Source organism: Microcaecilia unicolor, chromosome 11, assembly GCF_901765095.1.
Source record: "Microcaecilia unicolor chromosome 11, aMicUni1.1, whole genome shotgun sequence".
NCBI lineage: Eukaryota > Metazoa > Chordata > Amphibia > Gymnophiona > Siphonopidae > Microcaecilia > Microcaecilia unicolor.
The window spans coordinates 123634027-123778205 of record NC_044041.1 but is presented as its reverse complement, the minus strand read 5'-3'; the positions used below and the strand labels follow the sequence as shown (position 1 = coordinate 123778205).

Sequence of the window (144179 nt, the reverse complement as noted above, 5' to 3'; positions counted from 1 at the left end):
AAGCTTTTTTCATAATACGTACCGTACATAAGTGCACATTGATTAACTTTCATTCTAAGGGTTTTTACTCTTTAGTTCTCATCATTGCTTTCATTTTACAAATCTGATTGTATTTCTTAGCCAAGTAGGCATTATGCTTTTGGTTATCACCTCTTTTGGACTAACCGGCAACTTTAAAACAATCTGAATGTTAACCTTCTTTGTACGAAACGTTTATAGTGCATTTTGCTTAAGTGACTGTGGCGATCATATGCTTGGTATGGTGATTTTTCTCAAGATATAACATACACCATTTTTAAGCTAACCGGTGTTTGTGTTTCTGTAGGGTCTATGCCATTCATTATTATCCATTTCATCATCATTTTTATTTTCATTTTTAGTTTTCTCACAAAAATATACGTGGTGGTCCATCATTTTATTTTATTATGCTTTTCATTGTCATATGACCCTTTTCAAAATTGTTATCCATTTACTTTCTTTTTTTTATATATATTTACATATATTTATATATGTTTTTGTCCAGATTTGTCTTAATTTGAGTGAACCTTTGGAAGAATATCTATATATGCCAATCCATAGGTATATTATATCTTATTTAAACTATACCTATGTAAGTTCATTATGTTTGTCGTTATATATACATATTTTTATCTTCGGTTCTTATCATTTAAGCATAGTTGTATTCATAATTGTATATTAATATTTAAAATATTATCAATGCATGCCAGTTTGTCGGCGTAACAATGTAATGTTATTGCCTTGGTTATGTATTTTTTGAGTGCATTTTTTTAGTGTATTATTACCTTTTTTCAACCCCAGCTTTCACAAGATAATTTACATTTTTTGTGCATATATATGTCTTAAACTTCTACCAGTACTATGCATATTGTCTTTGTAGGTTCGACACTTTTATTGGTATAAATTTTATTGCGGTTTAGTTTAATATTTTATTCTTCTTATTTTTATTTTTAAACATACATATTTGTGTATTTATGATGTATGCGTAAAAATTGCTTGCGACAATGCAAATGTCCTATAATTGCTATCTTACTTTTACATATTATGTTTTGTATCAAGCATGATATATGTTTTTATGATATATGTGTTGTATTTTTGTTTTGTTTTAGACCCCTGAAGAAGGCCTCTTTGGCTGAAACACGGACCGTGTAGGGTCTTAATAAAGGAATTTGGCTTTTTTACACCTGTGATTTTAGTTTGGTCTTTCTGTACATCTTCCGTTCTTGTTGTTTCTAGCTTCAATAACAACATCTATTTACAGATCATGGGAACTGCTTTTGGCACCAGAATGGTACCGCAATATGTCAGCCTTTTTATGTCAGAATTGGAGGAGACATTCCTGATTGGTCACCACTGCAAACCTTTGAGATGTTACCAGTACGTACTTTAGGTGATAGCTTCATAATCTGGACTGAAGGAGAAAAGAATCTTAAAACATTTCTACAACTCCTTCAAAGCATCCCATCCCACAGTCAGTCATAGACTCAATGGACTACCCCACAGAAAGTATCAACTTTTAGAACTACAGTCTCAGGGGTCAATGCAGTATGCTGTGCTATTCTTTAGTGCATTGGTTTACACTTGATTTTCCCATGCTAATTGGGGACCACTACTCTCAAATGCAGGAAATGGGGGAAAATCAACATAAAAACACTGAAGTGTAACACGGAATTAAAAAAGTGTTACGTCTGTGGCCGTGACCACCCTCAGACTTACCCTGTATCTGGGAGTCAGTGGCTGTGCTGGCTTCTGCTTGTCTCTGTGTCTGTCTCTGTCTTAGTTTCTCTCTGGCTCTGTGTGCTGATTGCCCTACTGAACCTCACCTGTGTGGGCTATGCCTGTTCCAAGATGGCTGCCGCCGACTCCTCTATGCCAGTATCCAAGATGGCTCCGGCTGGGCTGACTTCTCCGTGTGTCAAGCCTCTGTTTGGATGCAAGGTGATTGCTGCAGCTGTGCCTCTGGTGTGGAAGGGCTTTATTAATCACTTAGAGACTACAGCCCGGGCCTTTGCATTTCATCTAAGGGCCCTGGTGTATAGAGTGCTCTGTACACTGTTTCAGTGTTTGCTCTGTGTGAGTTTCTATGTTTGACTAGATAGCTTAGGCACCGTGTGGCTTGTTAGCCTGTGTATAGCTTTGCTAGTTCTCTGTGTTTGTTCCTAGTGTTAGACTAGCCAGCTTCGGCACCGTGTGGCTTGTTAGCCTGTGTATAGCTTTCCTAGTTCTCTGTGTTTGGTCCTAGTGTTGACTAGCCAGCTTAGGCACCGCTTGGCTTGTGAGCCTGTGTATAGCTTTGCTAGTTCTCTGTGTTTGTTCCTAGTGTTAGACTAGCCAGCTTAGGCACCGTGTGGCTTGTTAGCCTGTGTATAGCTTTGCTAGTTCTCTGTGTTTGGTCCTAGTGTTGACTAGCCAGCTTAGGCACCGCTTGGCTTGTGAGCCTGTGTATAGCTTTGCTAGTGCTCTGAGTTTGTTTCCAGTGTATGACTTGTTAGCTTGGGCACAGCTTTGTTGTTAGCTGGTGTATAGCTTTACTAGTCTCCTGAGTTGCCTAGTGTATGTTTCTTGTGTATGACTGGTTTGCCTGGGCATAGCTTTCCTATTAGCTTGGGTACAGTCTACTAGTCCTTGTGGCTAACCTGCTGACTGCCAGAACCCGGACATTCCCTGCCTGGCTGCCTTGCCTTCGCCGAGGTGCCAGGGGGCACTCCTGAATCCTCATTCCTGCTGTTCCTGCTTGCAAGTTCCAGTTCCGGTTTTTCCTGTAAGCCCTGCCGGCCGCCCGAACCTGAGGGCTCAACCCTCGGGGAAAGGTGGTCAAGCGTAGGTGAAGCCTAGGTCCAGTGTGTTCCAGTCCAGCGGGTTCCGGTCCCGTGGGTTCCGCTCCAGTGTGTTCTAGTCCAGGGGGTTTTACTCTTGTATGTTCCAGTCCAGTGGGGCCCTCCAGTGTGTTCCAGTCCAGCGGGCTCCACTCCAGTGCGCACCCGTCCGGTGCGTTCCAGTTCCGTGTATTCCTGTGTAGAACTCCAGTCCGGGGTTCCGGTCCAGTTTTGTCTTATCTCTACCTTGGAGGTGATCTTGCCTGCCACTGCCGCTCCACGGTAGTGGCCCACGGACTCACAAACCCAGTGCTCCCGGGGAGGAAGCCTGACAGTATGCCAAGGTCCTCGAGCATGCGACAAAAAGGTTCAAAGAAGAGCAACTAAAATGATAAAGGGGATGGAACTCCTTTCATATGAGGAAAGGCTAAAGAGATTAGGGCTCTTCAGTTTGGAAAAGAGACAGCTGAAGGGGGATATGATTGAGGGCTACAATATCCTGTGTGCTGTAGAACGAGTAGAAGTGAATAGATTTTTTATTCCTTCAAAAAGTACAAAGACTAGGGGACACTCAATGAAGTTACATGGAAATACATTTAAAACAAATAGGAGGAAATATTTTTTCACTGAACGAATAGTTAAGCTCTAGAACTCTTTGCTGGAGGATGTAGTAACACTGGTTAGCATATCTGGGTTTAAAAAAGGTTTGGACAAGTTCCTGCAGGAAAACTCCATAGTCTCTTATTGAGACAGACGTGGGGAAGCCACTGCTTGCCCTGGGATTGGTAGCATGGAATGTTGTCACTATTTTGGGGTTTCTGCCATGTACTTGTAACCCGGTTGGCCACTGTTGGAAAGAGGACACTGGGCTAGATGGACCATTGGTCTGACCCAATATGGCCATTCTTATGATCTAATGAATATGCATGAGATAAATTTGCATTCACTGCCTCTACTATATGCATATCTATCTCATACATATTCATTGTGGATATCCTAAAAACTGGGTGTGTCTCTAGGATTAGGTTGAGAACCCCTGATCTAGTGGTAAGAGAGCCATGGAAGCCAAAGTTCAAATCTTGCTTGTCTCTTTGACCTCGGGGAAGTAATTTTACTCTCCATTGCCTCAGGTACAGCTGTGAAAATGTTCCCTCTAAGCCATGCAGCAGACACACCAGGACCTGCCTCACCTTCTTCCTTTTGTTATCCTTGCTGCTGCTACTATTCCAGACCACCAGCAGCAGCAGTGGCAAAAAAAAACCCCAGCCATTGCTGGGGTGGGAGGGTGCACTGTGCATATTGGTGGCTGCTGGTTCCACCCCTCTGACGTCACTTCCTGTTCCGAAGCCGAGCCAGCAGCCGCAAATATGTACAGTGAGGCCCTGTGGTGTCTGTATTTTTTTTTTTGACGCTGCTATTGGTCTGGAACAGCAGCAGCAGGGAGGGTGGCGATGGGAGGGAGGTCTTTTACTGGTTGGAAGGATCAGAGAGAAGGGACAGATGCTGGAAGGAAGTGGGGAGAGAGGGGACAGACGCTGGATGAAAGGGGGGAGAGAGAGGACAGCATCACTACCTGTAAAGGTAGGACTCAACACCATTGGGCGGGGATGGGGGTGGGAGACCTGCGAGGAAATGTGTGGCCTAGGGGCACCGAGAACTGAGAAAGTTTGGGAACCACTGACTTAGATGGTAAGCCCACTTGGACGGGGACATAACTGATTGTAACTTGTCTTGAGCTCAGATTTGGAAAGGATGAGTAACTAAACCTAACAATTCAAATCTACTGCATGATCATACAAGAAAAGAGAACAGCTGTTGTGGAGGTGGTGCTGGCAGCAAGTCTCCGGAGAAGGCAGGGGGATTAAAAGAACGGGAGAAGAGCCAATTTGAAGGAGATGGTGGAGACTGACTGGCGGGAGAGGCTGGTGGGGACTGTCTGGCATGGGCTTAGGGAAGTGTCAAGGCTGGATTTAAGATTTTGGCTCCCATATGCAGGATCACAGGGTGAGGACACACAGATCCTCCCTTGTAGCTCTGAGAGTGGGGGTGGTGGTTCCCCTGGACAGCAGTAGTTAGGGTTTTGTGCCACATGGTCTCTTTGAGGTGGCATAGCTGGACAACCCTAAAATAAGTAGGATCAGACTCCCTTTGGCCTTGGTACTTTTGACATTTTGCACACTTGGGGACAGCATGAATTGAGGAAAGAGAGTGTGTTGGACTGAGGTTCTGTGGAGAGTAAGGGTACCAGAATAGCTGTTTGGTAGAGACTGGAGGACAAAAGCAACCTCAAACTCTGCTCCCTAAAGCTTCGTAGTTGCTGATGCAACTTACAGATACATTTTGTTCAGATCATGATGGCAGCGACCTACTCTGTTTGGCTGCCTATGGGGAGACAGTATGTTGGGGGGACAACCAGGGGGAGAGGAACTGAAGAGGAGAGAGAGATGGAGAATAATGTGACAGTGGAATTTGAGCTAGAAATTTACTGTACCTGCTTTTGAGTGGCCAGGCTGGCCTCATCACTAGAGGGAAACTCCCCCTTGACAGGGCACCAGCTGCTTTGTCCAGTGATGATCCTGGCTCCCCCCCCCCCCCCCCCACCATGTGACCCGTTTGAAAACTAGTGAAGATCACTGACTTAAGAGGAGAAGGAACCGCAGCCCTCTCCAGTATAACGAAAGCTGCTGCAGTTTATCTTCTGCTTCCCCAGGCTGATCTCTCCCTCAGCTCTGGGGGTGGATGGAAGGGAAGAATAATTAAGCAGCTTTGTGCACAGAAGGCACAGAAGAAAAATAATATGAGGAGAAAAAAAGAGGTAAGAGATTCCTTTTGCAAATGTATATTAACAGAATATATATTAACAATCGTTATGTCCCTTGCTTCTAATTTGCTCCTCCTCTATACATGTGTATCTGTCTTGCATTTCATCTGGGTGTACATGTACATGTCTTGCTTTGTTTGTGTGTGTGTGTGTGTGTGTGTGCGCGTGAGTGTTTGTCTCTGCCTGTGTCTCTTTCCACCTGTATATCTCTCCCCTCTTGTCTGTGTTTATCACTATGGCATTCATTTTCAAAAGAGAAAAAAATCTCAAAAGTGGCACAAAGTGGCAGATGGACATTTTTCACGGGAAAGAGTCCAAGTTGTGATTTTTGAAACTCAGATTTGAGATGGTTTTCAGTTCGTCTAAATCACAAGCGGGTGTGTTTTCGGTGGGCCCAGAATTTGGACATTTTTTCAGGGATAATAGAACAAGATAAAAATGTCTAGGGCAAAAATTGGGACATTTTTATCTGGATCTGTTTCAATCACAACTAAGTTACAAAAAAGTTCCCTAACTGACCACTGGAGGGATTAAGGCATGACTCCCCCTTTAATCCCCCAGTGGAGGTGGAGATGGCTGGACTAGAAGGACAGACAAGAGAGAGAAGTGAAGATGGCTTGAATGAAAGAAGGAAGGAGAGAGAAAAGTGAAGATGGCTGAGCTGTAAGTGCAGAGGTGAGAGAGAGGTGAAGATGGCTGAACTGGATGGGGGGGGGGGGGGGTGGGGAGGAGAGGAGAGAGAAAGCTAAAGATGTGAGACTGGAAGGGCAGAGAGAGAGAGAGAGGGGTGGAGATTCTGGACTGGAAGGGGAGCAGAGAGGATAGAGAGGTAAAGATGCTGGGTCACCGGGGAGGAGGGTTAGAGGGGAGAGAATGAGAATGTGTCAGGAGAGTGTGAAAAGGAATAAGAGTACTTATAAGAGGAATGGATAACAAATTTGGGAATAAAATGCTGGAGAAAGAAACATAGAAAAATGAAGGCAGATAACGACCATGAGGGGCATAATCGAAAGGGGCGCCCATGTTTTCCTGAGGATGTCCTTGCAGCAGTGAGACAGAAAGGGGCTGGGGAGGCAGCCCAGGTGGGGGGCCTCAGGTGCAGAAGTCCAGTCCTGCTCCAGGCCTGGCTGTGTCTTTCGGTGGCCCTGTGTTACTTCAGTTTATACTGCAGAAAAAACAGTTTCTCAAAGCTTTTGTCACTAGGAGAGCATCGTCATGGCACTAAAATTTGTCCTAAGTAATAAATAACCACTCTACTGCTGCACTGCTGGGAAGAGAAGCATCAAACTTGATAAAAGTTGTTGTTACTTTTGGAAATGCAAGCAAGCTGTTTGTGGAAGTGTCTGAACATTCCAGGTAACGCTCAACCTCTTCCTTTGTTCCAGATTCGGCTGCTGGAAGGTTGTTCTTTGCAGCGGACAGAAAATCAAAGAAGTCTTCAACCCCAGTAGCAGTCTTTTCCTTGGAGGCTGACTGTAACTCCTGCACAAATGAAAGTGGAACTACGCCACTAGCTCTGACTTACATAGAGGGGCATAATTGAACGAAGACGCCTATCTCCATGGGCGTTTATCTCCGAGAACGGGTCCGTGAAGGGGCGGACCGAACCATATTTTCGAAAAAAATAGACGCCCATGTTTTATTCAACAATGTGTGAGCTGGGCGTTTTTGTTTTTCAGCGATAATGGAAAATGAAAGCGCCCAGCTCAAAAACAAATAAATCCAAGACATTTATTCGTGGGAGGGGCCAGGATTCGTAGTGTACTGGTCCCCCTCACATGCCAGGACATCAACCGGGCACCCAAGGGGGCACTTTTACAAAACCAACAAAACAGGTAAAAGCTCCCAGGTGCATAGCACCCTTCCCTTGTGTGTTGAGCCCCCCAAATCCCCCTCAAAACCCACTGCCCACAAGTCTACACCATTACTATAGCCCTAAGGGGTGAAGGGGGCACCTACATGTGGGTACAGTGGGTTTGGGGGGGTTGGACGACTAATAAGCATTAAGCAGCACAATTGTAACAGGTAGGGGGGATGGGCCTGGGTCCACCTGCCTGAAGTCCACTGCACCCCCTAACAACTCCTCCAGTGACCTGCATACTGCTGCCAGGGAGCTGGGTATGACATTTGAGGGTGAAAATAAAAATTTGTGAAACATCATTTTTTTGTGGTGGGAGGGGGTTAGTGACCACTGGGGGAGTCAGGGGAGGTCATCCCCGATTCCCTCCAGTGGTCATCTGGTCATTTAGGGCACTTTTTGGGGCCTTATTCGTGAAAAAACAGGGTCCAGGAAAAGTGTCCTAAATTCTAGCTAAAAACGCATACTTTTTTCCCATTATCAGTGAAATGCGCCCATCTTTGTTTGGCAGATAACCACGCCCCAGTTCCGCCTTCGCCACACCTCTGACACGCCCCCATCAACTTTGTCCGCATCCACGACGGAGTGCAGTTGAAAACGTCCAAAAATCGGCTTTCGATTATACCGCTTTATTCGGTTTTGTGAGATAAACGTCCATCTCCCGATTTAGGTCGGAACTTGGGCGTTTTTCTCGTTCGATTATAAGCAGGATAGTAGCATAGTAACATAGTAGATGACGGCAGAAAAAGACCTGCACGGTCCATCCAGTCTGCTGAGGAGGAAGGAGGTGTTTTAGAGAGCTCTGCTGACTTCCAGTGGAAAGGGAGTGAGACCTAGCTCCCTCCCCAAAGATGAGGAGGGTCCCTGGGGAGAAGGCCTCAGGAAAGTCCCAGGCTATGGGGCCTCCTGGGGCCCGGGACCAGAAGGCCGAAAGGAGTGGCTCTCTCCCTGGTTTGACTACCGGGAGAAGGGAAAGGAGTCCAGTGGACCGAAGGGAGAAGCAGCCCAGTGGAGGCCATCAGAGCATTTCCCCCTCCATGGCCCAGCTTGCGGAAGGTAAGCGAGAAGACAGTGGAGGGGGGAGGAAGATAGTACAGGCCCCAGAAGGGCGCTTCCAAGGAAGGGAGAAGGAAGAGGCGATGGAAGTTTGCCAGAAGCCTTTGCTGGAGGCAGCTGAGAGTGAGAGTGAGGAGAGTGGATCGTCAGATGAGGAGTTCCTTGAAGTGAGCTATGACCCTGATGATCCAGCAAGTAGTGTGGTAAATATTGTAAGACGAATTAAGCTGGTGGAAAAAGAAGTAGTGGAGCTAGGAAAACGTCTGAAAATGGCAAGAACTATGTGTAAATTTGCCCCAGCGGAGCACAGACAAATGTATGTTAAAGAGGAAGCCCGGATATCAAAGTTGTTGGGGAAAAAAGAACACTTGTTGAACTGTTTAAAAAAGGGCTCTGTGAATCCTTTGAGGGAGCTCTATGTTAACCGAGAAAGGATGGCTTCAATACCACAGTCTGGGGGTTCAGGAACACTACAGTTGCAGCAAGCTTCAGTGTCTTCAGCAGCATTAGACTCAAAAGAGTTGTCTGGGTTCAGAGGTGACCCCACTTTAAAATACATGAGACAGTTGGCAACACAGTCCAGAGCACTTACCCAGCAGCCAGAGGATAAGGAGGCAGCGGCAGGACATGGCTCTGAGGTGGGGGCTGGAGTAGAGATCCTACCTGTGGAGGGGAGGACAGAACTCAGTAACTTTTCAAAACTCCAGATAATGGAGGCAGCAGAGGGAGACGCAGGTAGCAGCCTGTTTTCTACAGAGGTGGTGGTCGAAGTCTCAGAGGGCTTACCTGCAGTTGTGCAAACAGCAGAGACAGTTGCCGTGAAGGAGGCCCTGTTGGAAAAGGGTCAGCAGAGGCAGACTCCGGTATTTTTGGCCGGGTCTGCAATGACTGAAGTGGAAACCGAAGCAGCATGGCATCTGGAGAAGCCCCGCCCACGAAGTCCGGGAGCAGGGGAGGTCTTCCCTGAGCATGGAGTAGCTGGCGGTTTACAGGAGAGGGGTCGGAGAGAGAGGAATAGGAGCGGGCAGCAGCTGGGAGCTCATTTGACCAGCTGTCCATTACAAGAGGTGAAATCGGGGGGTGCTAACAGCCAGCCTGTGGCGGAATCAGGAACAGACAAGCCATGCCCCCGGGAAGCGCCAGCCATTGGGAGAACGCAGGAGGGACTGCACCAGAAGCAAGGGGGAAGTAACCCGATTGTTGAGAGACTTTCGTTGACTACAGAAGTGGACATGGCAAGTCTAACAGATGTGCAGCGGGTGGTGGAGCAGACCTGCCAGCAGGACGGCTGGGAGCGAGGAGCCAAGGGGAGCGGCGGAGTTCCGGAGGCTTCGCCCCTGGTGCCGGAGGTTGGAGGGAGTTCGGGGGCAGAGCGAGCAGGGAGTCTGGTATCGCCAGCTGCAGACCTGACTGGGCAGGTGCCAGAGTATCGCCAGGAGACAGAGGAGAGGAGGCGATTAGCCCAGAGGCTGGAGCCTGCAGTGGCAGGGACGAGCAGGGACGTTCCAGGAAGTGGAGATGGGCAGGACAATCAGTTGGAGGCAGCCCAAGCCGCAGAACTGACTATGGACGTTGCTGGATGTTTGTCTGAGAGGGAAGGGGACGGGGGACAACGGGAGGGGGAGGGGGCGGTGGATATTGAGGAAGGGAGAGGGATGAGGGGAGGGGCAGAGGGACAGAAGGGGGGGGAGGCAGAGGGAAGGGCTGGAACAAGTGTGGAGGGGGGGCGGTGGGGGCTGGGGTCCAAGTCCTTTGCGGCAGTAGTCCAGGGAGGGGGAAGGAGGGAGGGGGGGAGATCGGGTGGTTTTGAGGGCCCAGGGAGGGGTTGGGGGGGAGCGGGGACAGGGGGTGGACAGCTGCCTAAGCGGCGAAATGTGGTACAGCTCAAATGGATAGGGGAGGGGGCAATGCCCTCCAGGGATCGGGTCTTGAGGCTGGTGATGGGGATGGGGTTTATACCCGAGGACTTTTACGCGTGTATACACCCCATCAACATCCCAGAATATGACTTGAGCTTCATGACCCAGAGGGGGATGGAAATATTCTGGGAAAGGTACGAGGGGGTGAGGGGAAAGGGGGAGTGGCGGGACCTCAGGGCCATTCCAGTCAGCAAGCCGGACCTGGTGCAGATCACCCTGCTCGTGAGAAATGAGTCTATCTCTGGGGCAGATTTAGCCTACTGGCTACAGAGGTACGCGGAGCTGAGATCCCCACTTACAAAGTTACCGGATCCAAGCAGGGTTTGGGCAGGAGGTTGGGGAGCCCTGGTCAAATTGAGACAGGAGAGCCATGTGGTCCAGCACATTCCTTCGGCTGCCTTTATCGGTCGTGACAGGATACTGTGCTTTTACAAGGGGCAGCCGCGGCAGTGCTTCAGATGTGGTTCGTTTAGGCACTTCAGCATGTCATGCCCAGTGGTAAAGTGTGGAAGATGCGGGGATCAGCATGCCACAGAGGACTGCACCGCGATCAGGTGCAACCTCTGCGGCGGGTTAGGCCATGCATATCGGAACTGCCCTAGGGCGGCCCATAACGAGTGGGATATGTGGGGGAAGGGACGGGGAGGGGGGGAATGGAGGAGGGGATAGGGCAGGGGGTGATAGGCAGGGAGGGGCAAGGGGGGGAGAAGGAGGGGATGCAGGAGGGGGGGCGGCAGGGGGCTGGGTCAGGAGTGGAGCAGGGGGGAGAGGGGGAGTGGGTACAAGTGCCACAGAGGAAAGGGAAGTTTCGGAGGGGGGGGAAACTAGGGGTGGGCAGGGAGGGGTCGCTGCAGGGGAAGAGGGGGGGAACAGATTTCAGGTGTTGGAGGAGGAGGAGGAGGATAGGGAGGTTGGGAGGGAGGAGGAAGAACAGGGGAAGGAGAAGAGGTGGAGTTAATGGAGGAAGAGGGGGGGGCAGGGGGGATTGGAGAGGGCAAACGGAAATATGAGGAAGCACTGGAGGAGGGTACTGGTGGTAGGAAGAAGGGCGGGAAGGCTCTGGGGGAAGGGGGAGGGGTGAGGGAGGAGGAAGAGGGAAGGGAGGGAGGGAGGGGAAAGGGGAGTAAGAGGAAAGCTGAGGGGGCTGGGCAGGTGGTGAAGGCCCAAGTGCAGGCTTGGGGGGACAGAGTGGAGCTAGAGGAGGATCTGGAGGACTTGGAGGACTTGGGGGAGGTGGAGGACTCGGTGGAGGAGGTAGGGGGTGGGGGTGAAGAGGGGAGAGGGAGGGATCAGGGGGTGGGTCCGGATAGAGCAAAGAAGAAAGGAAGGAAGAAAGGGGGAGGTGGGGGTAAGGTGCAGACAGGACGGCTGCAGGGGGGGGAGGGGGATGTGGCAGGGGATGATGTAGACCGCATAGCAGAGGACCTGCTTCAGGGTAAGAAGGGGGTATCCCAGGAGATAAGGAAAGAAGTTGGGAGTGAGCAGACCCGTGACTCGCAATGAGGATGGCAGGCTTAGTGTTGACATTTGCCACGCTGAATGTGGCCAGCATCGCCTCTCCGAAGAAGCAGGGTTTAGCGTATGACTGGTTCGCGAGGGTCCAAGCAGATTGCTTCCTGCTCCAGGAGACTCGGCTGCGGTCCATTGAGGTGATCAGGCGGGCAAGGCGGGCCTGGAAGTGGGGTCCCTCGGTGTGGGGGTTGGCGGGGGAGAGGTATGGTGGGGTGGGGATCTTATTTAAGTCCCACCGGGTGAATATTCAGCGAGTGGTGGAGCTGGGGGTGGGGAGATGTCTTGTTGTGGATGCGATTTGGGAGGATAGAGCACTGAGGGTGGTGAATGTGTATGGGCCCCAAAGCAAGAAGGAAAGGGTGCTCCTCTTTGGGAAGATCAAGCCCTACCTATACACTTCGCGCCAAGTAGTCTGGGGGGGAGATTTTAACACCATATTGCGGAAAAAGGATAGTGGGGGACGATCGGTACAGGTGGGCTATGACGGGGTGAGGCTGGCAGGGATCATGCGGGAGGCGGAGCTGGTAGACGCGCATGTGGCCTTCTGTGAGGAACAGGAGGGGTTCACGTTCTTTCGAGGGCAGTGTAAAAGTAGAATCGATAGATTCCTGGTAAAGAAGGGGGTTTGTCTGGGGGGTCCACGAACCGTGGACGTGGACTTTTCAGACCACCACATGGTCCTCCTTCAGGTGGGGGGGGGCGGCAGCGCAGAGGCCAGGGAGGGGGCTATGGCGACTAAATTTAAAGTGGTTAGGTAGCGAGCAGGTGCGGGAGGAGTACCGCCGGTTTTTGGAAGATCAGGTGTCAGTGCAGGGGGCATTTCAGTCATTGGGGGAGTGGTGGGATACAGTGAAAAGACGAACGCGGGGATTCTTTCTCAGACAGGCGAGAAGGGAGGGGAGGGAAAGGACAAAGTTGGGCATGGCGATAAAGAAAAAGAGGGACACACTGATTTCACAAGGGGGGAGGGAGGAAGAAATACATGATCTCCAAGCACTCCTGGAACAGGTACAGTACAACCGCTACACCTCCTTGGTGTACGAGCGGGACTTCGGGAAAATGTGTAGCCCGGACCCCTTCGCATGCTGCCGGGAGCGGAGGGCGCGCAGGGTGATGGAGGGGGTACGGGACGCACAGGGGGTCCTGCAGGACACCAGGGAGGGGATTCTGGGGGCAGTGAGGGACCACTTTGCGGCGTTCCTTTCAGCCCAGCAGATTGATATAGAGCAGATGGAGTGTTATGTGGAAGAAACCCCGGGGATAGGTCACGGGGGACCCCAGCTTCAGGCCCTCTTGAACCCGTGGACAGAACAGGAGGTGGAGGAAGCCATCGGGGCGCTCCACAGGAAGACTTCGCCGGGGCCGGATGGGCTAACAACTGAGTTCTACCAGGCCTTTAAGGAGCAGCTGGTGCCGATCCTGGTGAGGGTATGGGGGGCAGCCCAGTTGGAGGGTTCCTTGCCTAGGTCCCTGACGGAGGCGGCTCTTATCCTACTAAGTAAGGGGAAGGACCCGGCGATGCTGGCCAACTGGCGGCCTATAGCACTGCTTAATACAGATCGGAAAATTTTTGCGCGAATGCTATTCCAGAGAATGAGGCAGGTGTCTGGGGATTTGCTGGCAGCCTCACAAGCATGTGGGGTTAAAGGGAGAGGGGTCTTGGAAGCGGCAGCGTGGGTGCGGGAGGGGGTAGAACGCAGTAGAGTGGGAGGGCATGGTAGGCTGTTGGTAACACTCGACCAGGAAAAAGCGTTTGATAGAGTGCAGTGGGGTGTCCTATGGAGCATTTTGGAGCGCTATGGGTTTCCGAAGGGCTGGATAGAGCAATTACAGCTACTTTATCGGCATGCGGGGTGTTTCCCCCTGGTTAACGGGTGGAGAGGGCAGGGGTTTGAGGTAGGGGCAGGGGTCCGACAGGGGTGCCCACTCAGCCCGCTGTTGTATGCATACGCCATCGACCCTTTTATAAGACGGCTGGAGAAGGGGGGGGCGGAGGGGCTGGAAGGGGTGGAGGTGGGGGACAATAACCAGTTAAGGGTCGTGGCGTATGCAGATGACGTTACAGTGTGGGTAGCGGACCAGAGGGAGGGAGGTAGATTGCAGAACCTGATCCAGGAATACTCGCAGGCAACAGCGTCGCAGGTCAATTTTCAAAAGTCCAATAGCCTGTGGGTTGGGGATCAGGGGCTGCAATTTGAGTTGGGAGGTAGGTTTCCTACAGCTGTGGAACGTATACGGGTCTTGGGAATATATTTCGAGAAGGGGGATTATAGGCTCTACAACTGGGATAGGTGTCTCCAAGAAGTGAAGGGGAGGGTGGATAGATGGAAGGGGTGGAAAATGACCATGGGGGAGCGGGTACAGCTCATCAAGGCACACTTAGTTCCTTTGTTTCTGTTCGTCAGTTACATCTGCTTGCTGCCGGAGAGCCAGTACGCGGCCTTGTATGGGGTGTTCTTCCGGCTGCTCTGGGGCAACAGGACGAATCCGGTAAAACGGAATGTTACCTATCTGCCTAGGAGGGAGGGGGGGGTGGGCATGATAAACCCAGTCCTGTTTTTCAGCGCTTTGTTCCTGCAGTTCAATCTGGGGAGGGCGGTAGGGCGGGAGCCACCGGGGTGGGCTAGGAGTGTCCTGCAGTGGTGGCCGAGATATTGGGACCTATGGCGGGAGGGGGGGAGGGTAGTGGCACTGCGAAGGGGGGCCCCGGGGGGGGTGAGTTATTGCAAGACCCTAGTGAAATTGGTGAGGGTGTGGGGGCTGACGGTGGGGGAGGTGAAGGCAGGACAACGGGGGGTCTGGATGGACAGAGTACGGGCGCAGGTGTTCTCAGCTCCTCTGGCGCTGAGGGACGCGCCGGCCCCACGGATGCAGCAGGGGTTACGGTTGATTGCTTCGAACCGCATCCCGGTGAAGTATAAAGACCTGGCGTGGCTGTCCTTTCACGGTAGACTGTACGTCCGAGGAAATTTGAAATATCGCAATGTGCGGGATAGAGGGTGCCCACGGGAGGAATGTGCTGGAACTGAAGAGACGATGGAGCATTTCCTGGTGAGGTGCCCATTTACAGTCCAGGTCTCTGACCGGGTTTCCTCGTTGCTGCAGATCCCCAGTTTCCGCAACTACAGCTATGCGGACTGGGTGTACGGCCCAGAGGGTGGAGGGGGACGCGGGGATCCGGTAACACGCTTTCTGATTTCGGTGATATTGCGGTACTGCCTCTGGATGGCGCGCTGCAGGGTGTCCCTGTACCAGGAGGTCCGGCCGGCGGAGGTAGTCAGCTGGGATGTGGTAAGGGCGGTGCAGGAAGCGGCAAAGTGGGAAAGGGTGGAAAAAGGGGTGGGGGTGGCTTCGAGGTGGTGGAGACACGTGAGGCTTAAGCCACCATGAGGGGACATGCTTCCCAGGGGATTGTGTGCCAGTTGTCTGAAGGGGTTGTGGGGGGTCGGGGGGGGGGGGGGTTGATCCATTGTATTATTGAGGAGGGGGTGTACATAGATAGGCAGACCATGTCTAGCTAGGAGCCTGGGGTTTGATTTGCATGTCCGGTTTTTTTTTTCTTGGGTTTTTCTAATACACAGTTTCCACTGTAGTATTGAGGAGGGGAGGGTGTGTACATAGATAGGAGGACTGTGTATAGCTAGGGGCTTGTTTTTGATTTGTATGTTATTTGTTTTTAGTTTTTTCCAATAAAAAGAGTTTTCCAGTCTGTCCAACAAGACAAACTCATATGTGCTACTTTTTGTGTATATCTTACCTTGATTTGTAACTGTCATTTTCAGGGCACAGATCGTATAAGTCTGCCCAGCACTATCCCCGCCTCCCACCACCAGCTCTGGCACAGACCGTATAAGACTTCAGTCTCTGTTGCAGCCACAGCACAAATGACCAGCTGTGTCTTTGCATACTGTTTTTGTTCTGGTAGATATTTCAACTTGAACTTTGGAAAAAGCATTATTGCAATATGGTAGTCATCATCTTCTATTTGAAGCGATTCCTTTTGTCAGAGCTGTGATTAGTGGCCGCATTGTCTTATCCAAGTTGACATCATTAGCCAATCCCTGTAATTTTGTCTGAATTCCCATTATCGTAAGGATTACATGTCCAATATAGCAGTCATTTTCAGCTTACAGAATATCAGTTGTGGGTGACAATGGCTTCATGATGCTGACGAAGTTCCTCAGGAGCACCATCTCAGTATCAGTCATCAGTTCTAGTCCTATTTGTGTCTTGTGTCTTCTCTACTCCAATTGTAACCAGTTGATTGATGGCTGTGTAATCTAAAACCTACCTTGTGCAGGTTGGATTGAAGACTGTAAGATCAGCCACCTCTTCAACAACATCTGCATGTTTGGTACTCCGATTGATTGCATTGCTAAGAACCCCATAGCCCTATCAAACATTTGCTTGTAGCACAAATCTTTTTGTGCTTCCTGGCTGTCAACAGCTTCTACAAGATTGAATTTGTAATTGGCACATGTCTTGTGCATGTGAAACCAGTTGGAGTCAATGTCAGCGCATGATTCATCTTCGCCTGCATCAAACAGAGATCCGACATCAGCAGCTGACTCGGAAAGTGACTGGCTGTTGGACTCTGTTGAGCATAAACTGCCGTTCTCTTCATTGTCACCAGTGCAAATGTCGTTCAGAAGAAGCAAGACGTTTGTAATATTTGCCGCATTGTCAATAATGCAGTAGATGATCTTAGTTGTGATGTGGAATTCTGCAAACAGTTCAGCCATCATTTGAGCAATCTTCTTCCCAGTGTGGGAATGTTTAAACATTCGAACAGCTAAAGCATGGGAATGGTGCAATAGTGTCTCCTAGTTTATGTAATAAACAATCATTCCAAAAAAAAAAATGCACTTGTGGTTGTTTCAAGATCTGCAATTACAGGCCCATTTCTTTATTAAATGTGGATTACAAAATCTTTGCAAAAATTCTAACCAAAAGGCTTACTAAAGTTGTTTCTACAATTATTCATCCTAACCAAGTGGACTTTATGCCTAACAGACTTATTTTGGATAATGCCCGTCTCTTTCACCATAAATCTAACCAGGCAAAGTTAAATCAGGATCCAGTTATTGCGGTGTCAATAGACGCCGAAAAAGCTTTTGACAGAGTAGAATGGTTGTTCCTTTTCCACACATTACAGTGGTTTGGGGCCCCTTTAGACTTCATTAACAAGGTTAAAATTTTATATAACAACCCAACAGCCCGTATTCTTGTTAATAACACCGTTTCTGAAATAGTTTTTCTTCACAGAGGCACTAGGCAAGGGTATCCCCTTTCCCCTTTATTGTTTAATATTGCTTTGGAAACTTTCTTATTAGCAGTTTGTTCTTCCCGGGATATATTAGGAATCAAATTTTCATCTCTAGAATTTAAAATCTCAGCTTATGCTGATGATATTATGTTTTTTTTTAATCTAACTCTGAATCTTCTCTACCCCATTTTTTTAAATTAGTTGATTTATATGCATCTTTTTCTGGATATAAAATTAATATCCAAAAAACGGAGGTCCTTCCTCTGAATATATTAGCTACTCCTGATATGATTGCTTCATCTGGTCTTACCTGGTCATCCTGTAAGATAAGTACATAAGTATTGCCATACTGGGAAAGACCAAAGGTCCATCAAGCTCAGCATCCTGTTTCCAACAGTGGCCAATCCAGATCACAAATACCTGGCAAGATCCCAAAAAAGTACAAAACATGTTATACTGCTTATCCCAGAAATAGTGGATTTTCCCCAAGTCCAGATAAGGTACCTAGGAATAGATCTCGCTTCTTCCCTAAAGGAAACCATGGATACTAATTTTAAAAAAATACTAGACATGGTTCAGACCCTTCTTAAAACCTGGTCTCCTCTTTATCTGTCCTGGTGGGGTCGGCTGGAGTCAATAAAAATGATGATCTCCCCAAAAATTCCGTTCATTTTAAGTATGTTACCTATCTTATTTCCCCCTTGCTTTTATAAAAGTATTGACAAACTTTTGACTAAGTTCTTGTGGTCTGGGAAAACTCCCAAAATTGCTCTTGCTACTCTTAAATCCACTAAGGAGAAATCTGGGGTTTTATTCCCAGATTTTCTCACTTATCATAGAGCCTTCATATTACAGCAAGCCTCTAAGTGGTTAGTAAGTGATCTGGCCTATTCCCCTTCATGGTTACAAATTGAAAAAAGTAAATGGTATCCCCTAGACCCTAACTCATATCTACCTTTAACGCTTATGGAGAAATTAAAACAAGACCCCTTTATTTCCTCTGCGTTTTCATCTTTACTAAAACTGGAAATCTTATGGTCATTCCATCTGACACTTCATTGAAGTCATCCTTACGGTGCAACCCTAATATTCGCATAAATAACCATCCTCTCCAATGGAAAGAATGGTGTCAGAGTAACATTTGGTCTGCTGAAGATATTTTTTCAAATAATAAATTTAAACCATTCTCAGCACTTCAAGCTCAGTTCAATCTGCATTCTACCCAATATTTCCATTGGATTCAGTTGAAGCATTGTTTTGACTCCATCCAGACTTATTTATCATCCCTACAACTGGCTGCTCCTTCTCTTTTTGATTTTGTCTCTTCAATCACATCAAAAGGTCATGTTGCCTCCAATTACTACAAGTTCATGATTACTTCACTCTACAATGGTAAATCTAGTCAACGATCTATATGGGATTCTGAGCTGAAATGCCATTTGACAGATCATCAGTGGAGTTTGTTCTGGAGCAAAATTAGTAGACCTATAGCATCTGCAAATTATTTGCAATCTCTCCTTTCTTCATCACAGGTCATTATGGACTCCTCATAAAATGAAAATTGCTGGTCTCTTGGATAATAACTTGTGTTGGTCTTGTAAATCAGCTATAGGAACCTTCAATCATATTCTTTTTGATTGTTCTAAAACCTTCAAATTTTGGAATAATATTTGGTGTGTGATTTCTGATATTTTTGATTTATCTGAAGTGCGTTCAATGAGTAAAATCTTATTTGGTTCGCCTATTATTGAAAAGGTTTTAGATAAATATTCCTCCAAATTGTATGATACGTTAATTGCTATAGGTCTAAAAATGGTTTTAGCAAATTGGAAGGATAATTCCCTTCTTAATTCTCACTTTTGGTGGCATTCTGTTTTACAAATCCACAAATTTGAATTATCTTTAGCCATCAAAGTTAGAAACTCCTTATATTTAGACAAAGTGTGGTTGCCTTTAAAAACTTATCTTTCTTTAAGCAAGAGCTCTCCATAATATCTGATTGTAATTTTTTGTACCTATCCTTTTGGTTCTTTCTAATTTTAATTATTAAGTTTATCAATTTCTATGTAAATTGCAGGTTCTGTTTTGAATTTATTTATAAATTGCTTTCCCTTTGTCCCCCCCACCATACCCTCCTACCTTTCCCTCCTCTGTTTCATGTATATTGATATTCTTTGATTTGAATATTTGATTATTCCTTGTACTTTGCATCTTTTATCTCTGTATCATTATAAATTAATAAAATTTCAAGAAACAAAAATTAAAGTAAAAACAAACAAACAAACAAACAGTAACGGATTCCTAAATCAAGAACAAACACTAGCAATGTCACAACACAAAACAAAGGAAATGTCCTCTAATGCAGGTTCTCATTTTATCCAATCACAGACTAGCACTCCCTGCTTATCCATCCAATCCCAGTACAGTTTCTCATTTTATCCAATCATAGTACTTCCTTCCTATCCAACCAATTACAGTACAGTTTCTCATTTTATCTAATCACTTGCTCCAGAACCAAAGATATTATATCAGACTAGTAAAAAAGGCCCATTTCTGACACAAATGAAACAGACGCTAGCAAAGTTTTCCTTGGAGTGTGTATGTTTGAGAGAGTGTGTGTGAGAGTGACTCTGTGAGAGAGAAAGAGTGAATGTGCGAGTGTGTGTGTGTGACAGAGAGTGAGACTGGGTGTGAGTGTGTCTGTGAGAGACAGTGTGTGTGTGTGAGAATGAGAGTATGTGCCAGGGGCCCCCCTCCTTCTCTCCCTCCCAGTTCCAGGGTCCCCTTCCCTCCCAGTTCCAGGGTCGTCCCCCCTCCCTCCCTCCCTCCGAATTTCAGGGTCGCCCCCCTCCCTCCCTCCGAGTTTCAGGTTCCCTCCCTCCCTCCGAGTGTTCTTCCCACTGCGCTACGGGCGCCTGATGAGCCGGCGGCGGGTGCAGTTCCTGATTGCTGTGGCCTGGCTGCTGCCACTCGCCCTGCTCTTTCCCATCGGGCGCACGTGTCTCGCTTCTCCTTCCGGACACCCTCTGTAATGCTGTATTGCAGGGAGAAGGTCAGAAGGAGGCGGTACTATAGGAGGAACCTGGGTAAGACAGACAGTGGGTAGGTAGTTGAGAGGCTCGTACACTCTCCCGGGAATTCCGCCCTTCTTTGATGCAACTTTTTCAATTCTCCAGCATCCAGCACGCAGCTCTGTCCTCTGAGGCGACTTCCTGTTTTTGGCATGGCAGGCGGGAGCTTCTGAGGGAGAAAAGCTGCGGGGTTGATAGTGGGCGATCCCAGGTATGAGTTTGATGGGATAATATGCGCGTGCCAGTTTGGGGGTGGATCAGCTGTAAGGCAAGCATGGGTTTTTTTTCACGGGTTCTGATGTGGACATCATAATGGGTATGGTGACGTCAGCCTGTGCTACGAACACAGGCAGCAAGACCAATAGAACGTTGGAGGTGAGAATTATTATATAGGAAGAGAACTGCTCTAGTTGGAGTGTTAATAAATCAGTAAGTGAGCAGTGCAGAAGATCTTAAAAACATAACTGAGATTTTTTTGTTGTTAACTACTTAAAATGTAGTTAAACTACTTAGTAATTAACTACTTAAAATGTATTTTAACTGCTGGGCAACTACCAACTATTTTTGAGTAGTTAAACTTTTTGGATTAACTACTGAAAAGCAGTTTAACTAACTACAAATTAGTTAACTACTGTCCAGCATCGGCATTATCATCTCCTTTTTCCTTATGCACCCAAGCAACCTTCTAACTTTCAATGTTGCCTTTTCTACCTGTTTGGCCACCTTAAAATGATCACATCTAAGTCCTGCTCTTTCATGCACAAAAGTACTTCACCCCCCTAAACTGTACTGCTCCCTCGGGATTTTGCAGCCCAAATGCATGACCCTGCATTTTTAGCATTAAATCTTAGCAAAATTCTGGACCATTCTTTAAGCTTCACTAGGTTCCTTCTCGCAGGGCCGCTGAGGGGGGGCAGGGGGGACAAAATTCCCCGGGCCTCCAAGGGGGGCCCGGCGCCACAGTCTTTGGTCTCACCCATCTGCCCTCGGCTCCGTCGACAGCCCTCCTCCGTCCACCACCGGCCCCCCTGCATTCAAATCACAGCGCCTCACCTCCGTGTGAAAGCGCAGTGGCAGATCGCCTCCCCTCCCTGTGTCCCGCTCTCATCTGATGTAACTTCCCTTTTCCGCGAGGGCAGGACACAGGGAGGGAAGGTCCAAAGGGAGGTGATCTGCCGCTGCACTTTCACACGGAGGTGAAGCGCTGTGATTTGAATGCAGGGGGCCCGGTGGTGGATGGAGGGGGGCTGTCGAAAGGGCTAGGGGTGGGTGGGTGGAGACTGGGGACTGTGGTGCAGCAGCCTTGGGGGGGGGGAACAGTGGTGGCGGCGGGGCCCCAGGGGCTCTCGGTGGCCCTGCCTTCTCATGTTATCTACACTATGAGGGGTATCTACCCTATTGCAGATTCTGGTATCTTTCGCAAAGAGACAAACCTTAGGAGACAGCTGTTCAGCAATATCGCTTACAAAAATGTTAAAATAAACTGGCCCAAGAACCATGTCTTGTGGCACACCACTAATAACATATCTTTCCTCAGAGTGAGTGGTATTTACCACTTCCCTCTGTCGCATTCCACTCAACCAGTTCAAAACAAGCAGCGCCCCTACCACAGCTCTGCACAGTACCCTGCTGAGATTTTCCCACACTTAGTGAAGACTCATTGGCATTCCATCACACATCTAGCGCTCTTCCTCTATCCAACTCTCTGGTCATACAGTCAGAGAAATTAATCAGATTGGTCTGAAAAGACCTGCCTCTAGTTCAACCATGATGTCTCAGATCCTGCAATCCATTGGATTCCATAAATCTCACTATTCTGTTTTAGAAGTGTTTCCATTAATTTACTTACCATTGAGGTCAGACTAACTGGCCAGTAGTTCCCATCTTCCTCCTTACTTCTGTTTTAGTGGACAGAGACCACTTTTGTCCTTCTCCAGTCCTCCGGAATCAATCCCGACTCTACAGAAGCATTGAAAAGGTCAGTGAATGGAGCCGCCAGAACTTCTGTATGTTCCTTCAGTAACCTTGGATATATGCCATCCGGCCCCATCACTTTGTCCACCTTTTGCATTTCCTCCTATCACTAGCAAATCTAAAAAAAAGTCGTGTCCCCCACCCACTCCCCATTTTACCATATTGGCTCCTCTTCACTCTCTAAAACTCCTTATGAACACACTAATTAACCTATTATTGGCACCTAGATGGGAGAACCATAATTATGTGGTTCAGTCCAGTCCAGAGGATCTCAACCCAGTCCCCAGGATACTTACAATTAATATGCATCAGAAAATTGGCATACAATGGAGGTAGGGTATGTAAATTTCTCTCATGCATCTTTATTATAGATATTCTGAAAACCTGACTGGCTAGGTGTGTCCAGTCTATTCATATGCTCTGTGATGCAGTGCTTCTTAACCCAGTACTTGTGTCACACCCAGCATGAGATAGATTTGCATACCAAGGAGGTAATGCATGCAAATCTATCTCATGCACAATCATTGTGGATATCCTGATAACCCACTGGCTGGATGTGCCCTGAGGACTGTGTTGAGAACCACTACTCTGATCGGAAAAGTAATCTCTGGTAAAGAGTGCAAAGGCCTCCTTACATTAAAAAAAAAAAACAACCTGCCCACTTTTGAATTCATTAAAAAAAAAATATTTATGCTTATTTCCCTGTGCTAAATGAAAGCTGTGTGTGACAAAACTGAATTATACAGAAGTGAAATATAAGTTCTGGTGTAGCAATGTGTTTTACCTCCGTCCCCTGGCCCCTGGTTGCTCTGTGACAGATGCTGTGCCTTGGGTACAGCTTACAGTGTACATGGTAAGTTTACTTGGACAGGAAGATAACTTGTATACTGATTGCAACTTGCCTTGAGCTCAGGTTTGGAAAAGTTTAGTAATTAAATCCAAATCTCTTACATGATCCTGCAAGAAAACAGACCAGCTGTGTGGAGGTGGCACAAAGGATATGGAATCAATTCCCAGGCCAAGACTCTGCTCCTTGGGCCTGCTGGAACTGAGTGGGAGAAGGGAGCTCCTGCCATCACTCAGAGGCAGCACATGATCATTAGAATTAGCTTAGTTCCTGAGGAAGCTCCAGTTGTAGCCCCTTGGCTGAGGGATATAAAAATAGGGGGCAAGTCTCTGGGTGGTTGTGAATGAAGGCTCATGCACCATAGCCCAGCTGACGCTTGTTCTGACTAAACTGGAACAAAAGGAGCAGGAGATAACTGATGGGTCAAAACAAGCAGAGTCCCTACCCCTGCCCTGCACAGTACCCTGCTGAGATTTTCCCACACTTAGTGAGGACTCATTGGCTCACTCCATCACACAGTGCAGAGCTTTTACGTGTTTTTATGGGTCCGCAATTTCCTTCTTCTGTGCATTTCCAGCACATTTAGAACTAGAGCTGAGATCTGCTGCCATTAGCCTCTATTTACAACTAATAGGATTCCTACTGCCCCCCACCCATTTTATATCCTGCCCCAACTCACCTTGCTCAGCCATTGCAGAAACGTTCGTGAACTGGGGACCATACACACTGGGGCTCTTTCTAGGACCCTGCAATCCAGAGATCCAGTTAAGGAGTAGCTTAGTGGTTAGTGCAGCAGACGTTGATCTTGGGGAACTGGGTTTGATTCCATTTGCAGCTCCTTGTGACTCTGGGCAAATCACTTAACCCTCCATTGCCCCAGGTACAAATAAGTACCTGTATATACTATGTAAACCTCTTTGAATGTAGTTGCAAAAACCACAGAAAGGCAGTATATCAAGTCCCATTCCCTTTCCCAACCATTTGGTGTCACTATTGTGCAATGACTCCCTCACCCCCATGAGTTGTGAATGCTACCCCTGCAGCGTCCCCAGCCTCAGTTGGGTCAGGGAGCTGAAAACTGGAACCCAGATCCTCTGCATGGTACTGCTACTAGTCACCGAGCGAGCTGACAAAATGTATGTTCTAATTCTTCATCTTAGAAAAAAAGGAAGAATAGAAAAAGCAAACAGCCAAAAATGATCAAAATTTCCATTGCTTGCTCTTACTCGTAATTTTCCGCACCACATATAAAGTGGAAAAAGCTCTCTATAGCAGTTGGAGTCCATTCATCCCAGGCACACACCCCTTCTGTCCACTGGGAATTCACACATATACATTTCTCCACTGACACATCAAGAAAATGACAGTAGCTGTGAAATATCCTCTGTGAATTGCTTTTCCTGTATTTTTCCCCACCCCGCTTTGACATTTTCTTCTGTAGAAGGATAACCAGATTGGAAATTTAATTGTGCAGGCATCTTTATCACTAAGCCGCAACGGATCCTGAGCAAGGCATTTTGGGGGGGGGGAGAGGGGGCATTTTCTCATCCTTTCCCTGCCTGGGAGCATGCTGCCATCTATTTTAGAGCTCTGACATCACTCCACCTGATCAAAAGACATTCTAAATTTAAACTCACACCTGTCTTGGGGATAAGCAGAAAAGTCTCCTGCTGGAATGGAGAATCCCTGGAAAAGGTGACTCACAGGTGCTTCACTGCAGGCTAACAGTACATACACAGATGATCTTTGGTTTAATCCTTTGTATATAGCAAAACTTTGCTGTGAAATACCAAAGTAAAACCATTGTGAGTCATCAAAATGAGATACCCATTCATAATAAGCAGCACAACTTAGTTATTTGAGCAATTTTTAAAACTGTGCTGGGCTGATACAAAGTCCTCAGATATTTTATGAAGGGAAAGGATGAGGGAACTCTCTCTTTGAAAATTCCCAAGAAACAAGGACCCACAGAGATGTATACCTGCTTTTTCTGCAGGTCCTTTCTAATGTACAACAATATAGTTTTGAAAATGCAAAGTTGTCTGCTTTGTTGCTGGCCTTGCTCTAATCACCCTCCCCATGGGATATTTTAATGAAAATGTGGGTAGAATAGGGATATTGTTACCTGCACAAAGAGTGAACAGTTTTCAAGAAGCCCCCTTCACTGGGTAAATAACTATAAAGATATCAAATACAGTCATACTATGTTGTAATGTCTCCATGGATATAAACAGCAAAATTACTCACCTGTAGCAGATGTTCTCCAAGGACAGCAGGCCAAGTACTCTCACAGCTGGGTGAAATCATCCAGTGGAGCCAGATACAGACTCAGACTAGCGAGATTATTATGGAACTTTCTAGATGCGTCTCACTGCGCATGCGCTGGTGCCTTCCCGCCTGACGCGCAAGCATGGGTTCCTCAGTCACTTATGAAAACTAAAGAATACTCTTACTCTCTTAACTATCTACATGTTCCATCTTTGCTTATACCCTACACTGTCAATTAAAATGTTCTATTACGTATTGTGTTGACATTGTAAGTAGTACACTATCAGGCTCATTTTCGAAAGAGAAGGACGCCCATCTTTCGACACAAATCAGAAGATGGGCGTCCTTCTCATAGGGTCGTCCAAATCGGTATAATCGAAAGTCAATTTTGGATGTCCCCAACTGTTTTCTGTTGCAGGGATGGCCAAAGTTCAAGGGGGTGTATCGGAGACGTAGCAAAGGTGGGACTTGGGCGTGCCTAACACATGGACGTCCTTGACCCATAATGGAAAAAAGGGCGTCCTTGACGAGCACTTGGAAGACTTTACCTGGTCATGTTTTACTTACGACCAAGGCACAAAAAGGTGCCCGTACTGACCAGATGACCACCGGAGAGAATCAGGGATGACCTTCCCTTACTCCCCCAGTGGTCACTAACCCCCTCCCACCCTCAAAAAATATCTTTAAAAATATTTTTTGCCAGCCTCTATGCCAGCCTCAGATGTCATACTCAGGTCTGTGACAGCAGTATGCAGGTCCCTGGAGCAGTTTCAGTGGGTGCAGTGCACTTCAGGCAGGTGGACTTGGGGAAAATCCACTATTTCTGGGATAAGCAGTATAAAATGTTTTATACATTTTTGGGATCTTGCCAGGTATTTGTGACCTGGATTGGCCACTGTTGGAAACAGGATGCTGGGCTCGATGGACCTTTCGTCTTTCCCAGTATGGCAATACTTATGTACTTATGTTTATTCAAAATCCATGTGCACAACAGTTCCGACCCTGATACTATGAAAAGTTATTGGTTCCAGCTTGAAGGACCAAGCTGTTAAAAGAATTTTATTAACAATACTCACAAATCCCAAGAAATCAAACAGGCTTAGACACAAACAGGTTTATTTCTTGCAAGAAAGAGACAAAAATCCAACATCAGTCTGGAGGTTGTCTGACTCTAAAATCACCCCCTCTTCTCTTATAAGTCTTTCCCTTACAATGCCTACCAGAGGCGTAGCGAGGTTCTGATCTCAGGGGGAGCAGACTTTTATAAAATAGGCGCCAGTTGGTGTCAGCTAGTCAGCAGTGTCTGTGTTGTTGCTCAGGTGCTATGGCGGGCAATGATTAATACAGGCTGTCTCTGTTGCGTCCTGCCTACAAGGAAACAGTAAGTTACATCAGGAGGCATGACGCAGAAGAGGTCCCTGGACTGGCCAGAGCAAGCAACCTGTCTTCTTAACTACAAAGTAAAAATATTCAGGAATAGCACACACATTCCTTCCACTGCTAGACACCTTGTTTAAATCAGATGGGCTTTTGTTTGTGTGGTGACTGGCAAGGGGGTACTCCAGGATTGCCCTAGAACACAAAACTTACCACACCATAACAGCCCTAACCCACCTATCAGAAGAGAGTGCTATATATATTACACTGGACTGTGGAGCATATACCTACTATTGGAAAACTGGAACAAACTGCACTGTTACACATTCCTACACAGACACTACATGCTAGCAGAATCCTTCACCTCAGTCACACATGCAGAACATGGACAGCCAAACATAAGATTAGCCATACTGGGCCAGACCAATGGTCCATCTAGCCCAGTATCCTGTTCCAGCAGTGGCCAACCCAGGTCACAAGCACCTAGCAGAAACCCAAATTGTGACAACATTCCATTCTACCAATCTAATACAGAATAGGGAGCCACAAAAATAAACCAACCCACCAACAACAGAATTGAAATAGAGACCCCCCCACTCTCTGTCCAAGGAAGCCAGACTCTATAAACAGTGCAATACTAGTAGAAAAGAGACAGAAATGCATCTTCTCTTGTACATTTTACAAAGCAGGTACGGTACATCTCAGTCCTTACAATGTATTAAATAAAATTTTCTACCTTTGTTGTCTGGGAATTTGGCTGGTCCCAGTTTTTTTTTCCATATTCCATGAGTCAGCCTTACAAATTCTTTTCCAGGCTGGCCTTTCCATTTCTTCTCTCACCTCTTGTCTTCTTCCTTTCCTTCTCTACATCTGTTTGGCACTGATCTTGCATTTTATGACCCCACAATCAAATAGCTGTGTATAGAGGTGCCACGTGATCTAGTTCCAGAAGAGAGATTTTTCAACCAGTCCTAGTGTGAACTCACATCCCAAATTCATATGGGATTTGCAATCCCTGATTCTACCCATCAAAATCTGTGCTGCAGTACATCCAAAATGACTTAAGAAAATGCACTTGGCTGCTCTGCACTAGTTCCTTAGGAAGGAAATCGTGTGCAAATGAGCTAACAGCAATTTCCTTCATGCATACCCGTTCCTTTCTGAATCGCTAAGGGATCGGTAAGGGAAGGGCTTTTCAGCTCAGTTAGTGCATCAGTTAGTCCACTGCAGTGCCCCTTAGGGTGCCCAGTTGGTGTCCTGGCATGTCAGGGGGACCAGTGCACTATGAATGCTGGCTCCTCCCATAACCAAATGAGTTGGATTTGGTTGTTTTTGAGATGGGAGTCCTCGGTTTCCATTATCGCCTCACATTGGTGAAAAGTGAAGATATTTACCTGTAGCAGGTATTCTCTGAGGACAGCAGGCTGATTATCCTCACAAGTGGGTCGGCGATCCGCTCCGGTCTGGGAACCAACATTCTGAATAGCAAAAACTTTGCTAGAGCCTTCTGAGCATGATGCATGTCCGACTGCGCATGCACAGAGTGCCTTCCCGCCCGCCGCATGGCTGTGCTCCTCAGTTCAGTCAAGAGCCAAAACACAGATAGAGAAGCCAACTCCAAGGGGAGGTGGGCGGGTTTGTGAAGATAATCAGTCTGCTGTCCTTGGAGAATACCTGCTACAAGTAAGTATCTTCGCTTTCTCCGAGGACAAGCAGGCTGTAATATCCTCACAAGTGGGGTATCCCTAGCATCCAGGCTCACCCAAAACAATAAACATTGGTCAATTGGGCCTTGCAACAGTGAGGACATAACATAGATTAGCCTAAAACTATATACAACCTAGCTGAGAGTGCAGCCTTGAACAGAATAAAATGGGCCGGGGAAGGGGGGTGGGGGGAGAGGGATTCTATATCTCAAACAGATTCTGCAACACCAATTGTCCAAACTGACTGTCATGTTGAGTATCCTGCTAAAGGCAGTAATGAGATGTGAATGTGTGGACTGAAGACCACATCACAGCTTTGCAAATCTCTTCAATGGAGGCTTTCAAGTGAGCTACTGACGCAGCCATGGCTCTGATATTATAAGCCGTGACATGACCCTCAAGAGTCAGCCCAACCTGGGCATAAGCGAAGGAAATGCAATCTGCTAGCCAACTGGAAATGGTGCGTTTACTGATGGCGACTCCCCTCCTGTTGGGATCATAAGAAACAAACAACTGGGCGGACTGTCTGAAGGGCTTTGTCCATTCCATGTAAAAGGCCAATGCTCTCTTGCAGTCTAAGGTGTGCAAGCTGCTTTCACCAGGGTGGGCATGAGGATGGGGAAAAAATGTTGGCAAGACAATTGACTGGTTTAGATGAAACTCCAACACCACCTTCGGCAGGAACTTAGGGTGCGTACGGAGGAGTACTCTGTTGTGATGAAACTTAGTATACGATGCATCCACTACCAAGGCCTGAAGCTCACTGATCCTATCAGCTGAAGTAACAGCCATCAAGAAAACGACCTTCTAGGTCAAGTACTTCAGATGGCATGAATTCAGTGGCTCAAAAGGAGCTTTCATCAGCTGGGTGAGAATGACGTTGAGATCCCATGACACTGGTGGAAGTCTGACAGGGGGCTTTGACGAAAGCAAACCTCTCATGAAGCGAACAACTAAAGGCTGTCCAGAGATAGGCTTACCTTCTAAGCACTGATGAAACACACTAATTGCACTAAGGTGAACCCTTACTGAGTTGGTCTTGAGACCAGACTCTGACAAGTGTAGAAGGTATTCAAGCAGGGTCTGTGCAGGACAAGAAAGGGGGTCCAGTGGTAACAGAACTGCGTCTTGGTAATAGTCTGTGTGACCTACTGGAAGCTCGATGTAATGGAGGCCAAGACCTGGTAAATCTCTAAAGTATGACTGCTCCATTGTAACACTCCACGTTCTGTAGTTCTCTTGAGCATGCTTTCCTTCTTTGTAAAGGACAGAAAACACTACCACATCCCTGGGGTGGTCATTGATGTGGGGGCCCAAAGATCAAGATTCTGGAGGACTGCCCTGGTTGTTCACCATGAGCCAACAATAGAGATGTTGTATAGTGTTGTACAGGTCTTTGTAATTCACAGTTTCAAGTAACCCCCAAATTCTCCGGTTATTCCTTTGAATCCTATTTTCTAAGTCTTCCACTTTATTAAGCAATTTCTGTTGTTCTTCCTGTAGTTCCTCAACTATATGTTGTACATTAGCCACCAGATTCTCACAGCTATCAACACATTCCTCCATGTGATCAATGCAGGCTCCCATACCTGCCAAATCTGACTTAATCTCCTGAACAATATCTTTAATCTGAAATGTCGCTGCAGCTAATTTCATTTTAATCTCCCCAAATCAGTTCTGGAAATCCATCGCAGACACTCCTGAGGGTCCCAAAACCAGCATTGCCTCCTGTTCGCCCTTGGGGCTCCACTCCAAACCTAACCCACTCTCCAACACATTATTCCCAGAGCTCGAGCCATGCGGCCCTCGTCCTGGTTGCTTTTGATCATCCTTCAGCAGCATTTTGCTTTCCTCTGCGCGCTTCTTCAGCAACATCGCCATACTTCAACGCTATCATGGTTCAGATACGAAGGATGTGGCACAGATGGGGTGAGACTACCCAAGTTCTTAGGTGGGTAATGCTGACTCTCGCCGGAGCATCGGGTTTAGATGTCCATCTATAGGGATGGTATCACTTCCCCTTCTGAGAATGTCTTGAATTTTGATGAGATAGTGGTAAAGATTATATTGTTTGCCTCCATGCTAACAACGCTATGGAATTAAGGTTGGTGTGGTGGAGTTGATCATCCTGCTGAGTGATCCACATAAGGTATGGCTTGAGCATAACTGGATCTTGTACAGCCAGAGTTGCTAATAATGGAAAACACATCTGACAAGCCCAATAAGAAACCACTATTAGGATATTATCTGCCTTGCCCTTTGTTATCTTCTGAATTATCCTTGAACATAGCAACATAGTAGATAACGGCAGATAAAGACCTGTATGGTCCATCCAGTCTGCCCGAAGAGCTTAACTCATTACATTTATGCTTAATTATGTGAATTATCCTATTTACACATCTTCATTATTACTTCATCATTATCGCTTCTATTACTTCATAAAGTGCACGAAAACACTTATCTTTAAAACATGTACTCCAGCTTGCGTACTGATTCCAACGGTCCCGTTTCGATATTCTTCTTCAGGGAACCATACCGCAAGATATTTCATACAATCGATACTGGAGTAAAAAACATCAAGCAAAAAGAGTCATAATTCAAGCTTATATCACCTGTTTTGGAATGCACAAAGGAAGACTAGTGCACAATAACTACAAAATATAGACACAATGTCCTCACGCTGTTACCTTCGAGCTGGAGATTACCTCTACTGACATCAGCACTACTGGGCCAGGCCAAATTTAAATAGTGATTTATTTTTTAACTGTCTACAGTGTCCAGTGATTTTTTAAAACTGTCTTCAATTTTCAGTGATTAACTTATGCAATTAGCACTGAGGCTTTTTTCCTTTCACACATACTGGTGCTTTGAGAGTTAGACATCAGAGTCAACTGATGCAGTTATCAGCTGATGGGTATGACCAGTACAGACGTGTCAGCCTGGGATTGGGTTACCATATATTTAAATTTGGCCCGGCCCAGTAGTGCTGATGTCAAGATAATCTCCAGTATGATGATAACAGCGTGAGGACATTGTGTCTATATTTTGTAGTTATTGTGCACTAGTCTTTCTTTTTGCATTCCAAAACAGGTGATATAAGCTTGAATTATGACTCTTTTTGCTTGATGTTTCTTACTCCAGTATCGATTGTATGAAGTATCTTGCGGTATGGTTCCCTGAAGAAGAATATCGAAACGGGACCGTTGGAATCAGTAGCTTCGTCACCTTGAGATCCTCAGACACCATCACCCCAAGGTCCTGCTCCTGAGTCGAGTTTACCAATCTCGCCCCTCCTATCTGATACATCTCTTTTGGATTTTTGCACTCCAAATGTATCACTCTGCACTTCTTCGCATTAAATTTTAACTTCCAGACCCTTGGCCATTCTTCCAACGTTTGGAGATCCCTTCTCATGGTTTCTACACCCTCCAAGGTATCCACTCTATTGGCTATCTTCGTGTCATCCGCAAAAAGGCAAACTTTTCCTTTTAACCCTCCAGCAATGTCTCTCACAAATATATTAAAAAGAATTGGCTCTAGCACCGACCCTTGAGGCACTCCACTGCTCATTTTACTTTCCTCCAAGCGAGTTCCATTTACCACCACCCACAGTCGCCTGTTGGTCAACCAGTTTCCAATTCATTTTACCAATTTGGGTCCTAAGTTCAGACCTCATGGCTTATTCATGAGTCTTCTGTGAAGGACTGTATCAAAGGCCTTGCTAAAATCCAAGTAGATTACATGTAGTTCATGTCCTTTAGCCAGTTCTTTGGTCACCAAGTCAAAGAAGTCAATCAGATTCATTTGGCAAGAGTTTCCTTTGGTAAAGCCATGTTGCCTCGGATCCTGTAACCCGCTAGCTTCTAGAAAGTTAACTATCCCTTTCTTCAGCAGCATTATTTTTCCTACCACTGACGTGAGGCTTAATGGCCTGTAGTTTCCCACTTCTTCCCTTTTGTGAAGAGGGACCATACTAGCTCGTCTCCAGTCCTGAAGAACTTCTCCCATCTCTAAAGATCTATTAAATAAATTCTTAAGAGGACCCGGCAGGATTTCTCTGAGCTCCCTCAGTATCCTAGGATGTATCCCATCTGGCCCCATAGCTTTGCCCACTACCTGAGTTTCAAGCTGTTTATAAACGCTTTCTTCCGTGAACAGCATATCTACTCCATTCCCAGATATACCCTTGGCAGCCAACTGCGGTTCTTCTCCAGGATTTTCTTCTATGAATACAGAAGTATTTGTTTAGCACATTCGCTTTATCCTCATCACTCTCCACATAGCTATTCTCAGCATCTTTCAGTCTTACAATTCCATTCCTATCTTTTCTCCTTTCCTCAATATATCTTGAATAGAGAGGTGTGGTAGCAGTGTTAGTCCACTTTTAAAGGTAATCAATAGAAATAAAACAAAATAAAATAAAACATGGAAAAGAAAATAAGATGATACCTTTTTTATTGGACATAACTTAATACATTTCTTGATTAGCTTTTGAAGGTTGCCCTTCTTCGTCAGATCGGAAATAAGCAAATGTTAAAACAATACAGGAATGTAAGACCTTTGAAGTCAGAATGATTAAATATTTTGACACTCACCAGACAGGACTTAACAAAGATCTGGGTTTTCTAGCACATTATAAACCATAAAATTGTACTGCTTTGTCACCCTCCTGTCTCCATGCATATCCCCCTGTTCCTCTTCCTGTCTCTCACCTATCCACCCCCATCCTGTTAGACTGTCACTGGAATGCTTTGATGTTTCACTTATATATACTGTCATCTACCAACATTTGCTTATTTCTGATCTGACGAAGAAGGGCAACCTTCGAAAGCTAATCAAGAAATGTATTAAGTTATGTCCAATAAAAAAGGTATCATCTTATTTTCTTTTCCATGTTTTATTTTATTTCTATTAATTACCCAATATATCTGAAATAGGTCTTGTCATCTCTCTTTACATCTTGAGCCAGTTTTTCTTCTGCCTGTACTTTCGCTTGCCATATTTCCCTCTTAGCTTCTTTGAGTTTAAGCTGGTAATCTCTTCCATGATCCTCCTGTTCCGTTCTTCTATATTCTTCAATGAAGCCTCTTTTGCCCTTATTTTTTCATCCATCTGTTAGGAGAACCATATAGATTTCCTGTTTCTCTTGTTTTTGTTTATGTTCCTTGTTTACTTTCCTTTTATTCCTTGTGAAATAAGAGGAATTGGGAGTTAGGCATAAAGGAAATCCATTCCCCATTGTACTGAAAGGCATGTGAGGTTACACTGTCAGGAGATGGCACCTAGAACAAAATTTGGGCAACTTTCTATTTTGAATTGCTGCAAATAAGTCCACACTGGGAGTTTTCCATTTTCTCAGTAGAGTGTCAGACTGTCTGCTAGGTTGTTTTTCTTGTCTGGGAAATAGAAGTGACCATAAATATCCTTCATTGGATTCCAGATGTTCTTTCTTCTTAATATTTATTTATTTATTTATGACATTTATACCCCACATTTTCCTACAAAATTTCAAGTTCAATGTGGCTAACAAGCTAAAAAGAAGTCATTACAAAATATGAAACAAAATACATAAACCCACACTTATCAATAAGGAAAGAATCGTAAATATATAAAGAATTCAATACAGCATAATGGGGAGAATGGAAGGGAGAGATTAGGTACCAGGACCAACTGACAGAAATGTTTTGAAAATGAAAGATTTTAAAACTTACAAAGAAACAAGTAATTATGTTGGGATCTTATATTTTTTGGCAAGGAATTTCACCATCTAGTACCTTGGTATGAAAAGGTAGCTGCATATATAGATTTATAAACTACTTTCTTACATTTATATCCCGATGTATAACCATGGTTAGTTCTTTAAATTGTTAGGGGAGACATGTAGCGGTTTGTTTAGCTTGTTGATCATCAATAAAAAATATTGAAACATAAACTACTTTCTTACAGGTAGGAAAATGAAGACCAGGTAGTCTCTTGCACCAAAGATTGAATTGCGAGAAGGCAAAGTAACAAGGGGCAACATAGAGTCAGGGGCAATACCATATAAAATCTGAAATATGAGAGCACAGACTTTGAATAGAATCCTGGCCCTAATGGGAAGCCAATACAAATGTTTCAGCAAAGGAGTAGCTCTCTCAAAGCATGGTATATGCATGACAAGTCTAGCCACAGTATTCTAGGCAGTTCGCAGTTTCCTTAAGATACATTCTTTACACCCTGCATAGATAGAATTACAATAATCAAATTGGTTCAAGACAAGAGATTGGACAAGTAATCTGAAAATGTGAATTGAAAAAAAGAGCCTAATATGCTTCAGCTTCCATAGTAATTTAAAAGATTTAACCACCAAGGACACCTGAGATTCAAAGGTTAAGGGTGGATCAACAACAACCCCTAAAATTTTTAGAGTGGACTCCAAAGGATAAGAAATACAGTTAATGCTAAAATTGCTGAAGGAATCATGGTCAAACAGATTAGTTATTACCAAAACTTTAGTCTTTTCCCGATTTAATTTTAGCCTCAATTCAGAGGCCCAGGATTCCATTAAATCAAGGCCAATTTTAATCCTATATAGAATTCCCTGGATGTCACCTTGAAAAGGGATGTAAATAGTGACATCATCCACACAGATAAAAGGATGGAGTCCTATTGACTCAAGTCCCCCCCCCCAGTGGAGCCATCATGACATTAAATAATATTGGTGATAGGGGTGAGCCTTGCAGTGTACCACAATTTGGAGACCAAGGCGATGATAATGCGCCCGACATTTTTACTCTGTAAGACCTAGACTTCAGGAAGCCCTGAAACCAGGGCAAGACTTCCTCACAAATCCCAAATTGGTCTAGTAAATTTAACCACCTTGGGTGAATTTCTTAATAAAGGTGGTTAATAAATCCCAATAAATAAATAACAAAAGATCATGATCCACCACATCAAAGGCACTTGACATGTGAACCAGGACCTTGTTGCCTAAACAAATGTTTTCCCTGAAGGCAGAAACTAAAGTGGTTAAAACAGTCTTAGTACTATAGCACGGCCTGAAGCCAGACTGGGACAAGTGAAGGAGACAAAAGCTGGAAAGGTAGTCAGCGAGCTGGGCTGCTACAATTCCTTCCATCACCTTGACCAATAAGGGAATGGAAGCAACTGAAGTTAGCAATGTCATTCAATGAGCCTGAGGAAATTTTAGGAATAGGGATTACAATTATAGAAACTGGGAAAAGGCCTTGAGAAAACAAGAAAGATATATGTTCCTTGAGAAGTTCAACGAATAAAATAGGGGAATTCCACAGAAGATTACTTGGACAGGCATCAGGGATACAATGGGACAAGGAATAGTTTGAAAGGAAGAATTTAACTATCAGAAGAGGGCAACTGAAAAGATGGCCAAAGTCTATCAGCAGGGATACCAGCCCAATGATCAGCCTGTGACATAGGAAGAATGGCATTGTTGCCATTAGGAGGCTGGAGAACTGCCCTCCTAATAATTGCTATTTTCAATTCAAAGTGGGAAGCCAGCTGTTGCACTGTAGGTGTAATCACATTAGTAACTGTGACCTCTTTGGTAGAAAAGACTCTGTGTACCAACTGAGAGAGTTTGTGGATATTTAAATGAATGCCCCCAATCTGTTCAGTGAAATTTCCCATCTTAGCCTCCCAAATTTTATCTTTGTAATCCCTGACAGCTCTTCTCCAAAGCAGTCTATTAATATCTGATTTACTTTTGGACTAGTGCCTTTCAAGCTTTCTACAGTGTCTCTTTAGAGATGGGATTGGTCAAACCAGGGAGACACTCTGCGAGTGTGAAGCAGAGCCTTAAAACCAGCAACTGACCCCACAGACATAGGCTCCAGGCAGCCTCAACCATGTCCACCACCTCCCTCCTACTCTCACCTCCTCTGCTGTTCCTACTTCTCAGGACCAGCAGCAGCAGCAGCAGCAGCAGCAGTGGCAAACAGAAAATACAAGTAGGGCTGCAGCCACCATGTGAATGGCTATCGGCTGTTCTGGTCCTGCCCCCTTTGATGTAGCTTCCTGTTCCACACGGGGCAGGACTGGTAGAGCTGGCAACCATGTGCATTGAGACTGCAGCACCATGCCTTTTAATTACCACTGCTAGCCCCATGTTTGTGGTGCCAGGGTCTGGGTAGAAGAGAGAAGAAACTTGCTGGAAGGATGGGGGGTGGGGGGAGAGATGCTGGCTGGAAGGAAGAGAGAATGAAAAAGGGCAGATGCTGGATGGACAAGGGAAGAGACTGAGGTGGGGAGACCAAGAGCGGATGCTGGATGGAAGGGGAGAGAGAGAAGGAGAAGACACTGGATGAGGGGGGAGAGGAGCTGTTGGGGAGAAATAGAAGATACTAAAGGTGGTTAGGAGAGGGGAGAAAAGAGATGGTGGATGGAAGGAGGAGAGCATAGATTTAGTGAAAAAACAGGAAGGGGAATGGGAGAGCGAAGGAAAGCTGTAGGCAGATGCAGTAAAAAGAGGGAAATGGATAGTAAGAATGACTGAAAAAAATTTGCAGAAAAATAAATGGAAGAAAGCTGAAATGAAAAGATCCTGGAGATGGATGTAGTGGAGGAAGTGAAGATAGGAGGAGAGACAGAGAGAAAAATACACAATTTACAGGTAACCCTGTCAAAAGAAGACAAAGGAAGTAGAAACCAAAGAATGGGTCAACAAATTAGCAAAATGAAATGGTTAGACAACAAAAGTACAAAAAAAAAAATAATTGTATTTATTAATTTAAGATAAAGTAAAGCAGTTGCTGTGTTAGTCTACCCTAAAGGTTAAACAAAAATAAAACAAAAATTGGAAAATAAAGTGATGCTAGCTTTCAGAGGCCAACACATCTTTCCTCAGGTCAAAACAGTATATCCTAAAAGCTGAATAAGGCCCGGCCATGGGGAGATGGGTTTGGCCTCTGAAATATAGTTGAAAATGTATACTGACGTGTATTTTCAAAGCAGACTTACAAAGTTACATAGTAACAATGGTGTTCCTAGGTTGGCTGCCACCCAGGGTGAATCGCCGCTGCACCCCCCTGGCGCATCACCCTCTTCACGACATCCCCCCCCCCCGGTGCATCACCTTCACTCCCGTAAGCGCATCGCTCTTACCTCCTGGGGGTTCAGGGAGCAGTCGCACGGTTGTTGGCTCTGCCGGTTCCCTGCCCTGGAACAAGAAGTAACGTCAGAGGGAGCAGGGAACCGGCGGAGCCAACAGCTGCACGGCTGCTCCCTGCACCTCTGTGCAGCTTGCACCCGGGGCAGACCGCCCCTACCACCATGCCATTGGTACGCCACTAGGAGCCAACTTTTCAAAATTATTGGGGGTGCTAAGTCCAATGGAAATAACCCTTCCCTGAACACATCCAAGGAATTTTCTTAATATTGCGGGTGCTCAAGCACCCACAGCGTCGGCTCCAATGCGGCCACTGCATAGTAAGTAACCATGTAAGTCTAAATGCTTTGAAAATGAGCCCCTTAGTCCCTTTATTTGTTAATTTATAATGTAATGACTTTGAAATTTACAACTGCTATTTTTATATTTGGCACAGTATAGGGGAAGTGTCACTGTTTCTATGAATTGTATGCAGAGTGTAGCTTCTGGGTTCAGTTTAATTTTTGTCTCCATATTTCTAATTTTTAGTTTGTGATTATTTATACTGAAGTTGTCATAGAGCCTGATATCCACTGTCACTTTTTAGGGGGATGGGAGGGTGTCAGTAACCAGTGGGAGATGGAGGAGTCATGCCTTCATCCCTCCAGTGGTCAGCTGCTCCATAAGGGCACCTTTTTATATCCTGGAAATGACTGGAACCGATCTAGATAAAAATGTCCTTTTTCGACTTGGACATTTCTTTTTCCATTATTGCTAAAAGACATTCTTAATTTTGGGTCCACCTAGTCCCACCCAAAACACACCTCCAACATGCCCCCTTTATTTGGACGAACTGCAGTGTAAAACGACCAAATTCTGCCTTTCGAAAATCATGATTTGGACGTTTTCGGCAGATGGACATCACAAAATGGCCAAATTCAATGAAAATGATCTCCCTAATGTTTGGAGTGTGCACATTGTGAATTCTGGAAGGGATTTTGGATTTAGCTCATGCTTTTTAGAAGTAGCACAAGGCAAGTTACATTCAGGTACCGTAGCTATTTTTCCTGTCCTCAGAGAGCTTACAACCTAAGGAGCATGTTTACTAAACTGCAATTAGGTTTTGCACTTACCATACCTTAAATGACGTAGTTAAAGTATAGTAAAGGCTGTGTGGTAAATGTAGGGAGTGTGCCCTACTGTAATAAAAGTGAATTTTAAAGTTTGTTTTTCAACTCTGTCTTGACTGACCAGTGCACTCGGGGTCTGTATTGTTGATTAGAAGTAATTCTGTTTAAAAATGATTGTTTAACTTTGATTGTGTGAAAATAAGTTGGCATGCAGAAGATAAGACACAGCTCTAATTAATTTGGTATGTGAAGAGGAGGATGGTGCTTGTCTTCGGAGTTCAGCCTGTCGGCTTGGAAAACATGTGACCACGTTCCCACAGCATGGCTTGTTTACCTAAACAGAGAAGCATTCTGTAATTTTCCTTAGCTCTGAATATGAGTTCTAAGCCTTATAAAAAGGGGGGCTTGTTGAAGCAGAGTTTTGAGGCTCATCTGTGGGTAGACGTATCACGCAGAGGACTTGTTCCTGATCATAAAGAGACTTCGGGCTTTCGCTGCAACGGGCCTCCCAGCTGATGAGATAAGGGCCTGAAATTCCTGATCAATGATGTTGTATGTATAACATGTATATATCTGTCTTATAGCTTTCTTTTAGTTAAATGATTTAATCATTGTATATATATCTTAATCATTGTAGATTTTAGCACCTCTAATAAAGGTCTCATTTACCTAATATGAATCCAAAAGAATCCACAGTAATTATTGAGTAGTCTGTGTTAGTGAGACAGGCTGTAAATCCATAGCAGTACACCTACATCTGCCTCACACAGTACCAGACAGTACAGGAGCATTCATGCTATCAGGTACTGCATGTAATGCACCAGAAATTTTAAACTCCCTGCCACAATGATGCAGATTGCCAAATCCCTCCCTGATCATACTACCCCCCCTCGAAATGTTCCCAACCACTTATCCACCTGGACAGGGCCCCCAATCAAAATCCACTCCAGAGCCCCAGCTGATCCTCTCCCCCACTCCCTGGAGTCCCAAGGACTTACTCAGAGGCTATCAATGGTATGCTAGTGGGCCTGGGCAGAAGTGGTCCCCCTTCGCTCCTGCATGTTCTGGCTCCAGGTTCAAAATGTTGGCTGCCGACTCCTAGCAGTGGTACCTTTAGATGGGGATTAGGAGGGGGTCTGGAGCATTTGGATAGATATTGGGGTTAGGTGACTGGCTCAAGTCCAAAAGGAGCCGAAGTAGGCTTCTCTGGGTCTCAGTCCACTACTCTAAATGTTAGGTTACTCCTTCACTAGACTCTGGTTGCCAGAGATGCAGGTGCTTCCTATTTCACACTGCCCGCTATATGCCAATCTTCCAGATATGGGAAGACAAATACTCTTTTTTGCAAAGATGTGCTGCTGCTATTGCTAGAAATTTTGTGAAGACTCAGACTGCTGCTAGCCCAAAGAAGACTACACAATATTAGCAGTATCTTCCCTGGAGACTAAAAATCCACTCCTAACCACTAATCCTACCTCCACACCACACTCCCCAAATTATTCACCCATACAAGCCTCTTCCCATTAACCCTCTTCATACCCTAATATCCAATTAACCATCCTACTCAATGATCCCCCTCTCCCAAACAAATTATCATTCAAAACTATTCCCTAACCCCACCTTCCACTCAAAATTCTTATTCTAGGACCCCCCCCCCCATTTCACCAATCCAAACACTTGTCTATAGAACCACCCCCCCCCCAACTAAACTCTCCCACACAAGCCTCCATCTCATTTCCTCAAAGAACCCACCCACCCCTAATCTCTATTTTTCTGCTGTCCGACTCTAATTTAGCCTCCTACTACTATGTATAGTAAATCTGAGCGAAATTTGATTAATTACAGAAACATAGGATATTTCTTTAGGTACAAAATTAAGACTAACAGACCACAAAATATATTTATTTGAACAAGGAACCTCAGCAAAAAAACATATATAAATATAAAGTGAAATTTACCACATGTAAGTTTTTTTTTCAAGCTGGAATCAGAGTTGGTACATTTTTCCTGCCCCCCCCCCCCCAAGCGTTTAACCCTTTTACTCTACGTGGCAGCGACGTCAGTAAAGAAGAAGGCACTGCAGGCTCGCCTCCAGCTTCTCCCTTCCCTCTTCACACAGTGTTCCGCCCTCGCGGAAACAGGAAATGCATCATGGTCGCGAGGGCGGGACACTGCTTGAAGCGGGAAAGGGAGAAGCTGGAGCCGGAGGCGCGTGCGCACTGCTGTGTCTTCTTCCTCACTGACGTCGCTGCAACGGAAGGTAAAACATGCGCGGGGGGAAGGTATCGGTGGAAAAAAAAAGCACAGATTATAACACCTGCTTCAGTCACAGAGGTGTCTGACAGTACACGTCAATGCTTTCTGTTTCAATTTCGTGTCCTTATATTAGGAGACTAGACTAGCTTCGAGTACAGTTGCAGTTTTATGACCCTGTCGACATTAGTGGTGCCTCATTGGTGCTTGTAATATATGATTATGACACTTGCCCTGAACTGTTAGTATGATCCTTATTACTTTGTCATTCTCAAAATACTGACTGTTCTATGGCTACGCAGTACACTAGAGGGGCAAATTATGAAGAACTAATTTCTTCTTATTGCGACCTCTTTGCCAAATTATTTTGTACAGACGCAATATGTCAGCACAACAAGGACAACTAGTCTGCTTATTTTCCCTTCTTGTAAAGGTGGATCGCTAGAATAGGCAAATGGTAGGATGGGGCCAGGTAGTATCCACAGGAGTGGAGGGGAGGAGTTGCCTCATGGTCAGTGCAGCAGCCTAAGAACCAGGGGAACAAGGTTCAATTCCTACTGCAGCAGCCTGTGACGGTCTTCGAAAACTGAACCACTAAAAGAGGTCGTAAAACAGACCATTTGAGAAGTAGCAATCTAATCAATTTACACTGCCAGGAAATGCTGTTGATCAGACTTATTATTTCTACAATACAACATGAGATGTGGGTGCCAAAACACAGTGTCATGTCAAGGCATCATTAAGAATCACAAATAAAAGCTTTATTTTCATATTGGGTGCTTCTTGGTCTTTGTTGGAAGAGCCTTGATCCATTTCCCACTCCTGTTTTCCTGCTTTGTGCTTCCCGTGGTATTCTGGTGTTCTTGCCACATCTGTGGTTTGTCTGCATTACTCCACTCCTTACCTTATCAATCTCTCCATATTTACTCTGTGTTTATCCAGCATTCAGTTCTATTAGGTTCCTCTTCCTATGCTTCCCTGCAAGCCAGTATTCACCCGTTCTTCATCACTCCCCAACATTCACTCTCTCTTTTCATCCTACCTTCCCCACAGCACTTAAACATTCACGGCCAATTTTAGACATGGTGGGGCCCAGGACAGAAATTAAGGAGGGGCTTCTGATCCATAGTAAATGACGACAGATAAAGACCTGTACGGTCCATCCAGTCTGCCCAACAAGATAAACTCATGTACATGGTATGTGATATTTTATTTGTATACCTGAGTTTAATTTTTACTTGCCTTTCTCAGGGCACAGACCGTAGAAGTCTGTCCAGCACAGTTCTTTTACTAAGTTCTGAAACTAACATCGAAGCCCCTTAAAATTTACACTCCAGCCCATCCCTATCTATTCAGTCACAATCAGGGCATAGACGGTAGAAATCTGCCCAGCTCCCATTTTGTTTCCCAATTACCGGCGTCACCACCCAATCTCCGCTAAGATTCCGCAGAACCATTCCTTCTAAACATGATTCCTTTGTGTTTATTCCACTCATGTTTGAATTCCATTACCGTTTTCATCTCCACCACCTCCCGCGGGAGGGCATTCCACATATCCACCACCCTCTCCATGAAAAAATACTTCCTGACATTAGTCCTGAGTCTACCCCCCTTCAACCTCAATTCATGTCCTCTAGTTCTACCGCCTTCCTGTCTCCGAAAAAGGTTCATTTGCGGATTAATACATTTCAAATATTTGAATGTCTGTATCATGTCACCCCTGTTTCTCCTTCTAAGGTATACATGTTCAGGTCAGTAAGTCTCCTCATACGGTTTGCATCGCAAATCCCATACCATTTTTGTAGCTTTTCTTTGCACCGCTTCCAGTCTTTTTACATCTTTAGCAAGATACGGCCTCCAAAACTGAACACAATATTTCAAGTGGGGCCTCACCAACGACTTGTAGAGGGGCATCAACACCTCCTTTCTTCTGCTGTTTATGCCCCTCTCTATGCAGCCTAGCATCCTTCTGGCCACAGCAGTCAAGGCGTTGCATTGTTTCTTCACTTTTAGATCCTCAGACACCAACACCCCAAGGTCTCTCTCCTGAGTCGAGCTTACTAATCTCTCCCCTCCTATTCGGTATCCTTCTTTTGGGTTTCTGCACCCCAAGTGCATCATTCTACACTTCTTGGCATTAAATTTTAACTCAATTTCTACAAAAAACCCTCCAAATTATTACTTAAAAACGTAATAAACTGCGTGAAAGTGCTGTATTTTTTTTCTTTTTATATATATGCTAATAGTGCTCAGTGGTTGGGTATGTTCTGCTGAACCAACTCACAGAGCCAACTGCTCTGTAATACCCGTTTTTACATCATAGCACCCCTACCTCTTCCCTATTTAATACCAGCTGTAATCTCTCATGATCCAACTCTACCTAAATGTAGATCACATCAACTGTCCCGTGTAGCATATTCATCAGAGTTATTACTGTGTTCTGTTGTTAAGCATATCACTTATCTTACAATGGAGAGGTGTTGGGAGTGACTACGAGTAGGTCCTGGCGGTTCCCAATGCGTGAATTGATGTCATAGCCCATGCTGGGGCCCCTCTGAGAAGGGCTAATATTTATAGAAGATCGGGAAGGGAGGAGGAGACGGACTGTGATGGGGAGAAGGGGAAAGGATGCCTGGACCGCAGGGCCCCCTGGAGCTGTGGGGACAAGGGCAGCTAGCTGCCCTTTGTGCCCCTACCCCCTTATTCTGGCCCTGTACATACTCCTCTCTTCATCTACTTTTAATATTCAGTTCTTCTCTTTCTCCTTCCCCCTTCCCTGCCACCGCCTTTTTCAGATTGCCAAACCCTGAAAGGTGGCTGTCGCCCTCATCCTCATCTGTCTGCCAGTAGCCAGTACAGAATTTACAGCCCAGTCTGGACAAAGAAGAGCAGCTTCTATGACTGTCACTCCATCCTTTCACTCTTTTATCTCTGTGGCAATGAACAGTATTTGCAAGGAACAGGAGAGGAAGTGCTGCAGAGAACAGAGTGACTCTTGGAATGTAAATCCACTTGGACCCACATGTGAGTTATGGCATCAAATTTTTCACCTGCTGCTTTGCTGACAGTCCACACATTTTCAAAGGGAAACTTTGTAGGGGATTTTGATAAATTGCTTGTACCAATGGGCCTGCAAGTCCCATGATAATTATAAAAGCTGCTCTCTTAATGATTTCTTGAACAAGTGATTTTTACACTTACAACTCAAAAGAAAATTGCATTTCCTTGTGTGCAAATAAGGTAAAACCTGGATTGGCTCTGGCATTTGATGTCCCTAAATCCAACACATTATCACATCAAATGTTCCTATGGGGGAATAAGGGATGTTCATTCCCCCCTTCTATTTCTCTGTGTTTTATTTATTTATTTTTCTTGATTATTGTTCTTCCTAGATTAGTCCACCACAAAGAGATGCCGTTCAAGCCTTTCACTTACCCGCTATCTGAAACTAGGATTCTCCATGCAGGGACAAGTGTGTACAAGTTTAAAATCAAATATGGCAACATCTCACAGTAAGTACCAGCATATCCCAGTAATATGTCAATCTAGTCTGTATAGGCTGAAGGCTTCTCTGAGGATAAGCAGTCCAGTTGTATTCTCACATCTGAGTGACATGATCTGACAGAGCCCGGTGCGGATGCTGACTAGAGAGATGATAGTAGAAATTTTTAGCAGCATCCCACCGCAGCTGCGCTGGTCCCTCAGTCTTTATCTTTCCTTGGAGTAGGGAGGACACTTATTTGTATTCTCCTCTCTCATATTGCAGTGCCTTCCTGTGCAGGTATTTTTCTCCCTTTTGCAATTCTTTTATTCATAATCTTTATTTTCTCCGAGGACAAGCAGGCTGTTGTATTCTCACCTAAAGGTGACGTCATCCAATAGAGCCCAGTGTGGACGCTGACTAGTGAGTTGTAGAAAATTTTAGCAGCATCCCACCATGCAAGAGCTGGTACCTTCCTGCCCGACACGTGAGCTAGAGTCCCTCAGTCTTCATTTTTCTGTGGAGCTGAAAGGACGTGTCACTGTCTTCTGTTCACAGCACATATTTTTCTACTGTTGTATCGCCTTCCTGTGTGGCTCTTTTTCATTTTAGTTAATTATTTTTCCTCTTATTTTCCTTCATTTCAGATTTGCCTTTTATTTTTGTAGTTTTTCGGCACTTTAAGTTTCCTTTACTTTTGGTGACTGGCTATGCCCATTTTTAGGCCAGAGCCCCGATCTCAATTGAACACTGCCCCTATTTTTTTTTTTGTTCAAAATTGAGCAGTTTAATTTGGCTGCAATCCTTTTATTGAGGTGCGGCCAATGTAATCGGGTGATTTCAGTAATCGACTGGCCTCATGGTGCATCATGTGCCTTGGGCCTAACCATGAGCCTAACTCCTGTTCTTTCTGTTTAAATATTCAGCTGAGGACATGAAGCAGGCCCAACAGGAGAAACCTTTTGGCTCCTCCAAGACCAGTGCATTGACACTGAAGCATTGACCTTGATATCTTCGAAAGCTTCTACATCCACTAGGAATGCACCAGCATCAAGAAGGTCTTCACCTGTCTCAACATCGAATGCTAAAAGTCAGCCCCAGGACTGGTCAGCATCAGACCCGACACTGAGGACATATACTGATTCAAATTCTTCCTCGTAGGCACTGAAGGACCGCGATGCTGAGCATCAAGGGAAGCCCAAGAAGCACAAGCATTGGTTCTCTTTGACGCATGGTGCCAGGAGCACTGCAGCATTGGTATCCCTGATAACCAAGAAGTGGTTCACTGAAAGCAGTGCTCCCCCTCTTTGGAAGAGGTGCAAATGCGCAAGCCTCAAATCAACCAGGTCCCCGTTTCCAGTTCGACACCGACACTTCAGGCTGCCACCTTACCAGCTCCCCCATCTTTGCCGATGCCTTCGATGAGTGGTTCTGAGCCATGCTGGAGCTGGTGCACGTGCTGCAGTAACAGATCACTCAGGCATCGATGGCGCTTGCGCCAACAGCGGATCAACTCCAGCTTCTCTCTCAGGCTCCTATGTGCAGACATCTTTGGCACTGGCACCTCGAAGGGTGTTGACCTTGTTGCATACAGTGCCGCTCATGACCTCTGGGAAGGAAGCTTCCCTGGAGGAGGCTAGGACGGTACTTCGGCATTCCTTGGGGAGAGGACATGGTTCCTCTGAGCCAAGGCAGACACAGAATCTCCCAGCCCACTCGGAGTTCAAGGAAGAGTCTGATTGGGACCGCTTATGGGAATCAGAGGAGAACCCATATTATTGGAGGAGGAATCATATGGTATTCTCTCTGAAACCCTCCCCGCCTCGAGATATAGAAATCTCCACCTGAGGGTCTCTTTTTCATGGGATTTGTCACGGAGATGGCTTTGGCTATCCCATTTAAGTTGGAAATGGAGGAAGAGCCCAGGGTGGAGGTGTTCTGGACTATGAGTCTTTGCCTAAAGAAAGAGTCATGGTACTACTGCACCCTATCCTTAGAGATACACTGACGAGGAACCAGGAAAATCCCCTCTCAGTGCAAGTGGCACCAAAGAAGGCGGGTAGGCAATATTGTATCCAAAAGGCTCCTGGATTCAAGAGGGCGCAATTACCACACCACTCCCTAGTTGTCGAATCATCCCTCAAACAAACTAGGAGCTCCAGGACTTATGTCTTGGTGCCCTCAGGTAGGGAGGCCAAAACTCTGGATTCGTTTGGGAGGAAAAATTTTCAGGCTTCGATGCTCAATGCCCACATCCAGTCCTACCAGCTCTATATGAGCCTGTACTTGCAATCTCCAGTCTATAGTATACTCAGTCTAGCGGGCTGAGTTATTTATTACATTTGTACCCTGCGCTTTCCCACACACAGCAGGTTCAATGTGGCTTACATAGTAAAAAAAAAAGCATTACAAAGTCCTGTAAGAAGACTATTACAAACTGTAATCAACATAATAATAATAAGGTTTTAAGAATATATGAATTGGATATGGAAAGGTAAGGATAGGACAGGCAAAAGGAAAGGAGATTGGGAGGGGTATGGAGGGGAGTTTCGTCAGCTGGTCAAAAAGCGCTGGAGTGTAGGAAATATCTGGCCAGAGGGATGTATTAATCTTTTCATGTGGCATCCAGACTCTCTGCCTTGGGTGTGGGGATGTGCAGACTCTCATAGCTGTGTATCTCTGACTTGGAACCAGCAGTTCAGGAGATGTTAGCAGATGTCCCGTGCCAAGGGGACAGCCTGTTTGGAGACAAAGAAGAGGAGGTCGCTGACCTCATCAAGAAACACACAGATACTATCCAAACACTATCTTAGCATCCTCCAACTGCACCCGCCACCTCTTGGAGGTTTTCCCAGTGGTTCTAGACAGTTACCCTATTACTCTCAAAGACGTAGGTTCCCACCTTCCTCCTGCTCTACCCAGCACAGTCCCAGGGCCAGTGTCTCTGAGTCCATCAACCCTGTCCTCAGGAGTCCCAGCTGGTGCCCCAGTCAAACAGGGGGCAAGCTTTTGACTGGCTCCAGGAGAGTATAGCCACACTAAAAGTAACTGCCCTGGATGGCCTTCCGGTGAGGGGGAGGCTGAATTTTTGCTATCACAGGTGGCCCCTTGTAACCTCTGACCGGTGGGTTCTTCAAATAGTCTGTCTCGGTTAAATCCCTCCATTGGTGGCAATAAAACACCAAATTGCCCACCGAAAGCATTGTCACCCAGCTCTCAGCACATGCAGGTACTTGTGGAAGAAATCTCTGCCCTTGTCCAGGCCAATGTAGTCAAACCCATACCACCAGGGGAAGAAGGGAATGGATTCTATTCCAGGTACTTCCTTGTGCCCAAGAAGATGGGGGGATTTCATCTCATTCTCGACCTAAGGGCCCTGAATAAATCTCTGGTCAAAGGGAAAGTTCAGGATGGTTTCCATGGACACCCTTCTCCCCATGATTCAGGCAAACAACTGGCTATACTCTCTGGACCTAAAGGATACCTACACCCACATTTCAATACTTCCCAGTCACAAGAAGTATCTCAGATTTTGCATAGGGAAACACCAATACCAGTACCATGTACTGACATTTCGCTTCGTGTCAATTCCTAGGGTGTTAACAAAATATCTAACAGTAGTTGCGGGGTACCTATGCAGAATGGGAGTGTATGTGTTTCCCTATTGTCTGCTCAAGGGCAAGTCAGAGGAAGGAGTGGCAGAGTCCATTCACCTAACCATTTGGATGTTGGAGCTACTAGGGTTCATGATAAACTACTCGAAGTCCCACCTACACTTGGTCCAACGATTGGAGTACATATGAGCCCGGCTTGATACATTACAGGCTCAAGCTTTTTTTTCCCAAACGAGAGCAGAGGCCTTGATGATACGCACCTTGCAAGTCTGAAGCAGCAAGCCGGTCACATCTCAGCAAATGTTGAGATTAATGGCCCACATGGCCTCAACAGTACATGTCACTCCCATGGCATGTTTCCATTTGAGAGAGGCCCAGTGGATCCTAGCTTCCCAGTGGTCTCCGCCAGCTGGGAAACTAGCGGATGTAATCCAGATTCCTCCAGAGTTGACTCATGCCCTTTTTTGGTGGACAGTTCAGTCAGATTTGACTGTGGGACTGCCATTCCAAATTCTACCTCCTCAGGTGTTGCATCCAACATGGGATGGGGAGTTTATATAGATGGGCTTCTCACCCAAGGTACTAGGTCTGCTCAGGAAACGGCTTAACATATCAACTTCCTAGAGCTCAGGGCCATTTGGAAATCTCTAAAGGCTTTCATAGATCAGCTGCAAAACCAAATTATCCTCATCCAAACGGATAATGAGGTTGAGAAGTTTTATGTGAACAAGCAGAGGGGTATGGGTTCCTACCCCTTGTATCAGGAAGCAGTGGGGTGTGGCAATGGGCCCTCCTTCACAGGATGGACCTCCAGGCCACTTACCTTCCAGGAAAGGAAAAATGCCTGGCAGATAGACTGAGCAGGGTTTTGCAACCACAGGAATGGTCTCTCAAAATGGGCATAGCCCAAAAGATCTGATGAGAGTGGGACACCCCCTCAATGGATCTTTTTGCCACTCACCTCAACAACAAAGTCCCTCAGTTGTGCTCCAGGCTCAGATCACATGCCAGGCTAGCGTCAGATGCCTTTCTCCTGCATTGGGGGGAGGGTCTTCTATATGCATATCCTCCAGTACCCCTTATAGAGAAATCTTTGCTGAAACTCAAGCAGGATCAGGGAATTATGATCCTAATTGCACCCTACAGGCTGAGACAGATATGGTTCCCTCTTGTTCTGGAAATATCCTCTGAATATTTATTTATTTATTTGCAAACTTTTGATATTTTGCTAAAATACCTTCACATGGGCAGCTAAGCAGTTTACATAACAGTAAAAAAAAAAAGAAATAAAGGGAGAGATAAAAGGGGAAGGAGAGCAAAGGCCCAAATGAAGAGCTCAGCAATTTAACAAAAATAGGAGAGAAGTATAGAAGAGAAAGAGGGGCAGAGAGAGGAGTGGCAGGAGGCAGGCAACAGAAAAATGAATCTACAATCAGGTGGTGGCTGGGAGGAAAAGAGAGAAGAGGTGGGATTTCAAAATTTGTTGATTCCTGATGTATAATGGTAGGTCATTCCATAGTTTGGGGCTGGGCAAAAAGCTGAGTGACAGGCAATTGACAGGCAGACTTGGGTAGGGGAAGGGAGAACCAGAAGGTTGTTGTGAGCAGAATGTAGTTAGCAAAGGGGAGTATAGGGGATGAGGTGCTTAGTAAGATAGGCAGTGGTGGCGGGAGACCTTAATTTATAGACCAAGAGAAGAATCTTAAAGATGATATGAGCAGAGATAGGCTAGAGTAGCAGACTTGATGGAGCTGAGGGAGACAGAGAGGTACATAGAGGAGACCTACAGGGATGTTGTAGAGAAGTCCCACCTCCAGTCAGGTAGCCCCTGTGCTACCTTGGAGGAGGGAGGTCTCCTAGAAGGAGAGCATCACCCTGGTGAAGTAGGAAGTACTCCTGTAGCCAGGACCTGCCCACCAGGGGATGTATTATTATCCTTTCGCACCGAGGATATATCTCCAAATGTTGCCCGGGAGGGAAAGGTTAGGACAGCTGTTGTACTTGGTGATTCGATCATTAGGCATATAGATAGCTGGGTGGCTGGTGGACGTGAGGATCGCCTGGTGACTTGCCTGCCTGGTGCGAAGGTGGCGGACCTCACGTGTCACCTAGATAGGATTCTAGATAGTGCTGGGGAGGAGTCCGCTGTCTTGGTACATGTGGGTACCAATGACATAGGAAAATGTGGGAGAGAGGTTCTGGAAGCAAAATTTAGGCTCTTAGGTAGAAAGCTGAAATCCAGATCCTCCAGGGTAGCATTTTCTGAAATGCTACCTGTGCCACGCGCAGGGCCCAAGAGACAGGCAGAGCTCCAGAGTCTCAATGCGTGGATGAGACGATGGTGCAGGGAGGAGGGCTTTAGATTTGTTAGGAACTGGGCAACATTCTGGGGAAGGGGGAGCCTATTCCGAAAGGATGGGCTCCATCTTAACCAGAGTGGGACCAGGCTGCTGGCATCGGCGTTTAAGAAGGAGATAGAGCAGCTTTTAAACTAGAAATGGGGGGAAGGCCGACAGTCGCTCAAAAGAGCATGGTTCGGGATAAGGTATCTTTCAAAGATATCACCATAACAGGGAAGATAGAGTATCCTGATAGTGAGGTTGCAAAAGAGATTGTAGTAGATCGGGTATCTTTAAATAACAATAAAAATCAGACAAAAGATTGCCAATTAATACTGTCAAGTACTAAGCATGATGTACTTAGGAACAACAAACATAGTTTGAAATGTCTATATGCGAATGCCAGGAGCCTAAGAAATAAGATGGGGGAGTTAGAATATATTGCACTAAATGAAAAATTAGATATAATAGGCATCTCTGAGACCTGGTGGAAGGAGGATAACCAGTGGGACACTGTCATACCGGGGTACAAATTATATCGTAGTGATAGGGTGAATCGGATTGGTGGAGGGGTAGCATTGTATATTAACGAGAGCCTTGAATCAAATAGATTGAAAATTCTGCAGGAAGCAAAACACTCCTTGGAATCACTGTGGATTGAAATTCCATGTGCAAAGGGGAAAAGGATAGTGATAGGAGTGTACTACCGTCCGCCTGGCCAGGACGAACAGACGGATGCGGAAATGTTAAAGGAAATCAGGGACGCAAACAAACTGGGCAACACAATAATAATGGGGGATTTCAATTACCCGCATATAGACTGGGGTAATGTAACATCTGTACACGCAAGGGACATAAGATTTCTTGATGAAATCAAGGACAGCTTCATGGAACAGCTAGTTCAGGAGCCGACAAGAGAAGGAAAAATACTAGACTTAGTCCTTAGTGGTGCTCATGATCTAGTGCAGGGGGTAACGATACGAGGGCCGCTTGATAACAGTGATCATAATATGATCGGTTTTGATATTGGCATTGAAGGAAGTGAAACTAGGAAATCAAGTACGCTAGCGTTTAACTATAGAAAAGGTGATTACGACAAAATGAGAAAAATGGTGAAAAAAAGACTGAAAGGAGCAGCTCGCAGAGTAAAAAACTTGCATCAGGCGTGGATGCTGTTTAAAAACGCCATCCTGGAGGTTCAGGACAAATATATTCCACGTATTAGAAAAAAGGGAAAAAAGACTAAACGTCAGCCGGCGTGGCTAAACAGTAAGATAAAGGAAATCATTAGAGCCAAAAAACAATCCTTCAGAAAGTGGAGAAGAGAACCAACTGAAAGTAACAGGATAGATCATAAGGAATGCCAAGCCAAATGCAAAGCGGAGATAAGGAGGGCAAAAAAGGACTTTGAGAAGAAATTAGCGTTGGAAGCAAAAATACATAGTAAAAACTTTTTTAGATACATTAAAAGCAGGAAACCGGCCAAAGAGTCGGTTGGGCCGCTGGACGAAAATGGTGTTAAAGGGGCGATCAAGGAGGACAAAGCCGTAGCGGAGAAATTAAACGAATTCTTTGCTTCGGTCTTCACCGAGGAGGATTTGGGGGGGACACCGGTGCCGGAAAGAATATTTGAAGCGGGGGAATCGGAGAAACTAAACAAATTCTCTGTAACCTTGGAGGATGTAATGGGTCAGTTCAGCAAGCTGAAGAGTAGTAAATCACCGGGACCTGATGGTATTCATCCCAGAGTATTAATAGAACTAAAAAATGAACTTGCGGAGCTACTGTTAGAAATATGCAATCTGTCCCTAAAATCGAGTGTAATACCGGAAGACTGGAGGGTAGCCAATGTTACTCCGATTTTTAAGAAGGGTTCCAGAGGAGATCCGGGAAATTATAGACCGGTGAGTCTGACGTCGGTGCCGGGCAAGATGGTGGAGGCTATTATTAAAAATAAAATTGCAGAGCATATACAAAAACATGGACTGATGAGACAAAGTCAGCACGGATTTAGTGAAGGGAAGTCTTGCCTCACCAATCTAATGCATTTTTTTGAGGGGGTAAGCAAACATGTGGACAATGGGGAGCCGGTTGATATTGTATATCTGGATTTTCAGAAGGCGTTTGACAAAGTGCCGCACGAAAGACTCCTGAAGAAATTGCAGAGTCATGGAATCGGAGGTAGGGTATTATTATGGATTAAGAACTGGTTGAAAGATAGGAAGCAGAGAGTAGGATTGCGTGGCCAGTATTCTCAGTGGAGGAGGGTAGTTAGTGGGGTCCCGCAGGGGTCTGTGCTGGGTCCGTTGCTTTTTAATGTATTTATAAATGACCTAGAGATGGGAATAACTAGTGAGGTAATTAAATTCGCCGATGACACAAAATTATTCAGGGTCGTCAAGTCGCAGGAGGAATGTGAACGATTACAGGAGGACCTTGCGAGACTGGGAGAATGGGCGTGCAAGTGGCAGATGAAGTTCAATGTTGACAAGTGCAAAGTGATGCATGTGGGTAAGAGGAACCCGAATTATAGCTACGTCTTGCAAGGTTCCGCGTTAGGAGTTACGGATCAAGAAAGGGATCTGGGTGTCGTCGTCGATGATACGCTGAAACCTTCTGCTCAGTGTGCTGCTGCGGCTAGGAAAGCGAATAGAATGTTGGGTGTTATTAAGAAGGGTATGGAGTCCAGGTGTGCGGATGTTATAATGCCGTTGTATCGCTCCATGGTGCGACCGCACCTGGAGTATTGTGTTCAGTACTGGTCTCCGTATCTCAAAAAAGATATAGTAGAATTGGAAAAGGTACAGCGAAGGGCGACGAAAATGATAGTGGGGATGGGACGACTTTCCTATGAAGAGAGGCTGAGAAGGCTAGGGCTTTTCAGCTTGGAGAAGAGACGGCTGAGGGGAGATATGATAGAAGTGTATAAAATAATGAGTGGAATGGATCGGGTGGATGTGAAGCGACTGTTCACGCTATCCAAAAATACTAGGACTAGAGGGCATGAGTTGAAGCTACAGTGTGGTAAATTTAAAACGAATCGGAGAAAATTTTTCTTCACCCAACGTGTAATTAGACTCTGGAATTCATTGCCGGAGAACGTGGTACGGGCGGTTAGCTTGACGGAGTTTAAAAAGGGGTTAGATAGATTCCTAAAGGACAAGTCCATAGACCGCTATTAAATGGACTGGAAAAATTCCTCATTTTTAGGTACAACTTGTCTGGAATGTTTTTACGTTTGGGGAGCGTGCCAGGTGCCCTTGACCTGGATTGGCCACTGTCGGTGACAGGATGCTGGGCTAGATGGACCTTTGGTCTTTCCCAGTATGGCACTACTTATGTACTTATGTACTTATGTAGGCAGTCAGTGGTTTGAGTGGAGAAGGGAGGTGATATGATTGAAGCGTCAGCACCAGGAGGAGCACTCCCCCTCTTTTGTAGAGGTTCTGGTGCGCAACTCTCCGAGCAGCTAGGTTCATGGGCGGTTCCAAGCAGTGCTCAGGGAGGAGCTGGTGCAGATACTGCAGTTGCACTGTGCTCAAACATCAAGTGTGCTTGTGCCAACTGTGGATCAGCCCCAGATTCTTCCTGTGGCACCTACCATGCCTGTGGAGAGATCCTCAGCGCCAGTGCCTCAAAGGATGTCGACATCGACCCATGCAGTACCGTTCTTAACGTCAGGGGAGGAAGCTTCCCCGGAGTCCTTTGAGGCGTGGCTGTGGTTCCACTGAGCCTGGGTCAGGCACAGACTCACTCAGTCCAGTCTAGAGGCCGACCAAATTTTGTTGCTGTTCCGGTGCCCAAACTGGCCCAAAATCCTTTTTCTGCCTGGTTTTGATTTCGGCCATAACTGACCGTGTGGTTTTGGTGGAAGATGAAAATTTGTGCTTTGACTTGTTTGTCTCCTTCCCTCCCCCTCCCCTTCTTTTTTTAATTTTTTATTTATGAATTTAATAATTACATTTATGAAATTACACATAAATTCGTATATTGGAAAACAAACAATTAAATCAAAGAAAGATAGGCATATTATCTTAGTATATTTAGTCCTCAATAAAGTGATCCAAGATCTAGGAAATTGTAAATTCAAATAAATTAACCCAAATAATAATTGAAGCTGAGAGAGCCTAGATGTCGCAGCCGAGATTAAAGCGCTGGCAATCAAGAACTACTACAAAATTATTCTTTAGAAGAAATAAATTCTAATAATTTCCCTGCATCGAAAAACATATAATTAGTGGAATTTAAAGAAACACAACATTTACAAGGAAACCTAAGCAGGAAAGTCCCTCCAATTTGGAGAACTCCAGCAGCAAAAATTATTTTCTTCTTCTTTGCGTTTCTCTAGCAAGGTCAGGGAAAATCTGAACTTTGATCCAAGGAAGGTTGAGTTCATGTGGCGAAAGTAAAGCTTGATTCCATATCATCAAGCTGATCAATCCATAGACTGGTGGGTTGTGTCCATCTACCAGCAGGTGGAGATAGAGAGCAAACTTTTGCCTCCCTATATGTGGTCATGTGCTGCCGGAAACTCCTCAGTATGTTCTCTATCTCAGCAGGTGGTGGTCACACACAGCAGCAGCTCTGGCTAGGCCTCCAAGCCTAATTTTTAGGTTTTGTTGAGTGCCTGGGGTTGAGGGCTCTTTTGAGCAAGTGCAAACCTGGTGGTGCCAGGTCCCTCCTTTTCTCCCCCCTCCCGCTGGCTTCGTTAAAAAAAAAAAAAAAAAAAAAAAATTTTGAACGTCCTTAAAGGCGTTTATTTCGACGTTTATTTAAGCGTCTATTGCAGCTACTCACTGGGACACCAGGTCGTTACAACTCGGAGCGGACAGCAGGTAATTTTTACCTTTTTATAGCGGGCAGGGGGTTCCCCGATTCTTCTCCTCGTGGCATATGGCGTCGGAGGGCGAGGGCGCAAAGGGTCACTCCCCGGGTCGCTTGAGCGCTTCTAGAGGGGATGCGGGGGTCTTAAAGCCTGATTCGCCCTTGTTGGGTGACAGTTTCGTGACCGATGAATGTCCCGGTCCTTCCTCCGGCGTGGCGGTTTTTCCCGCCATAAACGCCCATCCCCCGCTCCTCGCCTCCGCCATCTTGACCGGCCACGCGGCTCGGACGGCTTCTTCTTGGGCCGCCCTTGAGGTTGGAGACATTAATGCCATGAACGCCCTTAATTTGGGCGACGGCACAGAAGCGGCTAAAGTTAAGAGCCGTTCTTCCCGCGCGGCTCCTTCGCGGAGGTTCGCGCCGGACGCCAATTTGGATGCGCAGCATGTCTCTCCCCCGCTATTGCGAGCGCCGGTTGAGGGTGCGTCTAGGGCTGTTGCCCAGGCTGCGGAAGTGCACAGTCTGGGGGGTTTCTCCCCCGAGTTTGTTTTGCTGCTGCATCAGGCCTTCCTCATGCACAACGCTGCCCCTGCTCCCTCGTCTGGTAAAGAGGTTGAGGTTCCCAGAGGTAAACGCCCTCGGGTTGATTCCCAGGCCTTGGAGGAATTTGTCTCCTCCGATGTAGATGAGGGCAGCGTGTCTGAGGTCTCCCAACGGTCCTTTGCGGATTCCTTGGAGGAGACGGATCCCCGCTCGGATGGAGCGGATGACCCCTCTGCAGCGCGGCTTTTTAGCCCAGAGGATTTGCCCAACCTGTTGTTACAGGCCATGGACACTTTGAAGATTTCCTCTCCGGAGGACGTCTCTCCCTCAGCCCCTGTTGGCTCTGCCATTATGCTGGGGACGAAGCGCCCGCCTAGAACCTTCCACGTGCATGATGCCATGCACACCTTAATTTCGGCTCAATGGGATGTCCCAGAAGCGAGCCTTAAAGTGGCTAGGGCTATGTCCCGCCTCTATCCTTTGGCTGTGAGTGAACGTGAGGCCTATCTGTGGCCTACCGTGGATTCTTTAATCACTGCGGTGACTAAGAAAACGGCGTTGCCGGTGGAAGGTGGCACGGCCCTAAAGGACGCCCAAGACAGAAGATTGGAGGCGGCCTTAAGGTCGTCCTTTGAGGCGGCTGCTTTAAGTTTGCAGGCCTCAGTTTGCGGCTCCTATGTGGCCAGGGCGTGCCTGACTATGGTGCAGCGGGCTTCCCCCTCGGATCATTCCTTGAGGGCTGATTGGCCGGCCCTGGAATTGGGCTTAGCCTATTTGGCAGACTTGCTGTATGATGTCTTGAGGGCCTCAGCGAAAGGCATGGCTCAGACAATCTCTGCGTGGCGGTGGCTTTGGCTGAAACATTGGTCTGCTGACCACGCCTCTAAATCCCGCCTGGCTAGGTTGCCTTTTAAAGGCAAGCTGCTCTTTGGGGTCGAGCTGGACAAAATCGTGACCGATCTCGGCACGTCTAAGGGCAAGAAATTACCAGAGGTCAGGGCTCGGGCTAGTACTCGTCCCGGTACCTCCAGAGGACGGTTGCAGGAAGCCCGTCGGTACCGCCCGGGCAAGTCGGGTTCCTCTGCCCCCTCTTCCTTCAAGAGGAATTTCTCCCCCAAGCAGCATTCCTTTCGCAGAGACCGCCGTCCCGGAGGTGCTCCCTCCGGTCCTCCCCCAGGGTCTCGTACCCAATGACGGGGTCTTGGTCCACGCCCCAGTGCAGATTGGAGGACGGCTGTCCTCGTTTCTGGGCGAGTGGACCACAATAACTTCAGACGCGTGGGTGCTGGAAGTCATCAGAGACGGCTACAAACTAGAGTTCTGCCGACCCTTAAAAGACGGGTTTGTACTCTCTACCTGCAAGTCTCCGGTCAAAGCTGTGGCAGTGCAGCAGACCTTGGACAATCTGATCCGCCTGGGCGCGGTCGTTCCGGTGCCAGAAAGTCAGCTTGGCAAGGGACGTTACTCCATTTACTTTGTGGTACCAAAGGAAGGAGGTTCTGTCCGGCCTATCCTCGACCTCAAAGGGGTCAATCGGGCCTTGAAAGTGCGGCACTTTCGCATGGAGACTCTCCGCTCTGTTATAGCGGCAGTGAAGGCAGGAGAGTTCCTGGCATCCTTGGACATCAAGGAAGCGTACCTGCATATTCCCATCTGGCCTCCTCATCAACGCTTTCTGCGTTTTGCAGTCCTGGGACGACACTTCCAGTTCAGAGCCCTCCCTTTCGGGTTGGCTACTGCTCCGCGGACCTTTTCCAAAGTAATGGTGGTCATCGCGGCCTTCCTACGAAAGGAAGGGGTACAAGTCCATCCTTATCTGGACGACTGGTTGATCCGAGCCCCCTCTTATGCAGAGTGCGGCAAAGCTGTGGACCGGGTAGTTGCTCTTTTGAGCTCCCTGGGATGGATCATCAACTGGGAGAAGAGCCAGCTGCGCCCGACTCAGTCCCTGGAGTACCTGGGAGTTCGATTCGACACCCAAGTGGGCAGAGTGTTCCTGCCAGACAATCGGATTGTCAAACTTCAGGCTCAGGTGGACCAGTTCCTAGTAGCCTCTCCCCTTCGGGCTTGGGACTATGTGCAGCTGTTGGGCTCTATGACGGCCATGATGGAAGTTGTGCCCTGGGCCAGGGCTCATATGAGACCACTTCAACACTCTTTGCTGCAGCGCTGGACTCCGATGTCGGAGGATTATGCTGTGCGCCTTCCCTTGGACCCAGCAGTGCGCAAGGCGCTGAGCTGGTGGATGCAGACAGACAAGTTGTCTGCGGGAATGCCTCTTGTGACCCCAGAGTGGATTGTCGTCACGACGGACGCCTCGTTGTCGGGCTGGGGAGCCCACTGCTTGGGAAGGACAGCGCAGGGGCTCTGGTCTCCTGCAGAGGCAAAGTGGTCTATCAACCTCCTGGAACTCAGCCATTCGGTTGGCGCTTTTGGAGTTCATCCCGGTACTGGTGTTGAAGCCTGTACGGGTCCTGTCGGACAATGCCACGGCTGTGGCCTATGTCAACCGCCAGGGAGGTACCAAGAGCGCCCCTCTAGCCAAGGAGGCTATGAATCTTTGCCAGTGGGCGGAAGCGAACCTGGAGCAGCTTTCAGCGGCCCACATTGCCGGAGTCATGAATGTCAAGGCGGACTTTCTCAGTCGCCATACCTTGGAGCCCGGGGAGTGGCAGCTATCTGCTCAGGCGTTCTTGGACATCACGAAGCGCTGGGGCCAGCCGAGCCTAGATCTGATGGAGTCATCGGCCAATTGCCAAGTGCCGCGCTTTTTCAGCAGAGGACGGGACCCTCGATCCCTGGGAGTAGATGCTCTTCTCCAACAGTGGCCGACACAAGAGCTTCTCTATGTGTTCCCGCCCTGGCCCATGTTGGGCAGGGTGCTAGACCGGGTGGCAAAGCATCCCGGCAGGGTAATCCTGGTGGGTCCGGATTGGCCCAGGCGTCCCTGGTATGCGGACTTGATCAGGCTCTCAGTCGACGATCCTCTGCGGCTGCCAGTGGAGCAGGGCCTGTTACATCAGGGTCCCGTGGTGATGGAGGATCCCTCCCCCTTTGGTCTTACGGCCTGGCTATTGAGCGGCAGCGTCTGAGGAAGAAGGGCTTCTCAGACAAGGTCATCGCCACTATGCTGAGAGCGAGGAAGCGCTCTACTTCTACTGCTTACGCCAGGGTTTGGCGTATCTTTGCAGCGTGGTGTGAAGCAGGCTCACTTTCTCCCTTCACTGCTCCAATTTCTTCAGTGTTGGCGTTCCTGCAAGAAGGTCTGGAGAAAGGCCTGTCGCTCAGTTCCCTTAAAGTCCAGGTAGCGGCTCTGGCTTGCTTCAGGGGCCGCCTGAAGGGTGCTTCCCTGGCTTCGCAGCCAGATGTGGTGCGCTTTCTCAAGGGAGTTAATCACCTGCGCCCTCCTCTGCACTCAGTGGTGCCTGCGTGGAATCTCAACCTGGTACTAAGAGCATTGCAGAAGCCGCCTTTTGAACCCTTGTCGAGGGCATCTCTGAAAGACCTGACGTTGAAAGCAGTCTTTTTGGTGGCTATCACTTCAGCCAGAAGAGTTTCCGAGCTCCAGGCGCTCTCATGTCGAGAGCCTTTTCTGCAGTTCACTGAGGCAGGAGTGACTATTCGCACAGTGCCTTCCTTCCTGCCCAAGATTGTTTCTCGCTTCCATGTGAATCAGCAGCTCTGTCTCCCTTCCTTTCGTAGGGAGGACTACCCAGAGGAGTACTCTGCTCTTAAATATCTGGATGTGAGACGAGTCATCATCAGATACTTGGAAGTGACCAATGATTTCCGGAAATCGGATCATCTGTTTGTCCTGTTTGCAGGTCCTCGTAAGGGTCTGCAGGCTGCTAAGCCTACAGTGGCAAGATGGGTCAAGGAAGCCATTGCAGCGGCTTATGTGGCCGCGGGGAAGGTGCCGCCTATCCAGCTGAAGGCTCACTCCACGAGAGCTCAGGCGGCCTCGATGGCAGAGGCCGGATCCGTCTCCTTGGAAGAGATATGCAAGGCGGCAACTTGGGCTTCGGCTCATACATTCTCCAAGCATTACCGTTTGACTGTGGCTGCACGGGCGGAGGCCCGGTTTGGAGCTTCAGTGTTGAGGTCAGGGATTTCAATGTCCCGCCCTGGGTGAGTACTGCTTCGGTACATCCCACCAGTCTATGGATTGATCAGCTTGATGATATGGAAGGTAAAATTATGTATAATCATACCTGATAATTTTCTTTCCATTAATCATAGCTGATCAATCCATAGCCCCTCCCAGATATCTGTACTGTTTTTATTCTGGTTGCATTTCAGGTTCAAGTTTAGTCTTCAGTTACTTCAGAAAGACTTCGTGTTCAAGTTTTTTCACTTGGATTCTTCAAGAGTTAAGACGAGTTTGTGTTACAGTGAGCTGCTGCATTCCTCTCCCCTCCGTTTTACGGGGCTGGATTGAGACTTAAAATTCTGCCGGCACTCCCTCCCGCTTCGTGCGGCTGTAGGGCAGCTTTGTACCCCTCCCGCTTCGGCGGTGTTAGGGTCAGTCAGCTCCTCCCGCGGTTGCGGTTGCAGGATAAGCCAGATCCCCCCGCATCGGCGGGTGTGGTGTCCCTCCCCCGCTCCGCGGGGATGAGCTGGACGGATTCCCCTCCCCCACTTGTGTGGGGATGAGCTGGGTTAATTCCCCTCCCCCGTTTCGGCGGTGGTGAGCTGGGCAGAGTGTCCCTTCGTGGGTGTAATTCTCTAAGTGCTGAGTCCTGCGGATGGAGCTTTGATATCGACATACTGAGGAGTTTCCGGCAGCACATGACCACATATAGGGAGGCAAAAGTTTGCTCTCTATCTCCACCTGCTGGTAGATGGACACAACCCACCAGTCTATGGATTGATCAGCTATGATTAATGGAAAGAAAATTATCAGGTATGATTATACATAATTTTACCATATATTATTGCGGTCTAGTTCCAGAGCAAAAGTAACCAGCAGCATGGTTCTTTCGGTTATAACCTCCATTGAACTCTCCAAGAAATCTGTTAGATTTAGGTCAGGTTGAGGAGAGTTAGGTAAAGTTCCTGTTCCAGTACCAGAAATATACTGCATTTTAGTAATGGGTGGAAAACCCTCAGAAGGGACACCCAGTATTTCCCTGACACATTTTTTCAACATTTCCAGTGCTGGGATCAAAGGAGATTTGGGGAAATTAAGAAAACGTAAGTTATTTCTCCTAATCTGATTCTCTAAATATTCCATTTTACGCTGATGGAGGTTATTACTTGTTATCAGCATTAGAGTTGAGGAATTCACTGCTTTTAAGTCTTTATCAAAAAGTTCCATTTTCGTTGTTTGCTCTACTATTTTAGTGGTAACCAAATTTTGAGCCTGCTTTAGTTCGGCCACATCTCCCCGTAAAATACCTGATATCTGTTGTAGGCTGGAATTCAGTCCTTGTGTTGCTTCCCAAAGTTTATCTAAAGTAACAGTCGTAGGTTTTATCATCACTCCACGATCCATGGTAGAATCACCAGTTTCCCTCTCAGACACCAAACCTGCCTGAGGCGCTATTCCCACCAGCGTCGAAAAGGCAGCGGGGCCTCCCCTTCTAACAGGAATTGCCTCTCCCCCCCAGCCCACCTATAGCCCCCCCCCCCCCCCCCCACCTTCGGGCCTATTTTACAATCCCTGGTGGTCCAGAGGTGTCCTTGCCCATTTTGGCTCTGCTCTGAAAATGTCTGCCATGACCTCTAGTGGCAATCTTGCAAGACTGCTGCAAGAGGTTACAGCAGCCATTTTGAGAGTACAGCTAACACGGGTAAGAGCGACTGGAGATCACTCCTGCCCTGAATATACCACTATCCTACCTATAATTGTAAGGTAGTTTGGGTGGGAAGGGCTACTCTTTGCATTCTTTTTTTAGTTTTTATTTTTAACATTTCAAATTATACAAAATAGTTTTTTTTTCTGGAAGATGGCTGTCTTTCAACCTGAAGGTCACAGGTTTGAGGCTGGTTTGTGCATCATATTAGAAACTGTGGCCCTCGGCTCCTTTTCATATGGGGCATGTTTTACTTCTCTCTCCTGTATTGCTTGCCTTGGGAAGCAGTTAATTTGGACAGCTAACACTACACTACAGTGCCAAAGGTTAGCTGTGTCCCACAGCAGCTCTGCTCTTCTAGTATTGTACTCTGACACTGGTCAAATTATTGCATACCAGCTCCAGCTTCCACTATATCAGCAGCACCTCTAACTAGCTGTATGTTGCAGTGTCTTTAAGGCTTTTATTGCACTTTTTCTTTGTATTGGACAGCTACCTATATTGCAAGACGTATGAGGAGAGACTTGCTGACCTGAACATGTATACCCTGGAGGAAAGGAGAAACAGGGGTGATATGATACAGACGTTCAAATATTTGAAAGGTATTAATCCGCAAACAAACCTTTTCAGGAGATGCGAAGGCGGTAGAACGAGAGGACATGAAATGAGATTGAAGGGGGGCAGACTCAAGAAAAATGTCAGGAAGTATTTTTTCACGGAGAGAGTAGTGGATGCTTGGAATGCCCTCCTGCGGGAGGTGGTGGAAATGAAAATGGTAATGGAATTCAAACATGCGTGGGATAAGCATAAAGGAATCCTGTGCAGAAGGAATGGATCCTCAGGAGCTTAGTCGAGATCGGGAGGTGGGGCTGGTGGTTGGGAGGCGGGGATAGTGCTGGGCAGACTTACACAGTCTGTGCCAGAGCCAGTGGTGGGAGGCGGGGATAGTGCTGGGCAGACTTATAAGGTCTGTGCCCTGAAGAGCACAGGTACAAATCAAAGTAGGGTATACACAAAAAGTAGCACATAAGAGTTGTCTTGTTGGGCAGACTGGATGGACCGTACAGGTCTTTTTCTGCCGTCATCTACTATGTTACTCATTTTAGCATTCTTCCTTGCACTTCTCCTGCACTTCTCCTCTAGGAATTGAACACAATACTCATCGCTTATGTTCTTATGTTATATTCTTATGAATCTGTCTGAGGGTGTCTTCAGAATCTTGCTTGCTTCTGGAAAAGACTCCACTAAGAGATGTTTGTGTTTTGTGGAGGAGGTTTGCCATCTGGCGTGAGAACAAGGCCCTGCCTAGATCCTCTTACTTGTCGTACAGAAAAACTGCTTGATTGCCTCCTGCATGTCTCTGAATCTGGTTTGCAAACGAACACTGTAAGGGTTCATCTCAGTGGAATTAGTGCTTACCATCTCTGTGTAGGAAGTAAGCCCATCTCGGTACAGTCTATACTTTGGTTTATGAGAGTTTTGCTGTTTACAGAACGCCCCCCCCACTAGGCAAATTTCCCACTGTGTCATGGGATCTCAACATTGTTCTCACCCCACTTGACTCCTGTCATCTGAAGTATGTGACCTGGAAAGTTGTGTTTTTGGTGGTGGTCACTTCAACTCACAGTCAGTGAACTTCAGGCCCTAGTAGCTGTTCCAGTGAACAAAAAGTTTAATCAGAACAGAGTAGTTCTTTGCACACACCCTAAGTTCCTTCCTAAGGCGGTGTCAGAGTTCCGTCCTAACCAGTCAATGCTTCTGCCTACATTTTTACCCAAACCACATGCCCATCCTGGCAAAAGTGTGCTGCATACCTTAGACTGCAAGTGAGCCTTAGCCTTCTACCTGAAGCAGACTGAAGCCCATAGATAGTCCACCCAGCTATTTGTTTCTTCTGACCCAAACAGTATCCATCTGCAAACACACAATCTCCAGTTGGCTAGCAGATTACATCTCCTTCACCTTTGCCCAGGCTAGGCTGACTCTTGAAGGTTATGTCAAGGCTCATGATGTCAGAACCATGGCCATGTTGGTAGTCCACTTGAGATCAGCCTCCATTGAGGAGATTTGCAAAGCTGCAATATGGTGTTTAGTCCACACATTCACATCTCACTACTGACTTGAGCGGGATAGCCGATGTGACAGCCGGTTCGGTCAGACAGGCCTGCAGAATATATTTGGTGTCCAAAATCCAACTCTACTCTCCTAGATCCAGGTTGCACCTTCACAGCTAGTATGTATATAGTTTCAGATTTAATTGATTTGGAGGCGCCAATGTTACAAGCCCTTATTGTCCTAGTGTTGTTATTTTCAGAGAGCCTGGTAGCTGGGGATTCCCACATGTGAGAATAGAACTGGGCCTGCTTGTCCTCAGAGAAAGTGAAGTTACTTACCTGTAGCAGATGTTCTCTGAGGACAGCAGACCAGGTTTTCTCACATACCCTCCCACATCCCTTAAGAGTTGCATTCCTTTAGCTATATCACCTGACTGAGGGACCCACTCTTGCACAGTGGATGGGAAGGCACCCATGCTTGCATGGTGGAGTGCTACTAGTATTTTTTTGAAACATCTATATGCTAGTCAACATCCGCACCAGGCTTCGGCAGATGACATCGCCCACACGTGAGAATACCTGGGCTGCTGTCCTGGGAGAATAGCTGCTATAGATGAGTAACTTTGCTTTCTTGACTGAGAAAGAAAAGTTTTTTCTAAAATCCCAAACTCACATGTTATATGGATTTTTATTTCTTTTGCTTTGCATTCTAGTAATGAAGATGTACAAAATAAAGACTGCATTGACAAGGAACTTGAGGTACAGTAGATTGGAGTGGAGGAGTAGGCTAATGGTTAGTGTATTGGGCTGAAATCCAGGGGAGCCAGATTGAATTCTGACTGCAGCTCCTTGTGACACTGGGCAAATCTCTTAACCTTCCATTGCCTCAGGTACAAAAAACTTAGAAGGTCTTTTACTAAAGCTTAGCTTGAGTTATCTGCAGCAGGGCCCATTTTATTCCTATGGGCCCAGCTATAGATAACTTGAGCTAGGCTTTAGTAAAAGACCTCCTTAGATTGTGAGCCCAGTAGGAACAGAGAAAGAACCTGTATTAAATATATAAACCACTTTGTACCACAGAGTCAGTATATCAAATGTGTGACCCGAATCAATGCATATCTCTATACTCACTGTAATATTTACAGATGGAGAAATTGTACTATGATAATTTTCTTTCCTTTTGCTTTACCAAAGCAGTCCTGAACATGTGAGTTATGTCCGTGGACCAGCTGATGAAGACAGAGAAAGTAGTTCTGTGTGATTCTCCCTTTAAGGGTGCTGTTCAGTCATAGAATGCTCAGTATTTTGAATGTCCAAGCAATGGAGCTCATGTTCACACTTCAGGTCAAATGTCATACCCATCCATTTTCCATATCAGCAAGGTACTATGTACTCTACTGACACACAGTTCTCCAACAGATGAAATAAGGTAATGGAATTTGAACATAGAAACACATGTAACTGTGAAATGATAAGAAAGAACAGAACAACTCAGAATGGAAGCAATTTCAGTATTATTAAAGTAGCAAGGTGTAGGCGCAATACAGTTATACTGTTTTGGGGGTATTATTGGGGTACCTGACAGTGTAAATTCTGAAAGATATGGGTCCCAAACAAGACTAACATTGGTGAGGGAAGTGTCAGATATAAATGTATTCCCCTTATTCTTAGATCCAAGCCCACTGTGCCAAAATAATAGAGCTAACTCCACACCCAATTATGATAAAAACAGAGCAATTATTTTGTTTAAAATGGCAGCAAACATGGTATAACAAAGATGGAAATGAAGACAAAGCCTATGTTTATTTCTGTAGTGAGATAAATGCACATAAATCCATAACTAGACTCTGACATACAGAGTCACTCTGACCCACAGAGCACTACTAAGGTGCAAACCTGATGAGGTCCTTCAAATGTCAGCGTGTCCCTCAATGTCTGTCTGGTCCAATACAGATCTTGCCCCTTGGATGGGATGTTGACACAGCAGCCCTATCTCTGATAAATGCCCCTTTTTATAGGGAAATCAGAAGCTGTAGCTGTACTGCTGATGTACGTGGAGGTGTATTTTTAAAGCACTTAGACTTACAAAGTTCCATAGTAACCTATGGAACTTTGTAAGTCTAAGTGCTTTGAAAATGAGCCTCTTTCTGTTCTTGGCTGACCCAGCCATGATGTCAGTTCTGAAAGCAGCCTGATTAATAATGCCATGTATTAAACGTAATATAAAACGGAACAACAAGCATGCATTGAAATGTCTATACGCAAATGCCAGGAGCCTGAGACATAAGATGGGAGAGCTGGAGTACATTGCACACAATGAAAAACTGGATATTATTGGCATCTCTGAGACTTGGTGGAAGGAAGATAACCAATGGGACACAGTCATACCGGGCTACAAATTATATCGTAGCGATAGGGTGGATAGGATAGGGGGAGGGGTAGCACTGCATGTAAATGAGAACCTTGACTCGGATAGGCTGCAAATATTGCAGGAGACAAAACCCCTATTGGAATCTTTGTGGATTGAAATTCCACGTGAAAAGGGGAAAAGGACAGTGATAGGAGTGTACTACCGTCCACCTGGCCAGGATGAGCGGACAGACGCAGCAATGTCAAAGGAAATTAGGGAAGCAAATAAATTGGGCAATGTAATATTAATGGGTGATTTCAATTATCCACATATAGACTGGGTTAATGTAACATCGGTACACTCTAGGGAGCTGAAATTTCTTGATGAAATCAAGGACGGCTTCATGGAACAGCTGGTTCAGGAGCCCACAAGAGAAGGAAAAATACTAGACTTAGTCATTACTGGAGCTCATGATCTGGTGCGGGGGGTAACGGTGCGAGGGCCGCTTGATAACAGTGATCATAATATGATTAGTTTTGATATTGGCATTGAAGTAAGTGAACTTAGGAAATCAAATATACTAACGTTTAACTTTAGAAAAGGTGATTACGACAAAATGAGAAAAACGGTGAAAAAAAGACTGAACGGTGCAGCTCGCAGGGTAAAAAACTTGCATCAGGCGTGGATGCTGTTTAAAAACACCATCCTGGAGGTACAGGACAAATATATTCCACGTATTAGAAAAAGGGGAAAAAAAGACCAAACGTCAGCCGGCATGGCTAAACAGTATGGTAAAGGAAGTCATTAGAACCAAAAAACAATCATTCAGAAAGTGGAGAAGAGAACCGACTGACGGTAACAAGATAAAAACATAAGGAATGCCAAGCCAAATGCAAAGCGGAGATAAGGAGGGCAAAAAAGGACTTTGAGAAAAAGTTAGCGTTAGAAGCGAAAATACATAGTAAAAATTTTTTTAGATACATTAAAAGCAGGAAGCCGGCTAAAGAATTGGTTGGGCCGCTGGATGAAAATAGTATTAAAGGGGTGATCAGGGAAGACCGAGCCATAGCAGAGAAATTAAATGAATTCTTTGCTTTGGTCTTCACCGAGGAGGATTTGGGAGGGACACCGGTGCCGGAAAACATATTTGAAGCGGGTGAGTCGGAGATCTCTGTGGACTTGGAGGATGTGGTGGTGGGTCAGTTCTGCAAACTGAAGAGTAGTAAATCGCCAGGACCTGATGGTATTCGTCCCAGAGTATTAATAGAACTGAAAAATGAACTTGTAGAGCTACTGTTATTAATATGCAATCTATCCCTAAAATTGAGTGTGGTACCGGAAGGCTGGAGGGTAGCCAATGTTAAGCCGATTTTTTAAAAGGGTTCCAGAGGAGATCCAGGAAATTATAGACCGGTGAGTCTGACGTCGGTACCAGGTAAAATGGTAGAGGCTATTATCAAGAATAAAATTACAGAGCACTTACAAAAACATGGGCTGATGAGACAAAGTCAGCACGGATTTAGTGAAGGGAAGTCTTGCCTCACCAATCTTCTGCATTTTTTTGAGGGGGTGAACAAACATGTGGACAGTGGGGAGCCGGTGGATATTGTGTATCTGGATTTTCAAAAGGCGTTTGACAAAGTGCCTCATGAAAGACTCCTGAGGAAACTGGAGAGTCATGGGATTGGAGGTAGGGTATTACTATGGATTAAGAGCTAGTTGAAAGATAGGAAGCAAAGAGTAGGGTTGAATGGTCAGTATTCTCAGTGGAGAAGTGGAGAAGGGTAGTTAGTGGAGTCCCGCAGGGGTCTGTGTTGGGACCACTGCTTTTTAACATATTTATAAATGACCTAGAGGTGGGAGTAACTAGTGAGGTAATTAAATTCGCAGATGACACAAAATTATTCAGGGTTGTCAAGTCGCAGGAGGAGTGTGAAAGATTACAGGAGGACCTCGTGAGACTGGGGGATTGGGCCTCCAAGTGGCAGATGAAGTTTAATGTTAACAAGTGCAAAGTGATGCATGTGGGTAAGAGGAACCCGAATTACAGCTATGTCATGCAAGGTTCCGCGTTAGGAGTTATGGACCTAGAAAGGGATCTGGGAGTCATCGTTGATAGGACGTTAAAAACGTCTGCCCAGTGTGCTGCCGTAGCTAAGAAAGCACACAGAATGTTGAGTATTATTAGGAAACACGAGGATGTTATAATGCCGTTGTATTGCTCCATGGTGCGACCACACCTTGAGTATTGTGTCCAATTCTGGTCGCCGCATCTCAAAAAAGATATAAAGGAATTAGAAAAGGTGCAGAGAAAGGTGATGAAAATGATAAAGGGAATGGAACAACTTCCCTATGAGGAAAGGCTGAGAAGGCTAGGGCTCTTCAGCTTGGAGAAAAGGCAGCTGAGGGAAGATATGATAGAAGTCTCCAAGATAATGAGCGGAGTAGAGCGGACAGATGTGAAGCGTTTGTTTACACTTTCAAACAACAACAAAACCAGGGGACACAAGATGAAGCTAGAATATGGTAGATTTAAAACAAATAGGAGAAAGTTTTTCTTTACTCAGCGTGTAGTTAGACTCTGGAACTCGTTGCTGGAGAATGTAGTGACAGCAGCTGGCCTTACGGAATTTAAAGGGGGTTTGGACAGATTCCTGAGGGAAAAGTCCATTGAACATTATTAAATTTTTTTTTTTTGGGGGGGGGGGAGGTTGCCGGGTTCTTGAAGTCTGGATTGGCCGCTGTCGGAGACAGGATGCTGGGCTTCATGGACCCTTGGTCTTTTCCCAGTATGGCGGTGCTTATGTACTTATGTACTTATGATTGTCCTAGAACATTGGGAACCGTACAGTAAACAAGAGTAGTTGTGCCTTTACCAGACTGGGTGTTTCCGCATTGTTCTAGAGATGAGTTTCCATGTTGTAATTAGGTTGTTAATGTTGGATCGTGCCATATATTTATGAAACCATATATTTGGCCGTATAGGTACATGCAGGTCTGTACATAGTACTTCATAGTGCTTGTTTTGCCCCTAGAAAGGGTTTCTGGACTGATCTTGTAAGACTAAAAGAAAGACAATTATTAGGCAAGATATAATTTCTCCTTGTGTCCATACCAGACCAGTCCAGAACATGTGGGATGCAGCAATGAAGTTTCCAAATAGGGTGGAACTACCAGCTCAGGGACAAATAAAGCCCATACTTAAGATGTAAGAAGGCTGTAGTTATTATAATAAACCAACTAAATTGCTATTGCTAAAGAAGAACCCAGAACATAGACTGGAGATAAAAATGGAGAGTGTCTTTACAACATGTCTCTGAGAACCAATAGATTGGTAGGAGAAAGAATATTAGCAGGTAGGATCTTCTTCGATACATAGAAAAAGATCTTCAATCACAACAGAAAGGAGAAGAAGGCAAGTTCTCTGAGAACAATCAGTACATTATCTTCTCACAGATGGGTTACGTCATGCAATGGAGCCCTGTTGTGGACGCTACCCAGTGTTCAAGAACTTTCTCAAAAACCTTTGGCAGCGCTGAACTATGCATGTGCAGATGCCTTCCACCCGATGTTAGTGTGTGGGACCCATAGAGGGGCATAATCGAACAGAAACGCCTATCTCCATGGGCGTTTATCTCCGAGAACGGGTCCGTGAAGGGGCGGGGCGGATCGTATTTTTTAAAAGAAAAAGACGCCCATGTTTTATTCGTCAAGGTGTGAGCTGGGCGTTTTTGCTTTTCAGCGATAATGGAAAATGAAATCGCCCAGCTCAAAAACGAATAAATCCAAGACATTTATTTGTGGGAGGGGCCAGGATTCATAGTGCACTGGTCCCCCTCACATGCCAGGACACCAACCGGGCACCCTAGGGGGCACTTTTACAAAACCAAAAAAACAGGTAAAAGAGCTCCCAGGTGCATAGCACCCTTCCCTTGGGTGTTGAGCCCCCCAAATCCCCCTCAAAACCCACTGCCCACAAGTCTACACCATTACTATAGCCCTAAGAGGTGAAGGGTGGCACCTACATGTGGGTACAGTGGGTTTGGGGGGGTTGGACGACTAGTAGCATTAAGCAGCACAATTGTAACAGGTAGGGGGGGGGGATGGGCCTGGGTCCACCTGCCTGACGTCCACTGCACCCCCTAACAACTGCTCCAGGGACCTGCATACTGCTGCTTGGGAGGAGGGTATGACATTTGAGGGTGAAAGTAAAAAGTTGTGAAACATCATTTGTTGTGGTGGGAGGGGGTTAGTGACCACTGGGGGAGTCAGGGGAGGTCATCCCCGACTCCCTCTGGGGGTCATCTGGTCATTTAGGGCACTTTTGGGGGCCTTATTCGTGAAAAAACAGGGTCCAGGAAAAGTGTCCTAAATTCTAGCTCAAAACTGTTCCATTATCGGCGAAGGGCGCCCATCTCTGTTCGCCCGATAACCACGCCCCAGTTCCGCCTTCACCACGCCTCCGACACGCCCCCGTCAACTTTGTCCGCACCCGCGACGGAGTGCAGTTGAAAGCGTCCAAAGTTTGGCTTTCGATTATACCGCTTTATTTGTTTTTGTGAGAAGAACGCCCATCTCCCGATTTAGGTCGGAACTTGGGCGTTATTCTCGTTCGATTATAAGCTGGATAGTCTTTGTTTTTCTATGGAGCAGAGCAGCTGTCTTCAGTGCATCTCTTATTTAGAGTTTTGGTGCCTTTCCAAGCTATACGCGGGATCTTTGTTCATTTGTTTCTTCAGTTTACTTCTCTTTTATTTTTCTTAGTATTTTTCAGCCTGAGTTTCCTTTCATTTTTGGGCTGCTCCTCTCAGTCCTTTTAGACCTGAGCACCCGATTGGATTTCCCTTTATTTAAAAAATAAATGGCGCCCTTTGACCTCACTGGCTATTTTTTCCCCAATATCACTTAAAACTCCCAGTGGTTTTAAAAAGTGTACTAGGTGCGTCACATACCTATTTGAACCTCCACTATCCAAGTTGCATTGGACTCAGATACAAATCAACATATGCATCGCATTTTCTTACTTAAGTACACAAATGTGGAATGCACTTACCAAAGAGTGTGAAAACGATTCATGACCATCAAAACTTCAGGCGATCATTAAAGACCTATCTGTTTTACAAGGCCTATCCTACTGGCCCTACTTAATTGCCTCAACTCTGCAATGCATCAATACCTTACATCGCATTCGACATTATATATTCCTTTATTTCCTTGTCCCTTTTTGTACCTGTTTACGCTAACCTTACCTGACCCTTATTTTAAACTGTGTTTGTTTAACATCTACCGGACTTGGCGATCGCCTTTACGGTATAATGTAAGCCACATTGAGCCTGCTAATGGGTGGGAAAATGTGGGATGCAAATGCTACAAATAAATACATTTCTGTGACTGATACACGCAATTGGTGCTTGCTATGCCTAGGACCTGATCACAAAACGTCTAATTGTCATCTCTATTCTAAATGTAGAAGAAGACTCAAAAAGGTTGCAAGGCATAACATGAAAAGCTTTTGGCATTTTAAAATCCGGTCCATAGACTTCACCATCGGAGGCATTAGTCCCTATGTCTGGCAGGATCGCACTGGACACTGGGGGTGCACTGGCATCGAAGAGGACATCTCCTGCCTTGATACTGGGTACCGGCAGGGCCTCGTCAGACCGACTTGCATTGGACCTGACATCGGTCTGCTTGAAGTATTGTGCCCGGAGTTCCGGGTCATCGGCACAACCAGTACCCAAGAAGTGTCAGCACTGATTGGATGGCTCCCCGTCCACAGAGTTGCTGCTGATGCACCAGTCTCCTAGTTGCTGGGACCAGCCTTCTGATCAGGCTCTGACATCTTCACAGGCTGTCACCAACCCCACACTGGCCCTGCCTTTATCGATCCCTGCCCCCAAAAAACGGCTCTGGGCCATGCTGCAGGAGGAGTTGGAGTGGGTCTTGGCTTGACGCAGCCATGCCAACCATGGCTCCGCCCCAACCAGTCCTTGAGACCCATGCCTTATCTGTCACCCATTTGCCAACACTGGTTCCTTGACTAATCTGATTAACTTCTTTGACTGGGTGACCAAACAGTTGTATTTAGGGGGAGCGCTAGATGTGGTGTACTTAGATTTCAGAAAGCGTTTGACACAGTTAAATAAACTGAGTGCGCTTAGTCTAGACTGAAAAGTGACTAACTGATTAAGTGGAAGAAGACAGAAGGTGGTGGTAAATAGAGTTTACTCAGAGGAAAAGGATGTTACCAGTGGTATACTGCAAGGATCGGTCCTTGGCCTGGCTCTTTTTAACCTCTTTGTGAGTTATATTGCGGAAGGGTAAGATTTGTCTCTTTGCAGATGATACAAGACTCTATAATAGGGTCTTGATGGTGTGGCTGGCATGAGGAAGGATTTACTTAAGGTAGAAGAACGGTCCAGAAGTTGACAACTAAGATTTAATGCTAAAAAATGTAGGACCATTCACTTGGGCTACTGAAACTCAAGGAAGCGATACCATGTAGGAGGAGAAGTACTTCTGTTCTCGAAAGAACAGCAAGACTTGGGGGTAATTGTTTCTGACTATCTTAAGGGTGCCAAATTGGTAGAAAGGGCAATGGCCAAAGTCAGAAGGATGTTTGGGTGCGTAGGAAGAGGAATGGCCAGCAGGAAAAAGGAGGTGATAGTGCCTCTGTATAAGTCTCTGGTGAGGCCCCATTAGAGTACTGTGTGCAGTTCTGGAGACTACACCTTCAAAAATATATAACCAGGATGGAGTTGGTCCAGAGGACGGCTACTAAAATGGTCAGTGGTCTTCATCATAAAGCATATAGAGACAGACTCATAGACCTCAATATGTATACTTTGAAAGAAAGACAAGAGAGAGGAGATATAATTGAGACATTTAAATATCTCCATGGCAAGATGCACAGTAGGCAGGTCTCTTTCAACTGAAAGGAAGCTCTTCAACAAGAGGGCATAAGATGAAAGGGGATAGGCTGTAGAGATATATTAGAAGGATAAACACCTAATATATATATCTACTATAATAAAACTCACCCTCAACGTTCTGAGGACACTGACGTCAGTGAAGCCAAGCCACTGACTTCAGTTCCTTCAGGTTCGAAGGTTCGTGGTGATGAAGCCACCGGGCCCCGCCCTTGCGTCAAACGTCATGACATCGAGGGCGGAGCAAACATTGAGGGTGAGTTTTATTACTGTACCTGTGCTCTGCCCTCGCGTCAAAACGCGATGACGTCGAGGGCGACCCAGGAAAATCGCCACCCACACAGAGCTACGACAACGCTAACAACAGTGGCAGCGCATGAACCAGCTACAACGGCGACGAGCCACGGGGCGGCCCAGGAAAATCGCCACTGTTCTCTGTATGTGAGTCACCCCCCCCCCCCCCCCCCCCAAAAAAAAGCTAGCGCCCGTTTCATTGCTTTGAGAAACGGGCCTTCTTTCCTTTTATATATATATATATATATATATATATATATATATATAGGTACTTTTTATATCAGATAATCACCACAAAGCAATTATTCTGAACTCGTTTGCACAGGGATGACCATACCTAATTGGCCCTATGGCTAGCTAGCTGTACCAATGAAAGGAACAATGCCACAGATGGAATATATATTATTTATTATGAATAGAAAAATAAGTTATATATATATGGCAACCAAATAGACTGTCTAAATGAGTGATCACACACTAATCACAAAACTGATATCCTACTGATTATGAAACTATACACACCACTAATCTGACTTGTGCAAAACACTTAGCTAATAATTCACTGACCATCAATCCTGACAAAACCAATCTGTCACAGATAAAACCGTGGACTAACTAAACCCAGAACTATAGGTAGTATATCCTGTTATCTCACCTAGCCGGTTTCGTGGCAGACTTCCAAGCGTGAAGAATCGGATTCCTCCATGGAGACTCAAGCTGAAGCCTCAGCCACTCTCAGTTCAGGAATAAAGTTCAAGGTCTGTATTCTGGATACAGATGGCACAGTCTTTCGAGGAGTCCTTGTATTGTAGCTGAACTAACCTTGTGTTACAAGGTATGCAGTTCACTGGGGTTGGAAATCAGTCTCTTGCTGTCTCAGAGCCTTCTATCCTCCAGCAAGTCTTCTGGTCTTCTTCCATCTGTTCTGCTTCGTCAGTCCAACATTGGCATCCATCTGTCAGATGATACCTGTGGACCAATCACAGACAGTGTAATAATGTCCAGCCAGATTCATGGTTATGAAGAGAGGCCTTTGTTAAAGCAAAGAAACTGTTATCAGATGGCATGCAAACCTCCCTGACAGATCCTATACTCCTGGAGCCATCTGTCTCTCTCTTCCATTCTTCCCAGGAGATAACTGGGCTAGTTTGCAACAAGCAATACTGTGCCCTTGGATGAAGTCATCTTGGCATGCCCATAAGTAATTTTCCTTTGTAGAAAAGCTGGTTTCAGATGGTTTCAGATGCATTCAGACCACAGGCTGTAGTATCCATATTGTTATAAGAGAATGGTTCATGCTTGTATAGGCTGCAGACCAGCAAAGGTGAGATCGCACGTAAAGACTCTTACAAGGCTCAAAAGTAATCTAAGGAAATGCTTCTTTACGGAAAGGGTGGTAGATGCGTGGAAAGATCTCCCGGTGGAGGTGGTGGAGATGACTATATCTGAATTCAAGAAAGCATGAAACAGGCATGTGGGATCTCTTAGGAGGAGGAAGAGTTAGCAGATGTGCAGACTAGATAGGCCAAATCACTTTTTATCTGCTGTCATTTTCTATGTTTCTATGAAGGGAAGGGATTCTATTCCAAGTACTTCCTCATACCCAAGAAGATGGGGTGATTTTGTCCCATTCTAGACCTAAGGGCCCTCAACAAATATCTGGTCAAATGGACAGCTGCTACCCAAGCAAATGATTGGTTTAGTTATGCTCTCTGGACATAAAGGATGCCTACACCCACATACAAATACATCCATGTCACAGGAAGTATCTAATATTTCTAGTGGGGAAAAGACACTACCTGTATCCCATACTCCCCTTCGGCCTAATGTCTGCACCTTGAGTCTTTACAAAATGCCTCACTCTAGTTGCATTGTATGTATGTAAACAGAGAGTACACATATTTTCCTACTTAGATGATTGGCTAGTCAAGAGCACATCCAGAGATGGAGCTCAGGAATCAATATTGAGAACCATTCAGGTTTTGGCACTTCTAGGGTTCATTAAAACTACTCAAAGTCCCACCTCCTTCTAGTTCAGCAGTTGGCGTTTATTGGAGCCCTTCTAGACACTGTTTGTGGGTCTTCCTTCCAGACGTCAGGGCAGAGGCATTGATAGCTATCACCTTACTGGTCCATCTCAGCCAGCAGGTCCCAGCTCAGCAGATGTTGAGGTTGTTGGACCACATGGAGGCATATTTTCAAAGCACTTTGGGAGGCTAAGTTCCATAGGTTTCTATGGAACTTTGGGAGGCTAAGTGCTTTGAAAATGAGCCTGATGGCCTCCACTGTATGTGTCACAACCTGACTCATCTCCATTTAAGAGAGGGTCAGTGGACCCTAGCTTCTCAGTGGTGTCAAGCCTCAGGGAACCTTGTGGATGTCATCTCTGTCACTTCCTTTCTACAAGAGTCTTTCATGGAGTGAGTGATTCAGTCTAATTTGATCATGGGACTCCCATTCCATATTCCTCTTCCATAGAAGATCTTGATGACAGATGCATCCAACCTGGGCTGGGGAGCTCAGGTGAATGAGCTTCATGCTCAGGATAACTGGTCCATTTAGGAGGTTCAATATCACATTAGTGTCCTAGAGTTAAGAACCACTTAGAATGCTCCAAAGGCTTTCAGAGGTTGGCTCTAGAACAAAGTTATTCTCATCCAAATGGATAGCCTGGCTGCAATGTACTTTGTGAACAAACATGGAGGCACAGTCTCGTACCTCTTGTGTCAGGAGACAGTAAGTATCTGGCATTGGGCCTCCAGATATGGCATGGAGCTCAGGACCACATATTTGGTTGGCAAAGATAACAGCCTGAGAGAGTGATGCAACCGCATCAGTGGTCTCTGAACATGAGTGTAGCCTGACATATCATCTGAGAGTTGGGCACTCCCTCAGTGGATTTGTTTGCCACATACTTCAAGAACAGATTCTCTCAGTTCTGTTCTAGACTGAGATCACATGACAGACTAACATCAGATGCCCTCCTCCTTCATTGGCGGGGGGGGGGGGGAGCTCTTCTGTATGCATATCCTCCAATAGCTTTGTGGGGAAGACTTTGCTAAAGCTCAAGCAGGATCGAGGTGTCATGATACTCATTGAACCATTAGCTAAGACAGATCTGGTTCCCTCTATTTCTGGAGTTATCATCATAAGACCCATGGACACCAGAGTGCGTTCCAACCCTCATCACACAGAATGAGGGTTTTCTCTTACACCCTAGCCGCCAATCCCTAGTCCTCAAGGCTTGGATGCCAAGAGCATAGAGTTTGCATCTCTCCAACTGCATGAAGGTGTCTCCTGGATCCTGCATGCTTCCAGAAAAAAATTCCACTAAGAGGTCATTCAATTTCAAATGGAAGAGGTTTGCTGTCTAGTGTGAGGGTGAGGACTTAGAGCCATTTGCTTGCCCTACTCAAAAACGGCTCGAATACTTTCTGAAGCTTTCTAAATCTGGCGTCAAGACCAACTGTCTAAGAATTCACTTCATTGCAATTGGCACTTAGCATCACCGTGTAGAAGGTAAGCCCATTTCTGTTCAATTGTTGAGAGATTTGCTGTTGACCAAGCCCACTATCAAACCTCTCACGGTGTCAAGGGACCTCAATGTTGTCCTCACCCAGCTGATGAAAGCTCCTTTTGAGCTGCTAGACACCTGCCACCTGAAGTTCTTGACATGGAAAGTCCTTTTTATGGTGACAGTCACAGAGTTAGTGAGCTTCAGGACCAAGTAGCTGATCCAGCTGACACAAAGTTTCATCTTAACAGAGTTGTTCTCTGCACCATCCTAAGCTCCTTCCAAATGTGGTATCAAAATTCCACTTTAACCAATCAGTTGTTCTTCCAACATTTTTTTCCAAAATCCCATACCCATTCTTGGCAAAAGCGCACTACACCCCTTGGACTGCAAGAGTTAGCCTTCTGTCTGGAGTGTACTAAAGCCCATAGATAGTCCAACCAGCTTTTTTTTTAATTTTTACCCAAACAGGATGGGGGCAGTCATCAGTAAGTGCACTTTATCCAATTGGCTGGCAGATTGATCTCCTTTACTTATACCAGGCTAGGCTGACACTAGAGGGTCATGTCATGGCTCACAATGTCAAAGTCATGGTTGTGTCGGTAGCTCACTTGAGGTCAGCATCCATTCAGGAGATTTGCAAGACTGCAACATGGTCTTCAGGTCACACATTCACATCTTATTACTGCTTTGAGCAAGATTCCCGATGTGACAGTTGGTTTGGTCAGACAATTCTGCAAAATTTGTTTGGAATCTAGAATACAACTCCACCCTCCCATGCCCATTTTTATTCTGTTCCAGGCTGCACCCTCACAACAGCATTGTATATAAGTTCTAGATTAATTGATGCACAGTTGGCTTTGCCTGTTGGTAAGTCTCCTCTGGATGTTGTTTTTGTTGAGCCTGGTAGTTAGGGATTCCCATCTGTGAGAAGAAAATGTCCTTGTCCTTGGAGTAAGTGAGGTTGCTGACCTATAGCAGGTGTTCTCCGAAGGCAGCAGGACATATATTCCCACATACCCTCCGACCTCCCCAAGGAGTTGAATTCCTTGAGCGTTTTTTAACCATACTGCTGGTCCCACGCACTAATGGGTGGGAAGGCACCCATGCATGCGCATTGCAGCACTGCCAAAGGCTTTGAGAAAGTTCTTGAATGCTGAGTAGTGTCCTCGCTGGGTCTCCATTTGATGATGTTGCCCATCTGTGAGGAGTAGAGAAGTAGCCTAGTGGTTGGTACAGCGGATGTTGATCCTGAGGAACTGAGTTCAATTTCCACGGCAGCTCCTTGTGAGTCTGGGCAAGTCACTTAACCCTACGTTGCCCCAGGTACAAATAAGTACCTGTATATACTATGAAAACTGCTTTGAATGTAGTTGCAAAAACCACAGAAAGGCAGTATATCAAGTCCCATTCCCAATATATGTCCTATTGTGGATTAAAAACTGGTTGAAAGAAAACAGAGAGTAGGTTGAATGGTCAGTATTCTCAATGGATAAGGGTAGATAGTGAGGTTCCCCAGAGGTCTGTGCTGGGACTGCTACACACCCTTTTCTTTATCCCCTCTTTCTCAGCATATTCTCCTCTACCTTCCCAAGGCTCTCTTCCCTCCTTTTCAGTCTGATCCCTCTTATTCTCTTTTCCCAGATCAGTGTCAGAACACTGCTCCTCACCTTCCCAGCAATCTTTTCTCCTCAGCCTGACCCCAACACTCTCTTATCCCCTCATTTTCAACCTGATCTCTGCAGACTCCCCCCCCCCCCAACTTCCCAGCACTCTCTCCCTCCTCTTCAGCCTGTATCCAGCATTCTCCGAGGACAAGCAGGCTGCTTCTTCTCACGACTGGGTTGACGTCCACGGCAGCCCCCACCAACCGGAACAAAACTTTGCGGGCGGTCCCGCATGCAGGGCACGCCCACCGCGCATGCGCGGCCGTCTTCCCGCCTGTGCGCGACCGTTGCCGCTCAGTCTTTTCTTTTCCGCGCTGGAGAGAGCCGTGTTCATCTCTCTCTCTGTCAGCCCAGGAAACCGGATCGCGCTTTTGCCGCGAGTTTTCTTCTTCGTTGTTTTTCCTCGTTGTTTCTCTGTTTTATTTTGTTAAAAAAATAAAAAAACGAGAAAACTTTGTTTCCCTCGTACTTTTAGCGGGGGCGTCTCGTTGCGGCCTTGTGGCCGCGCGGTTGATTTATTTTTCGAGGTGTGATTTTACCGCCACCATCGACGACTTTGACTTCGCCGACGCGATTTTTCCGTCGATGTCCTCGAAGGTCCCGAGTGGATTTAAGAAGTGTGGTCGGTGCGGCCGGCATATCTCGCAGACCGACACTCACGCTTGGTGCCTCCAGTGCCTCGGGCCGGAGCACGATACCAAGACGTGCACCTTGTGTCTCGGTTTACGGAAACGGACATAGGTGGCGAGGCAAGTTCTGCGGGACCGTCTTTTTGGAACTTGTGCCGGCCCCTCGACGTCGACTTCGACGGCATCGGTGTCGACGGCCGGATCTTCGGTACCGGTACCGATGTCCACGAAATCGGCACCGACGGCACCGACCCCAAGGAGCACAGGTCCCGTTGGCCCGCCGGTCTTCCGGAGATGGCAGGGGTGAGCGGCCGCGTGGGCAATCGGCCCCGGTCACTCCCTCTACCCAGGGCCCTCGGGACTGAACCCTGTCGGACCCGATCCCTCGAGGCCGAGAGGGATCTACCTCCTCCTCTTTGGTACCGCCGAGCGCCGATGACGGGCACCAAAAAAAGACAAAGAAGCACCATCATCGGTCGCCCACGGCGCATGTGGCTACCGGCTCCAGAGATGATTCGATGCCGAGGAAGCGGCAGCGCCGGGAGGAGCGTTCCCCCTCGGTGGTAGAGGTATCGTTACGTCAGGGCACCAGCACTTCGGTGCCGTCTCCTGGACCCGAACAGCTTCTGGCACCGACACCTCTACCGGCCCCCTCGCCTTTCCCGACAGTGGGCCTCGACGAGTGCCTCCGAGCCATCCTTCCGGGGATCCTGGAAGGGCTGATGCGCCAGACTGTGCCGGCACCCTCGGCGCCGTTGATGGAGGCGCCGGCGTGCTCTAGCCCGGTGCCGAGGCCTTCGACACCGACGCCGCTTGCGGTGCTGGTCTCGACCGCCACGCAGGTGGAGTCCCCATCGACGACGATGGAGGGAGCTTCATCCTCGCCGGCGCGGGAGTCCACCGCTCCACGACGCCACCGAGGACTCGGTGCCTCAAAGTCGAGCCGGGCCCGGTTGAGGTCTGAGCTACAGGAGCTCATGTCCGACACCGAGGAAGAGGCCTCGTGGGGGGAGGAGGAGGACCCCAGATATTTCTCCTCAGAGGAGTCTGTGGGCCTTCCCTCCGACCCCATTCCTTCACCAGAGAGGAAGCTCTCACCACCTGAGAGCCTCTCCTTTGCCTCCTTCGTCAGGGACATGTCTATTTGCATTCCCTTCCCCGTGGTCTCTGTGGATGAGCCGAGGGCCAAAATGCTCGAGGTCCTCGACTATCCATCACCACCTAGAGAGTCCTCCACGGTACCGTTGCACAATGTCCTTAAAGAGACACTACTTCGGAACTGGTTGAGACCTTTATCTAATCCCACCATCCCCAAGAAAGCGGAGTCCCAATAGAGGATCCACTCAGACCCAGAGTTAATGCGGCCTCAATTGCCTCATGACTCGGCGGTCGTGGACTCTGCTCTCAAGAGGGCACGGAGTTCGAGGGATACCGCCTCGGCGCCCCCGGGGCGGGAGTCTCGCACTCTGGACTCGTTTGGGAGGAAGGCCTACCAATCTTCAATGCTCGTGACCTGCATCCAGTCCTACCAGCTCTACACGAGCATACACATGCGGAATAATGTGAAGCAACTGGCGGACCTGGTCGACAAGCTCCCCCCGGAGCAGTCCAGGCCTTTTCAGGAGGTGGTCAGGCAGCTGAAGGCGTGCAGAAAGTTCCTGTCCAGGGGTACAGTGGTGGAAATAAGTATTTGATCCCTTGCTGATTTTGTAAGTTTGCCCACTGACAAAGACATGAGCAGCCCATAATTGAAGGGTAGGTTATTGGTAACAGTGAGAGATAGCACATCACAAATTAAATCCGGAAAATCACATTGTGGAAAGTATATGAATTTATTTGCATTCTGCAGAGGGAAATAAGTATTTGATCCCCCACCAACCAGTAAGAGATCTGGCCCCTACAGACCAGGTAGATGCTCCAAATCAACTCGTTACCTGCATGACAGACAGCTGTCGGCAATGGTCACCTGTATGAAAGACACCTGTCCACAGACTCAGTGAATCAGTCAGACTCTAACCTCTACAAAATGGCCAAGAGCAAGGAGCTGTCTAAGGATGTCAGGGACAAGATCATACACCTGCACAAGGCTGGAATGGGCTACAAAACCATCAGTAAGACGCTGGGCGAGAAGGAGACAACTGTTGGTGCCATAGTAAGAAAATGGAAGAAGTACAAAATGACTGTCAATCGACAAAGATCTGGGGCTCCACGCAAAATCTCACCTCGTGGGGTATCCTTGATCATGAGGAAGGTTAGAAATCAGCCTACAACTACAAGGGGGGAACTTGTCAATGATCTCAAGGCAGCTGGGACCACTGTCACCACGAAAACCATTGGTAACACATTACGACATAACGGATTGCAATCCTGCAGTGCCCGCAAGGTCCCCCTGCTCCGGAAGGCACATGTGACGGCCCGTCTGAAGTTTGCCAGTGAACACCTGGATGATGCCGAGAGTGATTGGGAGAAGGTGCTGTGGTCAGATGAGACAAAAATTGAGCTCTTTGGCATGAACTCAACTCGCCGTGTTTGGAGGAAGAGAAATGCTGCCTATGACCCAAAGAACACCGTCCCCACTGTCAAGCATGGAGGTGGAAATGTTATGTTTTGGGGGTGTTTCTCTGCTAAGGGCACAGGACTACTTCACCGCATCAATGGGAGAATGGATGGGGCCATGTACCGTACAATTCTGAGTGACAACCTCCTTCCCTCCGCCAGGGCCTTAAAAATGGGTCGTGGCTGGGTCTTCCAGCACGACAATGACCCAAAACATACAGCCAAGGCAACAAAGGAGTGGCTCAGGAAGAAGCACATTAGGGTCATGGAGTGGCCTAGCCAGTCACCAGACCTTAATCCCATTGAAAACTTATGGAGGGAGCTGAAGCTGCGAGTTGCCAAGCGACAGCCCAGAACTCTTAATGATTTAGAGATGATCTGCAAAGAGGAGTGGACCAAAATTCCTCCTGACATGTGTGCAAACCTCATCATCAACTACAGAAGACGTCTGACCGCTGTGCTTGCCAACAAGGGTTTTGCCACCAAGTATTAGGTCTTGTTTGCCAGAGGGATCAAATACTTATTTCCCTCTGCAGAATGCAAATAAATTCATATACTTTCCACAATGTGATTTTCCGGATTTAATTTGTGATGTGCTATCTCTCACTGTTACCAATAACCTACCCTTCAATTATGGGCTGCTCATGTCTTTGTCAGTGGGCAAACTTACAAAATCAGCAAGGGATCAAATACTTATTTCCCCCACTGTATATATGACACCTGTGATGTGGCATCTCGTGCTGCGGCCCAAGGTATAGTGATGCGCAGGCTCTCATGGCTGCGTACCTCTGACCTGGACAACCGCACCCAGCAGCGGCTGGCCGATGTCCCTTGCCGGGGGGATAATATTTTTGGTGAGAAGGTCGAGCAGTTGGTGGACCAACTACACCAGCAGGAAACCACCCTCGACAAGCTCTCCCACCAGGCGCCTTCAGCATCCACCTCAGCAGGTGGACGTTTTTCCCGGGCCAGGCAGGCTGCGCCCTACGCCTTCAACAAGCGTAGGTACACCCAGCCGGCCGGAAGGCCTCACCAGGCACAGGGACAGTCCCAGCGCGCTCGTTCCCGTCAACAGCATGCGCCTAAGCAGCCCCCGGCGCCTCCACAGCAAAAACCGGGGACGGGTTTTTGACTGGATCCATGGGAACATAGCCGCCATCAAAGTGTCCGTACCGGACGATCTGCCAGTCGGGGGGAGCTTAAAACGTTTTCACCAAAGGTGGCCTCTAATAACCTCCGACCAGTGGGTTCTCCAAATAGTGCGGTGCGGATACGCCCTGAATTTGGCCTCCCCTCCACCAAATTGTCCTCCGGGAGCCCCAATCCTTCAGCTCCCATCACAAGCAGGTACTTGCAGAGGAACTCTCCGCCCTTCTCAGCGCCAATGCGGTCGAGCCCGTGCCACCCGGGCAGGAAGGGCAGGGATTCTATTCCAGGTACTTCCTTGTGGAAAAGAAAACAGGGGGGATGCAACCCATCCTAGACCTGAGAGGTCTGAACAAATACCTGGTCAAAGAGAAGTTCAGGATGCTTTCCTTGGGCACCCTTCTACCAATGATTCAGAAAAATGATTGGCTATGTTCCCTGGATTTAAAGGACGCATACACTCATATCCCGATACTGCCAGCTCACAGACAGTATCTCAGATTCCGCCTGGGGACACGGCACTTTCAGTATTGTGTGCTGCCCTTTGGGCTCGCCTCTGCCCCACGGGTGTTCACGAAGTGCCTCGTGGTGGTCGCGGCATATCTACGCAAGCTGGGAGTGCACGTGTTCCCATATCTCGACCATTGGCTGGTCAAGAACACCTCGGAGGCAGGAGCTCTCCGGTCCATGCAGTGCACTATTCACCTCCTGGAGCTGCTGGGGTTTGTGATAAATTACCCAAACTCCCATCTCCAGCGAGTCCAATCTCTGGAATTCATAGGAGCTCTGCTGAATTCACAGACGGCTCAGGCCTTTCTTCCCGAAGCGAGGGCCAACAACCTCCTGTCCCTCGCTTCCCAGACCAGAGCGTCTCAGCAGGTCACAGCTCGGCAGATGTTGAGACTCCTTGGTCATATGGCCTCCACAGTTCATGTGACTCCCATGGCTCGTCTTCACATGAGATCTGCTCAATGGACCCTAGCTTCCCAGTGGTGCCAGGCCACCGGGAATCTAAAAGATGTCATCCGCCTGTCCCTCAGTTGCCGCAATTCGCTGCACTGGTGGACACTTCGGACCAATTTGACCCTGGGACGTCCATTCCAAATTCCACAGCCCACGAAAGTGCTGACGACGGATGCATCTCGCCTGGGGTGGGGAGCTCATGTCGATGGGCTTCACACCCAGGAACTGTGGTCCCTCCAGGAAAAAGATCTTCAGATCAACCTGGAGCTCCGAGCGGTCTGGAACGCACTGAAGGCCTTCAGAGATCGGCTGTCCTATCAAATTATCCAAATTCGGACAGACAATCAGGTTGCAATGTATTACATCAACAAGCAGGGGGGCACCGGATCTCGCCCCCTGTGTCAGGAAGCCGTCGGGATGTGGCGTTGGGCCTGCCAGTTCGGCATGCTTCTTCAAGCCACATACCTGGCAGGTGTAAACAACAGTCTGGCCGACAGACTGAGCAGAGTCATGCAACCGCACGAGTGGTCGCTCCATTCCAGAGAGGTACACAAGATCTTCTGAGAGTAGGGCACTCCCTCGGTGGACCTTTTCGCCTCTTAGACCAACCACAAGCTGCCTCTGTTCTGTTCCAGACTACAGGCACACGGCAGACTAGCGTTGGATGCCTTTCTCCTCCATTGGGGGACCGGCCTCCTGTATGCTTATCCTCCCATACCTTTGGTGGGGAAGACCTTACTGAAGCTCAAGCAAGACCACGGCACCATGATTCTGATAGCGCCTTTTTGGCCCCGCCAGATCTGGTTCCCTCTTCTTCTGGAGTTGTCCACGAAGAACCGTGGAGATTGGAGTGTTTTCCGACTCTCATTTCGCAGAACGACGGAGTGCTTCTGCACCCCAACCTTCAGTCTCTGGCTCTCACGGCCTGGATGTTGAGGGCGTAGATTTTGCTTCGTTGGGTTTGTCTGAGGGTGTCTCCCGTGTCTTGCTTGCCTCTAGAAAGGATTCCACTAAAAAGAGTTACTTTTTCAAGTGGAGGAGGTTTGTCGTTTGGTGTGAGAGCAAGGCCCTAGAACCTCGTTCTTGTCCTGCACAGAACCTGCTTGAATACCTTCTGCACTTATCAGAGTCTGGTCTCAAGACCAACTCAGTAAGGAATCACCTTAGTGCAATTAGTGCTTACCATTATCGTGTAGAGGGTAAAGCCATCTCTGGAGAGCCTTTAGTCGTTCGATTCATGAGAGGCTTGCTTTTGTCAAAGCCACCTGTCAAGCCTCCTGCAGTGTCATGGGATCTCAACGTCGTCTTCACCCAGCTGATGAAACCTCCTTTTGAGCCACTGAATTCATGCCATCTGAAGTACTTGACCTGGAAGGTCATTTTCTTGGTGGCAGTTACTTCAGCTCGTAGGGTCAGTGAGCTTCAAGCCCTAGTAGCTCATGCTCCATATACTAAATTTCATCATAACAGAGTAGTGCTCCGCACTCACCCTAAGTTCCTGCCAAAGGTGGTGTCAGAGTTCCATCTTAACCAGTCAATTGTCTTGCCAACATTCTTTCCCAGACCGCATACCCGCCCTGCTGAACGTCAGTTGCACACATTGGACTGCAAGCGAGCTTTGGCCTTCTATCTGGAGCGGACACAGCCCCACAGACAGTCCGCCCAATTGTTTATTTCTTTCGACCCCAATAGGAAAGGGGTCGCTGTCGGGAAACGCACCATCTCCAATTGGCTAGCAGATTGCATTTCCTTCACTTACGCCCAGGCTGGGCTGACTCTTGAGGGTCATGTCACGGCTCATAGTGTCAGAGCCATGGCAGCGTCGGTGGCCCACTTGAAGTCAGCCACTATTGAAGAGATTTGCAAGGCTGCGACGTGGTCATCTGTCCACACATTCACATCACATTACTGCCTCCAGCAGGATACCCGACGCGACAGTCGGTTCGGGCAGTCGGTGCTGCAGAATCTGTTTGGGGTTTAAATCCAACTCCACCCTCCAGGACCCAAATTTATTCTGGTCAGGCTGCACTCTCAGTTAGTTGTTCTTCGTAGGTCAATTTCTGTTATACCCTCGCCGTTGCGAGGTTCAATTGACCTGGGTTCTTGTTTTGAGTGAGCCTGAGAGCTAGGGATACCCCAGTCGTGAGAACAAGCAGCCTGCTTGTCCTCGGAGAAAGCGAATGATACATACCTGTAGCAGGTGTTCTCCGAGGACAGCAGGCTGATTGTTCTCACCTACCCTCCCTCCTCTCCTTTGGAGTTGCGTTTTTACTCATTTTTGCTTGTCATTCAACTGAGCGGGAACTGTCGCGCACGGGCGGAAAGATGGCCGCGCATGCGCGGTGGGCGTGCCCTGCGTGCGGGACCGCCCGCAAAGTTTTGTTCCGGTTGGTGGGGGCTGCCGTGGACGTCAACCCAGTCGTGAGAACAATCAGCCTGCTGTCCTCAGAGAACATCTGCTACAGGTATGTATCATTCGCTCTCTCTAATCCTGTCTTTCCCAGCCTGATCGCAGCACACTCTTCCCCACCTTCCTAGCACTCTCTTTCTTCTCCTCAGCCTGACGCCTTCATTCTTTTCCCCTATACATCTATGTGTATGTGTGTGTGTCTGTATCTATATCTATTTCTATATCTATATATTTATATTGTAAAGGGGTCCGCTGGGTCCGCTCTGGGTTGGGGCGGGCAGCCCTGTTAGGCTCACAGGTTTCCAGCAAAGAACCAGACCGCCATACAGACTTAGGACCAAAGTGCTTTATTCTCAATTCAGTTCCACTCACAAAATTGAAATGAAGTTTACAAACAGGGTTCAGGCCAGGTTCAAAACTCCAGCCAACATTCAGTTCTTTAACAGTTCAGGCCCCCTTCCTTTGCACTACCTCCCCTCTCCCTCAGAAGGGCTCAGTCAGCCTGCTGTTCTATACATCCCAATAAGTCAACCCTTTCACCAACAGTCTCTTCAAAGGAAACCAATACCTCATGCCCCTGTCGTCTTCACAGCACCCAGGAGGACCCTGTACCAAACAGGGCTGGCAGCTTTCCTCCTACCTCACAGCACCACACCCCTGTGGCCTCTCACACTGCCTTCATGTGCTGGACAGGGCTACATCTACATTCTCCCATTCCACGGCAGCTTAGTCTTCCCCCCCAGGGAAGCTCCAGTGGCAGGCCCTTTCCGACCTCCACCTACTCCGTGGCAGCTTCTCTTTCAATCAGTTTCCTCTCCCCCCTGGTGGCTGGGAGCTACCCGGAAATCTCTCTCCCCTCTCACAGCTGGAGGGAATTATATACCGACGATGCAGCTAAGGGACTGAGCTTCACCCCCCCTTCTCCCTCTAATGGGGAAGGGAGTAACTGGCTCCCCTAGCACTGAGCCACTGCGCCCCCTGCTGGTGTTGGAAATCCGTTCCACCCTTTTGGGGTTACCCTCCTCTCTCCTGCTTGCAAGGTCTTCTGGGAACCGTAGTTCAGGGATTAGCTGCTTCTCTGTGAGGCCCCGAGTGCTAACTTTGTCACAATATATATATACTAGACTTTGAGCCCATAAAAACGGGCTATTATAGGAAGGGGGGGTTGAAAGGCCCACCCCCACCGCCGAGTTCACCGCTGCCCCTCCCCCTCCGAGTTCGCGCCCCCCCCACCAAGCCGTCACCACCCACCTTCCACCCTTCCGGGCCCTCGCTCCGCTATTGAAACAGCGAGGGTCCGGGAACGCAGCACTGAGCTCTGCTGCGCTGCCGACGTCAGCCTTCGTTCTTCTTCTCTGCCTGTCCCGCCCTCGTGTGACGTAACGTCGTCGAGGGCGGGACAGAGGCAGAGAAGAAGAAGGAAGGGCGATGTCGGCAGCTCAGCAGAGCTCAGTGCTGCGTTCCCGGACCCTCGCTGTTTCAATAGTAGAGCGAGGGCCCGACCGGGTAGAAGGTGGGTGGCGGCGGCGACTCGGGTGGGGGGAGCGTTAGACGGCGGTATCCCTCCCTCAGCAATGCGCAGTACAGACCCTCTGTGTTCCGCCCCCCGTCATCACGTATTGACGTGGGGGCGGGGCAGAGAAGGTCTCTACTGCGCATTTGCGAGTGAGTACGGTCACTCGCCGTTTATATGTTTGATATATACATCTATATCTTTATCTCTCTCTCTCTCTAATATATAAATCACAAATCCAAAAACACGAGGAGTGAAGTCAAAACAGCCACACAGTATAGTAAATAAACTTCACTAAATAAATATGTAAAGGTCCAATATCTGTCACCATCAGCTTATATTTACAACATAACACATTATGAAAAATGGAGGAAAAAGCCATGCTTGGTAAATGGAGGATAAGGAACTTTCTGGTTTGGCCCCGTAACATATCTTGTCCTCCTTTGCCCCTGAGTGGAACTCTGGTATGCTGCTTAGTTGGGAACAGAGGAATTTATATCAATCAAAAAAAAAAAACACCACTCTTGCACTTGTTAGAATATACTTTTTCAACTAATGAACTCTTCTATATAGTAGAAGGAAAATGCCTCAGAACCCAGTCCAGAAACAAGTTTAATTTGTACTGACTTCATAGGTTCATCACCTCATCGGCAAAACACTTCCAATATAAATGTAGATATCCTCAAAAACATAGGCATTAATTGAAAGAAATTGATCTGTGATTAATCTGCAATTTATTTATTTAAAATATTTATATTCTACTTAGTCCACAGCTCCTAGCGGATTACAGTAATAACATACATAATAAAAATAGCCAAATACTTAATATGTAATAAAAAATACAACATAAAACAAATTCACAAATCATACAAAACAAGCTCCATATCATGTTACAAATAATAATCGAGAGTTAATCCCAGCCTTTATTCAACTCTTATGAAAACGCCTTCTGAAATAAGTAAGCTTTAAGCTGCTTCCTAAAGGAAAGATATGCATTATCATGGTTTGGGGTAGGTGTGCCCATGGGCCACAGTCAGGTTTACTCCCTACCCAATCTGAAGGCTAGGTGGGCACTGGCTGCTGGCAGACGAGTCACACCCTAACAAAGACCAGACCAGAAAGTGGCTCTTAAAAGAGCCCTTGAGGGTGCCCCAACAAGTTAGGGTGGAGAGTGGCTCTTGAGAGCCCTTGGAGACTGGCTTGATGGAGGTGAGGCCAGAGAGTAGCAGGAACAAGGCTGAAGCGAGGCTTAAAGGCATGAACTGGAACAGGGCTGGAACAGGACTGAAGACACAGACTGGAACAGGGCTGGAACAGGACTGAAGACACAGATTGGAACAAGGCTAGAACAGGACTGAAGAAGCAGGCTGGAACAAGGCTGCAATTCGCACTAGACCAGGCAAAGCGACCCATTGCAAAGGCACTGGCTAGGAGTCAGGAACTTCCTTATATACTACTAGACAGGAAGTGATATCAGCCAGCACCCTCTTGCAAGATTATAAAGGAAGTGCAGGGTTTCCAGGAAGTAAAACAGATTCTTTGGCAATGAATGCTTCTGGAGACCATGGAAAACAGGTGAGGGATGTGACATGAATCAATTCTCTGTAAGTCAACAGGCAATGAGTTCCATAAATTGGAATTCTGTCAGGTACTTGTGACTTGAATTGGCCACTGTTGGAAGCATGATACTGGGCTAGATGGAGCACTTGTCTGACCCAGTATGGATATTCATATGTTCTTATGTACCTGAAATGTAGAGGATGTAAGGCCAAGTAAATTGACAGATGAAAATATCTATGAGGAAAGGCTGAAGCAGCTAGGGCGATTCAGCTTGGAGAAAAGACGGCTGAGGGGAGATAGGATAGAGGTCTATAAAATAATGAGTGGAGTGGAACAGGTAGACGTGAATTGTTTGTTTACTCTTTTCAAAAGTACTAGGACTAGGGGGCATGCGATGAAGCTACAAAGTAGTAATTTTAATACGAATCAGAGAAAATGTTTCTTCACTCAACATATAATTAAACTCTGGAATTCATTGCCAGAGAGTGTGGTAAAGGTGGTTAGCTTAGTGGGGTTTAAAAAAGGTCTGGATGGTTTCCTAAAGGAAAAATCCATAGACCATTATTAAATTGACTTGGGGAAAATCCACTGCTATTTCTGGGATAAGCAGCATAAAATGTATTGAACGTGCCACGTATTTGTGACCTGGATTGGCCACTGTTGAAAACAGGATGCTGGGCTTCACGGACCTTTGGTCTGTCCCAGTGTGGCAATACTTATGTACGAAAACTAGAAATTTCCAGAAACAATTTGTCAGCAGATTTTAAAGCCCTAGCAGGCTTATATATTTTTAAAGTAGTAGATAAAATTGAAGGTGCTTCATTTTTTAAAATCATAAAAAATAAAGTCAGAATCTTAGAATGAATCCTTTATCAATTGGCAACCAATGAAAAGCCAAAACCGGAGAAATGTGATTAAGTCTTGAGGTTTGAGTAATTAGACAAGCTGCAGACTTCTGAGCTACTTGCAAAGAATTTAAAGTGCAAGCTGGCAGACCAATCTGTAAAGCATTGCAATAAGCAAAATGTGGTAGTATGAAACTCTGAAGCATCATCCAAAAATTACTGGAGATAACAAATATCTCAATCTTCTAGCAATCATAATTTAAAAAACAGTTTTGATAACCTGTTTAATATGGCTCCAAAGAAATTTAAAGAAATGTAAAGAATGATGAGGCCATTAAATACTGCAGGGTAGAAGTAAAGGCAGAGGCCTGGCTGCAGGGCTAGCAAGCTGGCTACTCCTATATAAAAATAGACTGAAAAGCATGTATGAAACAAGCATAATCTGACACCTCATCTTGAACGGTCTCCACTATAAGTAGAAACCTGAGTCGATGAAATTGGCAATAAACTACCATATTAAGTACCATGAATGCACACTTGCATGGAACTTGGAACTTAGTTTCTCCCATTATTATTACAACATTATGAATTTATCAACCTACCAGGACAATTAGGTCATCTGATTTGAATTTATTGGAAATACAATGTTTTAAAGCTATCATACTTGAAGCGTATCGATCCTCAGTATTTAAAGTTATTGGTCCAACACTTTGGAATGGATTACCAATGCCACTGAGAGCACTACAAAACTGTGCAGAGTTCAAATGAAATATGAAAATATTTTTGTTTCAACACGGCTTTGGAGGTGAGCCTAAGGAGTACATTTTATGTATGTAAGATTTTTTTTGTGTTATGGTTCAGTGTACTTCTATTATATTCTACCATGTTTGTTGATTTGTTTGCCTCCAAATACTTGGATTGTGCAGGTAATACATATTTTCAAAATAAATAAATGATGCCGAAGATGAAAGTTAGAAATCTTTCTGGAGTAGTACTTGCAACTCACAGTGGATAAAATTCCTGTAGTCTAAGACTGAAAGCAAGAACTTTCTTCTCAAGAAGAGACCAAGTAGAAGAAAAATGTTATATCTACACAGAAGTGTTGTGAGAAGAACCTCAAACCACTTTCTATTTGCCAATTCTGCATGCTCTGGAATTAATTAATTTGTGTGCAGCACTTTAAACTCAGCCACCGAAAGTGTCTGAATTTGAGTGAACTGAGTCATACAAAATAAACGTTCTACATGAAACAGATAGCAGCATGGAATCCTTGTGGATAGAAACTCCATGTGTGAAGGGAAGGAGTATACTGGTAGGGCTGTACTATGGTCTGCCAGAACAGAATGAACAGACAGATGAAGAAATGTTTACAGAAATTAGGAAAGCTGGTAAATTGGACAACATTATAATAATGGCTGATTTCAATTACTCCAATATTGACTGGATAAATGTTAGATCAGAGAGAGCTAGGGAGGTAAAATTCCTAGATGTAATAAATGACTGCTTCTTGGAGCAACTGATCCAAAAACTGACAAGAGGAGCAGCTATTTTAGATCTAGTCCTTAGTGGAATGCAGGGCATGGTACAAGAGGTAATGGTGTTGGATCCGCTGGGAAACAGTGATCATAATATGATCAAATTTGAACTGATATCTGGAGCGACATCACTAAGGAATTCTACTGTAGCAGCATTTAAGTTTCGGAAGGGCAACAACAAAATGAGGAAAATGGTAAAAAAAGAAGCCAAAAGGATCGGCCAGAAAGGTTAGGACTTTAAATCAGGCATGGATGTTGTTTAAAAATATCATTGTGGAAGCCTAGACCAGATGTATTCCACGTATTAACAAAGGTGGAAGGCCATTAGAGCCAAAAGAATATCCTTCAAAGAATGGAAAAAAAGATGTGAATGAAGAAAATAAAAAGCAACATAAGCAGTGTCAGGCTAGATGCAAAGCTTTGATAAGGAAGGCTAAAAGTGAATATGAAGAAAAACTAGCCACGGAGACAAAATCTCAGAATAACACTTTTTTCAGGTACATCAGAAGCAGAAAGCCTGTGAGGGAATCCATAGGCGCCCCGTATAAGAGGCTTGGGGAAGCTAAGCCTCCCCAGCCAAGCTGTGACCTTTCCTCGCCTGCCTCCTCCTCCTCCAAGCCCCGATGCCAAAACAAAAGCTGCTGCCACCCACCCCCCGCTGAGCCCGCCCTCAGCTCCCCAACCTTTCCATTCCTGCCATGGCCGCCCGGCATTTAAACCTTTTTAAGTCGCAGCGACGGCTCACCTCCGCTCCATCCTTTCCCTTCTCGCTCAGTGTCCTGCCCTCGAGGAAACAGGAAATACCTCATCAGAGGAAGGCGGGACACTGAGCGAGAAATGAGAAGGGAAAGGCTGGAGCGGAGGTGAGCCGTCACTGCGACTTAAAAAGGTGACTGCAGACCCACTTCTAGAAAACCAGGACTGTAGCCCCTGCTGAGTCGACGACACAAAGAAAAGGGAAAGAGGAAAGCAGTGCCTTGAAGTTCCCGCATACGGTGGCGCTTGCTTCTTAGCGAGTAGCAGCAAATCTCCGCCTAAGTTCCTTTTCACACCTAAGTTCCTCGCACAGAACCGCTGGCCTTAGCAGCTGTAGAATAAATGAATGACAGCCCCGACGCCGAAGAAGAAGGTAGAGGATGGCAGAAAGCGGCGTGGAACAGTGTTCTGCCGACTGCAGTACTCTGTAACTAAAGCGCAGAGGGGATGGAGGAGGGGAAGAGGGCAGCTCAGTGGTGAGTTACAGTTTTCTCATCCTTATCAGGGTAAAGTTTGCTTCTCGTGTAAATAGTTTCCCTGCCCTTTAAAAGTCTGGACCCTTTCACCCAGCTTTTGGGGAGGGCTACTAATGACTGCACTGGCTATGGAGCTGATTGAATGAAGGATCTGGGTAAAAGGACAGACTGGATGCCTGTGTTTCTGGGCAAGAGGGAGGCACAATGATTTACTTTAATGAGATTGGATTGCAGTAATAGTTTTCATGCCACCTCCTCTGCCATGCCTTACGATCTCATTCCCTGAGGCCCAGGTGCTCAAAACTCAGGTGCTGTTCCCAATAGTGCCATAAAAATACCGCTGGAACAGCGCACAAGGATAATAACATAATGCTCAACGCTAATGAGATGCAAATATAGGCACACTCATAGTGCTGAGCATTAGGGAGATCAGCAGGATTGTGCTTTGGCGCGGGAGGCTTGTGCTTGGCATGTGTGCGAGGCTTGTGCTTGGCATGTGCGCGAGGCTTGTGCTTTGCCACGGGAGGATATCTAATATCTAAATGTAATAAATGGCATTAATTGTGACTATTTTATTTTTACTTATTTGTTTTCTGTGTGTTAGACAATTATGGATGTAACCCCCTGTCCCCACCCCCAACCCCGCCCCCTTTAGCCTCCCCAAACAGTTGGGCCACCGACCGCCTATGAAGGAATCCGTTGGGACCAGTAGATCATGAAGGAGCAAAAGGCGCACTCGGAGGACAAGGTTATAGCAGAGAGATTGAGTGAATTCTGTGCTTTGGTCTTTATGGAATATGATGTAAGAGATCTACCTGTACCGCAGCAATTGGGATATTATTCAATCTCATGACATCTTTAAAAATGTGGATTTACAAATTGCTTTTTCAAGAGAACGTAACTTGAAGGAGTTGTTGTGTCCTGCGGATGTTTTACCAAGAACTACCACTAACGATGGACATCATCAACCGTGGATTAGGAGGATTAGGAAACAGGGTATAGAAGAAATGGCCTAGATGTCAGGAGAGACTGAGTTACAGGGAAGCAGCTAGGATTGGGTTGAGGCAATGAGAGTCAGAGAAAGGTAGATGAGGGCTTGGTAGGGATAGAAATGGGGGATTAGCAAGTGAGTGTAAAAGGGAGAATATGAAGTGAAAGGAAAGAGAGAGAGAGAGTGGATAATGGGAAAACAGGAAGAGAGAAGAAATGGAAAGGAGATACTGAGAATTTTTAGAAGAATCACACAAGAAAAATAGAAAAGAGAGAATGGAACCAACCAGGTTAGAAAAAAATGCCAAGACAACAAAGGTAAAAAAATAAAAAAAGATTTAACATTTTAGGAACAGGACTGCGTCAGCTTTAGAAAAGTACATCTTTCTAAGTTTGCATTTTGTAGTGTACAGAAAGGAATTAATTTCTGTTTTTTGTTTACTGGTACTGCACTGCTTATAGAGTCTGGTTTCCTTAGATGTTTCCATTTCAGTTTTTGTTTCTTTCTAACTTATGGCCCCTTTTTCTGTATTGGGTCTGCCCATGTTCTGCATGTGTGACTTTTGAAGGATTCTGCTAAGCGTGTAGTTTCTGTGTAGGGATCTGTAGCAGTCCAGCTTGTTCTAGTTTCCCAGTAGTAGATTACTGGTGGTCTGTGGCCTAGTGTAATATTTACAGTGTTGTCCTAGAACCTAAGACAAGGAAAGTGACCGATAGGGAAGCTAAGTTAAGAGTTATGAGAGGAGATGACAGGAAGAATAGGGGAAACGGTTATTTGTAGTTCTTATTCATCCCTTTTGTGACCAGTGTAAATAAGATATTTTCTGGAATGGCTGTGGGATTGAGGTATTGAGGTGTGCCAGCAGGTGGAACCAGGAGGTGGATTGAGTGGGACTGGGGGTGTGGAGGGGGGGGGGGGGGAGGGGACATGTACAAAAAATCTCTCTCTTAAAAATTGGGCCCCTTTGGCAGCTCTGGCCAGGCTGTAAGCCTTTATTTGCACATGCAGTCCAAACCAGCTACTCCTGTTCTCCTGCCCTAACTCGCACTGCAGAGCCAAGACAGAGCTCTTTTTCTCCCATGGTTAGATTTGTAGTGCTGCTCCTCTCTCCAGCACTCACAGCTATGGAATGGACTCTACTCCAAGAAGGCAGAAAGAATCATGCTTAGCAGAGCATCAGCTTCTTGGGTTTTGTGGAGGCACTCTCATGAAATTGGTCTGCATAGAACAGGAAGGGGAAGCACTATTAAATACCACTTATGCTGCATGCTTGGGGAGGAGGGTAAGGATTAAGATGACAGGATTGGTCACTGGCACCCCACTGCACCCCACATATTACACTGGACCTGGGGAGGGGGAACGGGAGGAGATGTTAACTGTATATTATTATTATAACTAAGAGCTTTGGAAAAGCCTGACTTTGGTTCAGGATCTAAAAATGGCAGAAACGCTTACAGGCCTGTAACTGTAATTTGAACCCTGGAAGTTCCAGTAAAGCTCCTGAGCTGTTGGGACATACCATGTAGCAAATAAGGAAGGGGCTAGGGTGCAAAACCTCATAAACAGGATAGTGCGGTCTACCAACAGGGCATAGTCAGTTACATCCAGGAAAATATGGTCAGAAATGTAGAACTGAGTGGTCTTGCAAGAAGATGACCAAGCTTTCTGAGTAATGCTAAAAAAAGCCAAGCACGTACGTTAAATGGTACCATATATGGTCACTAAGATTGTGACTACAATATATTATATTCAATAAGGTGTGTTACTGTCATTTTGTCTGTATCCTAAATGGGCATATAAAAAAATGAGTGTATTTCTTATTTATTTGGAGTGAGACAGTCATAGCCAGCACCTTTGTGCAAGCAGGGCTGCACTCTCATGAGAAACCAGTCAATTGCATCTGAATTGGCAAATAATCCTAATGCTTTCCCATAAGTAGCCTTGAGTCTTTTATATCTATTAATTGGCTTTGGCTAGTAAATAAAACATTAGAGACTCAGACCCAGAAGAACACTTATGTGTAGCTGTGGTACTGTACTCCTATAAGCAACTGATTGTACACATATTTGGAGAATAATAAATAAAAGTATTTGGTTGCTTATATATTTTCTTTGGAGTCTCAGATATAGAAGTAATTTTGTGTAGCAATGTTCTGTACTCTCAGTGAGATATCACTGATCTGCTAATTGTACAAATACTTGATAAGAAATAAGGTATCTAATGAAGAGCAAACTGCTGCAGCCTTGGGTGATTTATTTCTTCCTAGGTATTGGTGGATGGACCACTATATTGGGAGGGATAAATACACCCTAAAAAATTCATAACACACTTTAGTACATTAGCAGGAGGGTTAATTCTGGATATCTGTTCCAGGTACCAGAGGCATATCAATGGGGGGGTGGGGGGTGGGGTTTGAAGAAACAATCTATAGGAATAGCTGGAAGTACAGGCCCTTTGTAATGCTGTGTGAGTTGGGGTAGGGACAGGCACAAATGACTTCCATAGGCACTGGAGATCCATGATACACTACTGTCAGGCACATAGAAAGCTGGTCCTGGCACTTATATGATGGAAACCTGCACTGGTGCTGGGTGTGCTGTACATGCTTTGTGATGGAGCATCTGTATGTAAAGTTTGTACTGCCTCTTCTCATGCTGTACCCGTTATGTGTGTATATGACTGTGAAGTTTGGCTGCTTCCTATGCTGAACATACTCTGTTGCAGTGCTGTGTGTGTGTGTGTGTGTGTGTGTGTGTGTGTGTGTGTGTGTGTGTGTGTGTGTGTGTGTGAAACTTGCAATGCTAATTTTTAATATTTATATAGATTACATTTAAACACTTTTAATATAAATGCCGTATTGTAATTTGCTGTGTTGATTGTATGGTGTTGGATGACATCTTTTTGTTAGTAACTTCTTTGACAAGTACCTGTTCAATTGTCAATTTCAACTAATAAAAAAGATTTAAACATACATTTAAACACTTTAAAATATTTATTTTCAGCAAGCAATTCGAGCAGTTCTCGGAAACCTTGATAACTTACAGCCATTTGCTACCAAGCATTTCATTATATTTCCATGTATCCTTTTATGGGTTGTGTATTTACAGATGTAGTCCATAGTCCCATCATCCCATGAGAATGTGAGGTAAAGAGATTTCTGTTAATAGCTTTTTATTTCTGGTTTATCTTTTTATAAAAAAAAATTAAAACTGAGTGAGTGTAGTAACACAAGGGGGCATACATTATAGGATTTGGGGGAATAAATTATTTTTATTTTTATTTAACATTTTAAAAAATTAACCTTAACCAAAATTTCTAGATAAAAGTAAATGGGAAAGTGTATCTAAACTAAAATTTAAACATGGTGCTAGGTTCCTTTTTCCTTGTCCTTATATTTGCATTATGTATGTGGAAATGAATTCATTTCAACAGGACATATTTTTGGGTAAGTGCATAGAAACATGAAAATGACAGTAAAGGCCATATAGGGTGCCCAAGCTTTGCAGGAGAACAGTCTTAAACGTATTGTCTTAAGGATCTACATTGGTTACCTATCAATGAAATAATTTCATTTAAGTTCTATGTTCTTGTTTATGAGATTCTTTATGGTATCTCACCATCATCTATGATAGATTTCATTAATTTATCACCATGAAATGCCACCTTGTTGTCTAGAGAAGTTGTAAAAACAAAACTATCCATAATGCTAATTTTTCTTACCAGAGTTTCAAACTCTGGAAATCATTATCCAAGTATATCAGACACTCAGTCGATCATATGGCATTTAGAAGTTTACTTAAAGCTCACTTCTTTAGATCTGTATTCAACTAATATGAAAAAAATTATTCTTAAATTATTTTTTACTAATAATTGTATTCTTGTATTCGTATTAATTGTTTGTAAAGCTTATTCTTAATTTGCTATCTAAGCCGCATTGAACCTGAGCTTTCTTGGGAAAATTTGGGGTAGAAATGTCGTCATAATAATAATAAATAATATGGCCTATCAAGTCTGCCCATCCATACCACCTACTAAACTTGAGGGGGGTCAATATTCAAAATGATTTAAATGGTCAGGTTAAATAAGCAGAGAATCTTTAAAGAAGACATTGAAATTCCATATTTAAACCCAAGTCTACCTTTTCCCAAGTTTGAATGTCTTTTCCTAGCAGGTAAATACTCACCAGTGAAGTTTTCCTCTCCTCAGCAGGTCCTGTCTCAGCACCTTTTCATGCACTTAGTTTATGCTTGTTTTACAGGAAAGGAAGCAGGCAGCAAGCAAAATTCTGTGAGTAATGAGTTCTGTATGTAACGTATGTATTTATTTAAAAATTCTTCTATCCCGCTAAATCATCAGAGTTCAATAAAACATAAAAAATGAGAACCCCATCAAAATCTTAAAATATAAATTAATGCACAATTGCAAAATCAGTAACAATGCATCTATAAATCAAAGGCTTGAGAAAACAAAAAATAAATGTTTAATCTCTTCAGAAATTTTTTAAATTTAATTTCTTATACCTATGACCAGTGTACATATGAGGTACAGTAGATATTTTTTTTCCGAGGACAAGCAGGACACTATATTGCAACATATGAGTGATGTCATCCAATGGAGCCTGGCATGGAGAACTTCCCAGCAACTTTCTGGAAGTCTTTGGAAGACCACGCTGCGTGTGTGTGTGTGTGTGTCTTCCTGCCTGCCATCTCCATGTGGGACCAGACATTCTTGTTCTTTCTGCAGAGCACACATGCTCTCCCGTTCTCTCCACAGCTTGTGTCTTCAATTTGCCTTGCCTCCTTGTCTTCTATTTGTTTTTGTGTAAGTGCAACACAGGACCAGTGTTCTTTTAGTTCCCCTTGTAGTTTTCTATTGTTTTTTTGACACATCAGTTTTCTATATTTTTTTCTCGTTAAGCCCTCTTAGACCTGAGCGCTTCAGTTGGGGTGATTTTTGCCTCTTCTTTTTTTCACAATTGAGCTGTTTGATTTCACTTCGGCTATTTTCCCCGACTTGTCCCAGAAAACTCCTAGTGACTTTAAAAAGTGTTCCTGCTTTGCCAGGATTATGTGACTTACTGACATTCATACTTGGTGCTGTTCATGTGTAGGGCTCAACTATAATGCTTCTTTTTGTAAACTGTTTTGACAGATGTCAAAAAGAAACTACTATAATCAAATCAAGGAGCCTGAGAGGATAATAGTACTACTGATGTATATCAACTGCAGATATCCTCATTCAATTCTGAATTCACTGTTTCTGTATTTTGTAAAATTTAAAAAAATTTAAAAAATTCAAAAGGCTAGTATTATTATTATTTGTTGCATTTGTATCCCACATTTTCCCACCTATTTGCAGGCTCAATGTGGCTTACATAGTACTGTGAGGCGATCGCCATTCCGGTATGACAAATACAGAGTGGTATTATGGTATAGTAAAGTTCATGTGTAACAGACACATTAGGAAATCGAAAGGAGGAAGAGTTAAAATATGTCCATTTTGAGTATTAGTTTTGTTGTGTTTCAGGATTCAGGCGTTTAAGTTGGATCGTTAGGGTATGCCTTTTTGAATAAATTAGTTTTTAGTGATTTCTGGAAGTTTGGTAGGTCATACGTTGTTTTCACGGTGTTTGGTAATGAGTTCCATAGTTGCGTGCTTATAAAGATTCATGGAGGTTTTTGTGCCGATGTTGACAGCAAGTGCTCCACATAGTTGAAGGCCATTGAACCCAAGACAGAGGAGTCAGTTGAGGCTTTTCCTCCGTTGACCTTTAACAGTTTATAAGTGGTAGCAATATCACAACAGTGAATTCAGAATTGAATGAGGATATCTGCAGTTGATATACATCAGATGTCAAAAAGAGCCATTAGGAGTCATGAGGAGCAGCACAAAAGCAGCCAAAAAGTCAGGTCCGTTGACTTTGGCATCAGAGGTGTCGGTCCCCATGGCCCTTGGAGCTTCATTGGACACTGGAGATGCAGTGGCATCAAGAAGGTCTCCCCCGCTTCAACATCAAACATCAATAGCACTTGTTGGCACTGAGTATCCTCAGACCCCATCCCGAGGACATGTAAAGATTCAATATCGTCCTCCTCAGTATCAAGGGATATGAATGTGGTGCATCAGGTGGAGACCAAGAAACATCGACATTGGTCCCTTTTGAGGCACAGTGTCAGGACCCTATCCTGAAGACATGTAAGGATTCGATATTGTCATCTTTGGTAACAAGGGATCTCAATGAGGTGCATCAGACGGAGACCAAGAAACATCGGTATGAGTCCCCTTTGAGGCATAGTGTCAGGAGTACCAGGGCATCGGCATTGCCAGTAAACAAGAAGCATTAGCGTTGCAAGGGTCCCTCCCTCTCCACGGTTTCAGTGCTGGTGCACCAGGGGCTGGGGCCAGCCTTCCAGTACAACCCCAGTGCCTTCTGTGGACCTAACCACGTAGACTGAAGCCCTGCCTTTACCATCCCCTATCAGTCCAGTCCATTCTGGAGGCCCATGTTCTGCCTGTTGGCTATGCATTGACACCATTGCCCTGAAGGGTATTAGGGCCAGCACTGGCTGAGACAATATCAGTGTCCAGTCCCTCAGGGAAGGTCAGGGCACAGGACCTGGTCCATTCCTCAGTGCTCTTATCTAGACCCTGGCCATGTGTTCAGTAGATCAAGACAGGTGCCTACTCAGACTGAGGATTATTGCCCTGAGTTTGGTACACACCACTCCTTGGATTCTGAGGAAGCCCTGGAAGTTCTCTTGGAGGAGAGATCCATGGGCATTACTTCAGATTCCCCCACCCCCCCAATGAAAGAAGAAAGTCTTCTCCTGAGGAGCTCTTCTTTACCAGTTTTGTTCTGGAGATGGCTTAGGCCATTCCATTTAAGTTGGACATCGAGGATGATCCCAGGGCTGAGATGTTGAACATGACATCCTCTCTAAGAAAGCTATGGCAGTGCCTGTTCACAGCATCCTTTGGGCAGTTCAGATGAAGCAGTGGGAGACCACCCTCTCTGTGCAGCACTTTCACAAGAAGACTGACTCAATGTTCAGAGTCTAAAGGCTCCTTGATTTGAAAAGCTCCAGCTTCTGTACCACTCCATGGTTGTCAAATCCACTTTCAGAAGAGCCCAGAGCTCCAAGACCCATTCCTTGTGCCCCAAGATAATAGGACTTTGGAGACTTTTGGGAGGAAAGTGCCTCCCATATGCATTGTTACTACTACTACTATTTAGTATTTTATAGCGCTACAAAGCGTACCCAGCACTGCACAAACATAGAAGAAGAAAGACAGTCCCTGCTCAAAGAGCTTACAATCTAATACCAGCTCTTTATAAGCATACACTTGAAGTCCTTTAGTGAACAGTGTGGTGGAATTTGCAGACACTGTACCAGCTCAGAAGGCTGCAGAACTCTGGCATATAGTAGCCAACAGTGATATTTTAGTTCAGCATAAAATTTTAGTTCTAGTTCTTATTCAGTTACAAAACATATAGGGCTCCTTTTACTAAATTGAATCGCTAATGCTGTTTAGTAAAAGAGGACCATAATTTTTAATCTTATTTTATTATTGTTCTGACAACAGTTTTAATTGTAGTTTTTATTCAGTGCTATTCCAAAAAATTTAGTTCTTATTCAGTTCGCCAACTCATGACAAATAATTCCAGTTTGTGCTTATTTCCTTTTTTTTTAAAATTGAGAGCAAAACAGAATATCAAATATAGCTCTAGTGTATAACCAAACCAATAGCACAAACAGGTAAAAACCAGCAAATTAAACAGATATTAAGAACAGCTCTCAGAATATGTGTGATAAGACTGTTCAACATAGATACTGCTTAAAACTACAGTTACTCATTACTTATCTGTTAACAATGCTTGATGTTGACACTGCCTAATACTGACACTGCTTAATGTTCAAACATAATCTCATTCACTAATTCCCTCAAGCACAACCAAAACACCACGAACCACAACCAACATGAACACCAACAAATTACTCGTGATAATTTACTTCCTTCCCCTAATCTACCACACATGGACCACCCCCAATATAAACAACAATCTACCCACAATACACAAACCCTACCGACAATCTAGTCACTACTCATCAGACCAAAAACATAACAATCAACTAAAAGGAAGAACAAACACACACGGACATAACCAACAGGAAAGGAAAAAAGGAAACAACAAAACCAGAAACCAAGAAAACAGGCAATTTATAAAAATCAACACAACTACGCCCCAAACTAAGCCTTACCATTCAATCCAACTGGGGTACATAAATGCCAGATCAGTAGTAAATAAAGCAGAGACTATAACAGACTGGATCACTACAGATAATTTTGACCTTCTATTCATCACCGAAACTTGGATTCATGACCTCAAAGACCCCGTAAATCTTAGATCTATGCCCACCAGGATACAAAATCACCCACTGGACAAGAAATGGAAAAAGAGAAGGTGGAATAGCTATAATATACAAATCCGAGTTTACCATTACAACCACAGCTGAATCCATCCTACCACAACTTGAAATCGCCTCGGTAAGAATCAATCATCCAAACCTACAAGAACACCTCAACGCAATCCTACTCTACAGACCGCCAGGCAACTGGCAAGACTCACAAACACACTTTATGGACTTCATTTCGAATACTTGTGTTTCTATCTCAAACCTTATCATAATAGGAGATATTAATCTGCACCTTGAAGACTTCACCTTAACAAGCACCAAAGAATGTAAAGAGTTCCTACAACTATGGGATCTTCACGCACCAAATACACAACCAACACACATAAAAGGACACACACTAGACATTATCACACACAAATTCGACACAGACTCAAACCTTCTACTAACAGACACAAGATGGACACCTGTACCGTGGTCAGATCACTATAAAGCATACATCTCCCTCCAATGGCGAACTAAAGACACAATTAGTAAACAAGAACGAAAAACCTACACGACGAGAGGAAAAATAGACCCGGTAACATTCTGGCAACAGATCTACCATAACGAATGGACAACAAAAGCAGACACAAACCAACTCCTCCTAGACTGGGACGACAGATGCAGAACAATACTAGACAATATTGCCCCAACTCAAACCAGAACCTCACATAGGAAGAACTCAACACCATGGTTCACTGAAGAACTGAAAAAACTCAAAACACAAGTAAGAAGGTTAGAACGTGCGTGGAAAAAAAAGAAAGATGACCCAACACTTAACGCCTGGAAACAACTCCAAAGAAAATATAAATATACCATAAGGCAAACTAAAAGATTATTCTATAAAAATGAAATCGGACCGAATTACAAAGACACACACAAACTCTTCCAACTCGTGAATAAATTACTAGACACCACACCAATCACAACCAACAACAAAGATACACCAGGAGCAGACAATCTCGCAAAATACTTCAACGAGAAAATCGTACAACTGCGACTTAAAATACCAGTCAGCACCACCGACTATGCTGCACTCCTTGACTGTCTAGATCCAGACCCTGGCATATACCCAGCAGACAGAACCTGGATCAATTTCGAGATACTGTCGGAAGATCTAATCTCCCAAATGCTCAAAAGATTTGCCAAATCTCACTGCAAATTAGATATATGCCCAAACAACCTTATGGCATCTGCCCCTCATCAATTCATAACAGACCTCACGAGTCATGTAAACTATATGCTACAAATTGGACTCTTTCCGAAGGAAAAAGGAAACTTTCTACTCCTGTACCCAAAGATGCAAAGAAATGCGCCAGTGAACTAACCAATTACAGACCAGTAGCATCCATACCCTTAATAACTAAGCTAACAGAAGGAATGGTAACCAAACAACTCACAAATTATTTAAACAAATTCTCAATACTACACAACTCCCAATCAGGATTTCGATCTAACCACAGCATGGAAACAGTACTAGTCACCCTCATGAATAAATTTAAGCAAACGATTGCAACTGGCAAGAACATACTACTGCTACAATTCGACTTGTCTAGCGCCTTCGACATGGTTGATCATGGAATACTATTACATATCCTCGAATATTTTGGAATCGGAGGAAATGTTCTCAACTGGTTCAAGGGGTTCCTAACCACACGATCATACCAAGTGACATCCAATTCAACCACATCAGCTGCATGGATACCTGAGTGTGGAGTTCCACAGGGATCTCCCCTCTCACCAACCTTATTCAACTTAATGATGATACCCTTGGCGAAACTACTATCAAATCAAAACCTTAAACCATACATTTACGCAGATGACGTAACGATCTATATTTCATTTAACCAAGATCTAAAGGAAATCTCCAATGACATCAACCATGGGCGGATGCATTCAAGTTGAAATTCAACGCTGAGAAAACCCAATGCCTAGTACTTACCCCGCAATACAACACAAACAAATTCACCACCATTGACACACCAAAACTGAATCTTCCAATCTCGGACACCCTAAAAATTCTCGGAGTTACCGTTGACCGACACGTAACACTTGAGGATCATGCGAAAAATACAACCAAGAAGATGTTCCATTCAATGTGAAAATTAAAAAGAGTAAGACCTTTCTTCCCAAGAACCGTCTTCCACAACCTGGTACAATCAATGGTACTCAGTCATCTAGATTACTGCAACGCACTCTACACCGGCTGCAAAGAGCAAACAATCAAGAAACTTCAGACAGCTCAGAATACTGCAGCCAGACTCATATTCGGAAAAACAAAATACGAAAGCACTAAACCCCTACGAGAAAAACTACACTGGCTCCCACTCAAAGAACGTATCACGTTCAAAACACGCACCAGCCTACATGTCAGACCTAATAGACTTACCACCCAGGAATGCTAAAATATCATCCCGTATATTCCTCAATCTTCACTTCCCAAATTGTAAAGGTCTCAAATACAAACTAACGCATGCATCAACCTTTTCCTACCTGAGTACACAATTCTGGAATGCGTTGCCGCGAAACCTAAAAATGACTTATGAACAAGCCAACTTCCGAAGTCTATTGAAGACCCATCTCTTCAACAAGGCATACAACAAGGATCAACAAATATGAACTCCCATACACATACCCAGAACTGCCCTTACAATATCTCACTGCCAAACCACTATCATGTTTTTTTCACTATTACTAAATGCACATTTTCTATATAATTCTTATACAATTCTTAAATATTTCTTACTATGATTGCTTGCTAATGTACTATCATGTTCTACCATTCATGTTACCCAAAATCCTTCTGTTATACTAAATGTATACTTTCTCATGTATTCTCACTATTCATGATGTATTGTAAGCCACATTGAGCCTGCAAAGAGGTGGGATAATGTGGGATACAAATGCAACAAATAATAAAATAATAATATCACATGCATGACTTAGTGCTTATTTCTTTTTTTAAATATCAAAAAATCATATCAATATTGTGTTCACTAAAACTTTGTGAGTTTAGCATAGAAATACTGTAACTTCCAAGCAATTTTCAAGTCTATTTCCTTGTCCAGCAGTCATCATTCCACACAGAGAAAAGATCCTTTCTGCATAGGCTTGTGATGCTGGCGCAGACATAAGATCTAGAGCCATAGGAAGTAATCTCTCTATATAAAAAGCAACACCAACGTTCTATGAAGCCTCCAGCCGGAAGTGTGAAGGGGGCGAGATATCCGGTTTTCCTATGAGTGTCTGCCCCGCCCTCTCTGTAACACAGTCAGTGAAGGAAAACAGCAGAGCACAAAATCAAATTGCTGGCTCTGTAACAGTGAAGGACTCAGAGGGGGGAGGGGAGAGAGGCCAGAGGGCAGGGACACACACACTCCCACATGCACACAGAAGAAAACATTGCTAGCCCCCGTTTCATTTGCATCAGAAACGGGGCTTTTTTACTAGTATATTATAAACTGTACTTCTCTCATACCAAAATTGAAAAACATTCTGTGGTATTATTTGTAGAAGTCTAATTCCTAGAATGTATTTGTTTATTTGCACTTAAACAGAATCTTGAAATACTTCTTATTTATGTCGCTTTCAGCTTCTCTGCAATATAAGTACATTTTTTCAGTCCTACCAGAGTGCTGGGGATGTTGACATTTGAACTCTGTGCTGCAACAGGTTGTTCACCTTCTGTGAAGGCTTTATTGCAGATTGTTTCCTGTGCTGCCCAATCAACTATGAATTGTTTTGCAACTGCAAGTAGAGAAGTCATTTCAGGAAGTAGAAGAAGAGCTGCAACTGAAGGATTGAGAAGGCATGCAGCAACTGGAAGAGGATTGAAAGTATTATTGTTGTCAGTGAAGGCACTGCTTGGTATCAAAATCGAAGAAAATCAATTGTTAAATTCTTTTAAAAATTTCTCCACACTCCTTGATACATTTAACATTTCAGTGTGACATTGCAAATTGAGTAGGGAAGGAATAATATAAGACAGGGAGAATGATTCACTTTGCAACCTATGGTGGTCTTTTACTAAAGATTAGCTTGAGTTAACTGCAGCAGGGCCCACTTTATTCCTATGGGCCCTGCTGCAAATAACTTGAGCTAACCTTTAGTAAAAGACCCCCTCTATCTGTCTGTTCAGCAGATGGTTGCTACAAACTGCAAAGTTCTTCCAACTTTGTCCATTCAGATTGTAGCATGGAATCAATATTCAGTCCAGAAAGAACTTCATTAATATCTCCTTTCAGCTCAAGAAGACTTCTGACATGTCACATGTGCTGTTCCAGTATGTAGGACAGTCATTTACAATTCCTTTATCACACTTATTACAAAGTCTCTATGTAGCCAAAGAACTGTTTCAGAAATTATTAACTATCTTGCATACCTTTATCATGATAATCAACATAGCTGTTTCGATATAGGTTCTTAATGGTCAACTGAATTGAATGTGCCATTCAAGGCATCCATGGGTACATCGTGTTAGGAAGAATGTCAGATTCTAAAGTCAATTTTGAATCATCCCCATTCTCTTGTGAATTTTTGGAGTCACTGATATTAAGATAAACATTATCTTCATCTGCTTCATCACTGTTCATAGAAACAGGTGATCTACCATTTTCAAAATTACCATTACCATGGTTTGTTTTTTTCATTATGGCTGTTTCAAAGTACATGAACTGCTTTAACTATATTTGCACCATTATTGGTGACAATTAACATTACTTTGTCAGACATGATATCCCACTTTATCAGACTTTCATTTAGGCATTGTTAGGGTTACCATATTTGCCCTAAGAAAAAAAAAGACACATGCTCCGCCCCCTGGTCCACCCTGCCCACCCCGTCACACCATGCCCCTTGTCACACCCCACCCCACCTCCTGTCACATTGACCCCCCCCAAAGAAAGCCAGATTACCTCTCTCTCCCCCCATGTAGATCCCCACCCCAATTTTCCAGCCTCCCTCCACCCACATGACTCCATTCACTACCCCTGCTCTCCCCTCCTTTACCTTAGTGTGGTGCCCTGGTGGTCTAGTGACCTCTCTTTCTTGCCCAGCACTTCTGCTGACTGTCTTGCTCCTGTCGTCAATTCTAAGTAGCTGCCGAGAGAGTTCAAGCAGTGACCTTGCAAGGCTTCTTCAGAAGTCCCGCGAGGCCGTCGCTTGAACTCTCGGCAGCCATTATGAATCGGCACTGGGAGAAAGACAGTCTGCAGATGCGCTGGGCAGAAAAAAAGGTGCTCTTTTCTGCTCTGAAGAGGTCACTAGACCTCCAGGGCACCACACTAAGGTAAAGGAGGGGAGGAGAGGATAGGACACCCTGAGGCCAGCCTGCCCATTCATCAGCAAATACAGACAAACGGGCAGGCTGGCAAAACCCGCATGATTGCCTAGCTGTGTCCTCAAAATGAGGATATGTCCAGGTAAAACTGGACATGTGGTAACTCTAGTTCATTGTGCAATTGCATCCTCAGTATGTGTATGAGGTAGTTTCTTCAGGGTAAGGATTACATGTAGAGGTTTTAAAGTACCTGGGTCAAAGAAGCAAGTTGATATACCAAGAAATGAACAAGAAAAGCCTTTTTTTGTCCATTCATCAAGACATATTGTGACCTTTCTGCTCCTGAAAGCCCATCTCTTCAAAACTTCCCTCCCCAACGACCTCACTTAGCCTAATCGGTTAATAAGTTAATACTCCTACCCACTAACTTGTACTGAACCAGCACATTACATTGACACTTGCTGTCGCTTGTAAGTCTATTTCTTCAAGGGCAAGCAGGCTATTAGTATTCCCACATCTGGGTGATGTCATCTGACGGAGCCCAGTGCGGACGCTTCCTAGCTTACACAGCAAGCAAAAAATTCTAGAAGCGTCCACCACACATGCATGGGTGCTTTCCCACTTGACACATGAACGCAGGCTTCTCAGTCTGTTTTTATCCATGATTGTGTCTTTGTGGCTTCTCTTCAGTGTATATTAACAGTTACTTTTTCAGTGCCTTTCCGTGTGTTCTCTTCCTTATTTTCATTTTCTTCATAGTTTTTATTTTTGGTACCTTGCCCTTTGTTTTATTAGTTTATTGGCTTTTCAAGTTTTCTTTCTTTTTCACACAGCTATTTAGGTTTGAACATTGACCTCAATTTGAGCCGTGTCCTTTTTGACAAGACTGAGGAATTGAATTTGGCCTTAATTCTTTTCTTGATGTCTAGGAAGACCCTTAGTGGCTTCAAAAGGTGTGCCCAATGTAATTGGGTGAGTTTTGCATGGACTCACACAGTTGGCACATGGGGTGCCTTGGGCTTGACCACCAGCCTAATTCTTGTTCTCTCTGTTTACAAATGCAGCTGAGAACACAGAGGGCGCATCAGGTCCAACAGGAAAAACTCTTTAGCTCCTCGAATCTGGTCCATCAACATAGGCATCAGAAGCATCAACCTCAGTGGCTGCCCAGACTTCATCTACCACTGGGAGGGTACCGGCATTGAAGAGATCTCCACCTCCCTTGACGTCAGGTACTGTTAGTAGGCCCCGGGACTGGTCATCTGACCCAACACCAAGGGCAGCGTATGGGATTGATGTTGTCCTTATCAGTGCTGAGGGACCGCAATGCTGAGCATCAAGGGAAGCACAGTGCTGGGATTACCAGGGCATTGGCATCGCCGGTACCCAAGAAGTGCTGGCACCGAGAGGATAGCTCCCCATCTTTGGTAGAAGTGCTGGTGCGCCAGTCTTTGGGCAGCCAGGTTCCTGCTTCCAGTTTGACACCAGCTCTTTCTCATGCTGTCTCCGAACCAGCTCCCCAGTCTTTGCCGATGCCTGCCCTTGAGTAGTACTGGGCCATGCTGAGGGAGGAGCTGGAGCATATGTTTCAGCTACATGCCATTTGGGCATTGAGGGTGCTTCCCCTAGCTGTGGCTCAGCTTCAGCTCCTTCCTGAGGCTCCAGGTCCGCTTGTGGAGCAGTCTTTGATGCCGATGCCTCGATGGATGTTCATATTTACATCGACCCATTGTGGTACAGCTCTCTACATCGGGAAAGAAGCTTCCCCAGAGTCTGAGAGTAGGGTACACTTCAGGATGTGGACATGGTTCCACTGAGCTGGGGCAAGTACAGATTCGCTCTGCCCATTTGGAGTATTATGAGGAGTCAGACTTGGGATCACTTATGGGAGTCAGATGAAAATCCACATTATTTCTTGAAGGAGGAGTCATATGGATTCTCTTCTGACCCCTCCCTATATATTTATTTATTACATTTGTACCCCGCGCTTTCCCACTCAAAGCAGGTTCAATGCGGCTTACATAGTAATTGGGATTACAAAGTATTGGTGAAGAGAAATAAGTTGAGTATTATCGGAGTAATAAAAGAGAAGTATGAGCAAGGGTAAGTGAGCAATTGAAGGTTAGATGAGGTGGAGGAGAATGGGCAAGTGTGAAGGGAGTAGGAGAGGTGTGAGTAAGGGTAGGTGAGCATTGGGGGAGGGGTCGATGAGGCGAAAGGGGATAGAAACAGGGGATAAGCAGGGGGAAATGAGGCGGGAGTCGTTGTCATTGTCTCCTGGATATGTGATGAATAGATGGGTTTGTGGGAATTAATATGGATCGTTTGGGTAAGCTTGCCTGAACAGATGGGTTTTTAGTGATTTCCGAAAGGGCAGATGGTCACTGAGTGATCGGATTGGTCTGGGGAGGGCATTCCAGAGTTGGCTGCCTAAGAAGGAGAAGTTGGATCCATAATAGGTTTTATACTTGAGTCCTTTGCAATTGGGGTAGTGTAGGTTGAGGTAAGTTCATGAGGTTGTAGACATGTTCCTGGTGGGGAGGTTGATCAGGTCGAGCATATAGCCTGGAGATTCACCGTGGATAATCTTGTGGATTAGTGTGTGGACTTTGAAATTGATTCGTTCTTTGATAGGGAGCCAATGTAGTTTTTTTCGAAGAGGTGTTGCACTTTCAAATCATGGTTTGCCAAAAATGAGTCTAGCTGCTCATGTCAAAAGAGGTGTAAATCTCCACCTGAGAGTCTCTCATTCACAGGTTTTGTGAAGGAGATGGCTTCACCCATCCTATTTAAGTTGGAGACAGAGAAGAAGCCTAGGGCAGTGCAGCAGTGTCCCCGATGTGTCACCTATTGTGCAACTGTGGCCTATCATCAGAATCACCTACACATAACATAGTAACATAGTAGATGACGGCAGAAAAAGACCTGCACGGTCCATCCAGTCTGCCCAACAAGATAACTCATATGTGCTACTTTTTGTGTATACCCTACTTTAATTTGTACCTGTGCTCTTCAGGGCACAGACCGTATAAGTCTGCCCAGCACTATCCCCGCCTCCTAACCACCAGCCCCGCCTCCCACCTCCGGCTCTGGCACAGACCGTATAAGTCTGCCCAGCACTATCCCCGCCTCCCAACCACCAGTCCCGCCTCCCAATCTTGACTAAGCTCCTGAGGATCCATTCCTTCTGCACAGGATTCCTTTATGCTTATCCCACGCATGTTTGAATTCCATTACCGTTTTCATTTCCACCACCTCCCGCAGGAGGGCATTCCAAGCATCCACTACTCTCTCTGTGAAAAAATACTTCCTGACATTTTTCTTGAGTCTGCCCCCCTTCAATCTCATTTAATTTCATGTCCTCTCGTTCTACTGCCTTCGCATCTCCGGAAAAGGTTTGTTTGCGGATTAATACCTTTCAAATATTTGAACGTCTGTATCATATCACCCCTGTTTCTCCTTTCCTCCAGGGTATACATGTTTAGTTCAGCAAGTCTCTCCTCATATGTCTTGTAACGCAAATCCCATACCATTCTCGTAGCTTTTCTTTGCACCGCTTCAATTCTTTTTACATCCTTAGCAAGATACGGCCTCCAAAACTGAACACAATACTCCAGGTGGGGCCTCACCAATGACTTATACAGGGGCATCAACACCCCCTTTCTTCTGCTGGTAACACCTCGCTCTATACAGCCCATCAACCTTCTAGCTACAGCTACCGCCTTGTCACACTGTTTCGTCGCCTTCAAATCCTCAGATACTATCACCCCAAGATCCCTCTCCCCGTCCGTACCTATCAGACTCTCCCTGCCTAACACATACGTCTCCCGTGGATTTCTATTCCCTAAGTGCATCACTTTGCATTTCTTCGCATTGAATTTTAATTGCCAAACCTTAGACCATTCTTCTAGCTTCCTCAGATCCTTTTTCATGTTTTCCACTCCCTCCCGGGTGTCCACTCTGTTACAGATCTTAGTATCATCCGCAAATAGGCAAACTTTACCTTCTAACTCTTCGGCAATGTCACTTACAAATATATTGAACAGAATCACATGATCACCAGAAAGAGAACTCAGATTTTTAACTACAACAACATTCATTAGTTCTCAAAAGTTAGAGATAGAAGCTGCATAAGAATTGGAAAAAAAATAAGGGGGAAAAAACCTCAAAGAGCTCCAGGCTTATACGCCTACAGAGCTAAAACTCTTCATCATTGGCATAAAAAACCTATTTAGAACATGTACAAACTTTTAAATTATTTTTCGTTTTTTAAAATATGCGTCCCCCCCAAAACAAAACAGCAAACACTCCTTAGCTGCTCAATTGATACTGACTTCGACGCCTGGCTCACCGTCTTTCTTGATCCCTCCTCTCCATCCCTCATTCTTGGTGATTTTAATATTCACGTTGACAACCCATCCAACTCCTACGCTTCTAAATTCCTCACTCTGACATCCTCCTTTAACCTCCAACTCTGCTCTACCACCCCTACTCACCGTAATGGCCATTGTCTCGACCTCGTTCTCTTCTCTTCTCTTCCTGCTCACCTTCCAACTTCTGCACCTCAGTCCTTCCAATCTCAGATCATCACCTAATCACCCTCTCACTTCATCACCCCCCCCCTCAACCTCGCCCAACTACAACCACTGCTTTCAGGAATCTCCAAGCCGTCGATCCCCCTACCCTATCCTCTCACATCTCCAATCTCTTCCCTTCCATCTTGTCTTCTGAATCCGTCAACAAGGCTGTCTCTACCTACAATGAAATTCTCTCCACTGCTCTCGATACCCTAGCACCATCTGTCTCTTGCCCCACTAAGCGCATCAATCCTCAGCCCTGGTTAACCCCTTGCGTCCGTTACCTTTGCTCCTGCACCCGTTCTGCTGAACGACTCTGGAGGAAATCTCGCACCCTGTCAGACTTCACCCATTACAAATTCATGCTGTCCTCCTTCCAGTCCTCCCTATTCCTTGCCAAACAGGAATATTACTCTCAATTAACCAATTCTCTTGGCTCCAACCCTCGTCGCCTCTTCGCCACCCTCAACTCCCTACTTAAAGTGCCCTCCGCTCCCACCCCCCCCCCTCACTCTCTCCTCAAACACTAGCTGACTACTTCCGCGATAAAGTGCAGAAGATAAACCTTGAACTCGCTTCCAAGCCTTCTCCTCCCTGTAACTTCTTAACCCACTCCCTCAACCAACCTAACCTGGCCTCCTTCTCCTCCTTCCCTGAGATCACCGAAGAGGACACTGCTCGCCTTCTTTCTTCCTCTAAGTGCACCACCTGTTCCTCTGATCCCATTCCCACCTATCTGCTTAACAACATCTCTCCTACAGTTATCCCCTCAATCTGTCACATCCTCAACCTCTCTCTCTCCACTGCTACTGTCCCTGACACCTTCAAGCACGCTGTAGTCACACCACTTCTCAAAAAACCTTCACTTGACCCCACCTGTCCCTCCAACTACCGCCCCATCTCTCTTCTACCCTTCCTCTCCAAATTACTTGAACGCGCTGTCCACAGCCGCTGCCTTGATTTCCTCTCCTCAGGCCATCCTCGATCCGCTTCAATCCGGCTTTCGCCCACTACACTCGACAGAAACAGCACTCTCTAAAGTCTGCAATGACCTGTTCCTTGCCAAATCCAAGGGACACTATTCCATCCTCATCCTCCTCGACCTATCTGCCGCCTTTGACACCGTCAATCATAATGTACTTCTTGACACACTGTCCTCATTCGGGTTCCAGGGCTCCGTCCTCTCCTGGTTCTCTTCTTATCTTTCCCAACGCACCTTCCGAGTATTTTCTAATGGCTTTTCTTCCACCCCCATCCCGCTCTCTGTTGGGGTTCCCCAAGGATCTGTCCTTGGACCGCTTCTTTTCTCGATCTACACCTCTTCCCTGGGCTCGCTGATCTCATCACATGGTTTCCAGTACCATCTCTATGCTGATGACACCCAGCTTTATCTCTCCACTCCCGACATCACAGTCGAAACTCAGGCCAGAGTTTCAGCCTGCCTCTCAGACATTGCTGCCTGGATGTCCAACCGGCATCTGAATAGTAGTAGTAGTAATTGTAGTGCTGTGGTTAGGACATAAGAATAGCCTTGGTTCATCTAGCTCAGTGTCCTGTTTCCAACAGTGGTCAAGCCAGGTCACAAATACGTGGCAGGAACCCAAACAGTTGCAGCATTTCATGCTACCAATTCCAGGGCAAGCAGTGGCTTCCCCCATGTCTGTCTCAATAGGAAAAGTCCATAGTCTGCTATTGAGACAGACATGGGAAGTAATTGCTTGCCCTGGGATTTGTAATATGGAATGTTGCCACGATTTGGGTTTCTGCCAGGTACTTGTGACCTGGCTTGGACAGTTTGGAAAACAGAATTCTGGGCTAGGTGGACCATTGGTCTGACCCAGTGTGGCTACTCTTATGTTCTTATGACTTTTCCTCCAGGAACTTGTCCAAACCTTTTTTAAACCCAGATACGCTAACTGCTGTTACTACATCCTCTGGCAAAGAGTTCCAGAGCTTAACTGTTCTTTGAGTGAAAAAACATTTCCTCCTATTTGTTTTAAAAGAATTTCCATGTAGCTTAATTGAGTGCCCCTTAGTCTTTGTACTTTTTGAAAAGTTAAAAATCAATTCACTTCTACTCGTTCTACACCACTCAGGATTTTGTAAACATTAATCATATCTCCCCTCAGCCTTCTCTTTTCCAAGCTGAAGAGCCCAAACCTCTAGCCTTTCCACATACGAGAGGAGTTCCATCCCCTTTATTGTTTTGTTCACTTTTTTTTGAACCTTTTCTAATTCCGCTATATCTTTTTTGAGATATGGCGACCAGAACTGAACACAATGCTCAAAGTGAAGTCACACCATGCAACGATACAGAGGCATTATAATATTCTCAGTCTTATTTACCATCCCTTTCCTAATAATTCCTAGCATCCTGTTTTCTTTTTTGTCCGCCGCCACACACTGGGTAGATTTCAACGTATTGTCTTCAACGACACCTAGATCTTTTTCTTGCGTGCTAACTCCAAAGGTGGACCCTAGCATTACTTTACATTTGTCCAGTTTAAGGGCCCTGCTTACTAAGGTGCGCTAGCATTTTTAGCTTTCTTAAAATGAGCACGTGCTAACACTAGAGGCACCCTTAGGAATATATTTATTTATTTATTTATTTATTTATTGTTCACTTATATCCCACATTTTCCCACTCATGCAGGCACAATGTGGCTTAAAAACATTAAATAAAATACAGAATAGGAAAACTTAGAAGAATATACAAGGAATATATATGGGTGTCTCTAGCATTTATGCATGCTAATTTTTAGCGAGTGCTAAAAACATTAGTGTGCCTACAGTGTGGCTTAGTAAACAGGGCCCTACATTTCATCTGCCATTTGGATGCTCAGTCTTCCAATTTCCTAAAGTCTTCTGCAATTTTTCACAGTCTGCATGTGTTTTAACAGCCTTGAATAGTTTTGTCATCTGCAAATGTAATCACCTCACTCATTGTTCTGATTTCCAGAGCATTTATAAATATGTTAAATAGCACCAGTCCCAGTTCAGATTCCTGCGGTACTCCACTATTTACCCTCCTCCATTGAGAGATATGGCCATTTAACCCTACCCCCTGTTTTCTGTCCAGCATTTCCTAATCCACACCAGAGCATTGCCTCCTATCCCATGACTCTTTAATTTTCTCAGGAGTCTCTCATGAGGAATTTTGTCAAAAGCTTTCTGAAAATCAACTGGCTCACCTTTATCCACATGTTTATTCACGCCTTCAAAGAAATGAAGCACATTGGTGAGGCCTTGGCTGAAATCATGCTAACTCTGTCCCATTAAACCATGTTTATTTATGTGTTCTGTAATTTTATTCTTTATAATAGTTTCTCTATTTTACCCTGCACTGACATCTGGCTTACTGATCCATAATTTCCCAGATCACCCCTGGAACCCTTTTTAAAAATCGTTGTCACATTGGCCACCCTCCAATCTTCTACAGATGACTTTGACGACAGGTTACAGATTACTAACAATAGATCAGTTTTTTAAAAGAAGACCCATGACCAGTGGTGGCCAGCATTTTGGTTTGCTGCTCCGGGGACCCTGAAGGAGGCATATACCCACATACCTATTCTATACGCACACAGGAAATACCTTTGGTTACATTTTCGGTCTCTACACTATCCGTACAAGGTCTTACCGTTTGGCTTGGACTCTGCATCTCAAGAGTTCACGAAGTGTCTGGTAGCTGCAGCACTTCGGAGATGGGGCATTCATGTCTTCCATTCCTTGGATGACTGGTTAATCAAGGCAGCCACTCAGAATTCCACCACAGATTCCATGAAGTCGATAGTAAAACTCCTAGAATGCCTTGGATTTGTAATCAACTACCCCAAATCATATCTTCGCAGATGATATTACAGTATTGATTCCTGTCGAAGGAACATTTGAGAATACAAAAAGGATCATAAACACAGGAATACAGTTAGTTTGTTGTTGGATGATATTTTTATTTATTAGAATTTATTTAGATTTGTCATCGATTGAAATTAAATTACAAAACAAAGTTCATGTTAATTAGTATGAACAAAGTTCCAATTTTTGAGACTTCCTTACTGCTTAATAACGTTAGATATGCTTTCTCATCCTCTATTAGGATCTTAGGAATAATGATTGTGATCAGTCTTTATCCCTAGATGCACATACTAATTCTGTCATCAAATGATCCTTCTTGTTGATGAGGAAATTGTGTAGAATTCGTAATTTTTTTGACACTGCACATTTCAGACTTTTAGTCCAGTCTCTCTTTTTATTTCAACTTGATTATTGTAATCTGATTTATTGGCATTGTTCCAAGGGTATCCTAAAAAATCTTCAAACAGTTCAAAATAGAGCAGGCAAGTTGATCTTTTCACTTTTAAAATCAGGTCACATTCCTCTGCTCTCTGTCTTGATTGGTTTCCGATGGAAGCAAGAGTGCTCTTTAAATTTTATTTAAGATTCTGAATGAGTTAGCTCCTCAGTATATGCATCTATTATTTGCTTTTGCTTCTATACTGCATATATAAAAAAAATAAAATTAAGACAATTCAGTCCTTTTGTCTTTCCCAGTCTAAAGAGGCTGAAACGTTCTCAGTTGTTTGAATTTTTTTTTTCTTATCAAGCAGCTACTAGCTGGAAGCTTGTTCTGAATGAGCTTAGGACAGTTACTGATTATAGTAATCTTAGAAAAAATTTACAGCCATTTTTATTGAATTGAATGTATATTAGGAAATTGTAACTGGTTTAATTCTTAAGCTTAATTATTGTATTCCCGGGCTGTTCCAGTTCATCTTAGCTATGTGATCTGTGTAGAACTAATTGTTGTTGGAATATGTGGAATATAAGAATAAATATGATTATTATTTTCTTTAACCTGTACAGACTTTGGAATTCATAGGAGGTCTTCTCAACACAACTGAAGGTTGAGCATTCCTTCCTGAGCAGAAGCCAATCAATATAATACTTCTTGCCATTCAGGTATCTCAGGCGCCTCATATATCTGCATGTCAGATGCTCTGCCTCCTTATTCATATGGTCTCAACAACATTGGCTTACCTTCACTTTCAAATTCCTCAATGGACGCTCTCCTTGCAATGGAATCAGGCCATGGGGCCTCTTTCTGCATGCATCCAGGTGACTTCATGGCTCCGCCACTCTTTTCAGTGGTGGATGGTGTCATGAAATCTAACCCGAGGCCTCCCATTCCAACCCCTTCCACATCACAAAGTTCTCACTACAGAGGCTTCCATGATCGGATGGGGAGCACACCTCGACAGTCAGGATTCTTGGACCCCACAAGAACAGAGATATCATATCAATCTCCTGGAGTTGTGAGCAGTCGAGAACACTCAATACCTTCCAGGATTGAATTCTCAGCCAGGTAGTACTAGTACTCACAGACAATCAGGTGGTGATGTATTACCTGAACAAGCAGGGATCTTATCTCCTCTAGCAAGCATCCAGATATGGACATGGATGGCTTCCCGAAACATCTTCCTCAGAGCTGTTTACTTAGCTGAAAAGTAGAATGTCAAGCTCAGCAGAGTTCTTCAACCCCACGAATGGTCTCTCAGCGCCTCAGTGATCTATCAGATATTTCAGCAGTAGGGAACACCAGAGACAGACCCATTTGCTTCTCCTCAGAATAACAAACTTCCCCAATTCTGTTCCAGATTCTGTGCTCCCAACCACATAGCCCCAGATGCCTTCCTACTTCACTGGGTAAGGATCTTCTTTATGCTTTCCCCCCACTGCTCCTAACTGGGAAAACGCTTCTCAAACTCCATCGAGACCAATAAACCATTATTCTAGTTGCTCCTTACTGGCCTTGACAAATTTGGTTTCCTCTACTCCTACAGTTGTCATCCAAGGAACCATTCAGGTTGGATTCTTTCCCAATTCTCATAACTCTGAATGAAGGATTCCTTCTTCATCCAAATCCTTGTTCTCTAGCCCTCATGGCATGGTACCTGATGACGTAAAATTGCATTCTTTAAACATTTGTCATGCACTCATTCTTATATACTTCTTTCTTCTAGAAAACCCTCCACAAGAAAATGTTACCACCTAAAGAATCCCAATCTTTCCTGCCTGCTTCCGCTACTCCGTCTCTGGCACTCTCCAGTTTTCTGTGCCGCAGACGGCCCCACCATATTTTAAAAATGGCTGCCGAGGCTAGTCTGCTGCCGAAGTCTCAGCAGCCTTTTGAGAAAACACAGTGGCGGCGCCCACAGCACAGAAGAGAAAAGCAAAAAGCGCCGGAGATAGAGTAGCGGCAGCGGGCAGGAAAGAGTGGGATTCTTTCCTGCTCCTGCAGCTGCAGAGACCACTACACCACCAGGGCTGGTGGCAAGGTAGAACTCCAGTATGCTGGAGGGGGATGGCATCATTACTGGGGAGGGGGGGGGCAGATTTTGACACAGTATAAGTCGGGGGGCAGATTTTGGCACAGTATAAGACATCACAAGGACAAAATATAAGGTAACCAATGGACTGCATTAGGGGCTTAAAGCCCATTTAGTTGTGTTAAAACAAATGAGAGATCTGCATGAAAGAAAATATTATTTTTTTATTATTTTGACTTATGAAAACCTCTTGTCCCTGAAACATTCTGAAAACAGAATAATCCATTTGTACAAAAGAGATGAGATGAAGATGTGATTCCATGTGCCCCAATGAAAGAAGAGTTTAATTTTTCTTCCAATCTTTATAAAACCAGGCTACCCAAGGCAGATTACAACAACTTTTAAGATGAACCCATCAGTAAATAGGATATCCTCACTGAAATTTGACCATATGTTACTGTATTTATAGAACAGTGTGGAAAAAGGAGCACAAAATATTGCCTTTAGTAGTGCTGTTTCCACCAGCCACTATAATATTTTAAGCAGTTTTAATGATACTCAATTTTATTTCATGATATTTATATCTACATATTGGAAGCTTTCAAATAAATTAAAAAGCTGTCAAGTAAAACAAAAACTTTTGTTCTTCACCTTTTATGGCACTGGGAAGAAAAAGGGTGTGGGGTGGGAGAAGAGAGAAAGGAAATGCTGAACTGGTGGGGGGGGGGGGGGGCACCAATTCATAGTCTGCAGGGACTCCATCGGATGATGTCACCCATTTTTGAGAATATATGCCTGCTGTCCTCCAAGAACACTTGCTACAGGTGAGTAACTTAGCTTACTGTAAATACTGTGTGTGGCAATTGTTTGTCAAGTTCTGCGATTAGCTCTACTTTCTAAGCTTTAGCTTAGCAATTACTACTACAGCAGATATGTTATCTGTCCTGGACTATGAATATCCTCCTAAGGAAGGGGTTACAGTTCCATTGCACTTTAAAGATGCACTGACAAAGAATTGTGAATCTCCCCTCTTAGTGCATGTTGTACCAAAGAAGGTGGATATTCGAGAGGGCACAATTGCTTCACCATTCTCTGATGGTTGAATCCACTTTAAAACAAGCCAGAAGTTACAGGCCTCGTGCCTTGGTTCCCCCAGGTAAAGAGGCTCGGACTCTGGATTTGTTTGGGAGAGATGTTTATCAGGCCTCGATGCTCGTTAACCATATTCAGTCCTACCAGCTCTACACGAGCATATACTTGGATGCGCAGTCTGCTCAGTCTCGTGGACTTCCTCCCTCAGGACCAGGTCGTGGAGCTTCACCAGTAGAAACAGCTGGAGTGCAGGAAATATGTGGCTGGGGCACTTATGACACCTTTGATATTGCATCCAGACTCTGCTATGGGCGTGGGGATGCATGGACTCTCCTGGATGTGTGTCTCTGACCTGGAACCAGCAGTTTAGGAGATGTTAGCGGATGCACCATGCTGAGGAGATAATCTTTTTGAGGACACGGTGAAGGTCACAGACCTCATCAAGAAACATACTGACACCATTCAGTCCCTCTCTCAGCAGCCTCCTGCTTTGTCCTCCTCTACTAGGAGGTTTTCGACTGGGCCTAGGTGGCGAACCTGTTTCTCTCAAAGGTGTAGGTTTCCACCATCTTCCTGCTCTACCCAGCAGTCCAAGCCCCAGTTCTCCCGGCCATGCCAGTCCTAACCCCAGAAAGCCCAGGGCTCCCCAGTCAAAGCAAGGGAAAAGCTTTTGATTGGCTCTAGGAGAGGATAGCTGCTATCTGTGTAACTGTCCTGGATGGCCTACCGGTGGGAGGGAAGCTGATTTTTACCATCAAAAGTGGCTACTTATAACCACTGACCAGTAGGTTCTTCAAATATTTTTCCTTGGTTACACACTTCATTGGCATCAGAAACCACCATATTGCCCACTGAGAGCATCTTACATGAGCTTTTAATACAAGCAGGAACTTGTAGTGAAAATGTCCGCCCTTCTACAGGACAATGTGGTTGAACCCGTGCCACTCACGAAAGAAGGGAATATTCCAGATATTGTGCCCAAAAAGATGAGGGGATTTCATCCCATTCTAGACTTAAGGGCCCTGAACAAATTCCTGGTCAAAGAAAAGTTCAGGATGATTTTCCTGGTCACCCTTCTCCCCAAGATTCAGGAACAAGATTGGCTATGCTTTCTGGACTTGAAGGATGCCTATACCCACATTTTGTTACTGTCCAGCCACAGGAAGTATGTCAGATTTCGAGTAAGGAAACACCACTAACAGTATTGCGTTCTGTTGGCCTGCTGTCAGCTCCCGGGTCTTCATTAAATGTTTAGCAGTAGACACAGCATCGCTCCGCAGACTGGGAGTTTGTGCTTCTCTACTTGGATAATTGACTGGTCAAGAGCACACATAAGGAAAGGCACCAACGTAGAGAACCAACGTAGGCACCAACGTAGTCAACGTAGAGAACTATTTGGGTCAAAAAAAACCCAAATAGGTAATTGAGCTACAAGATCCAGCATGGAAAAAAGAAGCAGTGGATTTAAAAAAAAACTCCAAGATGTGCAAAATGTACAAAATGTTCAATTTATTCACCACTAAAAAAAATAAATACATAGATAATTAAAAGCCCGACGAGGCCATGTTTTGCCATCTCAAAGGGCTGCAGCAGGAACTTAAAACAGAACACTTCATCTACTGGTTTTAAACTACCCTTCCCTCAGAAGCAGCAGCAGCAGCAGCAATGGTGGTGAATCTAGATTTTGTACATTTTGCATATCTTGGAGTTTTTTTTTTAGATCTACTGCTTCTTTTTTCCGTGCAAGAACTATGTGTAAAAAAAAAAGGTTCAAGTCCTTTTGTTTTTCCCCAACATCAGCACATCTGGTCGCAATTGACTTTTTGGAGGTCGACCAAAAATATAGGGGATGGGTGTCACAGAGGAGGAGACCTCTCCTCCTTTGTCCAATTGTATTTCACATTGGCATGTTTATCCTGAAACACCCCCCAACTGGGTACAGTACTACAGCACCAAGCTTGTGCCAGAAGGAATAGTATGGCTGGAGAGTAAAAGGCCTGTATGATCTTTTTTTATAAATGTTTTTCCCCGTTTCAGTAAAGGATCACCACACTGCAAACATTTTCTGACTTTGCATTTGTGCTTTTTTTTCTGTGTAAGAGTCACATTTATCACAAAATATTTTAGACAAGGATTCTTATATTTTCAGCTACCAGTATATGATAATCTCACCAGATAATCATGCCAGGGCTGCTGGTACTAGGACATAGGAGGGACTTTAACTTAGCCCACCAGATAGCAAACATTGGCTTAAGGTGTCACTGGACGAACAGAGGTACACACTTGTTTCATTCCCACATTATAGAGACAAAAAAAGAGATGCAGTATAATTTTAACCATTCATATTTTTGATTCCATCTAGAATTTCTTGACAGATAGTCAGTATGAAAACTATCAGGACACTCATGCTTGTAACTACCAGGATATGTGTAAGTAGAAAACTTATTAAACATTTACAAGGCTATACTTTTCTGCAAAGAGCTTTGTTCTAAGCATTTTATGTGAGGTTGACCAAATATGTTCATTTTAAAGAGAATCTAAGGGCAAGTCAAGTTCTTTTTACCTAAACAAACTGTTTTTCTGGAACAGATAAATAGGATTGATAAGTAGTTGTGTACATTTTCAAATAGTATTAAAACTAGGAAACGTTCCATGATGCTAATAGCACTTTTAATGCTACATAGAAATAAAACAGGATTAAGATATATGCAAACTAGACACATGCCTAGGACCCAAATCTTCAGGAAGGGCCTTCTCAAATGTGCTAGTTTAATGGCCCCCATGGCAGATTTTTGCCTTGGTGAGTCAGCTACTGGCAGAAGAATAGGGAGAGGGCAGAGACACCTCTGTAGAGAGGTCTGGCCTACCTAGCTCTTTTGTATTGTCCTCCAGTTGGCAGGAGTAGTTGGCAGCAACCCTTTTTACCTGTTGTTTTCTCCATGCCACAGAGCTCTATTTGTGCTTGTTGCCTAGGTCTCTGTTTGGAGGAAGTATTTTTTCATTCAGTTCACTGTTAAACTGTGGAATTTCTTGCTGGAGTATGTGGTAAAAGCAGCTAACATAGGTTTAAGATTTTTTGATTGACTGCCCTTCATTGCACATAGCACCAGGGCAAGTTTACAAATTAAAAGCAAAAAGGGGAAAGGAAAACATGACAAACTAGGAAACAGCAGCAAGCATATAACAATGGGAAAAGGGATGGGCACAGTACCCAAAGCTAAGATATGATAGGGAAGGGAGGCCTGTAGCAATTCTGCTTTGGAATAGTGGGTGAAAGCTAGGTTTTCAAAAGGGTTTAGACAAGTTTCTGAAGGACAGGTCAATAGACCATTATTAGCCGGGTAGATTGGGAGAGCCACTGCTTATACTGAGCTAGATGGACCTTTGCTCAGATCCACTATGGCAATTATTGTTTTATATGTTCCAACCAACATACAAAAAAAAAATAAAATAAACCCTCCTAGCAACACTGCCTTGAGAGAACCCAAACTCATCAAATCTCAAAAGCTAAATAGTATCAGGCCTGGCTATGTATTTAAATGGAAGACTATCGGTGTAAAGTAATGTGGTCTGCAGAAGGCAATAGCCTGCCAAAACTGACAGTCATTTGGTGAGACTGTGATCTCCTGAGTCTGTAAAACTGACAATTACTGAAAAGACTATAACCAACAGAGTAATTTGATTTTATAAAGGACCTTCTTCAAAATACAGAGAAGAGTTGTTTTCAGTAATTTGCAGGGACAGTACCTAGCAGACAGATGGCTATTAGGAAATTGAAACATACTTTTCTCCAAGGACAAGCAGGCCATTCTCACAATTGGGTAATACGGTGCCCGGTCCAGAGCTTTTAACAAGCTTTACAGAGCTTTGTGTAACGCTAGACACCCTCCACCACAAATGTGAAACTGTGTTCCCACCCACCGTGAGGGCGCAGTTACTACAGTTGTTTTTCTGCCGTGCCAAGGAGAAGACTGTGTCTGTATTGTCTCTTCACTCCCTGTTCGGAAGAGCTTTTTTGGTGCCTTTTCAGCTTCTTTTTTGCGATTTTTCATTGTGCCTTGTTCAGGAGGAGTGGCCTAGTGGTTAGGGTGGTAGACTTTGGTCCTGAGGAACTGAGTTCAATTCCCGGCACAGGCAGCTCCTTGTGACTCTGGGTAAGTCACTTAACCCTCCATTGCCTGCCACATTGAGCCTGCCATGAGTGGGAAAGCGCGGGGTACAAATGTAACAAAAATAAAAAATTCTCTTCCCGTATATTTTTAGTTCTTTTTAAGTTTCCTTTATTTTCCGTGACTTAGGTCGCGTTTGGGCCTAGTCTCCGGTTGGGTCTTTCCCATGATTTTTCTGTGGTGCTTTGTCTCTTTTTTCAGGCACCATCACTTCTTTTGATTTGGCTTCAGAAGTTTTTCCTTCTATGTCCACTAAAGCTCCAGTGGCTTTAAGCACTGTGCCCGGTGCAATTGGACAATATCTGGCAAGAACACCCATTCTTGGTGTCTTTAGTGCTTAGGGCCCGACCATAGCCTTGCCAACTGTGTCCTTTGTTTTTGGATGAACAAGAGGACTCAGGTGTCCAGAGAGGCTCAAAACAAGAAGATTTTTGGAGGTAGGTCCGAGTCTTCGGCATCTGCATCGAGGTCGGCTGTGTTAGCATCAATGTTGCATCGGGAACATTGGTCCATATGATTGCTTTGAGACCCATAGACACTGGGAGCAGTAGTGCGTTGGGTGGGTCTCCACCTGTCTCGATGTCAGACCCGACCACAAGGCAAAATGAGGATTCAACGTCATCCTTGTCAGCACCGAAGAGTCTCGACTCTGAGCTTCGGGCGAAGGACAAAAAGCATCAAACTCAGTCATCCTCGAAAAATGGTGCTGGGAGCTCTGGGGCTTCGAAGGATTCAGCACCCAAGAAGCATCAGTGCCAGGAGAATCGCTCCCCCTCTATTCAGGAGGTACCGATGCATCTGTCTCCAATTCCCTTCTCAGCCCCGTCAGTTCTGTAGCCTGTGTCGGAGCTGGCACCCCAGTCTTTTCCAGTGTCGGCCCTCGATGAGCATATCTGGGCCTTGCTTCCTGAGCTGCTGAATGGCCTTTTGCAATGGTGTGCATCGGTATTGAGGGTGCTTGCCCATTGCTGGCCCACTTGTCCCTCAGCCTGCAGTGCAGACCCAGCATTGACTGCCACCCAAGCTCATACCCCCTTGATGTTGGTGGAGGAAGCTTCGCCGGAGTCAAGGCAGGAATGGACTGGCTCGGTCTCAGCCCTCCCATGAGGAGTTTTTGTCTTACACCAATGAGGAATGCTCATGGAAATCAGAGGAGGTTCCAAGGTACTTTTCGGAGGATGAGTCCTATGACATCCCCTCTGAACCCTCCCCTCCTCTGGAAAGGAGAAAATCTCCACCAGAGCCTTTTGTTCCCATCTTTTGTGAAGGAAATGGCTGAGGCTATTCCATTTCATTTGGAAGTGGAGGATAACTCAGGGCTAAGATGCTTGAGGTTCTGGACTACGAGTCCCTTCCTAGAGAGGTTGTGACTGTTCCTCTCCACGAGATACTCAAAGAAGTCCTTGATAGGAACTGGAAGTCCCCTCTGTCGGTCCCTGTCCTGCTCAAGAAGATTGACATGATGTATCGGATCCATAGTACACCTGGTTTTGATAGGTCCCAACTGCCTCACAATTCCATGGTGGTGGAATCCGCTCTCAAGAGAGCCAGGAGTTCTAGAGACTATGCCTGGGCACCACCAGGCAGAGAAGCTAGGACCTTGGACTCTTTTAGGAGGAAGATGTTCAGGCCTCAATGCTTGTGTTCTTTATACAATCATACCAGCTATTTATGAGCATCTACTTACGGGATTCGGTGCACAAGCTGTTGGACTTGGCAGACTCTCTCCCACTGGAGCAGGCCAAGTCGGTACGCTAGTTGGCCAAGCAGCAGAAGGCGTGTCGTAAGTTCTTGGCCAGGGGTGTCTACAACACATTTGATGCTGGCATCCAGGATCTCTGCTCAAAGTATAGCCATGCACAGACCCTCATGGCTGCAGTTGGCAGATGCCCCTTGCCGGGGGGGATAATTTTTTTTGAGAGAAGGTTGAGATTACTGACTAGATTAAAAAAACACACTGATACCATCTCTTCTTTCCCACTGGGCGCCTTCTGCATCAGGAGGTCTTTTGGCAAGTTGAGGAGGAGTGTCTACTACCCAAAGAGACGTAGGTACAGCACCTCTTCTCGCCAGCTTCAACCCCAGTGCACTCGTTCTCGTCAACAACATGTACCTAAGGCCCCTACTGCTCCCCAGTCAAAGCAAGAGACGAGCTTTTGATTGGTTCCAGCAGAGCAGAGCCGCTGTAAAAGTGTCCATTCTGGATGACTTGCTGGTCGAGGGGAGGCTACGAAAGATGGCCCCTTGTAAACTCCGATCAGTGGGTTCTTCAAATAGTCCGCCTTGGGTACGTCCTCATTTTACTTCAAAAACTTCCAAATTGCCCACCGAGAGCTAATTACTTCAGCTATCAGCACGAACAGGTGCTTACAGAGGAACTCTCCACTCTAGAAGAACCACCAGGAGAAGAAGGGCAGGGATTCTATTCCAGGTACTTCCTCATCAAAAGAAGATGAGGGTTGCGTCCCATCCTAGACCAAAGGGCCCTGAATACATTCCCAGTCAAAGAAAAGTTCGGGTTGGTTTCCCTGGGCACTCTTCCACCCATGGTTCAGGAAAATGGTTGGCTATGCTGTCTGGACTTAAATGATGCATATACTCACATCCCGATACTTCCAGCCCTCCAGAAGCATCTCTGATTTCAGCTGGGAACACATTTCTACTAGTACTGCATGTTGCCTTTTGGCCTCGCGTCAGCTCCCAGGGTATTTACCAAATGTCTAGCGGTAGTCACAGCATCGCCACGCAGACTGGGAGTCCATGTGTTCCCTTACCTTGATGATTGGCTGATAAAGAGCACGTTGGAGGTTGGTGCTCAGGAGTCCATGCAGAGGACTATTTGGGTGCTACAGCTACTAGGATTCATTATGAACTATCCCAAGTCCCATCTTCACCCTGTTCAGCAATTGGAATTCATTAGAGCCCTGCTCGATACACAGCAAGTTTAGACTTTTCTCCCAGGACCAAGAGCAGACAGCCTAGTCACTCTGGCTTCTCAGGGTTGAGCCTCACAGCAGGTCAGAGCTTGGCAGATGTTGAGGTTGTTGGGCCACATGGCTTTCACAGTTTATGTGACACCCATAGCACATGAGATCCGTCCAGTGGACCCTAGGCTCCCAGTGATGTCAGGCTACAGGAGATCTAGCAGATGTCAGCCAAGTGTCTCCAGAGGTGCATTCTCTGCTCTGGTGGACCATTTGATCCATTTTGACCCTGGGACTACCATTCCAAATTCCTCAGCTTCAAAAGGTACTGATAACGGATATATCTTTCCTAGGTTGGGGAGCTCATGTAGATGGGCATCACACTCAGGGAGCTTGGTACCTCCAGGAAACAGGTCTTCAGATCAATCTACTGGAACTCCGGGCAATCTGCAATGCTCTAAAGGCTTTCAGAGGTTGGCTGTCGAACCAAATTGTGCTCATTTAAACAGACAACCAGGTTGCAATGTATTACACCAAAAAGCAGGGGGACACTAGATCATGCCCTCTGTGTCAGGATGTGGTGCTGGGCTCGCCAGCACAGCATGTTCCTTTGGGCCACTTATCTAGCGGGCAAAAACAACAGTCTGGCTGGCGGGTTGATCAAGGTTATGCAACCCCACGAGTGGTCCCTCAACATGGGAGTTGCCCTCAGTGGATCTCTTTGCCACTCAACTGAATCACAAAGACCCTCAGGTTTGTTCCAGACTTCAGGCCCATGACAGACTAGGATCAGATGCCTTCCTCCTACATTGGGGGACAGGTCTTCTGTATGCGCATCCTCCCATTTTTCTAGTGGGGAAGACTTTGCTGAAACTCAAGCAAAACCTGTGAGGGAATCCATGGGACCATTAGATCATGAAGGAGCAAAAGGGGCACTCAGGGAGGACAAGGCCATAGCGGAGAAACTGAGTGAATTCTTTGCTTTGGTCATTATGGAAGAAGATGTAAGAGATCTGCCTGTACCAGAAATGGTTTTCAAGGGTGATGATGCGGAGGAACTGAAAGAAATCTCAGTGAACCTGGAAAATGTACTGAGCCAAATTGACAAATTAAAGAGTAATAAATAACCTGGACCGGATAGCATACATTCAAGGGTACTCAAGGAACTCAAGCATGAAATTGCTGATCTGCTGTTAGTAATATGTAACCTGTCATTAAAATTGTCTATAGTACCTGAAGATTGGAGGGTGGCCAACGTGACACCGATTTTTAAAAAGGGTTCTAGGAGTGATCGGGAAATTATAGACCAGTAAGCCTGACGTCGGTGCTGGGCAAAATAGTGGAAACTATTATAAAGAATGAAATTACAGAACACATAGACAAACATGGTTTAATGGGACAGTCACAATGGGTTCAGTCGAGGAAAGTCTTGCTTCACTAATTTGATGTCGTGAATAAACATGTGGATAAAGGTGAACTGGTTGATGTAGTGTATCTAAATTTTCAGAAACGTTTTGATAAATTTCCTTATGAGAGACTCCTGAGAAAATTAAAGAGTTATGAGATAGGAGGTAAAATTCTGGTGTGGATTAGGAATTGGTTATTGGACAGAAAACGGAGGGTAGGGTTAAATGGTCATTTCTCTCAGTAGAGGAGGGTAGAGTGCCGCAGGAATCTGTACTGAGAACGATATTATTTAACATATTTATAAATTATATAAAAATCGGAACAATGAATGAAGTGATCAAATTTGCAGATGATACAAAACTATTCACGGTTGTTAAAATACATGCGGACTGTGAAATATTGCAGGAAGACCTTAGGAAGTTGGAAGACTGGTCATCCAAATGACAGATGAATGCTATTGTGGTCAAATGCAAGGTGATGCACATTGGAAAGAATAATCCAAATCATAGTTACCTGATGCTAGGATCCACCTTGGTGGTCAGCACTCAAGAAAAAGATCTGGGTGTCATTGTCAATAATATGCTGAAATCTTCTGCTCAGTGTGTGACTTCGGCCAAAAAAAGCAAACAGGATGCTAGGAATTGTTAAGAAAGGGATGGTGAATAAGACCAAAAATACTATAATGCCTTTGTATTGCACCATGGTGCGTCTGCACCTTGAGTATTGCCTTCAGTTCTGGTTGCCATATCTCAAAAAAGATATAGCGGAATTAGAAAATGTTCAAAGAAGAGAGAACAAAATGATAAAGGGGATGGAACTCCTCTTGTATGAGGAAAGGCTAAAAAGGTTAGAGCTCTTCAGCATGGAAAAGAGACAGATGAGGGGAGATATGATTGAAGTCTACAAAATCCTGAGTGGTGTAGAACGAGTAGAAGTAAATCGATTTTTTACTCATTCCAAAAGTACAAAGACTGGGGGACACTCGAGGAAGTTACATGGAAATAATTTTAAAACAAATAGGAGGAAATATTTTTTCACTCAATGAATAGGTAAACTCTAGAACTCTTTGCCAAAGGATGTAGTAACAGCGGTTAATGTATCTGGGTTTAAAAAAGGTTTGGACAAATTCCTGGAGGAAGCATCATTGTATGCTATTGAGATAGACATGGGAAGCAACTGCTTGCCCTGGGATTTGTAGTATGGAATGTTGTCATGATTTGGGTTTCTGCCAGGTACTTGTGACCTATCTTGGCCACTGTTTGGAAAACAGGATACTAGGTTAGATAGACCATTGGTCTGACCCAGTATGGCTACTTCTTTGTTCTTATGACCATGATCTTGATCGCACCTTACTGACTGCAGCAGATCTGGTTCCCTCTTCTTCTGGAGTTATCCTCGGAAGAACTGTGAAGATTGGAATGTTTTCCATCCCTCATCACGCAGAATGAGGGATCTCTTCTGCATCCCAGCCTTCAGTCTCTGGCCCTCACAGCCTGGATGTTGAGAGCCTAGAATTTGTTTCTTTGGGTCTGTCAGAGGGTGTCTCCCGGGTCTTGCTGGATTCCAGGAAAGATTCCACTAAGAGGTGTTATTATTTCAAAAATGGAGGAGGTTTGCTGTCTGGTGTGAGGACAAGGCCTTAGATCCTGCTTCCTGCCCTATATGAGCCCTGCTTGAATGCCTTCTACACAGAGAGGTCTCAAGACCAACTCTTTAAGCATTCACCTCAGTGCAATTAGTGCTTATCAACATTATGTAGAGGGTAAGCCCATATCTGGACAGCCTCTAGTTGTTTGCTTCATGAGAGGTTTGCTTTTGTCAAAGCCTCCTGTCAAACCGCCACCTGTTTCAAGGCCCCATAGACAGTCCACCCAACTTTTTGTTTCTTTTGATCCCAACAGGATGAGGGTCGCCATCGGGAAACACACAATCTCTAATTGGCTGGCAGATTGCATTTCTTTCACTTATGCCCAGGCTGGGCTGACACTGAAGGGTCATGTCAAGGCTCACAATGTTGGTCAGCCTCCACTGAATAAATTTGCAAGGCTGCAATGTGGACTTCAGTCCACACATTCACATCTCATTACTGCTTTAAGCAGGATAACCCGACATGACAGTCAGTTCAGGCAAACAGTGTTGCAGAATCTGTTGGGGTCTAGAATCCACCTCCATCCCCCTAGGCCCATTTTATTCTTTTCCAGGCTGCACTCTCACTCAGTTTGTATGTAGTTTCAGGTTGATCTTAGTTATGTCCTTGCCGTTGCGAGGCCCAGTTGACAATGTTTGTTGTTTTGGGTGAGCCTGGATGCTAGGGATACCCCAATTCTGAGAATTAATGCCCTGAATTAATACCCTGCTTGTCCTCAGAGAAAACAAATATACTTACCTGTAGCAGGTATTCTCTGAGGACAGCAGGCCTTTTATTCTCACAAACCCTCCCATCTCCCCTAGGAGTTGTCTCATATTTTTTATTTTATTTTTTTATGCTGTAATATTTAACTGTGATAACTTCGCTCTCACTGTGGGTGTGAAGCTTGTTATAAGCTCTGGACCAGCAACACAGCGCCACCGCATTACCCAGTTGTGAGATTCTAAGGTCTGCTATCCTCAGAGAATAACTGCTACCATGGGCGTAGACTGGAGGGGGGGTGAGGGGGGGCAATACCCCCCCCCCAAACACAGACAATGTGAGACTGGCGCCGCTGCGCCAGTAGTTAAAAAAAAAAACAAGCATGCACGCGCTCCTCTCCGTCCGCTTGGCTTCCCTGCCCTCTCTGTCTGCGTCCCGCCTTCCTCTGACATCATTTCCTTTTGGGCGGGACGCAGACAGAGAGGGCAGGGAAGCCAAGCGGACGGAAAGGAGCGTGTCCATCTACCCCCTCTCTTCCTCCCTCCCTCCGGCGCAGGCAGCAAGCATGCTTCTTCAGTTTTTCTGTGTTCCTGGCAGCGGTAGCGATGTACACGCTGCCTTTGGCTCTGCCCCGAAGCCTTCTCTTCAAGTTCCTGTTCCCGCATAGGTGGGAACAGGAACTTGAAGAGAAGGCTTCTGGGGCAGACCGAAGGCAGCGTGTACATCGCTACCGCTGCCAGGAACACAGAAAAGCTGAAGAAGACTGTTGCCTGTGCCGGAGAGAGGGAGGAAGAGAGGGGGTAAAAGGAGTCACGATCTTGGACCTTGCGGGGGGGGGGGGGGGGCAGCAGAAGCAAGATGGATGGAACTGGGAGGGGTGGGGAGCAGAGGGAAGATGGATGGGACTGGGAGGGGTGGGGAGCAGAGGGAAGGAGCAAGAGATGGATGGGACTGGGAGGGGTGGGGAGCAGAGGGAAGGACCAGGAGATGGATGGGAGAGGGAGAGGAGGGGAGCAGAGGGAAGGAGCAGGAGATGGATGGGACTGGGAGGGGTGGGGAGCAGAGGGAAGGAGCAAGAGATGGATGGGACTGGGAGGGGTGGGGAGCAGAGGGAAGGACCAAGAGATGGATGGGACTGGGATGGTTGGGAGCAGAGGGAAGGACCAGGAGATGGATTGGACTGGGAGAGGAGGGGAGCAGAGGGAAGGAGCAGGAGATGGATGGGACTGGGAGAGGAGGGGAGCAGAGGGAAGGAGCAGGAGATGGATGGGACTGGGAGGGGTGGGGAGCAGAGGGAAGGACCAGGAGATGGATGGGACTGGGAGAGGGAGAGGAGGGGAGCAGAGGGAAGGAGCAGGAGATGGATGGGACTGGGAGGGGTGGAGAGCAGAGGGAAGGAGCAAGAGATGGATGGGACTGGGAGGGGTGGGGAGCAGAGGGAAGGACCAAGAGATGGATGGGACTGGGAGGGTTGGGAGCAGAGGGAAGGACCAGGAGATGGATGGGACTGGGAGAGGAGGGGAGCAGGAGATGGATGGGACTGGGAGGGGTGGGGAGCAGAGGGAAGGAGCAGGAGATGGATGGGACTGGGAAGGTGGGGAGCAGAGGGAAGCCTACTGGAAAGAAGACACTGCATAAAACAAGACACTGGGACCAAAGCGAATAGAAAAACTAAATGATCAGACAACAAAGGTAGAAAAAAGTATTCAGAATGTATTAATTGAAATATGTCAGCTTTTTGAAATGTGCATCTGTGATATTTTGCCTGTAAATTTCAATTCCTTTCTTCATATTAGCATATTCATTTGCATATGTATATATGCAAATGAATATGTTAATATGCTCCGCCCATCCTTTGCCCCCCCCAAATGAAACAGTCAAACTACGCCTATGCCTGCTACAGTTAAGTATCTTCACTATCCTCTTAGACCTGTCCAGGCAAATGGGTTGTGTACCCTGACAATCAGATAGAGGCAGAAAAACACTGATGTTTTAGTGACATCATCATCATTGCCAAACTAAAAGTAGACAAAGCGGTGGGGCCTAATGGGATACATCCGAGGGTGCTTAAGGAACTCGGAGAAGTTCTGTCGCATCCGCCGACGGACCTCTTCAATGCTTCCTTAGAAACTGGAGTGGTCCCGGTGGACTGGAGATGGGTGGATGTGGTTTCTTTGCACAAGAGTGGAAGTAAGGAGGAGGTAGGGAATTACAGACGTGGCAGTCTGACCTCGGTGGTGAGTAAGCTAATGGAAACGCTTCTGAAAAGGAGGATTGTGACATTTCTTGAACTACATGGAATGTGAGACCCGAGGCAGCATGGCTTCACTAATGGCAGGTCATGTCAGACGAATCTGACTGTCTTCTTCGACTGGGTGACCAAACAGTTGGATGTGGGAGGGGGCGCTTGATGTGGTATACTTGGATTTCAGCAAAGCCTTTGACACCGTTCTGCACAGGCGACTGATAAATAAATTGAATTCCCTCAGTGTGGGACCTAGAGTAACTGATTGGATAAAAAATTGGTTGAATTGTAGGAGACAGAAGTGGTGGTAAATGGAGCTTGCTCTGAAGAAAAGGAGGTCGTCAGTGGAGTACCGCAGGGATTGATCCTAGGGCCGGCTCTTTTTAACGTCTTTGTGAGCGATATTGCGGAAGGGCTGTCTGGTAAGGTTTGTCTCTTTGCGGATGATACTAAACTCTGCAACAGGGTGGACACCCTGTAGGGTGTGAATGACATGAGGAAGGACCTAGCAAAGCAAGAGGAATGGACCAATATTTGGCAACTAAGGTTTAATCCCCAAAAATGCAGGGTCATGCACTTGTGTCGCAAAACTCCGAGGGAACAGTACAGTATAGGGGGTGTAATGCTTCAGTGTGCGAAGGAAGAGTGGGACTTGGGGGTGATTGTGTCTGATGACCTTAAAGCTTTCAAACAGGTAGAAAAAGCGACAGCCAAAGCCAGAAGGATGCTTGGGTGCATAAAGAGAGGCATGACCAGCAGGAAAAAGGAGGTTATAGTGCCATTGTATAAGTCTCTGGTGAGGCCTCATTTGGAGTACTGCGTGCAGTTCTGGAGACATGGGTAGTCGTCTAAGATCCAATAATGAGTTAAAAGATCATTTTTTATTGGTGTATAATATATATTGAACTGTGAATTGTATTGTTGCTTACCTTTTGTATACCACAATGAACCCTTCGTAGGGAAATTAGTGGTTTATAAGTACTGTATTAGTACTGGTCATCAGCTTCTACCTCATTATATTGTTTTATGAAAGTATTCTATAAGCATGTTGTTGAGGTTCTGCTTTCTAGTTGTGAGCTAGGTTGTGGTAGGTTTTTGTAAGTTTCTGCAGCAACTTCAAGTGCATATTCCACAAGGTGGATGCATATCTCTGTGTTGAGCTGTTTCAGATCTGCTTTGTCAATAGAATATTAGCAATTTCCATGACTGCACTACCTCTTCTGCTAATGATGATGTGCTTCTCTGCCTCCATCTGTTGATACAAGGACACAACCCACTTTGTCTGGACTGGTCTATCAGTATTCGAGGAAAGAAATTAGCAGGTAAGGACACATTTTGCTTTTACAATTTTACCTTTACAAATCTGACAATATCTGGTCCATGGGCTCAGCCCTACCTTGCTTGCTTCAATTGTGTATCTATTTGTTTCAGATGAACCACTGGCATGTGATGTTGGACACAACACCCCAGAAGGTTGGGAAGGCCACACAGTGCCTACTCAGCTGCAGAATCATAAAACTGGACATACAGAATGCTCTCAGTCAGGTGGCATGGGTCTCATGCAGGTCTTTACCAGGTAGTGTCACCCCTCATGGTATCTGCCTAAAATATACAATAAATTGATAATATGATGAGGAGTAATAGAAGTGGCCCAACAGCACAAGTTTTCCACTGGAGAATCTCTGGATCTGAAGAAAGAGCCCTGTTGTCTGAGTGGCAAATTCTGAGGCCAGGATATCATTAGATGACAGATGGCAACAACTAAAACTCTGTTAACCAAAGCCATGTTTTGATTTGATTAAAAATGTTTCAGCCTCGGGCTGGTGGCAATGCCATGTACTATAATGCAATAAACCCGATTCAGTGGCGTGGCTAGGACTGAATGGACCCTAGGTGGAAAAATTCTTCCCTCCCTGCACTGACCCAGCATCTCCCATGGTCCTCAAAACATGTGCAAGTCACTAACAGAGGCAGCAATTGAAACAGGCTCCCTCTACCAACCCCCCACCTTGACCTTTCCTGTGCCATATCCAACTTCTATGATGTAGCTTCATGTAGTTGGGACATAGCACAGGAAAGGCCCAAGTGAGGCAGAGGGCAGCAGTCTGTTTAAATTGCTGCCTCTGCCCAGCGACATACGCATGTTTTGAGACCACAAGGAGGAGTGGGCTGCATGGGGATGGGAGGGGGGATGGAGAGACGCTGCACTTGGGGGTGCTGGTGGTGGCTCAAAAAGGTGAGGATGCCAGATTTGCAGGGATGGAAAAGGGGGGAGGGTTCACCACCATAGGTGGCCTCTACCACTGGGAGGCCATGGGCATTTTTCCAGGCTCGCTTAATGGTAGCTACACCCCTGACCTTGATTCCAAGCTCAGGTCCTCCATTCCTTAGGCTAACTGGTATTGGAAATACTGCAGATGCAGTGTTTACAGTCAGTTTAGAGAAGGTCACAGTCATTTGGATTTAATTGTGCATCCTTTTCAAATCCAAACTCAAGGCAAATTACATATTCAGGTAGAGTTCCTAGGTCCATGCTCAAGATGTCTTATAATCTAAGTTGTATTTGTGCAAGGAAAATGAAGTGACTTACCCAAGGTCGGTGATGAAATCCATGGAGAGTTCCTGCCAAGGGACCTTAGGAACAGGCAAAGGTTGCAGAAGTCCACAGGGTTTAGCGTGAGTGTCCTTGTTGCATGCACAGGTAGGGCAGGTAGTGACAAAGTGTCGGATGTCCTGAGTCATCTTAGGCCATCGGTAGTACCATTGAATGAGATGCAGAGTCTTACGGAAACCAGCCAGATGTGAAGAGTGTCCCCATCGCATAACGGAACGACAAAGTCTGAAAGGAACCGGAGTGATTTCAGGAGGAGTGGGAAGGTTAGCAGATGCTACAATGCATGCGGGATTTAACATGGGCCAAGACTCGTCGATGTCCTCCTGGGGTTCGAAGGCTCTGGATAGGGCATCGGCGTGAGTGTTCTTCTCAGCCGGCCGAAATGTCAGGGGGAAATTAAAATGGGAGAAAAACAGAGACCATTGAGCCTGTCTAGGATTCAAATGTTTAGTGTCTTGGATATATAAAAGGTTCTTGTGGTCAGTAATGACTGTGAATGGCTGCATAGCTCCCCCTAGGAGATAACGCCATTCTTGAAGGGCAAGTTTCAAGGCTAACAACTCCCAGTCCCCAATAGTGTAGTTGCGCTCAGTGGGAGTAAACGTTTTGGAGAAAAAGAGACACGGATGGAGCTTCCCTGCTGAGGATGCCTGGGACAAAATGGCTCTAGCCCCAGGAGATGAGGCATCCACCTCAACAATGAAGGGTGTATTCACATCTGGACTGCAAAGAACTAGGGCAGAGAGGAAAGCTTTTTTCATGTGATGGAAGGCTTGAAGGGCTTCAGAAGACCAATTTTTAACATCTTCTCCCTTTTTGGTGAGAGCCATAAGAGGTGCGGCGATGAGTGAATATTGGTGGATAAACTGCCTGTAGTAATTGGCAAAGCCCAGGAAACGTTGCAAAGCTCGCAAAGAACGGGGTTGTGGCCACTTTTGGATAGCCTATAGTTTGTCCGGATCCATCTGAAGGCTAGTAGCGGAAATGATGTATCCTAAAAAGGGAATGGTAGTCTGATGAAAGGAGCATTTCTCCAACTTGGCGTGTAGTTGATTTTCCCGAAGTTATTGAAGCACAGTTCAGACATGGACCAGCGGTTTTTTGAGGTGATGAATATACCGTCCAGATACACAATAAAGAAAGAGTACAGGAGGTTGTGAAAAATGTGATTGATGAAATTTTAGAAGACTGCAGGTGCATTGCACAGGCCAAAAGGTATGACCCGATATTCATAGTGCCCGTCGTGAGTATTAAAGGCCGTCTTCCATTCGTTGCCGCTGCGTATTCGAATTAAATTGTAGGCACCGCGTAGATCCAATTTGGTGACGATGATGGCACCTTGCAGACGATCAAACAATTCTGGTATGAGGGGCAGCGAGTAGCGATTCTTTACTGTGATGTCATTCAATCCCCTATAATCTATGCAGGGTTGGAGGGTGCCTCCTTTTTGCTGACAAAGAAGAAGCCCGCCCCCACTGGCAAAGAAGATGGTCGAATAAATCTCTTTTTCAGGTTTTCGCGCGACAGAACGTGATTTTTGTTGGATAAATTTCTTTCCGGTTCCTGGGCCGCCGTGGACGATGACCCAATTGTGTGAACAATCAGCCTGCTGTCCTCGGAGAATACCTGATACAGTTAAGTATCTTTGCTTTTTATCTTTATGTGGTAACTCATAGTCTGTTAAGTGCTGAATATAGCACTTAACCGACTGTGTCTTAGCCTGTTGCTATTTCCTGTTTGAATTTGGCCAGGAGGGTGGTTAGCACTGTTTCGGTGCTGTGGCGGAGTCGGAATCCTGATTGTGATTCATGTAGTATTGAGAATTTGTATATGTAGTCGGTCAGTTGTTTGGTTACCATACTTTCCATCAACTTGACTGCTAGTGGGATAGATGCTACTGGGCGGTAATTGGTGATGTCGTCTGTTTTCTTTTTGGTATGTTTTGGTAAGGGGGTGAGTAGAATGTTGCCGTTCTCCTTTGGGAAGAGACCTTGTTGGAGCATGAAGTTTATGTGGGATGTGATATCTGTTATGAAGCGAGCGGGGGCAGATTTTAAAAGGTGACTGGGGCAGGTGTCCAGTTTGCAGTGAGTGCCGGCAGCTCTGTTAATCACCTGAGCCATTGTTTTGGTAGTGAGGGGAGCGAATTTTGACCAGATACGATCCACTGGGAATTCTCCTCAGGTTGGATCTAAGCCATTGATGAAATTTTCGATGTTGGCAGTGTTTTGAGAAAGGCTGTTTCGTAATTTTACAATTTTTTCGTTGGTTGTGGTGACTGGGTTGGTGTCCAGTAGTTTATGTTCAAGTTGTCTTTGTGATCTGGTCTTCAAAAAGGTAGTAAATAAATCCTAATAAAAAAATATCACTGTTATAAGATTCTACTTAAAGTATAAGAGAGTGTTAGCTGCTGTAACTTTGGCCTTCTCTGTCCAAAAATAGTGTAAGAGGACAGTTATGCCTTAAAAGGTACCTGATACATATTTTCTATGGTAAGCACAGGAGTCGGTAGTAGCCAATCAAGTGATCCAATATAAACAAAGCTCAGATTTTAACTTTTTTTTCTTTATTTTTATATCTTTCCCAGTGCACTCTTTTCATTCTGGCAGCTCTTTGGCAGAAGAAAATCCCTTTAAATCACTGCTTGCCAGCAGCAGAGCATAGACAACATCCTACTGGTACATGAAAACAAGAGGGAAAAACCATGAAAGAAGATTATATCTGCTTAACAAAACTGCTGCTGTCAGAGGACCACCAATTCGATAGAAGTTTTGGATTCTGTATTTTCAGTTTATATTTTACTCATGTTAGTATAATTGTGCTTGCTTAGTTTTTAAAAAATATTTTTACTAATGTAGGGCTGTGCAGATCAGCACAGTAAAGAAAAAAATGCATTTTATCAATGACTTAGATATGTGCTTAAGAATGCTTTTATGGTTGCAAGAATTTTCATATTTTGACATGTGATTGTTTCCTGAATAAATTCCTTACAAACAACTCTCTGCTTTGCCTTTGCATCGTCTAAGGTCCCTGGTATGTTGGGGTGCTTGTGCACTTCTGCCTAGTCCAGTTTATAGTCTGTAATTCTTGCCTGATTCTAGTTTAGCTTCTTGTTCAGTATTGCTTGTTTCCCAGTCTTGTTTCTTGTTTGTATGTCTTTGTCTAGTTCTTGGTTGCCTGTGTTTCTTGTTCAGTGGCTGCCTGGCAGCTTTCAGTTCTGTCTCCTGTCTATCAGTGTTTGTTCCCTGTTTCAGTGGCTGCTTGCAGCTTTCAACTCTGTCTCTTGTCTATCTGTGGTTGTTCCCTGTTTCAGTGGCTGCTTGCAGCTTTCAGTTCTGTCCCTTGTCTGTCTGAGAGTCCTAGTCTAGTATTCTGCCTAGCCTCCCTGTGTATTCTAGTCCCTGTGTATATCCTGCTGGTATCCTGTTCCGGCCCTGTCCGGCAAGTCCTGCCGGCCACCTGCACCCAGGGGCTCAACTTCTGGGGAAAGGTGGCCAGGTGCAGGTGAAGTGTAGCCGTCCCTGTCAGAGTTCTGTCTTATCCCTGTGTGGGGTGGTTTTGCCCAAGGGCTCACGATCCTAGTTCCTGCTTTTGGAAAACGTGACAGAATGCAAAGGCCATGAGCTCGGCAAGATCACCCTACCCGCTGGGTTTCCAGCCTAGGACTTTTGCCCCTGTTGGCAATCCAGGTCACCACCCGGGTTTGGCTCCTGTTTCCCGTGTGAAGTTCGGTTCCGACTTCATTATTGTTCTTGATCCTTTCATGACCCTTGATGAATATCGTGGGAAGCTTTTGTCTGATCCAGCCTTGAAGAAGCGTCCTGAAGCTTCAGCAGAAAGAAAGCGTATCTGGCAGCTTGGGCTCATTGTAAACCCAGTTTCTGCTATTGACCCTTCTACCCCGCTCTATGAATACCGCCACCTACTGGTCTCCTGTCCAGCCTTGCGGAATACCCTGGAAGCTGCTGCGGAAAGAAAGCGTCTTGAGAGTCCCGAGCTCCGGGCTTTCCTGGAGTCCAACCTGAGGGACGCTGCCAGCCGAATTGCTCCGGAGTCCACTCCGAGTTTGAAGTCCAGCCAAGATGATCCTGAGTCCACTCTGAGTTTGAGTTTGAGTTCCAGCCAAGATGATGCTGATCCTCTCCGAGTTTGAAGTCCCGCCAAGATACTGCTGAGCCCATTCTGAGTTTCAGTTCCAGCCGAGATGCTGAGTCCGGATCGAGTTGCAGTTCCAGCCAAGATGCTGAGTCCGGATCGAGTTGTAGTCTCAGCCTAGATGCTGAGCCTAAGCCAAGTTCAAGCTCCAGCCAAGCTGCTGAGTCCAAGCCGAGTTCCAGCTCCAGCTAAGATGCTGAGTCCAGAGCAAGTCACAGTTCCAGCCTAGATGCTGAGCCTAAGCCGAGTTCCAGCTCCAGTCAAGATGCTGAGTCCCAGCCAAGTTCCAGCTCCAGTCAAGACGCCGAGTCCCAGCCGAGTTCCAGTTCCAGCCAAGATGCCGAGTCTAGGCTGAGTTCCAACTCCAGCCAAGATGCTGAGTCCAAGCTGAGTTCCAGGTCCAGCCCAGATACGGATGCCAGCCGAAGTTCCAGTCCAGATAACCATGGTCCTGTTTTGAAGTTCTTCCGTAGGTTTCACCATTTTTACCCATGGAAACCTGAACGCTCCCGTGGGGACACGGGAGCCTTGAGGGGGAGGTACTGTCACGATTATGGTCATGACCCCTCTCAGGCTCACCTTATTTCCGGTGGTCAGCTTCTGAGCTGGCTTCTGTCTGTTCTTCCTGAGTTAGTTCTGTCTCTGTGTGCTGGCTGCTTCCAGCATGACTCTGATTACTCCACTATACTGCACCTGTGTGTGTTAAGCCTCTCTGTGCTTGTATGCTTTTTGCCTGTGTTTTGGTTTGTGTTCCTCTTGCCCTCTGGTGGCCAGACCTGGTGGCTGCATTGGATTGTCTGTGTGCTGTTTCCCGTTCCAGACTTCAGTCCAGTCCAGTCCGGATCTTCCGGCCTGCCAGTGCTTGTCTTGTTTGAGCCTGCACAGCCCCCGTAGCTGCCTGGTAATTGCTGCAGCTGAATCTCAGCTGTTGCTGGGCTTATTAGCCATTTGGAAACTCTCTGCTTTGCCTTTGCATCGTCTAAGGTCCCTGGTATGTTGGGGTGCTTGTGCACTTCTGCCTAGTCCAGTTTATAGTCTGTAATTCTTGCCTGATTCTAGTTTAGTCTTTGTGTAGCTTCTTGTTCAGTATTGCTTGTTTCCCAGTCTTGTTTCTTGTTTGTATGTCTTTGTCTAGTTCTTGGTTGCCTGTGTTTCTTGTTCAGTGGCTGCCTGGCAGCTTTCAGTTCTGTCTCCTGTCTATCAGTGTTGGTTCCCTGTTTCAGTGGCTGCTTGCAGCTTTCAGTTCTGTCTCCTGTCCATCAGTGTTTGCTCCCTGTTTTAGTGACTGCTTGCAGCTTTCAGCTCTGTCCCTTGTCTGTCTGAGAGTCCTAGTCTAGTATTCTGCCTAGCCTCCCTGTATATTCTAGTCCCTGTGTGTATCCTGCTGGTATCGTGTTCCGGCCCTGTCTGGCAAGTCCTGCCGGCCACCTGCACCCAGGGGCTCAACTTCTGGGGAAGGGTGGCTGGTGCAGGTGAAGTGTAGCCGTCCCTGTCAGAGTTCTGTCTTATCCCTGTGTGGGGTGGTTTTGCCTGCCACTGCCGCTCCTCGGCAGTGGCCCAAGGGCTCACGATCCTAGTTCCTGCTTTTGGAAAACGTGATAGTATGAGACCCCGCCTTCTGTATTGAAATAAAGGTTGACTCTGTGTATAGAGTCTGGAAGGCTCCAAGATTTGAGAAGAAACAGCTTCCTTGCCATTCCATGGTGGTCAATCCACTCAAAAAAGAACCAAGAGTTCCAGAAGTGCTCCTTGGCAGGGAGGCTCAACATTGGAATTTTTTAGGAAGAGATTATTATGGAATATAGTAAGTAGCGTTGTGGAGTTTGAGGACACTCTTCCTAGAGATAAGGCCAAGAAACTCTGCTTGTTAGTAACCAGAAGGAAGGAGTGTAGAAAATACAGAGTCCAAGCAACTGATGATATTTTTGAAACAACACTTGAGAGCTTCTGCCATCTATATTGGCACCCATAGACTCAATTGACTATGGGCTTCAGACCTTAGATAAGACATGAAGAAGAAGCTTGCTGACATATCATGCCATCGAGAAAGTCTCTTTGGAGATAAATTGCAGGAGGCTGCTAGTCTTAACAAACCCATAGTGACACCCTTTAAACCTTCCCCAGGCCCACTTCTGATCTGGGCTTCTCCAGAAGGTACGTGAGTGGAGGTCCTATTATTCTCATAGGGATAAGTATCCTCCATCCTCTGTCACGAAATGCTTAGCCACCCACCTGGGGCTACCCCAGGGCAACTTAGAGGGTCTATCGCCAGCACATCTCAGGTCTGCCTGCACCTTCCACTTGTGCTGTACACTAGCACCCTCCTCCTTAGCCAAATGGGTAATTCCTGGTTTAGTAGAAAACACATCAGCATACTTTTACAATATTGCTTCTAACTGTTGTCTCTGGGTAGGGGTTAATTCCTCTCCCACTACAATCTGTTGTATGGATCCCTGGTAATGTCTCTGCTAGGAAGTCAGGTATGGGTTCACTATCCTGACACACTTCTAGTAGGCTACATACAGCTAGTACCATGGCTGTGCAATTTGCATAGGCCTTTAACATATTTACATGAAAGGTACGCTGCTTTCGGTCTTGAAAGTCCATAGATATAACACAGTTTGTATCATTCAGGCACCTTATGACCTTGAAAGGTCCTGTCCAATGAGTCTGAAGTTTATTCTGACCTACTGGAACTAAAACAAGTACCTGCTGGCCCTCATAAAACTCTCTATTTCAGGTCTTACAATCATACTAGGTCTTTTGCTTAGTTTGGGCTGCCTGTAATTTATCTTTGACAAAGTCCACAAGGTCTTCTAATCTCTGCTGCATTTTAACTACATATTCAATTGCAGGGGTGTAAGATGTGTCAACTTTCCCCTCCTAATATTCTCTTATTAGGTCAATGGGTCCCAACTCAAATGGGGAGAACCCTGTAGACTCCTGGGGAACTTCTCTGTATGCAAACAGTAGCTAGGGCAAGTACTTCTTTCCTGGTTCTCCTCCTACCTCTCGCTTCGCACCTTTAGTGTACATGCTGGTGGATCCTCTTCCACTTCTATCCCTCTACCAATCAGTGTACCTCAGGGTTCTGTTCTCGGTCCTCTCCTGTTCTCCATCTACACTTCTTCCCTTGTCTCTCTGATATCATCCCATGGCTTTCAATACCATCTCTATGCTGATGACTCTCAAATCTACCTCTCTACCCCCGAAATCTCAACCAGCATCCAGACCAATGATTCCTATCTGATATCGCTGCCTGGATGTCTCAGCGTCATCTGAAACTTAACATGGCCAAAACCGAGCTTCTCATTTTCCCCCCTAAACCTACCTCTCCTCTCCCCCCTTTCTCTATTTCTGTGGATGGCACTCTCTCCCTGTCTCACCTTCTCGTAACTTTGGGGTCATCTTTGACACTGCTCTCTCCTTCTCTGCCACATTCAGATTGCCAAAACCTGTCGTTTCTTTCTCTATAACACCAGCAAAATCCGTCCCTTCATCTCTGAGCACTCTATCAGAACCCTTATCCACACTCTTATCACCTCTCGTCTTGATTACTGTAACCTGCTTCCCACCGGCCTCCCTCGTAGCCATCTTTCTCCTCTTCAATCAGTCCAAAACTCTGTTTCGCGACTCATTTTCCGCCAAAGTCGCTATGCTCACATTAGCCCTCTTCTTAAGTCACTTCACTGGCTCCCTATCCGTTTCCACATTCAATTCAAACTTCTCTTATTGACCTATAAGTGCATTCACTCTGCCGCTCCCCAGTACCTCTCCACTCTTGTCTCTCCCTACGCCCCCCCTTGGGAACTCCGTTCTGTTGATAAATCTCTCTTATCTGTCCCCTTCTCCTCTACTGCTAATTCCAGACTCCGTTCCTTTTATCTTGCTGCACCTCACGCCTGGAATAGACTTCCTGAGCCTGTACGTCTAGCCCCCTCTTTGGCCGTTTTCAGGTCCAAACTTAAAGCCCACCTCTTTACCACTGCTTTTGACTCCTAACCACTGCTCACTTGCCTTATCCTTTTATCCTCACCTCTTTATTCCCTTACCCTTAATTGTTCTGTCTGTCTGCCTGCCTGTCTTATCTAGATTGTAAGCTCTTTGAGCAGGGACTGTCTTTTTTGTGTATGGTGTACAGCGCTGCGTATGCCTTGTAGCGCTATAGAAATGATAAGTAGTAGTACTTCTCCCAGTCTTGGTCTCCTGTCTCCACAAAAGTCTTTAATATTTGCTTTAGTGTCCCATTAGTTTCAGGACGATATGGGGTGGTATGTACAGATTTCACTCCACAGTGTGTCCACAGATTTTGGATCAGCTCAGACATAAACTATGTCCCTGAGAGTATTTCTCGTGGATATCCTACCCGGGAAAATATTTCTAGCAGGGCGGTGGCAATTTTCTCATCTTCTGTTGAGGATAAGGCTACCACTTCAGGATATCTGTAGCAAAGTCCACCACTGTTAATATATATCTTTTCCCAGTCCGGTTAGGGACAGCTAGAGGCCCCACTACATCCACAGCTATTCTGTCAAAGGGCTCACTGATAATGGGTAAAGGTTTCAGGAGAGCTTGAGGGTGATCTTGGGTCTTGCCCACTCTTTGGCAGGTTTGACATTAATCAGCTATGGCTTGAGATACTCCCGGCCAATAGAAGTTGTGTGTCAATCTAGTGCGTGTGCATGTCACCCCCTGATGTCCTGCTAGTGGAATGTCACATGCAATCTGAGGAGTTGTTCTCTGTAAGCTTTGGGCACTATAAGCTGTTTTCCTGCTGTCCAGGGCCTGTTAGTATCAAAAGGATCAG

At 45.7% G+C, this 144179-nt stretch overlaps 1 protein-coding gene across 1 annotated transcript; it reads left to right on the top strand.

Moving 5' to 3' along the window:
* Positions 1 to 44406: 44406 nt before the first annotated feature.
* On the top strand, positions 44407 to 137881 carry MAJIN (membrane anchored junction protein). The gene is made up of 8 exons (XM_030219961.1): positions 44407 to 44507; positions 64359 to 64404; positions 96782 to 96857; positions 97099 to 97224; positions 98038 to 98066; positions 121871 to 121937; positions 134035 to 134179; positions 137827 to 137881. Exons 1-8 carry the CDS (start codon positions 44407 to 44409, stop codon positions 137879 to 137881), a joined length of 645 nt encoding a protein of 214 aa, XP_030075821.1.
* Positions 137882 to 144179: the final 6298 nt, after the last annotated feature.

Excerpts from the sequence above, each read along its gene's own strand:
- MAJIN (XM_030219961.1), top strand. The coding sequence starts at position 44,407 with ATGCCGTTCAAGCCTTTCACTTACCCGCTATCTGAAACTAGGATTCTC. Across the intron at positions 97,225-98,037 it reads TCAACAGGACATATTTTTGG|GAAAGGAAGCAGGCAGCAAG; the intron begins GTAAGTGCATAG and ends CTTGTTTTACAG. Across the intron at positions 134,180-137,826 it reads CTCATGCAGGTCTTTACCAG|CTCTTTGGCAGAAGAAAATC; the intron begins GTAGTGTCACCC and ends TCATTCTGGCAG.